A 144,179-nucleotide genomic window follows, 5' to 3' on the forward strand; every position below is an offset into this window, starting at 1 on the left:
AGACATTGTTTTTTGAAATAAATAAATAAATTGAATTTGTTATGCATATATTTTATGGACTATATTATTCTATGATAATATTATGTAAATATCAGGAAAATTCCTAAGTTCATGTATGTAATCTCAAACACGTATTAGTACGAGAGGATTGTGTTTGAGATAAATGAACTTGAATAGTTCGCAGTAAAATAAAGTTGTGGAATCTTTAGATTAATTACTGCAAGTACGGTCCACTAGTATTATGAATACATGTGATCTAGATCCGGATCACTAGTGTGGTAGGACACTTTAGTGGAGGTGCTTTATATATTGAGAATATATAGAACTGGACCAAATATTTTTATTAATACTTAGTTAAATACCGTTTCGAAGTATTAATTAAATGTATCAACTGATGATCATATACAAATTGATCTTAATCCTGAAGTTACTATGAACTCCTGTTTATATTATATGAGTTCTTTGATTCACTTGTTAGGGTCTGTCAGAATGATCAGGCTAAAAACTTTTGTTTTGGGAACTCATTAATATAGATGGCTGGGGACATAGTATATAGATATGGAATCTATACCTTCTCGCAAGAGATTGAATGATGGTTCTCTTAAGGGTTGACTTTTGGGACTGAAAGGTTATTGAGCTCAAATTCATAATTTATTATGAATTAACCTTCACTAGTAGAGTCAATGGTACTTAAGGAAACAAGAGATAATTAAAAGGGTAAAACGGTAATTTTATTCCCGATTAATTATGAACCATTATTAGAGGGTCAAGTTGTATGCAATGATTAAATCAATGGACGCTTTATGATTATAAAGTACTCAGTAAATGAAATGTCTATAATTACAAGAGTGAATAATCATGAGATTAATAAATTAAGATTATTTAATTAAAGAGTTTAATTAATAATCTCAAATTTATTGGAGCTTGGAATTATAGGTCCATAGGTCCCCATAGCGGCTCTATCAACACTGTTCAAGGTAAGAGTTGATATGAAGGGAAAATAGTTTAAAGACATATTTAAGAAGAAACTTGTTCTTCAGGCCAAATATGCAATTATATGATAATAGCGATTAATTAATTAATTACAAATTAGTTGTAGTTAACAAAATTAATTAATATTTAATTATTATATAATTTTCGAAATTATACTAAATAATTAAATTAAATTTTGAAATTTAATTAAATAATTAATTAATTGTAATTTTCGAAATTATGATTATTTAAATATTTATTTTCGAAAATTTTGGATTTAATTAATTGGTAGAATTAATTAAATATCTTTATTTGAGTGGGAGAAAATAATCTGATAAGTTCAAATTGGATTTGAATTTAAAAGATTAATATTTATTCAAATAATTAATTAAATAGATAATTAATTTGAATTCAAATTTGAATTAGTTATCAAGTTGTTGGAACTTATCTGACAAAGTAATTTGAATAAATAATTAAATCAAATATGAAAAACCAATATCCCTAGAAATTAGGAAGCTACACGTTCACACACAGTCCAGGACTGTGTGTGGCGTGTAGGACAGTATTTTTCAGGGATGGGGTTTTCAATTTTATTTAATTAATTAATTAATTAATGGATAATTCAAAAAATTAGTTTTTGGATTTTTTCATTAATGGAATAATTAATTAATTAAAAAGTAAATTGTAAAATGGTTACAGATTTATTTTTAAATTTTGAATATTTTCTGTTAAGTAAGACTGATCAGATTATTATTCAAAATAAGAGAAGTGAGTGTGAGACTACTCTGAACATTCGCTCTGTGAAAAATAGAACGATAGTTTTCTCTCTCCCTGAAAATAAAGAACTAATTCTCAGGCCTATTCTCTTGATCTCATGAGTTGAGTACATCAAGAAGAATCACAAATAAACTATCCTTCATTCTCTAAGTGCCCACACATTTCTTGAGGTGTAGAGAACGCTTTGGAAGATCTTGGTGTGAGTACGTGGGAGCGGCTTGGATAGGAAGATCGTTCTAAATACGAGAAGATAGCAAGGACACTTGATAGGCTTCAAGAGGTATGATTTCTATCACTATCTTGCTTATGATTAATGTATGTATATTAATGGATCTGCATATTTAAAGGTAGTTTGAATATGTTACAAAATTTTTGTTGTACACTGGGCCAACCACACCACCTTTCCGCTGCGTATTAGGAAACTCGTTCCTAACAGAGGTACCCTTTGTGTTTGTGGGGTCAGTTAGTGGACCGCGTGTACCAATGATTTCAACATTGAGGGCTAGAGACCTGATGCAGGAGGGTTGCATAGGATTCCTAGCGAGCGTTGTGGATACCTCTAGGGTGGTGTCGGTTAGACCAGGTGAGACTAAATTGGTGTGTGAGTTTCTGGATTTGTTTCCAGCGGATCTGCCAGGGTTGCCGCCGCAGCGGGAGATTGACTTTGTTATAGAATTGGTACCCGGAGCGGAGCCAGTATCTAGGACACCTTATAGAATGGCTCCAGCGGAGTTAAAGGAGTTGAAGATTCAGTTGCAGGAGTTACTTGATTTGGGATTCATCAGACCGAGTTTCTCACCATGGGGTGCTCCGGTGTTGTTCGTTAAGAAGAAGGATGGATCCCTTAGGATGTGTATTAATTATAGGGATCTAAACAAGTTAACGATTAAGAACAAGTATCCACTGCCTAGGATCAATGATTTATTTGATCAGCTACAGGGAAGAACAGTGTTTTCCAAGATAAATTTCCGATCAAGTTACCACCAGTTGAGGATTAAAGAGCAGGACATACCAAAGACCGCTTTCCGAATGAGGTATGGACACTATGAATTCCTGGTTATGTCCTTTGGATTAACCAATACCCCAGCAGCTTTTATGGACATGATGAATAGGGTTTTCAAGGATTATCTGGACAAGTTTGTGATTGTATTTAGCGACGACATCCTAGTGTACTCTCAGTCAGAGGTAGAGCATGAGCAGCATCTGCGGTTGGTGTTACAACGGTTGAGGGAGCATAAGTTATATGCTAAGTTCAGTAAGTGTGAGTTCTGGTTGCCACAAGTTACATTTCTGGGCCATATTGTCAGTAAGGAGGGGATTCTAGTTAACCCAAGTAAGATTAAGGCGGCCAGAGATTGACCTAGACCGAGCAGTGTTCCTGAAGTGAGGAGCTTTTTGGGTTGAGTAGGGTATTACTGGCGGTTTGTTGAGGGGTTCTCCAGAATAGCTACGCCATTGACAGAACTGACAAAGAAGAAGACAAGGTATGTCTGGACGGACAGATGTGAGAACAGTTTCAAGGAGTTGAAGCGGCGACTAATCACTGCGCCAGTGTTAAGTTTGCCGACAGAGAATGAAAAGTTTGTGGTCTACTGTGATGTATCCAGGCAGGGTTTGGGGTGCGTGTTGATGCAAGCTGGTAAGGTGATAGCCTATGCATTGAGACAGTTAAAGGAGTATGAGCAGAGATATCCTACGCATGATCTGGAGTTAGCAGCGGTGGTGTTTGCACTTAAGATTTGGAGGCATTATCTTTATGGTGAGAAGTGCGAGATATACACCGACCATAAGAGCCTAAAGTATTTCTTTACTCAGAAGGATCTGAGTATGCGCCAGAGGCGGTGGCTGGAGTTGGTTAAGGATTATGATTGTGATATCCTATACCATCCTGGGAAGGCTAATGTAGTGGCTGATGCATTGAGTCGGAAAGGCCCAGGACAGTTGTTTAATTCGAGGCAGATATCTGACAAGTTAGCTGAGGAGATGACCAAAGCAGGTATAGAGTTGGTGGTTGGTCAGATGGCCAGCATCACTCTTAAGTCCACACTCCTTGAGAGGATCAAGGAAGTGTAGGGGAAAGATTCCCAGTTAAGAGGTCATAGGGAGAGTGTCTTGGTCGGAGCGACTAAGGACTTTTCCCTTTCAGAGATGGGGTTACTGAAGTACAAGGGTCGGATTTGCGTTTCGATGGATTCTGATATCCGGCAAGAGATCTTAGATGAATCGCATACCACTCCCTATTCTTTGCACCCGGGTACGACTAAGATGTACCAGGACTTGAGAGCTCTGTATTGGTGGTCGAGCATGAACAGGGATGTGGTGGATTATGTGGCTAAGTGCTTAACTTGCCAGCAGGTTAAGGCTGAGCACCAGAGGCCAGCAGGGTTGCTGCAGCCTCTGGGGATCCCAGAATGGAAGTGGGAAGATATTACTATGGACTTTGTGGTTGGTTTACCGAGAACTGTGGGACAGCATGACTCGGTGTGGGTGATTGTGGATAGGTATACCAAGTCCGCCCACTTTTTGCCTGTTAGGACAACTTATATTGTGGAGCAGTATGTTGAGTTGTATGTGAAGGAGATTGTTCGACTTCATGGGGCTCCGAGGTCGATAGTATCCGACAGAGACCCCACCTTCACCTCCAAGTTTTGGGAGAGTCTGCAGAAGGCTATAGGCACGCAGTTACGGTTTAGTGCCGCTTATCATCCTCAGACGGATGGGCAATCTGAGAGGACGATTCAGATATTGGAGGATATGCTACGAGCCTGTGTGCTTGATTTTGGGGGATCGTGGAGTAAGTATCTCCCTTTGATCGAGTTCTCGTACAACAACAGTTATCAGGCGACTATCGGAGTGGCTCCGTACGAGATGCTTTATGGAAGAAAGTGTAGATCACCTATTCATTGGGATGAGATAGGTGAGAGGAGATATCTGGGTCCAGAGATGGTTCAGAGGACCAATGAGGCGATTGAGAAGATTAGAGCGCGTATTCTCGCCTCCCAGAGTCGACAGAAAAGTTATTCAGACCTGAAACGCAGGAGCGTGGAATTTCAGGTTGGTGATCATGTGTTCCTTAGGGTTTCACCCATGAAGGGTGTGAAACGGTTTGGTGTTCGGGGCAAGTTGAGCCCTAGGTTTGTTGGCCCCTTCGAGATTCTGGAACGGGTTGGAGAGGTAGCTTACAGACTAGCGATGCCTCCAGCTTTATCAGAGGTTCGTGATGTTTTCCATGTATCCATGCTCCGGAAGTAAATGTCAGATTCAACGCATGTTCTAAGTTTTGAGAATCTGGAGCTTGATCAGGATTTGTCCTATGAGGAGAAGCCGGTTCAGATTCTTGACCGAAAAGATAAAGTCTTGCGGAGCAAGACCATCGCCTTGGTGAAAGTGCTGTGGAGAAACAGCAAAGTTGAGGAGGCGACATGGGAACTTGAGTCAGAGATGAGGGAGCGGTATCCCGAGTTGTTCAGGTAATTTCGAGGATGAAATTTCTGTAAGGAGGGGATAGTTGTAACGACCTGAATTTGCTAATAGGGCTTAGGGCCTTGATTAGTGTGCCTGGAGGGCAATAAATGGATTATTATGCTAATATATGAATTAATGTGAATATATGATAATGATACATGTTTAGTTGAGTTAAATGTGCATGTGGGCCCCGTCTGGATATTAGGGGCATAAATGTGATAGATGTGATAAATGTTATATATGTGTGATATGTCTATGCAGCATGATCCGAGACAGTCCTTGGGAGCGGTTAGCCAGGAAGTCACAACGGGGTCGAGAATCCGACTCGGGGCGAGTCGAGGGGTAATTTGGGTATTATATATATTATGGGGTTATCGGGTTATGAAAATAAATATTTGGAGATATATTTTAGGATAGAATGTCTAGGAGGGAATATTGGGGAAATTTACCATTTTTCCCTCGGGGACGTTTTGGTACCCCGAGCCTTGAGGTAACCCTATAGACTTAAGTTAAGTAAAACAAAAAGGAAGAATTATTTAGGAACTTGGGGAAACCGACATATACCTTTCTTCTCAGTTAAGGATAGCTTCTCATCACTCTCTCTCTCACCTTCTCTTCTCTAAGGCATATCAAAGGAGAACTTTGGTGGAACTAGTCAAGAATTGAGGACTTTGGGCTGTTAGAGTTAAGGAGCTAAGGGCTGGGCATTTGAGGAACCAGTTCAGATGCATAGCACAGCAAAGGTAAGCTTTAATTATGGGGATTATGCTTGGATTTCAGTTGTGTTTTTGGGTTATGCATGTGGGTAGAATTTGATCTGTTTTTGGGTATTTTAGTTGAGTTTTGGAGCAGGTTTTAATGGGTTTTTGATGTTGTTATTGAGCTGGAATGATTGTGTTGACTATCTAGGATTGTTAGCTAAGTTTTGGGTGAATTGGCTTGGGGAAAATGTTGAAGGATGATGAAGAATTATGGGTTGGAGGTGAGGATCGCGGCCCTAGGATGGGCACGCCGCGACCCGTGTGCGCGCGCGACCATGGGAGGGCAAGAAGTTCATGCGCACCGCGGCGCTTAGTGTGCCCGCCGCGGCTCGTGTGGGTGTCAGTGAGGTGCTAGCCTCTGTTTCGAGGCTAGCCGCGGTGCTTGAGGGTGGGGACGCAACTCTTAGAGCTAGTTTGTGTTTTTAAGGGTGTTTAGGTTTGGGAACTCAATGGTTAAGGCTCAGGATGGATTTGATCACCTGGTTTGATAGAATTCAAGGTCCCGGAGGTTAGAGTTTTGGCTCAAAGTTATTTAATGGATTAGAACTTGACGGATGGATATGGTTATTGTGTTGTGACTAGGAATTCGGCGAGGCTCAAGTTAGAGGATTGTGCTCGGGACATCGGTGCTCGGAGAGCTCGGGACTCAGGTAAGAAAACCCTTGTTCCCATAGAGCTTGTATGCAGGGCTGAGCCCAATGTGTTTGAATAGAACTGGTATGCAGGGCTGAGCCCAATGTGTTTGAACTGCAGGGCATAGCCCTTTGACTGAATTTGCTAGAATTTTGTACTTGCTTATTATGCTATGAATGCTATTATGTGAATGATCGGCAAGAGCCGGGAACGGTGTAGGCCGAGGTCGGCAGGGGGATGGGAATGACAAAGGGCCGGGAACGGCGATAAGCATGTTGAGTGCAAGGCCGAGTACGGCAAGGGGCCGGGAGCAGCGTTGAGCACGTGGAGTGCGATTTGCCAGGGTGGGTCCCTAAAAGGATACCTGGGATATCCTCACGGTGTGGACCGCAAACCCAGGGCTTGGTAAACGCCTGGGACGGCTAGGCCGTATGTGTTTAGCCCATTGGTGGCCTGTTTATACGCTTGATATATGTGTTGCATATGTTATCTGTTTGTGGGTTTTCTTGCTGGGTTTTGGCTCACAGATGCTCTGTGGTGCAGGTAAGGGTAAGGAGAAAGCCAACCGACCATGAGTGTAGCAGGCGTGAGGCGGCGTGTACATGTTGGGCCAGCCTGGCTGCCACAGCCAGAGGATTTTGGGAGATGGTTGTAAATAAACTTAGATTTTGTCGTTTAGTCGACTTGGTTCGATTTATATGATGTAAATGTTTCTAAACTGTATTTTGGGATCCCAGGTGTCAAACTTTTATGATTTTCAATGAAATAGAATTATCTCTAAAGTTTTTCCTCTGTTTATGGCTTAATTACACTATTTATTCTAAAACCTTGATTAGCGAGTTGAATGCACATTTTTAAACTCACTTAGCAACGACTCTAAGGAAGTAGGGCGTTACAAAATATTTCTTAGATACCGGAGAAAAGGTCTCTGTGTAGTCAATTCCTTCTTTTTAAGTGAATCCCTTAATAACGAGTCTCGCTTTGTGTCTCTCAATATTTCCTAATGAGTCTTTATTTGTTTTGAAGACCCATTAACACCAAATAGCCCTCATCCCATTAGGCAACTCAATAAGATCCCAGACTCTGTTGCTCTTCATAGAATTCATTTCTTCATTCATGGCATTGTACCATAGTTCTGATTCTTTGCTATTCATTTCTTGTGAAAACGTTTATGGATTATTTTTTGCGTCAATATTGTAGTCAGATTCTTGCAAATACACAACGTAGTCACTAGGTATCGCCGATTTTGCTGTCCTAGTGGATCTTCTTAAGGCTACACCAACATGCTCTTAGGGAGCGGGTGGTTCAGCTTGTTGTTCAACAATTATAGGCAATTGCTGAACAACTTGATCCATTTGAACTTCATCATTGACTTGTGGATCTTCAACAGTCGGTTGTGGTGGCTTAACATCCATTTGTACTTCAAGGGTGTTATGAACCACAATCAATCTTGCTCTTGAGATGGAGGGTCTGAAGGATCTATCTCAGAACCTAAGTCCTTTGATTGATCACTCCCACTAATCAAGGCATTTTCAAGAAATTTTGCATTCCTTGATTCCACAATCCTAGTGCTATGAGATGGACAATAAAACTTGTAACCTTTATACCTTTCAACATATCCAACAAAGTGTCCACTTATGGTCCTTGGGTCCAATTTCTTCTCTTGTGGATTGTATACCCTAACTTCAGATGGGCATCCCCAAATGCGTACATGTTGCAAACTCGGTTTCCAACATTTCCATTATTCAAAAGGAGTTTTTGAGACTGCCATTGTTGGAACTCGGTTTAATGTGTACACGGATGTCTTTAGAGCTTCACTCCACAAGGATTTAGGAAGATTAGGGTTGTTGCTAAGCATACTCCGTACCATGTCCATCAATGTTCAATTTCTCCTTTCTGTAACGCCATTTTGCTTGGGTGTACCGGGCATGGTATATTGGGCAACAATCTCATTTTCTTGAAGAAACTTTGCAAAAGGGTTAGTTGCTTGTCCATCTTCAGTGTATCTACCATAATATTCTTCACCTTTATCTGATCTCACTATCTTAATTTGCTTGTTGCATTGTTTCTCTACTTCTGTTTTAAATATCTTAAAGACATCTAACACTTCACTTTTGTTATGAAGTATATATAAGTAGATATACATGTAGCGTGAGTAATCATCTATGAAGGAGATGAAGTATTTCTGACCTTATGAGTCCATGTCTAGACTACATATAACAACATGTATGATTTCTAATAGTTCAGAACGCCTATGAAAACCGTTTTCCTTAGACTTGGAGGTATGCTTTCCTTTAATGTAATCCACACAAGTATCAAAATCATTAAAATCTAAGGTATTGAGTTCCCCATCTTTCACTAATCTTTTAATTCTATCAATGGAGATATGTCCCAATCTCCGGTGCCATAATGTAGAGGAATTCTCATTCATAACACATCTTTTATTGCCAACGTGAACATGCAAAACAAGCGGTATTGTTTTGTAAATTAAGGCAGTAAAGACCACCAGACAAAATACCATTTCCAACACATTCAGATTTATTATATAAATTAAAATATTTGTCTGAAAATGTAAAGGAAAATCCAAAAGGAACAAGTCTTGAAACTGAAATCAAGTTTCTAGAGAAACTTGATACATAAAAAGTCTTTTCTAACTTTAAAATAAAACCACTATGTAAAACTAAATGACACGTTCCAATAGCTTCCACCTGTGATCCCATCTTGTTTCCAGATAAGATGTTTTGCTCACTTCCCATCGGCTTCCTTAGGTTTTGTAAACCATGCAAGGAATTTGAAATGTGAATTGTTGATCCAGAATCAATCCACCATGTGTTAATATTAATATTATTCATATCAGATTCATAACATACTAAGGAAATTTGAATACCTTTGTCGTGCATCCATTTCTTGAACTTGGCACATTCCTTTTTCGCATGTCCTTTCTTTTTGCAAAAAAAAAAAAAAAAAAAAAAACTTGATGAAATTCTTCTTTATTTCGCCTTGGGGAGGCACTTTATTTTTACCCTTGTCCTTCTTGGATGGTTTGCATTTCTTTCCTTGGGTGGCCATGTGAGTACTTTCACCTTGCTCCTGTAGGAGCCTTGCTTCTTCTTGAGCACACATGGTTATCAATTCATTGATACTCCATTTGTCCTTATGTGTGTTGTAGGAAATTTTGAAAGGCCCATATTGATGTGGAAGATTGTTAAGGATGTAGTGTACCATGAAAGTTTCAGGAATGACAACATCGAGCTTCTTCAGTTGAGTAGAAATGTCCCTCATCTTTGAGATATGTTCTTTAACTCCTTTGATACCAGTGAGCTTTGTTGATGAGAACTGGTGGATGAGGTTGTTGTAAAGTGGTTTGTCCGAAGTGTCGAACTGCTCATCAATCAGTTTGATCAACTATTTGACTTTCTTAAGTTGCTCCATCGTTCCACGCATTCCCATAGGGATCTTGGACATAATGAACATGATGTTGAGGCGATTGGATTGCTCCCATTTTTCATATAGTGCGATCTCAGCAGCAGTGCTAGTCGTAACGATTGTAGCATGTTCATCCTTCCTTATTGTGTAGTCCATGTCGGCGCAGCCCAAATGAAGAAGAACTCGTTCCTTCCAGATTTTGAAATTATCACCCCTAAGCTTAGGAATTTCGGTAAGGATTTCAGCGAAACTAAAGGAGGATGAAGAAGCTACATGAATAGGATTACAATCTTATATTTCTAAAGATTGAGGCTTAATGAAGTCATGTTTTAGCAATGTATAACATGCTGAAAGATGAAATTTTATTAAAAAAAAAATTGCATGTGGGATAAATTTTTAATTTAATAAAATTGGATGTACATTGTGATAGATTATTCAAACAAATTATTTGGGATAAATTAAGGTTTGATATTTTTATCTAAATTAAACTTTATGATAAAGTTATCAAATTAATTATCATAACTTTTGTGGGTAAATTAAGAAAATTAATTTAATATATTATCCTAATTAATTATATAAATATAATAAAATCTCTATGGGGTAAAATTATTATATCTATATAATCAATCACAATTCATGTCCATTATGTGATCCTTTCAGATTATTATATAATTTTATATAATTAAAGATGATGTGGCTACTCCCTAATTATTTAAAATTACATGGTTCACTAGACATTATGTTTTAGGCTCTATGAAGACCTAAGAACAATTTCGTTATAACATAATAGGCAATCACAGAGAGTAGTGCTCCTAGTGTGGTCATCTGAAGATCATTAAAAACTGTTCTACATTGAACATTTGTCTCAGTTTTATGCGTTCTTATGTCAACCACAAAATTATTTATGTATTATTCATAATTTTATTCACCCTAAATATTTTATGAATATTAATGTGAAAATTTTATGAATATCAATGTGCTAAATATTATTCAACTTATCTTAATGTTTTAATATAATCTAAATATATCTAGCACAATTATCGAAAATAAAATGTATTTAAAATCATAAAGTCATACATATAACATCAAATATAATTATACTAAAAATAAATTTTGCATGAATAATAACAAAATGATCATACAAATTAGCATAATTATTTATATGTAGGAAAATAAATATAATAATTCCATATATATACTTAATGACATAAAAAACCCATGCTAAATAAGACAATAAAATCATTTATTGATTTGGTGGATTAATAAAATAAGTGCACAAACTTAATTGTAAAATAAAATGCAATTACATTCTTAAAATAACACAATTGTTTAATATTGCATGAATAAAGGAAATATATCATAAAATAAATACACCAAAATCAAATATTTGCACGTTTTAATTAATTTCCAAATACTATACAAATTACCAAAATTATATGTTTGAATTAAATTGGCAAAAAATTAAAAAATGACATTTATTGTCTAAATAAGCATTAAAATAAAAAAAATAAAAAAATTCCAGAAATAAATTAAAAATGTAATTTTTCGAATTTTTTTATGAATTTTTCTTCATTTCCCCCTATATTGTGTCGTATGACCCGTCAAACAATGGGTCATTTTTCTTTAGCAATAACTGAAAATGACATGTCGTTTTGGTCATCTCCTTCAGCCAACCGGGTCATTTTGACCCGCTTTTCTGCAAGCGGGTCACGCGACCCTGTTTCAAAACCCGGTCAGAAAAATGCACTCCGACGACCAAAAAACTCGCTTCAAAGCCCAGATTACATGGAAATGAATAGATAAAGAGATCCATGGCATTTTATTTATTAAAAAACAACTAAAAATCTAGTATTAATTCTTAGAAAAACTTTCAGCCATCAACGTGGTTAAGAGGATTTTGAATGCTTCCATGGGTTTTAAAAACTTGATTTTTATGCATATAGCATTTAGGAAACATAAGATAAAGGATTTCTAATAGCATTAAAAATGAAAAAAAACAAATTTGAATTTAATAACCAAATTTTGAAGCATGTATAGGCCAAACTCAAAACTTTTGTCACATATTTATGCTATAGTTTTAATGCACAAAAATATGTTAGAAATTGATAAACTTGAACAATCCTAACAAAAATATGCAATAAAACAATCCAAACAAAAAATTTCAATCATCCGGCAATATAAAACATACACGAATACATATATGTGTATATATGAATACATAGGCACATATAATTCATAAAAATATATATATTTATATATATGTACATGCAGACAAAAATACCAAGGCAGAGATAAGTCTGACTCTTGATACCAAATGTTATATTAGAAATTAATCTAGATGCATAATAATCCTAATGCGGAATAAACAAAGTGTTACATAAAATAAGGAGCGAATATATATACATCTAGTCATTGCTATTGATAATCTCGATCTATAAGCTTTAGATCTACAAAAAAAAAAACAAGATAAATTAGAATGACTACATGGGCTTCCAAGCTCTCACTAACTCTTTTAGATGGAGTTACTGAAAGATAAAATATGAGCCACGAGCTTGGGGATTGGTATTCTATATTTATAGAGTGAGACATTCCATCATAGTCTCTGCCACAAATTGAGAAATTCTCTCAATCAGTTGGGATATTCAAAATTAGATAACAAATAAAATTGGGTAACAAATAATGTTGACTATTAATTATAATATTTTTCAATAAATAAAATATTGACTTTTGTATATTAAATCAATTAGCTGTAACAAATTAATTTTATATACCATATAAATAAATATTCTAACATTTTCTCCACATTTTTTTTTTCAAACTTAAATAAAAAAAAACGTAGAGAAAATGTCTCAAATATCATAATACCATATTTCTCTGCGGTTATTTTTTACGCTGAGAATATGTGAAAAAAAGCTGAGAAAATGTCCATATAACCCTTCCCCTTCGTCCCCGACCCACCCAGACCCCTCATTTCCCATTTTCGCTCCTACGTGAAGCCTTCTTCTCCGGCGATGGTAAGTGTCATTTCCACCATGTTTGTGTCTTTTTTTATTTTATTCTACTATGATTGCTTCAAATCATGTATATGTTCATAAAATTAATTCATTTTAAAGTTTTAGAGAAAAAATGAAGAGATTGTTAATGTGGTTTAATAAGTTTTAATATATGTTTTATAGATTGATTTTTTGCATTTTTTGAACGATTTTGAAAGTTGTAGAGGATAAGAAGACATTTTCAAGGTTCAAAATAGGCACTAAAAGAAAAACTTCATTTACCAGCGACCAAAAGTCGCCGCTAATAATGCCAATATTAGCGGCGACAAAGCATGTTCGCTGCTAATATCAAAATATAATTTTTTAAATTTACAAAATTATTAGCGGCAACTTTTTTTATATTAGTGGTGACACTGTCACCGCTAATAAATTCAAAAAACAAAAAAAAGGGGAATTTCCTCACCAGATTTTTTCAGATGATTATGAGTGGCGCCACATGTTTAAAAAAAAATCAGCAGCGACTATTAGGGGTGACACGTGTCGCCGCTAATAGTCACCACGATAACTCCCCTTAGAACCCTACTTCTTCATTTCACATAACTCCTCTCTCATCAGCAGCCACCCGTAGCGCCTCCCCAACCCCGACCCACCCGCAGCGCCTCCCCAGCCTCCCACCTGACGCCCCGTTCTCCTCCCCTCTCCCGCAGCCCCTCCCAACCTCCCACCCACCCGCCACCCCGTCACCCTGTTGTGCGCCACCCCGGAGGCACCTCGTAGCCACCACGCGCCACCCTACAGTATATATAAACATATATATGTTTGTTTGCTTTTTTTTTTTCAGTTTATATATATACGTATATGTTTTTATAAATTTATATATGTTTATATGTGTATATAAATAAATATATCTGTGTGGTCGTGCGTTTATATGTGTGTGAATAAATGTACATTTGTTTATATTTAAATGTTTATGTACATATATATATTTATATATTTGTGTATGTTTATATATATTTTTGTTTATGTTTATATATATGTGTGTATATATATATGTGTGTTTATATGTATGTGTATATGATAAGTATATAAATATATGTGTGTGTGCTTGTTTATATAAGTATATAAATATATATATATATATGTGTATTATAATTTATTTTTTTTACTTACTTTGTTTCCTTTTTTTGGAGAAAATAAATAGGAGTAAATTTTGGAGCATTTTCATTTGGAATGTTTTCTTTTGGATCTTTTTATTAATTTGTATGTGTCTCTTATTTATTGTTTTATTATTATTATTGTTATTATTATTATTATTTATTGTTAGAGGAATTTGAATATCCTAAATATTCATTTATAGTGAAGTAGATTCTGAGATACATATTATGTCACTATAAGAAATCTGACATTTACCTACATATTTCTTACCTACATATATTTATTGGTAGGGAAAAATACATTTTATCTATGCTTATTTTTTGCAACAGATTATTGGTAGGTGATTCTTATAGAAATAGTGCACGGGTATTAAAAAAATCATTAACTGCTATTAGTATTGGTAGGTAATTCTTTTACCTACGAATAAGTTTGGAGGGAATTTTTTTGACCACTCCCGCTTAATTTTCCCTCCAATTTTAACATAATATATATATATATTTTAACTGGTGATGTGTCTGCTGAGGTGTAGTGAATAGGCTAACATGTCAAATGAGAAGTACGCGTGGCAACACATGGCATACACATGGCACTAATAATAATATTTAATTATTTTAAAAGAAAAAAATTAATATTTAATTTTAAATATAATTAATATTAATTTTATATTAATTTGAGTTTTATACCTAATATAAACCTAATATATATACTAAATATCTCTAACCTAAATTCACTAACCCTAACTCTCTCTTCTCCTCTCCTCAGTCGCACGAGAACTCCCTCCCTCAGCCGCACGAGTACTCCCCCCTCTCCTCAGCCACACCATTCTCTTCAACCGCACCTGCCACACCACTCTATGTTTCTTCAATCTCTCTGAAGCTAATTAATTCCTTGAAATGAATACCCATGTCGATGATTGCCCAGTCGCCGCCATTGCCTCCAAATCTGAATAGTTTCCTAGGTTGCTAAGTTGTCTCAGCCCCTGTAGTCTTCTCCATCTTTGAACCGTTGCCTCCATGTTTGAATCTTTGAATCTTCGTCTCAACCCTGAATCAGCTACCCGATTTCACTTATTTTCTGTAGGTATGAATAATCTCTATTTAATCCCTAATTTCTATATTTTCTATGTTGTTTAATTGATTGAAAACTAATGGGTTTGAACACTTTGGCAAGGGAACATATTGTGATTGTGATTCTGTTTTGACAGAGGTACCATATTGTGATTGTTGTTCTGTCTTCTTGCTCGGTGGTATGAAATTTTTGATACACTTGGCTCTGGCTTTGTGAGTTTCAGATTGTTGGCTTGGTGGTTTGGTGGCTTTGAGTTTCATTGTTGGATGGTTGGCTTTGAGGTATACGGTTATGATTCGTTCTGATTAAATCCCCATTGTTCTGAAGGATTAATGATGATGCATTGTTTTGAGGCCTTTTCAAGGATTAATTTGTATTTACTTGACTTAGATTTATGGTTTCGGGAATTTGTCTTTTGACTGCTTTGAGTTTCATTGTTTTTTAGTTGTGTTTTTGTTTAGTCTTTAAGGGTGTTTCACTATCTTAATATGCTTTATTAGTTTCATAGTTCTTAGGCTTTGAGTTGTGGTTCATTATTTTGAAGTTTTGTTTTTTGTTTAATGATGATGCATAGTTCTGTAGCCTTTTTATTGTTATTTGCAGTGTGTATTTAGTATATGACTTAGATTTATGGTTTTGGGAATTTTTGTTTTGACTATTTATGCTAAGTCTTTGAATTTCATTGTTTTAATACAGTATATGTGTTTCATTGTCTTAATGTGCTTTATTTTGTTTCATAGTTCTTAGGCTTTGAGTTTCATTGTTCTAATACAATTTTTTTTTTTGAGTTATGTTTTTGTTTAAAGACTTTGGCATTGTTTTACTGCATTATTTTGTACTATACAATGTCTGTTGAATACATCATTATCTCATATTCTATCTTTTTTTTTTTTTTTTATGTTCAAGAATGAGTAATTTTTGGCTGTCATGATTTATGTTCCAAGGAAATGTCATTTGGTTTTAAGTTTTGTTTTTTGGTTTCATGTTTTAATTATTTTGTAAACTTTACCATTGTGATTATTACTGCCTTTCTAGAATTTTTAAATGCTGAAGTTAAAAATTAGATTTTGGTCATTGGTGTTCAATAACTGAGTATTTTTTGCCTTTTTCGTGTTTTGTATTCCAAAGAAATGAAGCTTTCCTTGGTTTTATGCTTGTCTTTTTTCTTTTTTGGCCTATGATGTTAGAAAATAGTGATTATTATGTTGGTGATTATGTGACTTCTTGTGCTCATATTTATATATATATATAAATGCTGGTATATCAAGTCATATAAATGCCCTTAATAATCGGTCTATTATAAAAATTCTGAAATCCTTGTGATGAATAAAGTGGGGATATTTTATTTGTAATAATTAAAATTATGATGTAATAATGTAATAATTGACATTATGATGTAACATTGTATTAATTTTGAAGAACAATAAAGTACAAATAATCAAAATATATATATTTTAAGTTTATCATTAGTTGTACAAGGTTGTATGTTTCAAAAGCATAAATGAAGTATTTTGTTCCTATTAAAAAGTGGTGTTAGTGTTAAACTTTAAGTAACGTTCTCTTATAATTTTTAAGTCTATTCTCATGACTCAACTCCAAATTTATTTTAAATTTCTACTTTACATGAAAAAAAAATTATGAAAAAGACTAGGAAAATATGCTTATATAAATGACTTTTATGAGAAATTTCAAATAAAGTAAACTTAGAAAATGGGCTTTGATGATTAATTTAGAATTCAAAATCATAAAATTATGTTAGAAAATTGGCTTTAATTCATAAAATGTAATAATAGAATTGAGAAAATGAGTCTTAATTGATAAAATTGTGGTAACTTTAGAATTCAAATTATAAAATTGTGTTAACTTAGATATTGACGATTCAATGCACTATATATATGAATCTGTTTTTCTTTTTAAAAAGGGGAAAGAGACATCTAATTTTTATTTTGAGTTTAACTTTGATGTTAAACTTTGAATCTAATTTTTATTTTGAGTTTTTGAGTTTAAAATATGCTTGTTAGTTACTGATAATTTTTATAGATTTTATGGTTGCTATAATGTTTAATTTTAAGTTGAGATTAGTGACATTACAACTTTTTCTCTTCACTTGCAATTTGATTTTTTTTAGCATGCTCTGCTTTCTGGTTTCCATTATCTTCATCATTGTTTACATTTTGGCTTTGGATATTTCTTGTATTTCTGGTTTGGATTTTATTTTTGAATTTGTATCGATTTGAAATATAGAGGTCACTAAATCAATTTGAAACTGAGATTTTTGAGTCTTGCTTGTTTATCTGCAAAAATGTTCAAAGTGGTTGTCACACTCATTTAGTCTATCATTGTTTCTGAATACTTGATTTATAGGTGTGGATTTTTAAGCATGATTTCTAATTTTGGATGCTTGTAAATAGTTCATATATACTGCATATGAACTCCTTTGTTTTATCACATGAATTCTAGTTTTCAATGCCTATTGCCTAATAAATGTAGTTTTGAATGTTGACTTATATATTTTTTTTTTTCTGATTTGGATCATTATGTTACTTTGATTTTTTTTTTTGCCTGTGATGTTGAAGAATGATTATACTTATTTTTTGTTGGTGATTATGGGACTTGATGTGCTCATATATTTTATTTTTTTAATATATGTTGGTATATCAAGTGTCATAAATGCCCATAATAATAAGTCATGTTTTTTGAAATCCTTGTGATGATTAAATTGGGGATAATTATTGTGTTGAAATTAATTATATAATCTTCCCATTGTCGCCAACTTGAACCCCACCTCCAGCCATCGTCGTGTCCACCTCCCAAAGCCATCATCGACATTCACAAGTTCAGTTAGAGAAAAAGGAGTCTCTCGTGCAATAATCCCAAAGTGAAGAATAAGAAGAATATCAATAAAATGACATTATTGAGTTTGTAATGACTTGTAATAGACTTGTTGATATTTTTTATGAAATGTTATTAGTTTAACACTCATCGTTAAGCAATGAATATTTTATAATATATGTTTGTTTATTTTATTATTAATATTAAATAATTTATTTGAGAAACAATATTAAATATTTTTAAAATTAATTACTTTCATTTATTATTTATATTAATTTAATTTAAATATATAATTAAAACTACCTATCTAAAAATATGTACTTACCAATAAATAAGTGTAGGTAAAAATAGGTATACCACAACATGCCACGTGGACCAATCATTTAGTGCCACATAACCGATAAAAAAGGGATAAGTAACACAATCATCCAAATTTCTTGTAGTACATGGACAAATTATTGTTTGACACGTGGAGCAACCACAAGATGCCAAGTGGTGGTATTGACGTATGCCACGTGTATGCTACTATGGAAACCATGTCAGCAGACACGTAGGATGACACGTCATCAAACACGTCATATGATGACTCATCAATTGATTTATAACTTAGTGGGGCCCACTAATTCTTTTACCTACCGGTATTAATAAGTGTAGGTAAAGACTCTTTCCCCACTAACCTTTACCTACCAGTCTCTACCAATTCAATATTGGTAGGTAAACCATATTACCCACCATTAGGCTAGTTTTACCTACACTTACAATTGGTAGGTAAGGACCCCATTTTCTTGTAGTGTGTGTGGCGGTGATATCGGAAGGTTATGAACTTGTATGTACTAGTGAAGTAGGTTTTGTGAAATTTTTGTGTGTTGTGGAGATATAAGGAAGAAAATTATTGTGTGTTGTTTGAATTGTGTTTTTTTAACTGTTTACAGATGGCTAGGTCATTAGTATAAGGGAGATGCTGCCCAATTTTTTTGTAGATTTATAGGGTCAGGATAGGGTTGGGGTCGGGATAAGGTCTTTCATAGGGTTGGGGGTCAGGATAGAGTCTTTATAGGGTCAAGGGTCGAGATAGAGTCTTTATAGGGTCGGGTCGGGATAGGGTCTTTATAGGGTCAGGGGTCAGGATGAGGTCTTTATAGGGCCAGGGGTCGGGATAGGGTGATAGGGTCTTTATAGGGTCAGGGTTCGGGATATGGTCTTTATAAGGTCGGGGGTCGGGATAAGGTCTTTATAGGGTCGGGGGTTGGGATAGGGTCTTTATAGGGTCGGGGGTGGAGATAGTGTCTTTATAGGGTCTTTATAGGGTCAGAGGTCGGGATAGGGTCGAGATAGGGTTGAGATCGGGATAGCGTCTTTATAGGGCCGAGATAGGGTTGGAGGTCGGGATAGAGTCTTTATAGGGTCGGGGGTCGGGAAAGAGGCTTTATAGGGTCGGGGGTCGGGATAGGGTCTAGGGTCGATGTAATGCCCCAAATTTCCTAATAAGGTATATGACCTTGATTAGGAGGCTGGGGAAGGCCATAATTGATTTATTATGCAATTAAATGAGTATATGCATGTTTAGGTGTTAAATATGCATGTGAACCCATTTATGATTAATTGGGTGATTTTCATATTTTGGCCATTTTGGGCATATTTGGCATATATGCGGCATGTGTGTGGTGCTTCATTATTATTTGGTTATGCTAGGGTTAATCAGCGCGAGACGATCCTAGGAGGTAAGCTAGTGGAAAAGTCACAACGAGATTTATACTTGACTCGGAGTGAGTTAGGGGATATTTAGCACATTACCGGGTTATTGGGTAGTGGGAATAAATTTTTGATGATAACTTAGAAGATAATAAGATCAGGAGAAATTCTAGAAGTTTTGACTATTTTACTGTAACGCCCTGGATAGCCAGGACCGCTACACTGTGTACTTATAAATGGCAGGACTTGCTAATCAAGTCATTTAGTCAAAACGTGTCACTAAACCATAAATGTGCTAGGGTTAAAATGGCTTTGGTCTGAAAAGATACATTTCATATATTTAAACAAATTTACATATCAGATCCCAAAAAAGAACAGTGTTTAAAGGCTAGTTTACAAAATTTCCAAAATACAGACTACCATCAGCCACTCTAAGGAAAAACATACATTTATAGCTTTTCTGTTCCTGTTATCCTCACAACCGTGGCGGCTGAGCAGCTGGTCATGTACATTCTGCTCACAGAGCTCTCCAAGTCAGGGCTGATCAAGTTTTCCATTGCCTTTACCTGCACCACGTAGCACCCGTGAGCCAAGGCCCAGCAAGAAAACATATTACACATCTCAACAATCATATCAAGAGAATAATTCATAAAGCATGATCAAACACTTAACATTCCACATTAATCACATAGCATGTAATCAGAATCAAAGATGCAACTAATCATTAATAACAGTCAAATCACACAATAACTAGGGCCGACAACTTAGGCCGCACCCTTTGTTTACCCCACTAACTCCGGCCCGCTTAAACCGAGCTCAGTGCATAATAAGTTGTCCTCGACTACCAGTGGCCGAGCCGCGCCCTGTACGCAAGTGTAGCCTTTGGCACTCTTAGGCCGTTGGTTTACTGTTTACATGGCATAATACCATCATTTCAAAGCATACATATTAGGGAACCCTTAGTCCCATTAAAAATACACAACCGGGTGCAGTTTTCTTACCTTTGGCTTCCAAGTGAACTAGTTACGAGCGATGCTCCTTGAGCGCGATCCGATCCCCGAGCCCTAGCTTAGCACTTAGTCACAACCAAGATAAAGGATACCATCAACAATCTTAAATGATCCTCTAGACAAAGTTCTAGTCTTCGAAACATTGAACTTCACCAAACATGGTAAAAGATTCAATCCCGAGCACCCTAGGTTAAATTCCCAAGCCTAGAATCTCAAAATCCCAAAATCCCTTAAGGGCCGCGGCATTAGCCACCCATGTCATGGCATGGCCCCAACCAGAGGCCTCCCAATGCCCAAAAACAGGTAAGGACCGCGGCCCTACTCAGACCATGCCGCGGCCCGCACTCCTTCCTCAGCACCCATCAACTTCGAAGGGTCGCGGCTCACCAAGAACTATGCCGCGGCCCGAACCCTTCGAACCCAGAAAAACCTCCATTTTTTACTCTCAAACCTCATGAAAACTCACTCAAAACTACCCCAATTCCACAACTCAATTATCCAAAAACTTCCCACAAGATTCCAACAACACAACCCAGCTGAAACCTAGACTAGAAACCCATAAAAAACCCACTTCAATCACTGAAACTTTCTAACTCAAGAACTCAAAACCCAGCCATGGAAACACTATAACTCAACCTTTAAACCTTAAATTAGAGCTTACCTTAGCTGCAGAACCAATCCTCCAAGAGTTTTCTGGCCTAACTTCCAAGGTTCCAGCTTCAATTTAATCTTCAAATCAAAAAACCCAAAACCTCTTAGAACACACTCAAAAACATAGAATTTCAACCACAGGAAATGGAATTCAATGCTTACCTCAACCTTGATTAAGTTCCTTTGATAATCCTTGAGCTAATCCTCTAAACTCCAGCTTTAATTCTTAGAATTCCAGCCAAGACCTCAAAGTTTCTGTGTTTTTCTTTGGGAGAGAAAGAGAGAAAGAAGGAGAGGGTCGGTTTACTATATTCTACTGTTTTCTAAAATCTTCTTAAGTCTATCCTAAAGCAATTAAATTAATCCCAAGGCTCGGGGTACCGGAAACGTCCCCGAGGGCAAAATGGTAAAATTCCCCAATATTCCTACCTAGACTTCCTAACCTCAAATATATCTCCAATTATTTATTTTCATAACCCGATAATCTAAATAATCACCTGATACTTGAAATACCCCTTGACTTATCCAAAGTCAAACATTAGGCCCCGTTGTGACTTTCCCGCTATTTGTGCTCCCTAGGATCGCCTTAAGTCGCCCGCTGCAGATTTACCCACATAATAATGTGGTTCTCACAAGTATAACATTTAACCACATTTATATACATATAATCATACAAGCATGCTTATCATGTAATCATGCATTAAATCAATAAATTCACACATAAACCAGCTATGCCCTCTCGGCTTACTAATCAAGGCCCTTAAGCCATATTAGTGATTTTGGGTCGTTACAACTATCTCCTCCTACTGAGAATTTCGTCCTCGAAATTTACCTGATTAGCTCGGGATACTGATCCCGCATCGCTGTCTCTAACTCCCAGGCCGCTTCCTCGACCTTGCTATTTCTCCACAACACTTTCACTAACGGAATTGTCTTATTCCGTAAGATTTTGTCTTTCCGATCCAAAATCTGAACTGGTTGCTCTTCTCAGGACAAGTCTGTCTGCAACTCTAAGTCCTCATACTTCAGCACATGTGTCGTATCTGAAACATACTTCCGCAACATGGAGACATGGAACACATCATGAACTCTTGATAGCAAAGGTGGCAAGGCCAACCTATAAGCCACATGTCCAATCCTTTCTAAAATCTCGAAAGGTCCAACAAACCGAGGGCTCAGCTTACCCTTTACCCCAAATCTCCTCACCCCTCTCAGTGGTGAAACTCGTAGAAACACGTGGTCCCCAACCTGGAACTCCACGTCCCTACGCTTAGGATCAGCGTAGCTTTTCTGTTTACTCTGCGAAGTAAGCATTCTGCCTCGAACAACAGAAGATACTTAACTTTAAGGGCCTGGGATCGATCCTACTATCCTGTTGAGTAGGATTTGACTTCCCGAAGGCTAGGTTTGGGTTTGGAAGTATTTATTTACTCAATTTGATAAGGTTTTATATTATGGTTGTGACTAGGTTTTCCCTAGCAGCTTGGAATCAGGATCGTGCTTGTGGCTCATTTATTGGTAACCTGTGCTTGGACCAAAGGTAAGAAAATGACACCCAGTATGTGAAGCATGTAATGCATAAGATACATGAGATTAGAGCAGGGCATTAATGTTGAAATTGAGATTAATCAGAGCTTGAGTCTCTGTATTTGTGCATGATTATAATTATGCTTCTAATTATTGATTAAGTATTCTAAATGCCTTATATCTGAATATTTGACATATGGTATATGTCTATTTGCATTACCTCACTGAGGAAGCATTGACTTATTAGTCAGGGATCGGCATTGGTGTCAGTATTGACTGTGAAGCTGTGACTTACTAGTCAAGTTCGACAGTAGTACCGAGCACTGGTCGTATGGCATTAACTTATGAGTCAAAGATGGTTGTAGCGTGTTTAACGCAAGCCGATAAAGATTAGATCTAATCAGCATCTGCATTGAATGACTCATCATGAGCATTAATACCAGACCGACCTCAAGTTCGATGAAAACTAAAAGTGCTTGTCTAGTCTAAAGGCTAGTTACTTAGAGCCAAAGACGGAAAGGACGAGGTGACCTACATGTCACATGGCTAGGAGGGTATGGGACCTCCGAGATGGACTTATCAGTCATCTAACCGAGTGTAGAGTCTAAGAACTTTACTTAGCTAAGATAGATAATAGTATGATAGTATTTATAACATTATCTTTGTTACTGTGGATTTTTGGTTCAGACCGAGAATTATTTGGACACTCATAGTAGTACTTATAGATTTTCTAAGTTTAATCTATAGTTTAAGAATATTAAGTATAACCTAAGGTTAGATTAATGTGATTGATATTAAGGATTATATTTATTATATTATAAGGTTTAGACATCAACCAATAGGATTTTAAGCACATGTTATGAATGGTGATTAAGGATTAAGTATTTTTGAGGATTAAATTTAATAAGGAGTAAAGTTTGAATGTTATAGGGTCAGTCAGCAGCTTTGAATACGTTGAGGGCTTAGTCAAGGCTGTTTACTCCATTCAAACTTAGCTAAAAATGTGTAATTTCGTGTTTAATTATTCAGCGAGTGCCGATATATCGCAGCTTTAAGGGGCGATATGTCGCAGCACGTAGATACGGAAAACACGAAACGATGCACGGTCGCCTCGGGCATACTGGCCCAGGCGATATATCGCCTACAGGGGGCGATATATCGCCTCCTTCAGCATATGTTCAATTTTTTTTGAATTCTTTTCCTTTCAGCCATTCAAACTCCTCCATAAGTCCAGCATCTTTTGAACGAGTCTTCAGCCTCTGCTGAACGATTATTCAAATGATTTTCACTTAAAAAGCCATTATTTTTATTCAAGTAAAATCAAGATACTTTCATTCCAAAACTCTATAAATAGGACCTAGTACCCAGCCATTATTCACCTTTTACTCTAAGTTCAGAAGCTGCAAGTGCTAGGAGAGTGTGAGAGTTAAACACCTGGGTTTGGGAAATCATAAGCTTAAACATCATAAGCTTATCAAACACTTTGGGAAGTGAGGTTCTATAGTATTTCGTTGAGGTGTAGATTGGTCTTTCAAGTCTTTGAGGTAACCAAAACTCTAGTTCCTTTCTGTATTATGTTATTTTCTTCCTCATAGTCTTCTACTCAATCTCTAACCTTAATCTTTATTTTGGTTAGGGAATCCAAGTTCTTAAGCACATAAGTTGTGGTAAGCATGTTTCTCAAATGGTTTAGTCTTCCCATTTCCTTTTCATCTCTTTCCTTCTTTCAACTCACTCATGTTCACTATGGTTTTAGGAGTGTTCCAAAAAGTCCCAACTCAGTCCATTATATCCCGGTAACTTTGGTAAGGAAAATAGGCTAGAATCTATATGTTTATGTTTATGTTATCTTATGTGTTATGTTATGATATGTTATGAATATGTTATGAATATGTATGCATGTATGTTTGTAGGCTTGGGCATATGACCCATATGACTAACAAGACCCCAAATGGGTTATGGGCATATGACCTACTTAGCTAGTAGGACCCCACTAATCCCATGGGAATATGCTTGTTTAGTCTATGGGACCCCAAGTAATAATGGCCATTATAATAAGTGTATTATGTGTTATGATATGTCGTTATGTTTCTTATGAAATTATGTTTATGACTATGTGTTAGATTTTTCCTTGCTGTGCATTAGGCTCATTCATTTCTGTTTTATGTGCAGGAAAATAAGCTTTAGAGGCGGTAAGATTCGTGACGCTTAGAGGATGTGTATCGATGGTGAATGGAGTCAAGGGGCCGAGCGTTATTTGATTCGAGGATGTAGTCTCATTTTATGTTTTTATGGTTTTATGTGTATTTTCCGCACCAATTATGTAATGTCTTTTATTTTAAATCATCTTTTGTTTTTAAAGACAATGGGATCCCATAATCCTTCTTAGTATTCTGTTTATTTGTAAATAACTCTTATTTTGCAAGTTACTCAATAAAATTGTGGTATTTTCGTAAAAATGTAAGTTTTATGTATAGTTTCGTTAATGGTCCAAATAGTCTAGATTAGTGGGTCATTACATCGAGATAGACTTATTAGTCATCTAATCAAGATATACTTATTAGTCATCTGACCGAGATAGACTTGTCAGTCATCTGATCGAGATAGACTCATGAGTCATCTAATCGAGACAAACTTATTAGTCATCTAATCGAGATAGACTTATTAGTTATCTAGCCGAGATAGACTTATCAGTCATCTGACCGATATAGACTTATTATTCATCTAATCGAGATAGACTTATTGGTCATCTGACTGAGATAGACTTATTAGTCATCCTACCGAGATGGACTTATCAGTCATCTGACCGGGATAGACTTATCAGGCATCTGACTGAGATGGACTTATCAGTCATCTATTTAGAGAGTGACTTATTATTCAACTAATTTAGGAATGACTTATTAGTCATCTACCTTAGATTGAGAGACTTATTAGTCATCTACTCAAAGCGCATGACTTCACAAACATGTATTTTTACCTGCTTGCATGCATGAGTAGGGTTATTACTGCTAGGCATGCCTATTATGACTTAGCAACATGTTATTACTTGTTCATGAGCATATTGAGTTTTCTTGCTGGGCTTCGGCTCACGGGTGCTATATGGTGCAGGTAAAGGCAAAATAATGCTGGACCATCCTTGAGTTAGAGAACTTAGGTGACGATGTGTACATATGCGGCTGCTCGACCACCACAAGCGAGGGTTGAAAGAGGAACTAGGGTTAAACCCTATTTTTCTGCTTAGGTCGGCTGGTTGTAAATCTTTTGTTGTAATTAACCTTTAAATTATATTTTTGAGATTCCAATGTATATGGTAAACGTTTTAGTGAAATATTACATCTTAACCAAAAAATTTAACCCTAAACTCTAATCATACTTAGTTACACGATTATGGCCAAATGACTCGATTAGCGAGTTTAGCACCGTAACGGTCCCTGGAGTTTAGGGCGTTACAGTCGGGATAGGGTCTTTATAGGGTCAGGGGTCGGGATAGTGTCTTTATAGGGTCGGGATAGAGTCTTTATAGGGTCGGGGGTCTGGATAGTGTCTTTATAGGGTCGGGGGTCTGGATAGTCTATTTATAACGAAAAAATTGTTATTATTTCTTATAACAAAAAATTGTTATTATTTCTAATAACAAAAACATTGTTATTATTTCTTATAACAAAACATTGTTATTATTTACCGTAGATGGCGATTGATAAGAGTTGCACGAAATTGAGAAATCGTGCATGTGATGCTTATTGGATTGGTCTCCAAAATTTCATGAATATGGCGTCACAACACAAAGATTGTGACGAGAGAATAAGATGTCCATGCGTCAGATGCATGAATCGTCGACTGCATACTTTGGATGTCGTTCAGGTACATATATTTGATCGGGGTTTCCAACAGAGTTATGAACTGTGGATTTACCATGGGGAAGTAGAAGAAGATGTTGATGATGAAGGGGTGGATGAGAATGAGCCCGTAGATGAGATGCAAGACTTCGTTGATGATTTCCTTTTATTGAACAATGCTGAAGAAGCTAACAGTGGAATGAGTCAGTACTATGACGAGTTATTCGACGAGATTGAAGCTGAGTTGTATCCGGGTTATGATTGGATATCATCACCAAAATTTTTAGCTAAGTTGATGCACTTGAAAATGAGGTAGAAGATATCGAACAACACATTTTATGAATTGTTGAAGTTATTAAAGTTTGCATTTCCAGAGGAAAACAAAATTCTAGCATCCCACTACGAGGCAAAAAAAAGAAGAGTAAATTAGGGTTAGGATACCAATCAATACATGTGTGTAGATACGATTACTGCTTATTTTATAATGAGCATACATATAAAGATTCATGTCTGGTGTGCGGGAGTAGCAGGTTGATAAATGAGAAGAATAAAGGGAAAAAGGTTCTGCATAAGGTGATGCATTTGTTTGGATGGAGTGGTCAGGGTTATAAGGCTTGTCCTACATGTAACAAAGACACATCTTCTATCCGAGTGATTTCTAAGACATCTTATGTTGGTTATAGACGATTCTTGGCCTATAATCATCGGTGGAGAAAGGATACTTTCGACGGAAAAGTTGAGAGAAGACGTCCTCCAAGAAAGTTTACTTGTCAGGATATCTTAGATCAAGGTAATGCCCTGCCACCTCAAGTTCCGGGGAAACATGAGAAGTTTGGAGGTTTGAAATAAAAAAGAGGTGTGAAGGATAGTAACTGGAGGAAAAAAAAACATCTTTTATGAACTTGACCACTGGAGTACGAACGAGTTAAAACACAACATAGATGTTATGCATGTTGATAAGAATGTTTGTGAAAGTGTCCTTGGTACAATCTTGGATAACAATAAGTCCAAAGACACTACTAATGCAAGACATGATCTGGAGAATATGGGAGTTAGGGACGCATTGTGGATATATGAAAATCAGAATTTCTAAAAGGTGTTAAACTGCCAGATGATTTTTGTTCGAACTTGAAGAAGAAAGTGACTGATAATGACTCAAATATCATTGGGTTGAAGTCACATGACTGTCATGTGATAATGAAACGATTACTTCCAGTGGGTATCCGCAAGTTTCTACCAGAATCTATATCAGGCAACATAATGGAACTACGCAATTTCTTCAGACAATTATGTTTATGGACCTTGAATGTAAATGATATGGAGAAAGCTCAAAGGGAGGTCATTCACATCTTATGCAAAATGGAGTTGATTTTTCCTCCATATTTTTTTGATATAATGATACATTTGGTCTTGCATTTACCAGAAGAGGCTTTATTGGGTGGGCCGATATTTATGAGATGGATGTATCCTTTAAAAAAAACATGGAAACAATTAAAAAACTACGTCAGGAATAAAACTCGTTCTGAAGGGTCCATAGCTGAAGGATATGTGGCAGATGGGATTTAACATTTTCTTCCATGTATTTCAAAGGTGTGGAAACAAAATTTAATCGCCCCGATCTAAATGTGGATATAGTTTATGTTCCATGCCACCTTTTAGTGTTTCAATCTCAACGTCGTCCATTGAGTAAGGGATTTGAAGTGCCTCTCGACGAAAAGACTCGAAATATAGCTGAGTGGTTCATACTGGAGAATTCTTCTGAAATTGAAGTCTATGGAGTAGGTTAATTTATTTATCTTTTTTTAATGTAACATCTTTGAAATGTAACATTATGTTAATCAACAGCGAACACCTTCTTGAGATCAAACAGAGGGATCTATTGGGTGATCATAACCATTTGCACAAAAAAGAGTTTCGTTCCTGGTTTCACGAGAAGGTAATTTATACCTACAACATTCTTTGTTGTTAGATTGAAATATAAGTTTATTATTATAATATGTTTTGATATATGACTTGCACCAGCTCAGGTCATTAGAGAATTGGGATGAGTTGCTAGCATTAGCATCTGGGTATGATCTTTTGGCGTACTCCTATCAAGCATGTATAGTGAATGGCGTTCGATATGTTATACACAATCGAGATCAAATCGTATTACACAAAATAGTGGAGTGTGTGTTGCTGGGATAGAAGGTTTTAACTAAAATGGAAAACTTGAAGATATATTGGAGGTATCTTATACTGATGTATATTTAGTGGTATTGTTTCGATGTAAATGGTTCAAAACGGACCCAAAAAAAACAATTACTGAAAATAATGTCACTAGTATAAATGTGAGTGGTGAATGGTATAAAGATGAACCATACATACTTGCGAGCCAAGCTAAACAAGTTTTCTATCTCGATGATCTACTTACAGGCCGAGCTTGGAAAGTTTGGGATATTCCGAATAGTTCTGATCATATTGTTGATATTGATGTTGTACATGGCACAAACTCATCCAATTTTGTATTGACTGTTGAGCTCGGGGAGTTGGTTGTTCAACAATCTAATCAACCAACAACATTCATAGGCACCATCCCTCGACCTTAGTCGACTGCTCAAGATATCGATGATTTTATTGATGATGATATTGAAGAAGAAGTCGAAGACGTAGAAGAAGTCAATGACAAGGATGATTTACTTGTTCACCTTAGTGATGATGATAACACCAATCATGTTTCACCAATAGATATTAATTTGATAAGTGATGACAGTTACTATTGTATTTAGTTCTTGTATCTGTGTAAGAAAAACTTTATATTTGAATAATTATATATCATAAATGTTGAACAATTTATGGATTTGTTATGTTGTGGATTTGTAATCAGAAATGTTAAATAATAATTATGTGATCATTACAACTATATATTCTTAAATAATATATATCTGATATTCATACTAACAAACAAATTTGGTCATATTTAGTTTAAAGATGTCAGCAGATGTAACTTCATACCATGGCGGAGATGGTGGTGGTCAAGATCCACCGGATCCTACTACGATCCCATCCAGTTGCGAGTCAGGTATTTTAAAATTTATTATTTATTTATTTCTAATTAGACCTTATTATACAACATACTAAATTATATGATGCACTTATTTAAAACAATATAGTAGCTCCACCAAAGAGAAAAGGTCGCGGGCCTGCCGCTGGGAAAAATTTAGACGACAGAAGGCGAGAAGCTGGACATCCACTCCCCATAGTGGTTGACCCTATCACATGCAAGGTAGTCGGAACAGAACATGCTGCTATTGTCCATCTTTTGGGCACCTAAGTCACATCAGCGGTTCTAAGATATTACAAGGATTGGACTAGTGTCCCAAAACGGTATAAGGACAATGTCATTAGTAAAGTGAAGGTAAAATTTTTAGAATTTACTTTAATAATAATTGTATTATAATTCCAGCACGATTAACATGTTTTCTCCTGATTGTAGCACATCTATCAAATAGATGGGCTGCCAAATTATATCACCCTCATTGACAGTATCGATGCTAAGATGACTGCGAGATAAAAAGATAGGAAAACTAAGTGCCACGCCCACTTAAAAAATTTCTACAAAGGACCAGATGATTGGGACAAGGTCTTAAAGAATCCTCCCAAATATGTCAATGCTAATGAGTGGAAACAAATTTGTGAGTTTTTCAGGAGTCTAGAGGAAGTTAACTGAAGCTCCAGTATCGACCAGTACTCTTTTCACCATCATGTTGGCAATCTGAACATCCACGACCAGCGGATCGTTATGTGGGAATCGGACATGCTGGGCATTGCAATCAGAGAAGGTTATTTCACCGTCCTCTGTCCGAGCCTTCTTTGATGCCTGATCCTCCATAGTCATCATCTCGATGTCCTGGTCGTAGCATAGGGTCCGAGCATATCGTTCCCTTGCCTTTCTACTGTTTCCCGCAAGATGTGGGCCTCCGCAGATGATGAGTAAGGTGCCAGCCATGGGGTCAGGCTGTAAAGGTGGCGAGCATTGGCGTGTAGGCGCTTGCTCGTTTCCACCTGGAGCCTCTCGTTGGGAAGCTCCCGAGGCACGTACGTATCTCCTCAAGTGTCCTTCTCTAATAAGGAACTCGATTTCATCCTTCAACTGGTTGCACTCGTTCATATCGTGTCTGTAGTCGTTGTGAAAACGACAGAACTTGGTGGTATCCCTTTTTGAAATATCCTTTCGAATGGCAGCGGGTCTTTTGTAAGGCACACTGGAACTTGTGGCCTGATACACCTCTGCTCGAGACTCGACAAGGGCAGTGTAGTTGGTGAACCTTGGCTCATAACGATTGCCCTTAGCGCGCTTATTCTCGGAGGTAGAAGGTTCGTTATGGGGCCTCTTCCCCCCATTCTTGCCATTGCCATTCCCATTGCCTTTGCCGTTGGGTTTTGACCCATTGGCGGCTTTGGCGAGGTCTTCAATCCCCTTATCTTTATTTGGGGTCTTTCCCTCGTTGGCAATGGCATCCTCGAGCTTGATGTATCGATCAGCTCGATCCAAAAATTCTTGGGTAGTTTTAACCCCATGCTTCCTGAGGCTACTCCAAAGGGGCGTACGACGCCTAACCCCTGCAGTTAGGGCCATCATTTTGCCTTCGTCTCCCACTGTTTTGGCTCCAGCCGCAGCTCGCATAAAACGCTGGACGTAGTCTTTCAGTGGTTCTCCTTCTTGTTGGCGTATCTCGACCAGCTGTTTTGCCTCAGTTGGGTGCACACGACCCGCATAGAATTGTCCGTAAAACTCCTTTACGAACATCTCCCAAGATACTATACTTACAAGAGGGAATTTAAAGAACCACTCCTGTGCAGCATCAGAAAGTGTTGCAGGAAAGATCCTGCACCGAGGTTCTTCGGACACCTTTTGAATGTCCATTTGTATCTCAAACTTGTTGACATGAGATACCAGGTCACCATACCCATCAAATTTTGGCAGTGTGGACATTTTAAACTTACTGGGAGTATCTGCCATAGTGATCCTCTGAACGAAAGGAGTGCCCCTTCTCCTGTCGTACTCGATGTGTGACGTTCTTCCCCCGACCAGCTTTTGTACTGCTTGGTTTAGGGCATCTATCTGGGCCTGAACGGATTCAGGAATTGCCGAGGCCTCTGGTGCCGAGGGAATGTACTTGTCGTGCCGTTCCTGGAAATCGTTGAGTACATCCCTTAAGTTATCATCTCTTTGCCGTTTCTCGCTGGCTCCGAGCCGGCTAAAGACATTGTTTTGTTTGGGCTGCCCCCCAGCATTACGTCTCGCTTGTTGGTCTTCTCTAGGTGGTGGGCTTTTGCCTCCACGTCTCTCCTCGTTCCTCCGACCAGCATTCCCTTTGCCTGAGTCGGCCTCATTGTAGCCATGGCCATCTCTGAACCTTGATTGGCTATGGTGGGACCGACTATCTCCTCGGTTGCCACCTCGGACTGGAACTTCCCGAGCGTTAGGGGGAGGCCTGCGCTGGTCAGTAGGTCCCCATGCATTACTATGCCGTGGGGGGCCCTTGACCGCAGAGCCTATCTCTGAGTTCCTTCTGTTGCCAGAAGGACGCTGTCCCCTGCTCGGTGGGTGCAACTCTTCACCCCCCTGGCGTCTAAGGCTGCGGGGCTGCTGCCCAGCCCTTTTCTGCCTTGGATGTGGAGGATTGCCTCGACCAGCCTAGGATGGAGGTTGTCTCTCAGGGTCCCTAGGTGGGACATCATCTTGAGGCATTGGCGGGTGCTCCGGCCTTTGGGGGCTTGTTGGCTGTATTGGAGGGATAGGATTGGGACCTCTTTGAGGTGGCCCATTTGAGGGTTGATCAGGCTGTGAGGCAGGTGCAGCCTGATTCCTAGCCAATTACAGGGCTACTTCGGGGCTGCCATGGCCTCCCTCTGACGATGGTCCATCTCCGCCTGTCTTTCAATCAGCGCTTGGTGCTGACACTCTATTTCTTGTTGCTGTCATGCCATGGTCTCCGCAGCACTTTCTTGACTAGCTCTCAGATTGGCCAATTCATCTTGCCATACTCCCAGAGTATTTCTCAGCATTTCGGAGTCCAGTTCCTCCTCATCAAACTCCAAGTGTGGCTCATTCTTAGCCATATTCGGAGGAGGAGGTTGAGATGGTGCAGCGCCAGCCGCCTGCCCAGCCTTCCTTGTTGTTTTTGCCATTAGTGCTTCATCAACCTCGTCTCAAGCTCTCAATGAAAGCACCAGAATGTTGACCCTCGTTTTGGTTAACTGACACGGAGTCAAATGCTTGATGTGATAGAAGGTATTGAAATAGATCTAATGGAAAGAACAGTAAATGACTCAACAAATTATAGTGGTTCGGCCCCATAAATTGGTAATGACCTACGTCCACTTAAGCTATTATTGATATTAATTCTCAAAGGAGTGATCAAAGAACTAGGGTTCTCCGAGTTTCACAAGCCTTAGAAGGATGAATAATACAACCGAAAGATAATAGCTATAATTCTCTGGTAAAGCATAAACTCAAATCAGCCCCAAAAAAAAAGTCAAAGTCCCTTCCTTGAGCTATTTCTCTCTATTTATATGCTCAAGGAGGATTACATGAATTAGTTACAGATATTTTTTCCTAAATAATCGGATCATCAGGAATCATGGGAGATAATCTCGGATATGATTACAATTGCACAAGATCATCTCAAAATATACAGAGTATACGATCAAGCTGGTCGTATATAAAATCCAAATGTTATGTCAGGGGAATCTCCCTGGTCGATGGTCGAACAGAATCTCTGCCAAGTGTCAGCCATGTGTTAAAAATGTCTTCCACGTCATCCACGCGTGCCTTTTGGATAACATTTGCCCCCCAAGTTTATTTATTATGACCCGCAATAAATAAACTTTCAACAAAACGACCCTTCGATTACCCCACCAAATCTATCAGAGTAGTTCGTGTCTCCTTGGAAAAAGTGACCTACTTACGTCTAATCATGCCTTTTCGGTTCCCAAGCAATCCTATGACGGATATCACTCTTCCCCACGCCTTGAAAAAAGGGAACTTATGATTACCTCTTTTTCCATATCTCAGGCGATATATATAACTTCCAGAACTTCCTTTTCCCTTTTTACAAGCTATTTTTCTATCAAGAACTCTTCCAAGAACCCCCAAGTCAGAACTCAGAACCTCTTTGAAGATCATCCTTCGCCGTTCCAGGAATCGGATGTTTGCACACCTACACTCGGAATTTCTCTAGAACTTCACAATCTTTGTATAGGTAAGCTTCAGAGCTTTTGCATCCTTTACTTTGCTATGCATGCCGATTTAAGCTAGTTTTTTAGGTTCTGATATTGCACTATGTTCTTGGGTAGAGATGCATGAAAATAGGGTGTTTGTCGAGTGATGCTAGATATGGTGGCATATATTTTCCATTTAGGAGTTATGAATCAGTTTGATAGTCGAGATCATAAATTTAGGATGTAAAATCGAAGTAAAAATTCGATTTTTATGCTAGTTGAAAAAATGGGGTTTTTCACGCCCTTACTAAAGCTGAAAAAGCTTTTTTAGAAAAAACTTTTTGCTTTCACTTTTTGATATGTTTTTCAAACTGTTCGTATAAAAAATTTAGTTTTTGTTAGAATGCTGTTGTATAAAAGCTAGACTTTTATACATGAACAGTGTTATTCTAACGAACTTTTTAGGCTCTTCATCCTCACCTCCCCATTTTTCTGTCCGCAGATTTTAATGCCAGATTTGTGGGGAGGTGAGAGGCCGATCGACGACGATCTACTTGTGCAGCTACTCGAGGGCGAAGAACAACCAGCTCAGTGTGTCCACGAGATTCCTTTCTCTAGAATCTCTCCTTCCAGACCTCAACCAACTCCAGTTAGAATGGGTCGGGTCAAGTCTACTGCCCAAAAGAAGAAAAAACCTGAAAACCCCTCAAATCCTCCAGCCCAGCCTGACTCGCAGGCTGGGGTTCCCTCGACAAGTGGTCAAGAAAATATTGTTCCAGACCCTCACATCTAAGTTAGGGCCCACCCCTGGCATTCAGTTCTTCCCGATGTCGAGTGGTATCTTTCCCCACTCAGCCAAGTAACCCCCAGGATGCTAGCCAACTACTTCAAAAAGTATGGCCTTACTGGGGTAACCCTCAAAATCCCTACTGCGGATCAGAGGGCAAATTTGCCTGGAGGCATTTACAGTGCCTGGCTGAGGTATCACATAGAGGCTGGGGCTACCCTTCCTCTCCATCCATTCTTCCAGGGGGTGGCGAACTACTTTGGTGTCGCCCCTTTCCAAATTACACCCTACGGATATAGAATGCTTGCTGCACTCTATATCCTTTATAACCATAAACAATGGCCAGAGCCTACCCCCCACGAGGTCAATTACCTTTTTGACCTTAAGTCCAACCCCCAACAATCTGGTACGGGGTTCTTTCATTTTTGTGACTAGGAGACCAACCGAACTTTCCTGAGTGACACCACCCACATTTCCAACGTGGGGAAATACAGTCAGGAATATTTCCTCACGCCTGACATGGTCGCAAATAACTTGGCCTTCGCTCGAGGAGGTAAATGTCTTTTTCCACTGGTCGATGTTTTTACTTAGCAAATTTCCTTGCATTTTTTCTGAAACATCTTGTGTTTTTCAGGCTCATGGTTGCGACCAGACCCAAAACCAGACATGGTGTTGAGGTCTGCCATGTTGGCCAGCATGACGGACATTGAGAAGAGTGTCAAGTCCCTGGTCGCCGAGGCCAACTTGAGGCTAGCTGGCCTCATGGCCCCTCACCAGGATGTGAGGGAACCCACGGCAAGAAGTGCCGCTGCCGAGGAAAATCCTGAGCAGCAACCACCAGCGTCTCCTCCTCGACGGAGACCGACTGGGGTTACAATCAAGGAACCCGTTGGCACTCCCCCAGCAGAAAGGTCTTCTGCCCTCCAAGGAAAGGGAAAACAAAAGGCAGCTGAGCCTGTCATAGACTTAGACGAGTCCTCTGACGAAAACGGTATTGTTATTTCACTCTTAGATAACTTGCCAATTCCTTGTCATTTATTCGACGGGGACGGCAATTTTACATATGCTCCAAACCTAGGGCCAGACTTCTTCATACCAGAGAGTGAGTGTATGACTAGTAGAGTCAATAGTATAGCGACCAGTAGTAATAGCTCGGGTATTTGACTCTGTAATTTTCTTTATTTCTTTTCTGATGCAACATAACTTGTCATCTATTTTTGGCTTACTGTCTACATGTTTACCTCTTTTGCAGAAATGGCTTCTGCAAACGTTTTCGATCTATACAACACTCAGGAGGAGGAAGAGGTTCCCTTGGTCCGAAAGAGGAAATCGACCAGGAAACATGACAGTGAATCCAGTCAGGTGCCTTCTGCCAAGAAGAACCGAGCCACCGATCCTTCGAAGGATGGGCCCTCTGGCCAAACATCTGCCCAGCCTCGTGCTCCTGTCGAGAAGGAAATTCTGCCTCCACCTGCTTCTGCTGCCACGACTCCTTCACCTCCGGCCCCTACCGAACAGGCCCAACAAGCTGAGGGTGTTCCCCCTGGGGCAAAACTATCGGGTCGCTCCCTAAGGTCAGCCAAGGATCGCCTTACTCACATCCTTAAGCATGACCGCTGCAAAGAGGCCATGGCTGACCCAGAAACAATGGGGGTCGACCAGATCCTCAATAGAGCCCTCAATGAAGTGGCCAATGTAAGTAATCTTCCTTATCTTTCGTGATCATGGTCTTGGTTTTCCTTTTTGAAGTCAGTCTAATTCTTATTCTTTGATTTCAGGAAATGCTGACCATGAAGGCTGCTCACGCCTGCGCGGGTGCAAGTGTCGAGCAGTCCCGTGCTAGGGAGGCGAAGCTAATGGAGGAGCTTCAAGCCGCGGAGGCTAGGCATGCGGGAGAGCTGGAGGTGGTGACCCAGTAGAAGGATTCTTTGACAGCAGACCTGGTGGAGAAATAAGTCTCTTTGGAAAATGCCAGAAAATAGAGGGATGAGTACCAGGAGGCCAGCCGAATCCACTGGCGCGAAGTCAAGAAGCTCCAGGAGGAAAATCTTGTGAAGGATAGGAGCATCGCCGTCCTCAAGAGCCAAGTGGTGCAACTCAGGCTCACAAATGCAAAGGACTTGGAGAGGTACAAGAACGCGACACTTCGATGTTTCTATGACTTCTGGAAACACAATCAAAGTGCCAACTTTGGCTACCTTCCAGAGGATGCCAGGACAGCTGAGTTGGCTCGCTGTGCTGCTCGACTGGCTGCCGAAGAAAGGGCCAGAGTTCCTGCCTCCCCAGAGATTTCGCTGGCCACGGGGATGGATGGAGGGGAAGCTGCAGAAGACGCAGTTAACCAAAATGCTCCCCAGGATCCTCCTGCTACTCCTTAGCCTGTTTTTAAGTTATTTTCTTTTCCCTGCATGACCCACAGGTCATGATGTTAAGACAATGTTTACTTTTTTATTGCTGCATGGGCAGCTTTACCTTTTAATTTAACATTTACATTCGAGCAATACTGCTCGCGGTATAAAAGGATTCCTTTGACATTATAATAGTTATGTTTTATTATAATATCTATTCGCATGACCGAACCTAGCATAGTACTTTGGCTTGATTTAACAAAATATAAAATTTGAAAAATACTCTAAGTACTGTAGCATGCTTTCACTTATTTTGTTCATGTGTTTACATACCTCTTTGTATGCTTTGCTTTCTATGTGCCTTATATGCCCCCAAGTGATTGAGGAGCTTTAGGTCCTTGGTCACTTGCCTTGACCACAACCTGTACGAACATTACTGCTCGGTATAAAATGCAAAACTTATAATACAGCAAAACAACACACGTAATGAACAAATACTTATAAAAAATTACAAAGTTTGGCAAGAATGACTGGCTGCGCACAGTCCCTTATAATTCTTGTATTTAAATGGACTAAACATGTCTTTACGAGTGATCTTTGAAAGATCTTATACTTATAAGCAATTAGCCATATAACATGACTAACCCTTTTTCAAAACTTGTAAAAAGTAAAAATTAATGCAAGCCAGTCCTTTAAGAATGATTGTTTACTGATAATACTTGCGCAAGTGTTCTCCATTCCAATAACGCGGAACGAGATCTCCATTTAAGCGTGCAAGTCTGTATGTGCCTGGATGAAGGACTTCTTCAATCTGGTAAGGTCCTTCCCAGTTTGGTCCGAGTACTCCAGCAGCTTGGTCGCGGGTGTTTAAGAAAACTCTTCGAAGTACTAAGTCTTCGACGTTGAACTTTCTCTCTTTTACTTTGGAGTTAAAATATCGAGCGACTTTTTGCTGGTACGCAGCTACTCGAAGTTGGGCTTTCTCTCGTTTCTCCTCAATCAAGTCTAAGGACTCCATCAACAGTTGGCTATTTTGGTCTTGGTCGTATGTGATTCTTCGATGTGAGGGCGGATCTAACTCGACTGACAACATAGCTTCATACCCGTATGCTAAGGAAAACGGGGTATGACCTGTTGCTGTTCGGTGAGAAGTTCTATACGACTAGAGTACTTCAGGCAGCTGTTCTGGCCATGCTCCTTTAGCTTCCTCGAGCCTTTTCTTCAGGATATCCTTCAATGTCTTATTTACTGCTTCTACTTGCCCATTTTCTTGCGGATGAGCAACTGAAGAAAAGCTCTTGATGATGCCATGCCTTTTGCAGAAGTCTGTGAACATGTCACTATCAAACTGGGTGCCATTGTCCGAGACAATCTTTCTTGGCAATCCATATCGAAAAACAATGTTCTTGATGACAAAATTAAGTACTTTCTTTGTCGTTATGGTTGCGAGTGGTTCAACCTCGATCCATTTGGTGAAGTAATCGACCGCCACAACTGCGTATTTCACCCCACCTTTTCCTGTCGACAAGGACCCGATTAAATCTATACCCCATACTGCAAAGGGCCATGGACTTTGCATCTGATTTAACTCATTAGGGGCTGCCCGTGGGATCTTGGAAAACCTCTGACACTTATCACATTTGCGTACAAACTCCATTGAGTCTTCATTCATGGTCGGCCAGAAATAACCCTGCCTTAGAATCTTCTTTGATAAGCTTTGCCCCCCGGCATGATCTTCACAGAAGCCTTCATTTACCTCCTTCATCATCTCTTTAGCCTTTTCTGGTGTAACACACCTGAGCAGTGGCATTGAGTATCCTCTTTGGTATAGAACACCATCGACTAGGATATACCTAACAACTTGTCTCTGAAGGGTCCTGGCTTTGTTTCTCTCTTCTGGTAGTATACCGCTCATGAGATACTCCAAGTATGGTGCCATCCAGGTATCTGCTAACCAGACCTCCATATTGGTTTCGTCCGCTCGTATGCTTGGCGCGTGTAGCCGCTCATCTGGCACTATATTTAAAGTGTCAGCATCCTTTGCACTCGTGAGTTTGGCTAAGGCATCTGCATTTGAATTCTGATCTCGAGGTATTTGCTGAAGGGTGTATATCTCAAATTGTGCCAACAGATCTTTTGTTTTGTTCATATAGGCCACCATTTTCAGACCTCGTGCTTGATACTCCCCTAAGACCTGATTCACTACCAACTGTGAATCACTGTAAATATCCAACACTTTTATGCTCATGTCTTTGGCCAACCTTAACCCAGCGAGTAGGGCTTCATACTCAGCTTCGTTGTTCGAAGCGGTGAAATCAAACCTAATTGCGCAGTGAAATCGACGCCCTTCCGGCGTTATCAATATCACTCCTGCTTCTGCGTGAGATTCGTTGGATGATCCGTCTGTGAATAGCTTCCACGAAGGAGCTTCAACTTGAGGCTCAAGCGCACTAGAATTTTCACCTTGCTCGCTGTCTGGGAGTTCAGTAAATTCGGCAATGAAATCAGCCAAGACTTGTCCTTTTATTGTTGCTCGTGGTGAGTATGTTATATCGAACTGCCCGAGTTCGACTGCCCATTTCAACAAATGACCAGCAGCCTTTGGCTTTTGCAAAACTTGCCGAAGGGACTGATCAGTCAAGACTGTGATTGGATGGGCTTGGAAGTAAGGACGTAAATTTCGTGAATCCAAAATTAGGCAATAGGCAAATCTTTCAATGGGAGGATATCTCAATTCGGCTCTGATTAACCTCTTGCTCACATAATACACTGCCTTTTGTACGCCTTCTTCTTCTCTTACTAACACTGCATTAGCGGCATATTCGGTGATCGCCAGGTATATGAACAAAGTTTCCCCATCTACAGGCTTTGATAAGACGGGAAATTGCGCCATGTGGGCTTTTAAGGCTTGGAAAGCCTGTTCGCAGTCTTCAGTCCACTCGAACTTCTTGTTGCCCCTAAGTAGATTAAAGAAAGGGACACACTTATCTGTTGATTTTGAAATAAATCTACTGAGCGCGGCAATTCTTCCAGTCAAACTTTGCACTTCTTTGATCTTTATTGGCGATTTCATATCGATCAGGGCCTTGATATTTTCGGGATTAGCCTCGATTCCTCTCAAATTTATGATGAACCCCAAGAACTTCCCTGAACCTACTCTGAAGGAACACTTGAGAGGATTTAGCTTCATTTGATATTTGTTCAGAACATTGAAACACTCTTGTAAATCCTTCACATGTCCTTTTGCCTTTATAGACTTTACCAGCATGTCATCAACGTAAACCTCCATGTTTACCTCGATAAACTCCTTAAACATGTGGTTAACTAGTCGCTGGTAAGTTGCACCAGCGTTTTTCAATCCGAAGGGCATTACTTTGTAATAGTATAGCTCTGTATCGGTCCGAAAGCTAGTATGATCCTCACCAGGGGGATGCATACTAATCTGATTGTACCCTGAGTATGCATCCATGAAGGAGAGGATCTCATGGCCTGCAGTTGCATCGACCAGCTAGTCGATCCTTGGGAGTGGGAAGCAATCTTTAGGGCATGCTTTATTAAGGTCTGTGAAATCCACACAGGTCTGCCATTTTCCATTCAGCTTGGGAACCAATATTGGATTAGAGACCCATGATGGATAAAACGCCACCCTGATGAACCCATTCTCCTTTAGTTTTTCAACTTCCTCCTTCAAGGCTTTTGATCTGTCTTTATCGAGCAGCCTTATTTTCTGTTGCATGGGTGGAAAGCTTTTGTCGACGTTCAGGACATGGCTGATGACTGCAGGATCTATCCCAGCCATGTCTTTATGTGACCAGGCGAAAACTTCCTGGTTCTTCTTCAAAAATTCCACCAATGCGTATTTTGTTGTTGCTTCTAAATTTTTGCCGACCTTTACAGATCTGGTCGGAAACTCTTCATCAAGCTGGACCTCCTCAAGGTCCTCGACAGGTCCTACATCTTCTTCAAAATCCCTAAAGCGAGGATCTAAGTCTCTATCCTCACTTTGCGCAACACCCTATTTGGTGACTTCATCACCTGATTGGGCTTGTACATCAATGGCCATATGCAACTTTTCTGGGGGTGCGCTCCTTGACATACCCTTCTTGGCCTTAGTGATTGAGGCATTGTAGCACTCCCTTGCTTCCCTCTGGTTTCCCAATACGCGTCCTACTCCTGCGTCTGTTGGGAATTTCATGGCTAAGTACCATATAGAGGTGACAGCCCGAAGGTCGACCAGTGTTGGCCTTCCAATTACAGCATTGTAGGCCAAAGGACAATCAACTACTATGAAAGTAGTGAGTAATGTCCTAGTGGCGGGCGCAGTACCTGCTGTTACTGGAAGCCTGATTGGCCCTATTGGAGCGAGTCCCTCACCAGAGAAACCGTAAATTGTTTGGTTGCAGGGCTCCATGTCCTTGACGGACAACTTCATTCGTTCCAGCGAATATTTATACAGGAAGTTAACTGAACTTCCTGTATCGACCAGTACTCTTTTCACCATCATGTTGGCAATCTGAACATCCACGAACAGCGGATCGTTATGTGGGAATCGGACATGCTGGGCATTGCAATCAGAGAAGGTTATTTCATCGTCCTCTGTCCGAGCCTTCTTTGATACCCAATCCTCCACAGTCATCATCTCGATGTCCTGGTCGTGGCGTAGGGTCTGAGCATATCGTTCCCTTGCCTTTCTGCTGTTTCCCGCAAGATGTGGACCTCCGCAGATGGTGAGTAAGGTGCCAGCCACAAGGTCAGGCTGTAAAGGTGGCGAGCATTGCCGTGTAGGCGCTTGCTCGTTGCCACCTGGAGCCTCTCGTTGGGAAGCTCCTGAGGCACGTACGTATCTCCTCAAGTGTCCTTCTCTAATAAGGAACTCGATTTCATCCTTCAGCTGGTTGCACTCGTTCATATCGTGTCCGTAGTCGTTGTGAAAACGACAGAACTTGGTGGTATCCCTTTTCAAAATATCCTTTCGAATGGCAGCGGGTCTTTTGTAAGGCACACTGGAACTTGTGGCCTGATACACCTTTTCTGGAGACTCAACAAGGGCAGTGTAGTTGGTGAACCTTGGTTCATAACGATTGCTCTTAGCGCGCTTATTCTCGGAGGTAGAAGGTTCGTTATGGGGCCTCTTCCCCCCATTATTGTTGTTTCCATTCCCATTGCCTTTGCCATTGTCGTTGGATTTTGACCCATTGGCGGCTTTGGCAGGGTCTTCAATCCCCTTATCTTTATTTGGGGTCTTTCCCTCGGTGGCAATGGCATCCTCGAGTTTGATGTATCGATCAGCTCGATCCAAAAATTCTTGGGTAGTTTTAACCCCATGCTTCCTGAGGCTACTCCAAAGGGGCGTACGACGCCTAACCCCTGCAGTTAGGGCCATCATTTTGCCTTCGTCTCCCACTGTTTTGGCTCCTGCCGCAGCTCGCATAAAATGCTGGACGTAGTCTTTCAGTGGTTCTCCTTCTTGTTGGCGTATCTCGACCAGCTGTTTTGCCTCAGTTGGGTGCACACGACCCGCATAGAATTGTCCGTAAAACTCCTTTACGAACATCTCCCAAGATACAATACTTGCATGAGGGAATTTAAAGAACCACTCCTGTGCAGCATCAGAAAGTGTTGCAGGAAAGATCCTGCACCAAGGTTCTTCAGACACCTTCTGAATGTCCATTTGTATCTCAAACTTGTTGACATGAGATACCGGGTCACCATACCCGTCAAAGTTTGGCAGTGTGGGCATTTTAAACTTACTGGGAGTCTCTACCATAGCGATCCTCTGAACGAAAGGAGTTCCCCTTCTCCTGTCGTACTCAATGTGTGACGTTCTTCCTCCGACCAGCTTTTGTACTGCTTGGTTCAGGGCATCTATCTGGGCCTGAACGGCTTCAAGAATTGCCGGGGCCTCTGGTGCCAGGGGAATGTACTCGTCGTGTCGTTCCCGGTGTTCGTTGAGTACATCCCTTAAGTCATCATATCTTCGTCGTTGCTCGCTGGCTCCGAGCCGGCTAAAGACATTGTTTTGTCTGGGCTGCCTCCTAGCATTACGTCTCGCTTGTTGGTCTTCTCTAGGTGGTGGGCTTCTGCCTCCACCTCTCTCCTCGTTCCTCCGACCAGCATTCCCTCTGCCTGAGTCGGCCTCATTGTAGCCATGGACATCTCTGAGCCTCGATTAGCTATGGTGGGACCAACTGTCTCCTCGGTTGCCACCTCGGGCTGGAACTTCCCGAGCGTTAGCGGGAGGCCTGCGCTGGTCGGTAGGTCCCCGTGCATTAGCATGCCGTGGGGGGCCCCTGACCGCTGAGCCTGTCTCTGAGTTCCTTCTGTTGCCAGATGGACGCTGTCCCCTGCTCGGTGGGTGCGGCTCTTCACCCCCCTAGCGTCTAAGGCTGCAGGGCTGTTGCCCAGCCCTATTCTACCTTGGATGCGAAGGATTGCCTCGACCAACCTAGGATGGAGGTTGTGTCTCAGGGTCCCTAGGTGGGACATCATCCTGAGGCATTGGCGGGTGCTCCGGCCTTTGGGGGCTTGTTGGCTGTATTGGAGGGCTAGGATTGGGACCTCTTTGAGGTGGCCCATTTGAGGGTTGATCAGGCTGTGAGGTAGGTGCAGCCTGATTCCTAGCCAATTGCAGGGCTGCTTCGAGGGCTGCCATGGCCTCCCTCTGACGACGGTTCATCTCCGTCTGTCTTTCACTCAGCTCTTGGCACTGACACTCTATTTCTTGTTGCTGTCGTGCCATGGTCTCCGCAGCACTTTCTTGACTAGCTCTCAGATTGGCCAATTCATCTTCCAATACTCCCAGAGTATTTCACAGCATTTCGGAGTCCAGTTCCTCCTCATCAAACTCTAAGTGTGGCTCATTCTCAGCCATATTCGGAGGAGGAGGTTGAGATGGTGCAGCGCCAGCCGCCTGCCCAGTCTTCCTTATTGTTTTTGCCATTAGTGCTTCAACAACCTCATCTCAAGCTCTCAATGAAAGCACCAGAATGTTGACCCTCATTTTGGTTAACTGACACGGAGTCAAATGCTTGATGTGATATAAGGTATTGAAATAGATCTAATGGAAAGAACAATAAACGACTCAACAAATTATAGTGGTTCGGCCCCACAAATTGGTAATGACCTACGTTCACTTAAGCTATTATTGATATTAATTCTCAAAGGAGTGATCAAAGAACTAGGGTTCTCCGAGTTTCACAAGCCTTAGAGGGATGAATAATACAACCGAAAGATAATATCTATAATTCTCTGGTAAAGCATAAACTCAAATCAGCCACAAAAAAAAGTCAAAGTCTCTTCCTTGAGCTATTTCTCTCTATTTATAAGCTCAAGGAGGATTACATGAATTAGTTACAGATATTCTTTCCTAAATAATCGGATCATCAGGAATCATGGGAGATAATCTCGGATATGATTACAATTGCACAAGATCATCTCAAAATATACAGAGTATACGATCAAGCTGGTCATATATAAAATCCAAATGTTATGTCAGGGGAATCTCCCTGGTCGGTGGTCGAACAGAACCTCTGCCAGGTGTCAGCCATGTGTTAAAAATGTCTGCCACGTCATCCACGCCTACTTTTTGGATAACAGTATCAATGGTTGATGCCTCTGTACCCTCATATTTATTATCCTCATATGAGCGGACCTTTGTCCCAACCCCTGCCTTCTCATATGAGTGGATCGTTGTCTCAACCTCCACCCTATCCGTATCCATACATGTATGAACCTGGAGGATCCTTGTTACCTCTACAGTATCCATGGGCGATGTTTTCGCACACACCATACGCACCGCAACCACCAGAAGAAGGGGACAATACGTAGGACGCCGATGGTTGAGATGTTTTATATATTATTGTATTAAACAATAACTTTTAATTAATATATTATTGTATGGATATTTAATTTGGATAATATTGTATTAGTTGTGTAATTTGAATAAATTATTAATTTTTTGCATATTTAATTTTACTATTATTATTTTTATGCATATTTATTTTTTATATTCTAGATTAAAAAATATTATTTTAATAATTTTTTATTATTTTTTAACTATATAAAAGTATTAGGGGCAACTTTTGTCGCCCCTAATAATATCAAACTCGCCGCTAATATTATATTATTAGGGGAAAATTTTCATTATAAGGAGCGAAATATGACTTGGAAATCACGATTATTAGGGGCGACATTAAATTTATTAGGGGCGAAATTTTCACTGCTAATACTAATTATTAGGGACGAATGTTTTGTTGCCGCTAATAATCAATATTAGCGTTGAACTATGTCGGCGCTAATGACTATCAACGGCGACTTCGGGTATTATTAGGGGCGACATCAGTTGCCCTTAAGAACATTTTTGTTGTAGTGGGGTATAGATCACTTAAACTTGACTTTGTTTTTTTTTAATATTTCAAAATTTTGGAATTTTTTTATATTATTTACATAATGTATATGTTTTTAATATTGTTAATATTGATTATGAGTGTTTTTATCATTATTGAAACATATATTAATTTTTAAAAGATATTTTAAGTTAATTTTCATTAATTATTTTAGGAATCCGAATTTATTATTAATTTATCACAAATTTTGTAATCATAGTTTAGTAAATGAAATTTTAGTAGTTAACTAATTGATTAGAAAATTACTAGTTAAAATTTGAGTTTACTTGTTTTAATTTAATAAGAAACTTTGAATAGTCTAAATCATACCAATTACCATATTGTGAAATCATACATATGGTTTACCATATTTACTGATTATTGTTTAAACTTTGATTGTAGGAAATATATTAACTTGCTTGAATTTGTCGTGTTGTACTTTTGTTGAAGATTAATTTTGAAGTTGAGTAATAATTACTACTTAATGTTTTATTTCTCCTTTTGATATTATACAAATTATAGAGTAGTTTGAATATATTAGATATTCATTCGTAGTGAAGTAGGTTCTGATATGAAATTGTATGTTATGGAGATAACACAGAAGGCTGAGACCATGTGTGTTAGTAAAGTAGGTTCTGCGAATTATGTATGTTGCGATGATTTATGGACGAAATTATGCATGTTGATTGTTGTGTTTGTGTAAATGAACTTATATGTACTTGTATTTTGGGAAATGCTAGAAACAGAGGAAATTCTGCTCAATTTTTTTTTAAAGATTAATATATTGATTGAACATGTTTTATAGGTTATGGAAAGGTAATAAAGGAGGTTATTATATGGAAAAGTAATTTTTTTTCTTTCAATTTTAATGTATTCGATGTTAATGTTTTAGAGTTGAGATTATAAAATATAGATAAATAATTTTAATTTTTGTAGAGCATACGCATAATGTTTGGGAAATAAATACATTAGATAGTTTACAAATCTGATGAAAGGTTCTGTCCAAGACAACCCGAAAGTCATGAATGTGGTTTTTATGTATTAAGATACATTTGTGATCTTGCAAATGCACCAAATTCGGTGGAAGTTCTCTCAAGAAGAAAGTATGTTATTTTTTATAGTTTTTTTTAAGAAATACTATATAAGTACTTAATCATCTAATCTATATTTACTTGTCAATTTTGTAGTGGTTTGACAAAAACATATTTAGTGTCAATGATGACATACTTCCACTACAAAGCGCCTGGTTAGCAAGATTGATGTCATTTATTTATAAGTCTAATTTTTCTTATGTGTAACTTGATTCGCATGTTCTTAATTTTTGTTATATTTATACATCAAATTATTTATGTATATATAAATGACATTTTTTAATTAGTAATGATATATGAATATATTTTTTTAATTTTAATTTATGCATTATTTTTATTTAGATAATAGTTTATAAAATTTAGTTATATAATAATTACATAAAATGTGGTATTGTATATTAAATTATTTTAAATATATTTGGTTTTGAATATAGTATTATTAATATAACTCTATTGATATTAAAAAAAAGTATTTAATCCGAAATAAAAAATAATAAATATATATGAAAAGAAATAAAAAAATAATTATACAAAAAAAGTTTCATTGCAGTTTTTTTAAACCATAGTGAAAAGTCTAATTTTTCTCAGTAGTTTTTTCGTGAATTTTTTTCTACAGTCGATTACACTGCGGTTTTTATTACTCCTAAAAATCGCAATACATTAAGAAAAAAAATTGTGAAGAAAGCTCAATTTTATAGTAGTGGATCGAATGTTTAATTTATATAACTAATCTCATTTGCTGATTCAATAGCCATTCGATCCTGTATATAGAACACTGAATTTGTTAAGTGTCATACATACATCGGTTATCTTTGAGAGAATTTATACTTTCTACTCAAAAGTTGTCCCAACATGTTTATATGGCGCTGTAATAGGTTGTGGTCCTGTTCAATCAAGCTAAATCATTCAAATCTTTGTTTTATTTTTTTTAAATATATATTATTTTTTGAAGTGATATTTTTAATTAATATCATTTGATTGTCACTTAAATGCAAGATTTTTCCATATAAAATAATTTATATTAAAGGATTATTTATCCTTTTTATATAGTTTTTTTTTCATAAATATACAATTTCATATTTTCATAAAATATTGTGATATTTACTGGATTTGAGAAAAGATCTACAACTGCTAATGAATCTAGATGGCCGTATTGGCGCTTTAGTGCTAAGTTAAGTTGTCTTAACAACTAGTTTATTAGTTGTTCACATAACTTGTACAGTAAAAATTCTACAGGTATATTTTATATAAGAATAACTCTTATTTTATTATAAAATATATTAATCATAACTGTGGCTAATAATAAATGAGAATAATCTTTAAATTGCAATAAATTATAAAGTTTTTAAGTCTCATATTAAGAAAATATACTTCTATGCAAGTGTCTTTTCTAACTCTTACTTATCGTGTATGAAATTAATTGTACATAAATATATGGTAACAACTCTAAAAAGTAAATCAATACTTTACATAAATATATTTCGAATGATAATTATTAAAGAGTTCTTAATGTTATTTTAGTTATAATAGATATTTTTGGGTATTAGGAAAAATTGTTGTGCCAATACTTTTGTTGAGTTATAACCTATCAATTAGAATACAATTAATTTGATCCCAAAACTATTTTTATATAAATGTTTTCTTGTATATGTGAATTAATTGATCATTTCTTTTAAAGAAAATTTATTTAATATTGTTATTAATCTTTAAATGCATAATATAAATTGATTTGGATCCTTATTGAAAAAGAATTTGTATCCCAATAAATCTAGTCTTGCATATTACCTTTATTCACTATCATCTGTTTGAACAACATGTGTATCTGTCTTGACAAGTTGAATATCTAATTGACCAAATTTTATATTTAATTAAGGAATGTTGCAAGTCTTTCAATAATTGCTTACAAATTTCAATGATTAGCTTTAGACGTACTTTCAGCTTAATATAGCATTCCAAGCACCCAAAAATCTTCACTTTTTCCATTCCTTATTTTTTGTGTCTCATGGTAATTCTTGAGAAGTGTTTTCTTGTGTGCGATTAAGAGTGGTGCCTTAGTCTAGTATTTGTGTGGTTGTACTTATTTATATGTAAATATGTTAACTACCTACTTTAAGATAAAGAAGGCATAACCCTCCACACCAACTGTCATCATTGTTTTTGGGAGAAGACACTCATAAGCTTCTTCGGGAAGAAAAAGGCTTTAATTTTCAGGAGAAGAGATCTGTCATCAATATGTTGAAGGGAGTTCAAGCATGAAGGTGAAGAAACTGGATTGGATGATTTGTACTGAAGCTTGCAGCACAAGAGTAGAGGGAGTAATCTTTACATAAGACAACTGTATTTTGTATTATTAATCTCTTAGTTATCAATTTCATCTCTAGGCGTCACCCTTGATATATCCAATTGTATTTTTGGTCATTTACTTCTTTTGTTTTAGTTCTACTTTAATAAAAAAATTGACATCATAAGCACTTGATAAAACCTCTAAAAACGGAACTTTCAGAATTGTTCATTCATCTCATTAGTACATTATATACACGAGTTGGTATAATACTTTATTTTCTTCAACTCAACCTTTTCATTGGATTTTGAGTCTTTTGTTGCATTTTATAATATAATTTAATCTTGCGAGCATAGCTGGTCTAATTCTAGAATATTATTCAAGACTAATAAGGCAGTTGCTTAAATATTGTATGGTGAAGGTAATAGAGTCAGTCATCCATCACCATCACGATTAATCAGGTTCTTGTAGTCCTAATAAGTGTAGTATTGATCTTTAAAATCTAGCTTATCCTCAACAAAATTAATAATATAGTTTTTTTTTACATGAACAAAATTAATAATATATAGTATCATATGTGTAGAGTAGAAAATTACAACACTATTATTATTGAAGAGCAATACAAGCTTTGAGCAATTCTTGGAGAAAGGACTCTCTTTCTCACTTGCACTAAGGCACACACCATACTTCTATTTAGAATAAATAAAAAAATTTCTTTCTGAACTATGGTCCTTGTAGAATTTCGCCACCCAAATTCTTTTTCATGGCAAAAATCCCCCAAAATTATAAAAATCATTGAAAATGTGACTCTTCTTTGCATTTAGATAATTTTTTTAAACAGTTTGTTGATGTAGCATTGATGTGATACTAGTGACACAATTTGAGAGTTCAGACACAAAATACATGCATAAATAGTAGTCTAATAATAAATTTTGAGAATATGCTTATGCATTCTTACAGATAATATTTTTATGTTTGTCATCAATAACTCAATTTTGGCTAGCTTCAGTTAGTTAAATATGGCTAGCTTCAATTAGTTAAATAGACTCTCATACTGTAACTATGCATGTGACATGTGATCACATCAGCAAAATAAACAAAATGCAACAGATCACGTTTTCAATGGTATCTATAATTCGGGAGAAATTTTTTCTACGAGCAAAACTCTACAATGGCCACAGTATATGGGAAAAAAAATATTATTTGTCATGTTTTCTCACTTGCACTTTAGGCACACACCATATTTCTATTTATAGGCAACGAATGAGATATCTAATGCTTTCTAGAATTTTCTAATTTTTTAAGTAATTAAGTATTTTATACTATTCTCTAAATAGTTCTAGAACTATATACATTATCTAGAACATTGTAGAATTTTCTAGAGCATTCTAAAATAGGTAATGATTTTTAACATCATAATCTCATTATTATAGGAAGTCATTTAACTGAATACTTAAAAGACAAAACCATATTAATTGTTGAGTTTAATAATTTTTTTAATGATATACTTGATCATAGATTTCATATTTTTAATATTAAATTATTTTTTATTAGGAGTCTTATGCATGTGTCCATTTGTTAGAGTTTCCACATAAAAATATTGAGAAATTATAGGAAATGGCCCAAAATAAAATCATCAAGAAACTAATGTTCTCATTTTTAAAATTGTAGATAAATGACCATTTTACATTGTTGATTACTTAAATTGCCCTTTTTTTTATAATTTATTTATTTATTTAGGACTGTATGACTTTAATATAGTGGTATATGTATATTAGTTTTGTTTAATTAGTTTTTATTTTAAAGTTATATTGATTTTTTAAGTTTTTTATAGGTTGTTGGTATATTATTTTCCAATTAGTGTATATGTTTTTTATTGTATGGTATAATTTTTTTTTGTGATATTTAATTTCTATTTTATTATACATAGTGGTAGTATATAATTTTGTATCATGGTATATAGATTTTAATAGTAGTATATAATTTTGTTAGCATAGTATATATATTTTTGAGTAATAATTTTGTAAGTTTTGATGGTATATTATTTTTCAACTCAGTATATATATTTTATGGTATGATATATCATTCAACAACCTATAAAAAACGAAAAAAATCAAAATAACTTTAAAATAAAAACTAATTAAAAAAAACTAATATATATACCATAATATTAAAATATTTAAAATAAAATAGTAATTTGTTAAACGGTATATTTGGTAATATGTGATATTAAATATATGATTAGGCTATTTTACTACAAAATTAAAAATATGGACATTTATTTACTTTCACACAATATTAAGGATATTTTTGCACCATGCCCCAAAAATATTTAAGAATATTAAACCATTTATAAAAAAAAAATATGGGTCACTCTTTTGAGATGAATTTCTATAATTCTTAATGCGGTATCTTGAGATATATCATATTCATAACACCATTATATATTTCATTAATTAATTGATTTTTTTTAGCAAATTAATTAATTAAATTTTAAAACTGCTAACTCATATATAACATATTAACTTAAAATCAATTTTTTTAACTTTATATTTGACCCTTTTAATTTCATAAAATTTATATTTTTAGAAAAAAGTGCCATCATTTCTTCCTCCAATCTCTCTCCTCAACTTACTCTCTATAACATAATCTCTAATCTCTCTTTATAACACAAGAACGTACTATTGTCATGTTATATTAAAATTGTAGAAGTGGTCGTCCCGCTCTCTCATTAACTATTCTTTCATCTTTTATTAAACTTTCATTTTAAAAAAGTATTTGTTTTATCAATTCATTAAGTGAATACAATTTCCACTATAATGAAAACTAAATCCTTTTTTTTTTCTTCTAAGAACTCGATCCGGAAAAAAAATTGGTCTTGTATATGGCGATTGAACTTGGGCAAGGTTTCTGTTTCTGCAAAAAGCAATTGAACTGTAAATTAAAGAAAAACAAATAATTTTATGTATATGGATGGATTAGTAACATGTATAACACCACTGATATCAAGATTTCATTTTGTGTTAATTATTTTGGAATATCTACATTACATTGCTAATTTGTTATGTGCAATATATGCGCAAGCTAGAATTATTTTCTTATCTTTTTTTTGCAACTTGTAATGAAAAATTATCACATATTTTCATTAATTACTTTTCTCAGTTTCTCTATCATCAATTCGTATCAACTAACCAAACTACACCTGCATCAAAAAGTGATCAATAATTGTTTGGCCCAAAATATTCGGCCCAAAGGGCTTCCCCATTTTAGGTAAGTTGAAGTGAAGCGTTTTGGCCCCTGCAGAAGCTCCAGAGTTAGAAGCCGTGGGTCAAAGGCGGTCTACGCCTCTGTCATCTGCATACTTAATGGATCCGAAAGAATTTTGGAGGGAAATTTAGTTATTCCTCCGAAAAATCAGGGAGCAAACTTAATAGAATAACCACCTAATATTTTTCATTATAAATACATTGTTCTCATTTAGATGGGGGGATCGAGATCTGACTTAAGCATCAGAGTGTCTTTCTTGTAGGTACTCCCCGACGGTTCGAGGATCAGCAGAGTCATCTTCATTGACGGAGAAGCATCGGAGAACCGGAGTTCGTTGACAAGTACCTCCAGATTTAGAAAGACAAAATTGTTGCATCAACAAATTGGTGTCGTCTGTGGGAAACCTTTCCCTCTCTAACGACATCGTTAAGTCAAGAAACTTCCCAAACGGTCAAGACTCACTCGAACACGAAAGCCATGCCACCAAAGAACAACGGAGCCCCAGGTCCAGTCGCCTAGATCGCCCCCGCAACGGATGTCGGCGATCAAATTGACAGGATGTGTCGACTGCTGGAAGCCAGTCAGCAAAGATCTGATGAAGCTATCAAGACATTGACCGAAGCTCAGGCCAGGCTAAAAGCTGAGATCGGTGAATTGCGAAAAACAAACGAAGCCACACGAAGGACCCAAGATAAAGGAAGTCCCGACCTTGATGGGACGGGAACTCAGGTCGTCCAGATCGACTCCCTCGAAAGAGATGCTCACCACATCAGGGAAGGGACCCAGGGTCCTGTACTGTCATCTCCAACTCATCACCACCAAAGGGCTGGTGAGCAGCGGATAGATCAGCGCGAAACACATACGTGGACCGATGCAGAGCCCGTGAAAACAGCCCAACTGGTCGCTAAGAAGGGGCCCCAACAGATCCAGGCACAGGCCCCACAAGACGCGCCAACCGAGGAGCATACTCCCTCTGTCAGGTTCTTGGAAAGCTGGAAGAAAGAGATCCTGCGAGAGGTGAAGCAGAAGTTCTCAGACGGGAGATATGCGTACACTTCTGACTACGTGGATTTAGTCTCAAGAACCGCCGAGAAATCACCTTTCGCAGATTGGATATAGAACGAACCCAAGCCAAGGGATTTTGTGATTCCTCCCCTACCAGCATTCATTGGAAAAGGAGACCCGCTCAATCGCCTATTCCAATTCCAGCAGAAGATGGCCTTGGAAGTCAAAAATGAAGCCATACAATGCAAAGTCTTCTCCACAACCTTTTCCGGACCAACCTTGTTGTGGTTCAGACAACTAAAACCTGACTCTATCAGCAACTTCGGTGATCTTCGTAGAGCCTTTCTCCAGCAGTATAATGCCAACCGTTAAGCACCAAGAACAATGGCAGATCTTTACCGAATTGAGCAAGGCGAAAATGAATACCCAAAGTCATACCTGCAATGTTTCATCAACCTCGTACATCAAATCCATGACGTAGAGCCTGCAACCGCAGCTAACCTCTTCGTCAAAAGTCTGCAAGTGGGGTCCCTCTTGCACGAGAACCTCACTATGACGCCACCGTATGACATGGCTAAAATCCAGATCTGTGCCTAGGGCATCTTTAGGGTCCTGGAATTTCAAGAGTGTGCGCAGAAGAAGTCTGCCCTTATTTCAACACCACCAACAAATAACCCTCTCCCTCCAGGGGACGACAAAAGAAAAAGGCAAGACTCAGACCACATGAAAGGGGGAAAGAAGCCAAGAGCAAATCGAGATCCACCTCGATACACCTCTTTCGAGCACACCGTCCCTCAAGAGATCATCTATGAAGAAAACAAAGACAGACCCATCTGGCAGGAACCATACAAGATCATCACTCCCCCAGAAAGAAGAGACAAAAACAGGTTATGCATCTTCCATAAGGACCATGGCCACACAATCTTTGAATGCCACAACCTCCACAATCAGATCCAGGCCCTCATGAGAAACAGGCGATTGACCCAGTACATTAAAGGATCAAACAAGATCAGCGTTCCACAGCACGACACCACTTCTGCCCTGACACCACCTACGGACAAGCCCTCCCCAAATGTGGCTTCCACGAGCTCGTAAGAGCCTCTCAAACAAATCCCCATGATACACGGGACCGTGGAGCTAACCACGAAACAAGAGCAGACAACCAAAAAACACAAAAGAATGGAGGAGATGGTAAAGCGGTACAGATCGTTAGGTCACACCGTCAATTTTGTCACCTCAGAAAATAGATGCTATCCAGCCTCTGCAATAACCTTCACAGAAGAAGATCTACGGGCAGTACACCTACCCCATGACGACCCTTTAGTCATCTCGTTGCAGGTCAACCATTGCCAATTGGGAAGAGTCTTAGTCGATGGGGGCAGCAACGTTGATGTCCTCTTCTGGGAAGCCATTCAAAAGATGGGTCTCAATGAAAGTCAGAACAGACCCTCTGTTGTACCAATCCTGGGATTCAACAGCCAAAGAGTATACCCAAAAGGCGCCATCGGGTTAAATGTAGTCGCTGCAGAACGCACTTTTCCAGTAGATTTCCTCATAGTGGACTCCATCACCAGCTACAACGCCATCATGAGGAGGAACTAGATCCATAGGATGCAAGGAGTAGTCTCCACCTTGCATTAAGTTATGCGATGCCAATCACCTGACGGGTGCTACACAATCGACATAAAAGGGTGGCAGAAGCAAGCAAAGAGATGCTACCTGACCCTGAAAGAGATAAATGAAATCGGCAACTCCTCCCCTGGCAACAACCCCGCCAAATAGCAATCAGCAGACAGCTTACCAGCATATCTCAAAGGCTTAGATGCAGTAGCAGATCACAGTAAGCCCCAAACTACTCTCGACGACCTAGAAGAAATCTGCATAGATGATAATGATCCATACAAAACATTGATAGTAAGTGCCTGGCTGCTCGAAATAGAAAAGCAGACCATAATCCAATTCCTGAAAACCAGAGTCGGGACTTTCACCTAGTCCCCGCATGATATACCGGGAATAGATCCTGCTGTCATGAGTCACAGCGTCAACATATCAAACAGCTTCCCGCCCGTCAAGCAGAGGTAGAGGAGGTTTTCTCCCGAAGTCAACCAGGCCATACAAGAAGAGGTACAACGACTGCTGAGCATAGGAGCAATCGAAGAATGCATATACCCCAGTTGGCTAGCCAACCCAGTAGTTGTCCCAAAGAAAAACGGGAAAAAACGAGTGTGCATAGACTACACCAACTTGAACAAAGCATATCCTAAAGATAGCTACCCTCTTCCAAAAATTGATCAGATGATAGATTCCATAGCGGGGTACGAAAGAATGAGCTTCCTGGATGCCTACTCAGGAGACAATCAGATCCCGATGAAAGCAGAAGACCGAATCCACACGACTTTCACAACAGAATGTGGCCTATACTGTTACAAAGTCATGCCCTTTGGCCTGAAAAATGTAGGAGCAACATATCAGAGGCTGATGCACAAGCTTTTTTCCTCATTGATCGGCAGGAACATGGAAGTATATATTGATGACATGGTGATCAAATCTCAGTGGGGTATCACGCATGTGGAAGACCTAACAGAATGCTTCAACATACTCGATGCCTATCAAATGAAGTTGAACCCAGCCAAATGTGTTTTTGGGGTATCCTCCGACCAGTTCTTAGGGTATGTGGTCATCCAAAGGGGCATCGAGGCCAATCCAATCCAGATTGCCTCACTATCAGAAGTCAAGGAGCCTAGAACCATCTGGGATATCCAAGCTCTGACAGGCAAAGTCGTCGCCTGAGCAGATTCATATCACGCATGTCCGATTGTTGCCAATATTTCTTCCAATGCATCAAGAAGTCTGCCAACACCACTTGGGGGGTAGTGCAAAATAAAGCTTTCGAGGAATTAAAAGCCCATCTAAGCACTCCCCCCATATTAAGCTCACCCATCCCCAACGCAGATCTCTTCTTGTACTTGTCTGTTTCCCACTTTGCCGTGAGTTATGTACTCTTTCGAGAAGACGAAGGCCAGCAAAAGCCAGTGTTCTATTGCAGTAAGATGCTGCTAGATGCCGAAACACGCTACAACATAATGGAAAAATTGGTCCTCGCGTTAATCACATCAAAGAAGAAACTTCGACAGTATTTTGAAGGCCACACCATTATCTTATACACGGACCACCCGCTAAAGCATATCCTGAACAAGCCTGACCTCTCAGGCAGAATGTCCAAATGGGTAATTGACCTCGGGACATATGATGTACGGTTCTCACCACGAAAAGCAAAGAAAGGCCAAGTACAAGCTAATTTTCTGGTCGAGATACAATCTTTCACACCCAAGACCACACCTGAACTGCTGAACTCCGAAGAAGAATGGATGTGGACAATGCACACAGATGGAGCCTCCAATTCCCAAGGAGCTAGGATCGGCGCCGTATTTGAGGCACCCTATGGATTACAAGTTGAGGAGGCCATACGGTTGGAGAAACACGCCACAAATAATGAAGCCGAATACGAAGCTCTGATCTATGGTCTAGAATTAGCACGAAGCATGGGCATCAGACGACTGAGAGTCAGAAGGGATTCAAAGCTAATGATATAGCAGGTGGCCGGCAACTTCAACACCAAGGCACCCCATCTGACAAACCTGTTGGAAAAAGTATATGCATTAAAGTCACAATTCCAGCAATTTGAGCTCGTACAAATACCGAGGGAACTGAATTAGAGGGTCGATGCCCTCTCAAAGCAAGCCGTTGTGGGAGAATGTTCTCGACACTTCGCGATTTCTACAAGTCGTACACCAGAAGCTGTGACAATTTTTTCCATCTCGCCAGAACCAAAATGTTGGATGGATCCAATTATCCGCTACCTGACCAAGTCTGAACTACCACCCAATGCGAAAGATGCAAAACTTATGCGCCTTAAAGCCCAACGTTACCCCATTATCTAGGGAACGTTGTACCGCAGATCCTTTAACGACCATCTATCTTCAATGCTTACGTCCCTCAGAAGCTAAAAAGTTATTAGAGGAGATCCACGAAGGAGCATGTGGGAACCACACATGGGGACGGAGCTTGGCACAGAAAGCACTCACAGCAGGATATTACAGGCCATACATGATGACAGAAGCACGCGACTATGCGAAGAAATGTGATAGATGCCAGCGATTTTCACCTACCATCCATTAACCCGCACAAATCCTACATTCCACTATCGCCCCTTGGCCCTTTGCAAAGTGGGGGATGGACGTTGTTGGAGAATTGCCCAGAGCCGTTGGAGGAAAACAGTACGCCTTGTTAGCTAACCTAAACACATTATAATCTGACTTGACTAAACTAATGAGGAACTAAGGCCAGCCATTTCACAGTCTAATCTGGCCTGACTACGCGATTTTGGCTGACCGACCAGGATAATTTTCACCACCTACCCTATCCTCTTACTTTGTTGTGGCCACAGAGGAGCCCCGTCGGGTCCAGCAAATAAAGGAACCCCATCATGCAGTCTAATCTTCCTTGACTACTACCGCAGAACCATCGGGCACCCCACTTCGGTTCTGCCTCAATTACGAAGTAACTGGTTTAGCAATCCAAGGCTGGGAGGAACTTTTCCAGCACTCGCGCCCACATCCTACACGTCGGTTGCCTCTGTTGGGTTTGATAGCCTACCCCAGCAAAAGGTACCAAATAAACCACGGTATGGGTGCAATGGAAAAATGCCTAATCCCAAGCTCTACCACTCTCAGCCCTGCCTTGACACCCAGCCCCGCATGCTGTATTTTGCATCCGAGCTCTGCCACGTCGCCCCCTCTTGCAAATGGTAAAGCATCTAACTTGCTCTTTTACACACCCAAGGGGATGGCTTAGTTGTAATAAGAGAGCAACATACTTGATTCTCTCAAAACATACAGGGGCAACGCACCCGACTCTGTCAGCGGTCACAAGAATAATGAACATAAATTTTGTAATGCAACAACTTATCGAAAGATCAGCTTTATTGATAAAGTATGTTCTGTTACATATCACTTTACAGTTATTTACATCATTAGCCAATATTTTTGTTTGAGACACAAATAACATTACTCATTGCACACATCTCCTGTGAATATCTAATCCCATTCGATACGACGCGTATACTCTGCCATCGCACTCTCTAGCTTCGGATGACCTAACCCATATCGCTCATGCACTATGTAATGTGGGATTCCACTTCTCACTAATTCATTCAATGCCCACGTTGAGTACAGAAACTGCGGCTTATCAAAGATTCGCCTCAGAAATGGCACATTTACCCAATCACGATGTTCACCTGCAACAGAAATGTCATCAGAACCATCCAATCACCCCTAAATTATGCCGTGTAACTAACTCAACACTTAACTGGACATTCTCTCCCACCATATATACAGGTTCTTATTATATCTCACACGCAGAGGCCTAAAGGGTCTATTGTAATGCCCCGAATTCTCCATTATGGTTTTATGACGGGAATAGTAGGCCGGGAGGGCCATACTTGTTTAATTATGCCATTAAATGATAAAATGCATGTATATGTGGATTATATTATAATATGATGTTAAATGCATGCATGCGTGTCCATATTTTTAATTACAGGGGTGTGATGGTAATTTGGCCCATTGAGGGTAAATTGTTTATTTGTATGCATGTTGGTGATATATCTTGAGACCACATTATAATGTGGGTTTGTTCGAGCCATTCGGCATGAGACGATCATGGTATGTTAATTATCGGTTTGGTCATAACAGGCTTAAGCTCGGGGCTCGGGGTGAGTCTCGGGGTGTTTTAATGATTAGAGCGTTACCGGGAGTTATAGGGTAACAGGATATGAATTATTGGTGTTTAAGATTATTGAGATTAGCGGGAATTGGAGAGCGTTAATTATGATTAACAAGATAGGTGGAAAATACCGATTTTACCCTTGGAATGACTTTAGAAGCCTTAAATGACCTAGGGGCATTTAGGTCATTTGGTTTGGATGTATGTGAGACTTTAGATGGCTGTAGGAAACAGAAAAAAAAAAAAAACAGAGCAAGAATTTCCCTTCCCGTACATCATTTTCCCTCATTTCTTCTTTGGAGTTTTTGAGCTCAAAGTGTGGAATCAAGCTAGGAAATCAAGGGGTTGAGTTCTTAGAGTTGGTTCAGCCATTGAAGGGGGTTTAATTTCAAGTTTGAGGTGAGTTTCAGCCATTAACTTTCTGGTTTACTCTGTTTTCTTTTGGTTTTTCAGTCTATGGTTTTGTTGAGGATAGTTTGGATTTATGGAGGTTTTGATTGATGTTTAACTTGGGTTTTGATGAGGGTTTGATATAGATGATGTTTAGGGGTTGGATTGAGTGTTTGGAGGAGGTTTGGAACTGGTTTGAAGCTTTGGTTCCGAGGGAAAACGCAGGGGAAGCAAGCTGGTGCTTGCTGGTTTTGGTAAAGGGTCGCGGCATGGCTATGGTGAGCCGCGGCCTACGTGCGTTTTTGTAAGGGAAATGGTTCTGTCAGAAGGGTGAGCCGCGGCCCATAAGGGCATTTTTGGCCAGAAATGTGTTTTTAGCTTGGGGATTCAAGCCTTAGGCCCGGGGTCGATCCTACTACCCGGTTTAGTAGTGTTTGATGTCTCGGAGGCTAGGTTTTGGATTGGGAACCTTTTATTATTTTTTTTATTGATGGAATCCCATAATTGGTTATGACAAGGTAACCGCTAAAGGACCAAAAGGTTGATCGTTCTCAAGGGTCGTTCTTATATTAATTTTCATTCTAGCTCGGACCAGAGGTAAGAAAACTGCACCCCAAATGTGACATGCATGGTTATTCATGAGGCATGTTGGTTGTATAAATGTGGACATGAATGGAAATGTTGCTCACTTGTGCATGGTACTTACTCATTAGTCAGATTTGGCAAAGGTGCTGGTATCAACTGTGAAGCTGTGACTTATTAGTCAGGTTCGACAGTGGTACTGGGCACTGGTCACATTGCGCTGACTCATTAGTCAGGACGGGCTTAGCGTGTTCAACGCAAGCCAATAAAGATTAGATCTAATCGACTTTCTGCATAGAATGACTCAAAGAGCATTAATGCTGGACCGACCTCAAGGTCGATGAATGATATAAGCGCTTGAAGGCTAGGGGCTTACACAGCAGCCACTCTTCCATTTGAATTAGTGACTTGCTTGTCAGTCACTCAGTATGGTTTACCAGAACCTGTTGAAGGCTAGTGGCTTACCTAGCAGCCACTCTTCCATTTGAATTAGTGACCTGTTTGTCAGTCACTCAGTATGGTTTACTAGAACCTCAAGTGATATTCACTCATTTGTTTGAAAGCTTTGTGCTCAGTGTGATTATAATGATAATCATCTGATGATGTTTACATATAATGCTATGTTTTCTTGCTGGGCTTTGGCTCATGGGTGCTATGTGGTGCAGGTAAAGGAAAAGAAAAGCTCACCTAACCTTGAGTGGAGAGCTTAGGTGGTGATGTGTACATATGCGGCTGCTTGACCACCACGGCCAAGGAATTCTCAGAGGAACTAGGGGGTTTACCCTATTTTTGCCGCTTAGGTCGGCGAGTTTATAATTTTGGAACAGTAGTGACCTTTTTGAGTTGTAAATAACTTGTAAATGTTCTTGTGGGCCCATGAACATTTTTATGTATCAATAAAATATATCCTTTCCTTTTTATTGGTTTTCACCTTAACCTGTTAATAACACTTAGAACACGTTTTTAACCAAAGGACTTAGGCAATGAGTCAAATTTCTGGTTCACCGTTCACCGTAACTGTTCTGGGGTAACCAGTGCATTACATCTATGAAGCCTCTTATCAACACACGTCAACTGAACCTCATCAGCTGCAATATTTTAATTATCATAATATCAAAACAACACACACCAACAATCAAGCACAGAACACGGATGAATTTTTATACATTGTATTTCGTATCATTACATCCACAATTGACCAAACAGTCACAAACAAAAAACATTAAAAACATATGTACAAGTATGGCAAAAGCTACGATGATCATTCTACGGCACCTCTTTCACCAGTAGTCCTTGCTTCTGTCGCTGACGTAGGCTCCACCATCTTCTGTCCAGAAGCCTCTGCCACACAACAGTGCTTGCAATAGAAGACACCTGCCCTGCAATATCACCTTCTTCGGCAGGCTCCCCATTTGCAGTATAAATTGAGCCTAAGGCATCACCCCCCTGCCTCAATTTTTCCAGATGTTGCGCTGGGTAATTGATCTATAGATCCCCGAGTTCGCTGAGATACTGATCGACGTCATATTCTCCAACATTCACATCAATACTTTTATAATACATATCCAGCTTAGTCCATTTCTCCTCTAGGGTCTACTTCTTATTACGCATCGCAAGATCTAGATACTTCACAGTATCCACTTCGGCAATCCGCATGAACTTACGTTCGGTAATCTCGCGATCTCTGATGTGCTGCCTTGTGGCTTCTACTGCTGCCTCTTCTGCCTTCTGCAATACAAACCAGTCAACTATTCAACACATGAAACACAAAATTCAACCATAATGTCATCATATTAATTTATACAACACATACCCCGGCCATTTCTTTCAACTGTCCCTCGATTTGACTATGGCCTCCTCTTTCTCTTTCAACTTACTGTTTAACTGGAGCTCTACCTCTAGCTTCTGTTTGTGTGCACTTGCAACATTCATCTCCAACTCCCCCCCACCTTCTGCTGCAATTCCTTCTTCTCCTTCTCCAATATCTCCTTATCAATTTGCAAAGATACTACATCTTCCTACAAATCACTAATTATGTTATCTAAGGTTTCCATCCGCGATTCATGTTGCACACAGAACTAGCTCTTTTCCAACCATTTATTAGTCATCGCCACTAGGTCTGCCTTTAGCTTGTCCTGTTCCATCTCTAGCCCGACAGACCCTACTAACTTGGCCTCCGTGGCCACCACTTTCTTATTCGCCTCTGCTAGCTCCGCCTCTAACTTTTTTATCGCCTCTACAAGCACATCACGGTTAGCTTCGACCATCCTTCTCCCTCACGCTCCTCCTCAAGCATTGCCACCTGTTCAACCATTTTAGAGTTGTTCTGCATAGTCGTCGCATATTCCCTTCTAGCAGTAGATGCGCATACATAGATCTGCCAAATAATCACTAAACTTGTCAAACATCAAAAGCGATAGGCACTACTTGATACTGACCCTAAATACATACAGGGTATTCATATACATATTCTATCAACAAAAGCTCACCATCCATATGTGGTCAGATACTTGTTGAAGCAAATCACCCTGACCGCTTAGCGACCCAACCGCTTCAGCAAGGAGGTGTGGCCTACTGATGCGCAACATGTCCTCTATCACCTCCATTGATGCGGACGGCACATCCTCTGGCAAACCCTCTGCTTTATCAATTGCTTCTCTCCCTGCTGACGCAGCAACAAAAGCAACGAGGGCAACCAGTTCCCTGCCTCTTGCTAATGATGACTCCACAAGGGTATTAGATTTCAAAGCAGTCAATACCATCTCAGGAAGTTGTGGCATGGAGGGACAAATAAACGGCCCTTCACCAACATCCTCACCTAGGTCACTCGATAAAAACACTGGCATCTGCACCGCAGAGGATGTCAATTGCTCTAGAAATGTGTTGGGTGACTCAAAATTACTTGTCCCCTCCGGGGATACAATGATGGCCTCCCTCAAAGGTCTCCTAGACACTGCAGAGGATGTTGTGCGAGCATCGGCACCCAAGTTCTGACTATCTACGGCCTTGACAGCTTCTGATTTCTGACAAACAGGAGCAATCTCCAAAATGGTGGCTTGGCCCACATCAACTGGCCATGAAGGACTGCTCGTGGTCCCTGAACCACCCCCGAAAGCATCTTCTAAAAAAAGATTCTTGTGGGAGGCAGAAGTGGGGCGCTTCCCTTCTGATCCATGCCTAAGGCCGATGTCAGACCCTCCATTCAAGGCAGGGGCAGAAGGCATCACCTCTGGCGATCTTGTGCAGGTATTGGGAGATCTCACCTCCACTAGCAAGTCATCATGCATCCGGGTAGCAGTTGTCACTTCCGATTGTTGTAGCAGGTTGAGTCGTAGGGGCCACGACACAATCCGGGCCCTCTCCCAGGGAGGACCCTGGTGCAGAAGAGGAAGAAGGCGGCAAAGGTAGAGGATCAACTGGGGCAGACCCTAGAGGCATCTTGGGTAATGTCAGAACTTGCCCGAGTGGTAATTTCCCAAGCGTAAGCTTAGGGATTGACAAAGAAGAGCCTCCAGTGGCAGAAGCAAACCCCCTTGAAATACGAAGCTTGGACGAAATACATTTCCCATCGTCTAAGTCTTCGTCAAAAGATACTTCTCGAGACTTCCTCTTTCCCAAGGCATCCTTTGGCAAAGGCACCTGTTGGAGAGGTTGGACTTGCAGAGCAGCAGAAGGTGTGGAAGATTGCTCGTGTAAGCGAGAAGACCTGTGAGCCAAAGCAGATTTGTCAGGGGACGATTCTGCGGCGGAGGAAGGGTCAGAACCATCCCTCTTTTTATTCTCAGGGACTCCTTGACGCTTGGCACATGCTGCGAAGGTCTCAGAGCACGCCCTTTCATACTCAGTCTTTGATAATGACAGAGTCGAAGAAGCAGGCAGAGACCTTTTTAAGAACACTCCCAACTGCTTCACACACGTAGCTGTGAATCTTGGCAAGGGTCATGTCACCCTTCAGTGTTCTGACTTGCATATCCCTGAGATCGGTTCGATCCATAAAATAGAGTCGAGTCATAATTTTCATGCAGTAGGGATTCATTACCCCTCTGATACTAATGGAATTTTCCTTGGACTCATGAAGGAGCCATTTCTCTATCAGCAGGCTTTGTCTCTCAGGGCTCATGCTGACTTGAGGCCACGAGAAATCTGGAACATAAAATAAAATGACAACGCAGAGGAGCAGATTAATGGACAATCATTTAAACGCAATATACTTACACGAAAGAAGGGAAAGAACAAAGTAAAGACGAAACTCACCTACTATGAAAACCATGGCTAGAGGGAAGATCTCTTGGGGCAAGAATTTGGGTTACCACGCACCTCCGACTGCAAAGAAATACTTGTCCCAATTCCTATGGGAGCTGTCGAAATCAGTGAAAATCGTTTGGTCTTTTTTGGGAGAAAGGTAGAAGGGCTTCCAGGGCTTGCCTTCTATTGCTTTGTTCGTCGATTTGGTAAAGCATGCATAGATATCATCCGATTGGATGTCGACATTCCCGAGAGCTCCAATCATTTGAGCCCCAACTATGGACTGAACGACGTTTGGGAGAAACTGAGAAATGTGAGCCCCAGAGTTTGAAATTATCTGGACCAGCAAAGCAGGAAGAGGAAACTGGAGCCACTCAATGTGCCTCAGGCTCATGATGATCTCACTGGGTTTGACCACATCTTTAAATTGCCATTATCTTAGCTCAGAATCCGTGAGCATTCGGATCGTATCATTTTTTGGGACGTCGAACGATTTGCGTATACGGTCGAGTGCAGCTTTGTACCCCTCGTGGTCCACTAGTTCGGGAGACGAACGTGAAGATATGGTTAGGAAAATTGGGAAGATTGACTGCCTACGAGAGTGAATGGGCAAATGATCTTAGGGCTTTTTCCTATGTTCCTCTCTGAAAAAGTCAAAATAAGTGGAAGAGTTGAAAATGAAGTAATTTGAATTGGAACAGCAAAGTGGGAGGGGAAATACCATAATCAAGTGCAATACTCGGTAATTGTGTTCACATTTAATTTGAAATGAAATTTGTCAGGGAACAATGTGACCATGCGTGTGCAGCACACCTCGATTAATGGGAAGCGACAGCGTTGGGCAAAAAATTTGGGGATGAAGAGTCGGCCCAAGGTTCGAACGGTTTGGTGTGCGTACCACATTCGAAACTCGGGCCGAGGGGCATCTGTTGGGCCCAAAATATTCGGCCCAAAGGGCTTCCCCATTTTAGGTAAGTTGAAGCGAAGCGTTTTGGCCCCTACAGAAGCTCCAAAGTCAGAAGTCGTGGGTCAAAGGCGGTCTACGCCTCTGTCCTCTGCATACTTAATTGATCCAAAAGCATTTTGGAGGGAAATTCAGTTATTCCTCCGACAAATTAGGGAGCAAACTTAACCGACTAACCACCTAATATTTTTCATTATAAATACTTTGTTCTCATTCAAATGGGGGATCGAGATCTGACTTAAGCATCGGAGTGTCTTTCTTGTAGGTACTCCCCGACGGTTCGAGGATCAACAGAGTCATCTTCATTGACGGAGAAGCACCGGAGAACCAGAGTTCGTTGACAAGTATCTCCAGATTTAGAAAAACAAAATTGTTGCATCAACAATAATATTAAGTCCCACTAGCCACTACGAATCAATTTTTTTTCTTCTTTTCTCAAACGTGATATTACTGCTTGTAAGAAAGGCATACATATCTATACAAGTGAGAATGTCTTCGACAGAGCTGAAAAACTTTTCATTAATTCTCTTTCAATTATTATTCCCACCGGTCACCAATTAAATACATGCCTGTTATTTTTGTTTCTGTTTGTTTTTATTAATTATTTTCTCTAGCTTCTTCCAATCAACTAAGGCACGTGCCCCGGACGATAACACCTACTATATCTATTATTCAGTGCAAAAATTATAAACACAAGGCAACAAAACAAATCAAAAGTAGTGAGGCAAATATCAGTGTAAGTTGGCAGAAGGAGAGTAGGAGTAGTAAATATAAACACGCGTCAACTTCATGAAGCTGGTTTGAGCCGGACCCTAGCCTGACATTACTGTCTCCAAACCTAACCTAGCTACTTTCTTCACTCACAGCATGATAGCGATGAAATATTAAAGGGAAAAAAATAATAATATGCCATTCATATCAGCAATCAATTTTACAAGACAGCCTTTCATATATAATATAATCTTACGTGTGTATATATATAAGATAAAATATCGATAGATTTTTTCATGAGTTTAGAGTAAAAATAAATATCGTCGTAGCAGCTAGTATATGGTGGGAATTGTATTGCGTATGATCGATAGCCGGCCGGTCAGATTGGGAAGCATGTGCTATTGCTTACTTCATGCATATATGTTTGATTTGAAAACTCTAAATGGATACAATACATTGACAAGTTGTGTTATGGTAGGCCCCTCCTCATTCCAAGACTACTTATTTGGCACCAGCGTTTGGAGGTTTTATAAAATTATATATATTCCCACTTTTTTCTACGTAGATATATATAGTATCTCTATCCCAGCTTTTTCTGATGATATATATATATATATAATAAGTGTAAACTTTTCAATTCAAAATAATTAAGGTTGTGATCCATCATCATGATGATAAACTTTGACATCTATATATATGGTGCCAAAACTAAATTATTAACTTTTTCACTAGGCTATTATATAAATTTTTATTATTAATTGAAAAGGTATATGCATCTAAATTTAAATGGCTTAATTACTTGATTTTTGATACGTACATAGTTTATTGGTAAAATTTTATGTATATATATTTGGATTAGTTCTAAAGTACGTAATTAATAACCCATAATTACAAAGAATGGGCTATGAGACATGATAATAGACAGTTTTAGATAATAAAAAAGAATTGAGTGTTGTGTACTGAGTTAGTGATCATATGTTTTGATGGAGATCGAGGTAATCTTTTATTTTCTGCCCTTTCGTGCTGTTTTGTCTACTTATTTGTTCTCTTCTGTTTGCTTCGTGTTGGTCTAGTTGCTCTTGTGCTGGAATTGGAGGCTACCTACAGTACAAAAACTAATATATTAGTTAAATATATATGTTAACATGATGTTCTTAATATGTTCGGTATTAATTCATACTCAAAATTTATACACTACAAGAAAAAGACTCTACAGCGACAATGTCTATTGCGATATATAGTCGAAATCCATGAAAAATTCATTTTTTTTAATTTATTAAAATACATACGCTATAGCGACGACATGTCGTCGCTGTAGGGTTGTCAACAACACACGACCAGGCTCTCCAAATTCTTGGTACCCTACAGCGACGACATGTCGTCGCTGTAGGGTACCAGAAATTCGGAGGGAGCAAGAGGCGGGAACTAACTCTAAGGCAACGACACATCGTCGCCATAGAGTTCTCGTCGAAAAAATAGAGGGAAATATCTCTGTCTATAGCGACGACATGGTACGGAGGGAACTTGACCGCCAAAAGTTGGTTGTCAAATTTCACTCCCTATAGCGACGACATGTCGTCACTATAGAGACTTATTTAATCCAGTGGGCAGTTAAAAATTTTTCCTAGTCATCGCTATAGGCTAGACGCGTAGTAAACGAAACAATTCGTGTACTATTCATTTATCCATAGCAACGACATGTCGTCGCTGTAGGGTCTCACCGTTTGAGTGAAACAATGTGTTCAACCATGGCGACGACTGTTTATTACCTATAGCGACGACATGTCGTCGCTATAGGTCACAGCGATATAACCCCCCAGACAGAGTTTTTCTTCCTCATTTCTATTCAATTTTTCTTCAAACACAGAGAGGTTTCTCTGTTTCTCTCTGCCGCCCAACATTATTTTTGGTCAATTTCTCTCAAGTTTCGGTGGTCTAAACCCACTATCTTGCTATTATAGCATTTAATATGTATTTTTTTCTTAATATATGTGTATTTTGTATTTGGTGGAAATGAGTTTTGACATTTTTTTTTGTTTTCTTTTTCAGATTTGGGTATTGGATCATCATCCCGAGCCTTTGCCTTTTGATAATCCCCCAGTCCGAGCCTTGAGTAATTTTTTTGAAAAAATATTTTGTGATTGATTAATGGTTAAATTATATTTTTAATTGTGTAATTGTTATTTTAGATAGTGTTGAATTTTGTGTTTCATTTTAGAGATTTGTATTGTTAATTTAATTATATTTGGGATTTTCAATTTTATTAATTTTGTTTTATGTTAATTTAATTTAATTAAAAGTTATGTTATAAAAAATATATGATTGGTTAGATATATGTATATGTATATAAATGTGAATATGTGAATATGTTTATATGTATATAAGTGTTAATGTGAATTATATTTTTAAATTGTGTGGTAGGTTATATTAATATGATTAGATGTTTATAATATATGTATGCTATAGGACTGGTTTTTTAGTTTTTATGCAGATTTTTAATTTTGGGATAAAATATATTACAGTCGTTATGTTGCAATTTTTTTTGTAGATTTAGAAAAACTAAACATTAGAAAATAGTTTTAAATTTAGTGTGATTAATTTTTTTAATTAATAAATTTTAAAGCGTTTAATAAAAATTATAAAGTGTAAATTAAAATAATAATTTTACAAGTATAAAACTTTATTAATATTTTTTTATAAAATAAGTAGAAATTAAAATAATAATCTTTATGGTAAATTAATAAATTTATAATTAAAATGTAGTAGAAGAAGTCAATCATCGAAAGATCTGGGATCATCCATGTATCGATGATGATAACGAGGTTGATGTCGTACATGATAGTACTTCATCAAATTTCGTACTCACTGTGGAATTAGGAGAGTTGGAGGTTATGCATTTGGATCGACCTAGTCACACCAGCATAATTGGGGAAACATTTCGATCTGTTCCGGATGTGGATGATGATTTCATCAATGACAATGATGATGACGAAATTAGTGAAGATGATTTAGAAAGTACATATGATGATGTAGGAATCGACATTGATGAGGAATAATATTTTCTTATGCATATTCTTATTGTATGTTTATTGTGTATGTTTTAATTTCAAGACTTTTCAATCAATATATGACTTTTCTCGACAATATTTGTTTTTCAATAGTTCAAATGCAGTACTGAAATTTTAATGAAAAATGCTCTACATTTTAAGTTACGTAATTAACCTCCAACTATAACTGATTTTAAGTTAATAATTTTATAAACTATAAAGATATGTCTACTGTTGTTGCTCGATCTCATGGCAGTGATGGAGCTGGTGATCCTCCTCCATATCCTACGTGAGTGCCTACTTCATGTGAGACATATAATTAATCTATGTTTTATCAATAAATGACAAATTGTTATTATTTTATTCAATTTAATTTAATTGTTTAATTAAAATATGCAACGGCTGCTGCAAAAAGAAGAGGTTGATCTCGATCCAAAAATTTGCAGCAGCTCGTCAATGACAATAAAGGTCTGTTGCTCTACAATTTGATCTGAAGGAGGGAACCTACAAAGCAGTTGGTGATTTTGGGACATTGTTCACGAGATTTATTGGTAACTTTATTGGTCACCATGTCCCATTATATTATTATTCGTGGAAAAGTGTTCTGGATGAGCACAAGATAGGATTGATGCAAAAGATTGAGGTAAATTTATCAACTTATTCACATATAATTTTTTTTATAATTTCAAAATTCTAACCAGTTTAAACTTTTTTTTTGAAGGAATTTTTCATTCTTCCCCGAGCTCTCCCTGAGTGGTGACTGATGGAGACTAGAATTGAGCGAGAGTTTCAGGATCGCTACAAGGATAGAAAAGGTCGTAAGAAAAAACAATTCGATGAACATGGAGGGTATGATGATATCAAGACAGCCAAAAAGAATCCATCGGAGGACATGGACAACAAGAGTTGGCAAAAGTTGGTTGACCTTTTCACCACTCCACAGTTCATGGCATGCTCAAAGGAAAATGCTACCAACAGAGCAAAACAGAAGTATTAAAGTCTCCATGGATCGACATCTTATGCTTTTGCTCGATTTAAGAAGATAAATAAAAAATATAGACAATTTGAAATACTTTCAGCTATCTTAATAATAATTTCAATATTTAACTGATATTTTGTTTTCTAAAGATGAATCTTCAGACTACGGAACTGCCCAGCATTATTGATATGTTCCATGACATGCACAATCATCCGACACATGGATGGGTGAACGCGAATGCTAAGGATGCATATGTAAGTAATTTTCTAAGTTTTGTATATATGTTTATTATTTAATTATATTATGTATTAATTGTCTTGTTTCTAAACTGCAGGATGCCTTGCAGCAAGAAAATCCAGACACAATCTCAATCCTAATCCCAATCTGAATCTTCAGTAGGAAGTGCCTCTGTCGATGAGACACAAGTCGTCTCAAAAGTACTTGGTCAACTTCATGGCCACAACCGAGGTATTGGGCGCAAGTTGAAGGGCACTAGTACATTTGCCTCAGGCGCCACCAGATCATCTTCACAATCAGAGGCATCACCATTTTCGTCCACCATAATTAGCCCTCTAATGGTACCATCTGAGATTTTCTAGTCCATGGCTCAGCACTTCAGTTAAGCCATTATGACACAGAACAACAACTTCCAGCGAATGCAACAATTTATGTGTAACGTCCCAAATTACCTGTTATATTATTTTATAATATAATGTAATATTATATCATGTTATAATATAATGTTTTAGATTAAATAAATGTGACAAAGAGTGTCACATATTGTAACATATAAAAGAGAGTTACAACATTTAGATATATGAGATATATTCAAATAATGTAACATATTTGGTGTTACAAATTTGTAACTTCCAAATATTACCCTTTATTGTGTAAATTTGTTGTTACACAATATTGAGATGAATTTCATAAAGCCATATGTGAAATGGCTGTTAGAGATATGATTTTAACCCCAATAATGTGTTTTGGGAGTTACAAAATCATTTGGGAGGGTTTGGAACCGTTTGGAAAAACATCACATTTTTAAGTGCTGAAATTGGTCGGTGGCCGTGGCCACTGAATGTTGGTGGCCACGACCTGTGGGACAGAGACTGGTGGTCGCAGCCACTAATGTCTCTGGCCGCGGCCACAGGCCAAAAACTGACCAATTTTTCAGTTTTTTCAATCTTTGTTGAACGGCTCAAAAAACCCAAATAACTCTCAAATCTCATTTTTAATTCCATATTAATCCAATTAAACATTGGTAACAGCCATGGGGGTTGGTTGAATTTGAAATTCAAAGGGTGTTTCTAAACTCTATAAATAGGAGCCTATAGTTCACTTGTAAGACACAACATTTTTTATCCATTAGAGCACTTGGATAGAAACACCTTGAGGCTTGATTATTCCAGAAAGCATTTCCAATATCTGTGAGAGATCCCTTAGTGCTTGAGTTAGGGGGAAATAAGATTTTTGACAAAGGCTTCAAACTTTGTTCAAGTTGGTGATCCCCAACACTCTTCACTTTGGTTGTGTGAGTGAGAGTTCTTAGTTCATTGTTCTTATTCTTCTTCTTTTATTCTATTGCTTTTCATTTCTTCTATTATTCTATATTTACTCTTTTATATGTATCTTTTGTTTTAGAGTTGTAATCTCATCTATATCTTTCATTCCACTACTTCTAGTTTATTTGTATCTTTTTGTCTTAGAGTTGTATCTTCTATTTCTATCATCTTTTACCTCTTTCTCTATATTTACATGTAATTTTTGTCATAGAGTTGTAACACTTTTTAATCAATAATATTTATTTGTAATATTTAGTTTAGAGTTGTAATTATCTTACCTATTTCCATTGAGGCAAATACATATTTTCCTAACATTTCCTAATAAGGCTTAGGGCCTTGATTAGGGGGCTAGGATGACAAATTATGAAAAATTATGTGTTTATGTGATATATATATGTATCATTATATGATTATTTGAGTTATATTATAATATAACTAGATATGCATGTATAGGTGTATTAAAATGCATGTGGGCTCATTTCTTATTAAAAGGGAAATTTTTGTAATTTGGCCCGTTATGGGTATATTTGGAGTATATGTGCATATATGTGATATATGTGTGAGACTACGTTATTATGTGGATATATTTGGGTTACTCGGCACGAGGCGATCCTAGGGAGCAAGCTATCGAGAAATCACAACGGGACCAATACTCGACTCGGGGTGAGTCAAGTGGGGTGTTTTGGGTATTTAGTACATTACTGGAATATTGGGTAATGGGAATAAATATTCGATGATATATTTGGAGTTAGCGAGATTATGAGGGAATTCTGGGGATTTTGACCATTTTTCCCTCAGGGATGTTTTTGGGTACCCTGAGCCTTGGGATTTACTAAGTTTACTTGAACTCAAAGTGACCTCTCATAACAGTATAACTAAAAAAAACTCTCTCGTTCTCTCTCCCGTTCTCTCATTTTAGCTTGTTAGCGTTTTCGAAGGAAACTCTAGTTTTAGAGCTCGGATTCAAGTAAGGTTAGATTCATAACGATTCTTGGGAAGATTAGAAGCTTGATAGCCTGGGGATTTAGCTGGAAAACAACATTATCAGAGATAATTTAAGCTTAAGTTTCTGAGTTTTTGAGTTCTTAAGCTTTGATTGGATTTTATGGTTTTTATGTGTTTTTGATTTGTTTGTAACTTGGGTATTGATGGTTTTGAGCTGCTGAGTTGATTGGTGTAGACGTCGTTTTTCATCAACTTAGAAAAGGAGAGCACTAAACACAAAATAATAAAAATCAACAATAAACACACGATATTTTACGTGGTTGAGTAGTTAAAATCTGCATAATCCACGAGTCAATATTATTTAATGGTGGAATTCTCCTAAAGCTCTTAGAAAAAAAATTTGCAGAGTATTCCCAGTACCAAATTTAGCGTCGTTACAAATGAATTTCTCCAGTCTATTTATAGACAAGTTTACAGAATATCTTCCCTCTTATTTCATTCAAATTTCAAACAAATACAAATAAATGCTTTTAATTACATAATATCCCATGACAATCGGGATTTACTAACAGATTACAACAAATCCCCTAGATATAGGGATTTTCAAACAGTAACCGTATTCACGCTAGCTTATTGACCTCAAACATATAACTTACATACTTTCGAGATCGATCAATCATCACAAGATCACTACATTGGTTTTCCTCGGCCTTAGCAAGTAACTTTATAGAGATCATCCTCTCCGAGCTCGCAATGCCCAAGCTCGAACCTTCTTGACTAATACTAGATCGCCAACAAGAATAAACCAGGAAATTTATACAAGTGTTGAATGCTTATAATTGTAGCTTCGAGCTTGACTTGTAACCTCGGAACACCTTCAAGACCATGCGTAGTTCTGAGCTCACCGATTCTAACATCGTCGTTTTAATACTTGAGCGAGACTGTCAAACCTAATTCACATAAATTCTAATGACATGGCACACTTGCTTATTTCAAGCTTACACTTTACGAGCCTGTATTTCGAGATCATAATTTCTATTCTCAAAATTTGGGTGTAACATTTTTCCCCCTCAAAAGTATTGGTTCGAATCCTATGAGAAGGAAAATTTTGAACTTCTACTTTCGAAAATTGTGCCATCCACTGTACTCGAGTATAGACAAGCGTCAACCAAGGGTTTCACACTCAAAGTACTTGAGTATCCTTTATATCTGCCCACGTCTTTTCGTATATCCTTTTTGCCGCCATTGTCATATTTACACCCTATCCATCGGATCAAACTCTAAATCAAACCAACGGCCCAGATTTTTCTGACCCTTGGTATCCCCACAGGGGTATATATATTCACACTCTCCTTCATCTTCATCTTTTTTACCTCTCAGAAAACTCGAAACAGAGGAAGAAAAAAGAAAAACTAGAGTTTAATTTGCATGTTCTCTAAACCAAAGAAGCAAAGCCATTCCAGTACGTTCAGCTTCGTGAAATCATTCTTGCTTCTGCTACTTCAGTCGATGATCTCATCATATCCACGAATAGCTTTGTGTAAGTTTCTGATCCTTATTCTCCTATTTTTCTTTTTTACGTGTATCCTCTATATTATGAACATATTTAGTATTTTTTTTATTTTTATAAAGTTGTTTACTTGATACTAAGCAAACTTGTGATCGGAGGTATCATAATATAATAAGAATCGCGGTTTTAAACCCAAATTCTTTTGTGCAAAAATAAAAAAAATGGGGTTTTCTGGTTATAGATAGAGTTTCATGTAATCCAAGAAATAGGGGTTTTTGATTTAGGGTTTTTATTGCACAAATCCCAAAAAATTCACCTTTTTGGGTAACCGTCAGCTTTATTCCTGAAAATATGGGATTCCTTGAAACTGGTATCCACCTCCCCACTCTCTCATGTGGGTACACGCTCAAAGCCCAAACTTTACAATAGTTCGGGGATAACCTTTGAGTTAACCTCGCCCTTTCGAGACTTCAATGTTGATTGATGCAATCTCGTTATCTCGAGCTGTCAAGCTCGAGTTATCGATATCATGCTTACCTTATTATTTCTAATCTATTGGGCCCTCACCATTTTCTTTCTTGTTAGATGTCGCAGTACTGATACACGAGCACAGAGAAAGTTATGAGCAAGAAGATATTTGAGATCGCTTTCGACGCCAAATAGACGAGGTCAAGGAGAAAAAGATAAGGATACTCCGAGTGGCGGTTTATCCCGATCCAGATCCCGAGATCAGGCCTATTCCGTTGGGCCCTAAACTCAAAGTCACTGTCGCCTTCGAGCCTGGTGCACTCTCATTCTCTCTGATGGAAGACCCTTCAACGTGTCCTTCCACCTCCCAAGCCGTTTCAATTCCCACCTCGAAAGAGGAATTTTTCGAGGCTGAGCACTATTGGAGCTCAGTCACATCTACCAGTCAAATATTTGAGCTGCTGGCGTACCATGGCCTTAGGCTCTCTGGCTCCCTAATGTGCAAGCCTGCAACTTTGAACGAATGGAGCTGCTTCACCCCGGGAGATGGCAATCCCAATTGTAAAATCAAGCTCGTCGCATAGAGTCGCGAGCACATGAGGGCAGGGGTTCTACTACCCCTGAAATCATACTTCAAGAATTTTCTGGACTTCGTTCGCCCCATTCCAGCTCCAAACCAACTCCTTCAGAGTTTTATCAACCCTCAAGTCTCTATACCACAAGCTGAAGTGGGAAGGGCCTTCGCCTCAAGAGATACTATATCTCTTTTGTCTCAAAAGTAACCCCTCTCGTGCTCGTGGGGGAGACGACTTTTACTACCTATCGAGCTACCCAAAGGAGAAATCGCTCTTCGAGGACATTCCAAATCACCCTCCAAATTTAAAGCTCGCATTTTTCTGGACAGACGACCTTGCTCCTTCCAACGCATCCGTAAGTATTTCAACATACTTGTCCCTTTTTCCAACAAGTAGTTAGGCTCGAAATATTCACACTTGTTTGTTCCTGCAGCCAATTACCACCGCCCCACCCCATCAGAAACGATAGTGGAGCATAGAGTAGCCTTCCTCTGTAACGACCCAAAATCACTAATATGGCTTAAGGGCCTTGATTAGTGTGCCGGGAGGGCATAATTGGTTTATGTGTGACTTTATTGATTTAATGCATGATTACATGATAAGCATGCTTGTATGATTATATGATTATAGATGTGGTTAAATGTTATGTTTGTGAGAACCACATTATTATGTGGGTAAATCTGCAGCGGGCGACTCAAGGCGTTCCTAGGGAGCTAGATAGAGGGAAAGTCACAACGGGGCCTAATGTTTGACTTTGGAAAAGTCAACGGGTATTTCAGGTATCGGGTGGTTATTTAGATTATTGGGTTATGAAAATAAATAATTGGAGATATATTTGAGGTTAGGAAGTCTAGGTGGGAATATTGGGGAATTTTACCGTTTTGTCCTCGGGGACATTTCTGGCACCCCGAGCCTCGGGATTGACTTAGCAGGATAAGGGTAGACTAAAAAATAGAAAACAGTCTTAAGAAATAAACTGACCCTTTTTCCTTCTGAGCTCTTTTCTTTCTCTCAAGGAAACTAAGAAGAAAACACAAGGAACACTGAGAATTTTGGAGAAATTGCTGGAATTTGAGCTGGGATTTCAGAAGAATTCAGAGGGGAAATTAGAGGCTAGCTCAAGGATTATCCAGGGAACATTTAATCAAGGCTAATGTAAGAATTAAACTGTGTTTTGAAGTTAGAAACTTTGAGCTTTTGGCTGAGTAATGAGATGATTGTGATATTGATGTTTAAGGTTGAATTGGAGCTGGAAAACTTGGGAATTAACAGGGATTCTTCTTAGAAAAGGAGTTCAACTGAAGAGGTAAGTTATAATTCATGATTTAGAGGCTTAAATTTGAATTTTTCATGGCTGGGTTTTGAATTCTTGAGTTAGAAAGTTTCAGTGATTGAAGTAGGTTTTTGATGGGTTACTAGTCTAGTTTTAAGCTGGGTTGTGTTGCTGGAATCTTGTGGGAAGTTTTTGGATAATTGAGTTGGGGAATTAGGGTTGTTTTGGGAGATTTTGTATGAGGTTTGAGAGTCAAAAATGGAGGTTTTTCTGGGTTCAAAGGGGTCGGGCCGCGGCATAGTTCTTGGTGAGTCGCGGCCCTTCGAAGCTGATGGGTGCTGAGGAAGGAGGGCAAGCCGCGGCATGTTCTGAGTAGGGCCGCGGCCCTTACCTATTTTTGTGCATTGGGAGGCCTCTGGTTGGGGCCATGTCGTGGCATGGGTGGCTAATGCCGCGACCCTTAAGGGATTTTGGGATTTTGAGATTCTAGGCTTGGGAATTTAACCTAGGGTGTTCGGGATTGAATCTTTTACCATGTTTGATGAAGTTCAATGTTCCGAAGACTAGAACTTTTTCTAGAAGCTCATTTAAGATTGTTGATGGTATCCTTTATCTTGGTTGTGACTGTGTAATGCCCTACTTCCTTAGAGCCGTTACTAAGTGAGTTTAAAAAACGTGCTTTCAACTCACTAATCGAGGTTTTAAATCAAACAATGTAATTAAGCCATAAACAGAGGAAAAATATAGAATTAACTCCATATCATTGAAGATCGTAAAAGTTTGACACCTGGGATCCCAAAATTACAGTTTAGAAATATTTACAACATAAAAACTGTACTAAGTCGGCTAAACGACAAAATCTAAGTTCATTTACAAGCATCTCCCAAAATCCTCTGGCTGTGGCAGCCAGGCTGGCCAAACATGTACACGCCGCCTCACGCCTGCTGTACTCATGGTTGGTTGATCTTCTCTTTACCCTTACCTGCATCACAGAGCATCTGTGAGCCGAAGCCCAGCAAGAAAACCCACAAACAGATAACATATGCAACACATATATCAAGCATATAAACAGGCCACCAATGGCTAAACACATACGGCCTAGCCGTCCCAGGCGTTTACCAAGCCCTGGGTTCACGGACCACGCTGTGAGGATATCCCAGGTATCCTTCTAGGGACTCGCCCTGGCAACCCGCACTCCACGTGCTCAATGCTGCTCCCAGCCCCTTGCCGTTCCCGGCCCTTCACCGTTCTCGGTCTACACCGTTCCCGGCTCAAGCCGACCATTCACATCACAATATACATAGCATAACAAGCAAGTATAGAATTCTAGCATATTCAGTTAAAGGGCTACGCCTCGCAGTTCTAACATATTGGGCTCGACCTTGCATTTCAATTCTATTCAAATACATTGGGCTCAGCCCTGCACACAAGCTCTATGGGAACAAAGGTTTTCTTACCTGATTTCCAAGCTTTCTGAGCATCGATGCCCCGAGCACAGTCCTCTAACGTGAGCCTCGCCAAAACCCTAGTCACAACACATTAACAATGTCCATCCATCAAATTCTAATCCAATAAATAACTTTGAGCCATAACCCTAACCTCCGGGACCTTGAATTCTATCAATCCGGGTGATAAAATCCATCCCGAGCCTTACCCATTGAGTTCCCAAGCCTAAATACCCTTAAAAACTCAGATTGGCACTAAGGGTCGCGGCCCCACCCGCAAGAGCCACGGCTAGCCTCGAAACAGAGGCTAGCACCACACTGACCCCCACACGGGCCGCGGCGCGCCCACCAAGCGCCGCGGCGCGCATGAGCTTCTCGGCCTTCCATGGCCGCGCGTGCACACGGGCCGCGGCGCACCCCTCCTAGGGCCGCGGCTCTCACCTCCAAAACCAGAATTTTTCCACCATTCTCCACACCTTTCCTCAAGCCAATTCACCCAAAACTCAGCTATTAAACCCAGATAACTAACACAATTATTTCAGCTTAGGAACAGCACCGAAACCCCATTGAATCCTACTTCAAAACTCAGCCAAAATTCTCAATAAGTAAACCAATCTTGACTAACATGCAATCTACAAAACCAGCAGAAATTCAAGACCAAACCTTAATAGCTAGAACTTACCTCTTGCTGAATTAAGCTTCTGAACCAGTCCCCGCTAAGCTTCAATCTTCAAGCTTTAAGTTCCCTTAGATTTCCCCAGCTGAAGTCCCTTAGCTTTAAGTTAATTTCCCTTAAGTTTCCCTTGTGTTTATCTTAGAGAGTGAATGAGAAAGGAAGAGATAAAACTATCCTCAGCTGAAAGAAAAGAGAGTAAGTCGGTTTCCCTAGAGTTTCTAAGTAATTCCCCTTTTTGTTTTATTTGACTTAAATCTATGTGGTTACCTCAAGGCTCGGGGTACCAAAACATCCCCGAGGGCAAAATGGTAAATTTCCCAAATATTCCCGCCTAGACATTCTATCCTCAAATATATCTCCAAATATTTATTTTCATGTCCCGATAATCCCACAACACACCTAGTACCCAAATTACCCCTCGACTCACCCCGAGTTCGAATCTCAACCCCGTTGTGACTCTCTGGCTAAGCGCTCCCCAGGACTGTCTCGGATCGTGCTGCGCAGACATATCACATATATATAACATTTATCACATTTATACCCCTAATATCCAGATGGGGTCCACATGCTTATCTAACTTAGCTAAACATGCATCATAATCATATATACACATAATTCCACATATTAGCATATTAAATCATTTATTGCCCTCCAGGCACACTAATCAAGGCCCTAAGCCCGATTAGCAAATTCGGGTCGTTACAGACTAGGTGCTAAGCTAGGGCTCGGGGATCGAATCGCGCTCAAGGAGCATCGCTCGTAACTAGTTCACTTGGAAGCCAAAGGTAAGAAAACTGCACCTGGTTGTGTATTTGTAATGGGAGTAAGGGTTCCCTAATATGTATGCATTGAAAAGGATGGTATTATGCCATGTAAATAGTAAACCAACGGTCTAAGAATGCCAAAGGTTACACTTGCGCACAGGACGCGGCTCGGCCACTAGTAGCCGAGGACAGCTTATTATGCACTGAGCTCGATTTAATCAGGCCGAAGTCAGTGGGGTAAACAGAGGGTGCGGCCTAAGTTGTCGGCCCTAGTTATTATGTGATTTGACTATTATTAATGATTGGTTGCATCTTTGATTCTGATTACATGCTATGTGATTAATCTGGAATGTTAAGTGGTTGGTCATGCTTGATGAATTATTCTCTTGATATGATTGTTGAGATGTGTATTATATTTTCTTGCTGGGCCTTGGCTTACGGTTGCTACGTGGTGCAGGTAAAGGCAAGGGTAAACTTGATCAACCCTGACTTGGAGAGCTCTGCGAGCAGAATGTACATGACCAGCTGCTCAGCTGCCACGGTTGAGAGGATAACAAGAACAGAAAAGCTATAAATATCTGTTTTTCCTTAGAGTGGTTGACGGTAGTCTGTATCTTGGAAATTTTGTAAACTAACCTTTAAACATTGTTCCTTTTTGGGATCCCATATGTAAATTTGTTTAAGTATATGAAATGTATCTTTTGAGACCAAAACCATTTTATCCTTAGCACATTTATGGTTTAGTGACATGTTTTGACTAAATGATTTGATTAGCAAGTCCTGCACCTTTATAAGCACACAGTGTAGCGGTCCTGGCTATCCAGGGAATTACAACTTGGCTTGGGAATTTAACCTAGGGTGCTCCGGATTGAATCTTTTACCATGTTTGGTGAAGTTCAATGTTCCGGAGACTAGAACTTTGTCTAGAAGCTTATTTAAGATTGTTGATGGTATCCTTTATCTTGGTTGTGACTAGGTGCTAAGCTAGGGCTCAGGGATCGGATTGCGCTCAAGGAGCATCGCTCGTAACTAGTTCACTTGGAAGCCAAAGGTAAGAAAACTGCACCTGGTTGTGTATTTGCAATGGGACTAAGGGTTTCCTAATATGTATGCATTGAAAAGGATGGTATTATGCCATGTAAATAGTAAACCAATGGCCTAAGAGTGCCAAAGGTTACACTTGCGCACAGGGCGCAGCTCGGCCACTGGTAGCCGAGGACAGCTTATTATGTACTGAGCTCGGTTTAAGCGGGCCGGAGTCAGTGGGGTAAACAGAGGGTGCGGCCTAAGTTGTCGGCCCTAGTTATTATGTGATTTGACTGTTATTAATGATTGGTTGCATCTTTGATTCTGGTTACATGCTATGTGATTAATGTGGAATGTTAAATGGTTGATCATGCTTGATGAATTAGTCTCATGATATGATTGTTGAGATGTGTTTTATGTTTTCTTGTTGGGCCTTGGCTCACGGGTGCTACGTGGTGCAGGTAAAGGCAAGGGCAAACTTGAGCATCCCTGACTTGGAGAGCTCTGTGAGCGGAATGTACATGACCAGCTGCTCAGCCGCCACGGTTGAGAGGATAACAGGAACAGAAAAGCTATAAATGTCTGTTTTGCCTTAGAGTGGCTGATGGTAGTGTGTATTTTGGAAATTTTGTAAACTAACCTTTAAACACTGTTCCTTTTTGGGATCCTATATGTAAATTTGTTTAAGTATATGAAATGTATCTTTTGAGACCAAGACCATTTTATCCTTAGCACATTTGTGGTTTAGTGACATGTTTTGACTAAATGACTTGATTAGCAAATCCTGCACCTTTATAAGTACATAGTGTAGCGGTCTTGGCTATCCAGGGCGTTACATCCTCCAACTACCCTATGGTCGAAGATCCTTGTCCTACTGTAATTCCCTGAAATCCCTAATGCGGTTTAATAGCTGGATTAGTAGGTCGGGAGGGCCATAACTATTTAATTATGCCATTAAATGATAATATGCATGTTTATGTGAATTATATTATAATATGATGTTATATGCATGCATGTGGGTCCACATTTGATTATTAGGGTGTTTTGGTAATTTGGCCCGTTAAGGGCATATTTGTGTATTTTGGTGCATATTGTGAGTTATGGATGAGATCCCATTGCTATAGAGATATATTCGAGCTATTCAGCATGAGACGATCTTATATTGTGAATTAGCGGTTTTGTCATAACGGGGTCTTTTATTGGGATATTGAGTAATGAGAATGTTATTTGATGATAAATTGGGAGTTATTGAGATCAGGAGGAAATTTTGGAAGTTTTGACTATAATATCCCCGGGGGTGTTTTTGGGACCCCGAGCACTAGGTTTTATTTGAGGTTACTTAAGCTTGAAGTAGCTTGTCAGTTAGAACCGTACGTTAGAAAACCATTTCTCTCTTCCCGTTAGTTCATTTTACCGTTCGAGGCATTTTCGAAGAAATCTCGAGTTCTAGGAGTTGGAATCAAGCGAGGATCGAGGCATAGCGATCCTAGGAAAAATTAGAAGCTTCTTGACCAAAGGATTTGACGAGAAACAACCTAATCAAAGGTAATCTAAGTTTTAAGTTTTGAGTTTTTAGAGTTTCTAAGCTTCGAATTGGATTTTGTGAATCATTGAGTTTTTGGTTCGTTTGAGCCTCGGGATTTGATGGTTTTGGATCATTGGGAGATTTGGGAACTTTTATTTTTTGATTTGGAAGTGTTTAGGTATGTTTTTGGAGGGTTTGGGATGAAGGAGTTCGAGTTTGTGGTTGGTTTTGGGTTGGGGGCCGCGGCCCAAGCTCGATGAAGCTGCTGGAGGCTTTTGACCTTGCTGGGCGCCGCGGCCCTGGGTATGGGGCGTCGCGGCCCTTGCTCCTGGTGTGGCTAGGGCCGCGGCTCAAGGTGCTAGGGTCGCAGCTCTTGAGTGGTTTTGAGCCTGTTTGACTGTTTTGACCTCAGGAACTTGGTTTTAGGCCTCGGGATTGTTCCTACTACCCGGATTAGTGGGGATTGATGTCCCGGAGGCTAGATCTTGGTTTGGGAACCCTTGTTGTTCATTTTATTGATCGTGTCCCATATTTGGTTATGACTAGGTGACCGCTAAAGGACTAAAAGTCAGATCGTTCTCAAGGGTCGTTCTTTTATTCATTCTCGCTCGAATCAGAGGTAAGAAAATTACACCCCATAGTTGACATGCATGGTTATTCATGAGGCATGTTGAATGTGTAAATGTGGACATGGATTGATTATTGAATTCTTAGCAAATCTTGCTCACTTGTGCATGGTACTGACTAATTAGTCAAAATTGGCAAAGGTGTCAGTATCAACTGTGAAGCTGTGACTTATTAGTCAAGTTCGGCAGTGGTACTGGGCACTGGTCACACAGTGCTGACTTATAAGTCAAGAACGGCCTTAGCATATTCAACGCAAGCCAACAAAGATTAGATCTAATCGACATCTGCATTAAATGACTCAGAAGAGCATTAATGTCGGACCGACCTCAAGTTCGATGAAAACTAAAAGCACTTGTGTGACTTACCCATCAGTCACTCATCTGTTTTAGCTAGTGACTTACCCAGCAGTCACTCATCTTTTTAAGCTAGTGAATTGCCCAGCAGTCACTCATCTGTTTAAGCTAGTGACTTACCCAGCAGTCACTCATCTGTTTAAGTTAGTGACTTGCTTGTCAGTCACTCAGTATGGTTTACCAAAACCTCAAGTGTTGAATCACTCATTTGATTAAGAGCTATAAGCTCCTTCATGGTTATTGTAACCTCAAGTGATATGCACTCATCTATTCAAAGCTATAAGCTCTGTGTGATTATAATAATAATTATTTGTTAATATATATATGCATTACTGTGTTTTCTTGCTGGGCTTTGGCTCATTGGTGCTATGTGGTGCAGGTAAAGGGAAAGAAAAGCTCACCCAGCCTTGAGTGGAGAGCTTAGGTGGTGATGTGTACATATGCGGCCGCTTGACCACCACGGCCAAGGAGTTCTCAGAGGAACTAGGGGGTTTACCCTATTTTTGCCGCTTAGGTCGGCGGGTTTGTAAATTTAAATAGTAATGACCATTTTGAGTTGTAAATAACTTATAAACATTTTTTATGGGCCCATGAACAGTTTTCTATTCTAAATAAAATATATCCTTTCCTTTTGATTGGTTTTTCACCTTAGCCTGTTAATAACACTTAGAAGCATGTTTTTAACCAAATGACTCGGGTAGCGAGTTAAATTTCTAGTTCACCGTAACTGTTCTGGGGTAACCAGGGTGTTACCACTTGGTATCAGAGCGTGCCAAGGTTAGGGTTCCTGTAGACTGGCTGGGCATGTACACACGTCAATGAAGTCAAGCTCAACTCATGGTTTGGTAACTATTTATGTAGTTATATGTATAACTGCTTAAATATAGTATATATGCTTTACCTGTATGCATGAGACACCATGTTAAACGTGTGCCCTAAATAATACATTCTCATTAATAGTGTGTTAATTAGTACTGAAATTGGTGGAACATACTTATCAGTATTGTTGATTGTGAATTATTATGTGATACATGCTAAGTGCTAAATGTTATAAACATGTATCTACTTGTATAATTGTATGACTATGGAATATGATAATTGTCTGCTTGTTCTTGGACCGTAAGGCGGCAAGAGGTTTAGTTATTACTACCTGACTGGCTGTATTGATCATTGTTTCAGCAAGGTATAAGAGATAAGAATGAATCCAGGGCAGACAGATATGTCAGCTGCCCAGAGTGATCAAGGCCAGAATAATAACAATCAGGGTCAAGGAAATGACCAAGGACAGATTCCACAGCCAGCTCCTGTAAAATGGCAGCAAATAATTAGTGATCTGCAGGCTACAGTGTTGAGACAGGGGGAAGAAATTCGTCTCCTGAGACAACAGCAAGCACCTGCAGTGGTCAGTGTATCAGAGGCACCTCCTGTGTCGGTGCCAGCAACTGGGCAGCTGCCTGAGGTTGGAAACAAATGGGAACCTCTCTACGAAAGGTTCAGGAAGCAACAACCTCCAGTATTTGAGGGCAGTGCAGATCCTGCCAAGGCAGAGCAGTGGATGAGTATGATTACCACCATCCTAGATTTCATGAGGGTGACTGGTAATGAGAGGGTGGCATGTGCCACTTATATGTTTTGGGAGGATGCCCGAATTTGGTGGGAGGTTATTACCCAGACCAGAAATGTTAATGCCTTGAGTTGGGAAGAGTTTCAGACTCTATTTAACGAGAAATACTACAACGGTGCCATCAGGGCGGAAAAAGCTGAGGAATTCATGAGGCTACTTCAGGGAAGTTTGTCAGTCACTGAGTATGCCTTGAAATTTGATCGTTTGGCGAAATTTTCCATGGAGATAGTGCCCACTGATGGGACCAGAAGAGAGAGATTTCTTCAGGGGCTACAGCCCAAATTAGCCCGTGATGTACGTATTACCACTGTGGCTGGGGTTACTACCTATGCACAGGTGGTTAAGAAGGCACTCACGGTTGAGAGTGCAGAGAACAAGATCTGGCGAGACAATGCAGCCAGAAAGGAATTTAGGAGAACAGCTTCTCCTTTTGTGGGTTCAAGTAGGGGTGGAGGCCCTAGTGATCAGAAGAGGAAGGTTCCTGACACCTTCCCAGTTTCAGGTCCTGACAGGCGACCCCGTGGTGTATCAATGGATCGTCCAGGTGGTAGTGAAGCCTGGAAGACTCGTCCTGAATGCCCTAGATGCAAGAGGCGTCATTTGGGAGAGTGTAGGGAAAATGCCTGCTACTTGTGTGGAGTTGTAGGTCATTTTAAGAAGGATTTCCCTAAGGCAAGAAAAGAAGAACCCAGAAAAGCGGACAACTCGGCCCCAGCTCTAGTGTTCGCATTGACACAAGCAGAAGCTGAGGCTTCTCCCTCAATTGTTACAGGTCATCTTCTTAGTGCTGGAACCCCTTATAATGTATTGATTGATTCTGGTGCTACACATTCTTTTATTGCTAGTAGTATTATTGATAGACTATGTAGATCCTGTGATTTTTATGCTGTGGGATTTGGAACTTTGTTACCCACTGGGGAGTTAGTGGTTCCAGGAGATAGGTCAGATCTTTGCCAGTGACAGTGGAGGGCAGAGAGTTATCAGTGGATTTGATAGAGTTGGTTATGACTGACTTCGATATGTTATTGGGTATGGATTGGTTGGCAAAGTATGGGGCAACCATTGATTGTAGAAGGAAGATGGTCACCTTTGAGCCTGAAGGTGAGGATCCTTTTGTGTTTGTTAGTACTGTGCATGGACCTCGTATACCTATGATTTTTGTTTTGAGGGCTAGGGATCTATTGCAAGGAGGTTGCATTGGATTCTTGGCCAGTGTGACCAGAAGATACCAGGTTAGTTTTTGAATTCCTGGATGTGTTTCCAGAGGATTTTCCAGGGTTGCCACCACACAGAGAAATTGAGTTTGTCATAGAACTGGCACCAGGGACGGAGCCAGTGTCTAGAGCACCTTGCAGAATGGCCCCAACTGAGTTGAAAGAATTGAAGGTACAGTTGCAAGAACTGGTTAATTTGGGTTTTATCAGACCTAATTTCTCACCTTGGGGTGCACTAGTTCTATTTGTGAAAAAGAAGGACGGTTCTCTGAGAATGTGTATTGATTACAGAGAACTGAATAAGCTGACAATTAAGAACAAGTATCCTTTGCCAAGGATAAATGATCTGTTTGATCAGTTGCAAGGTAAGAATGTATTCTCAAAGATTGACCTTCGTTCTGGTTATCATCAGTTGAGGGTCAATGAGGGAGACATACCGAAGACTGCTTTTCGTACCAGGTATGGGCATTATGAGTTCTTAGTTATGTCATTTGGATTGACTAATGCCCCTGCTACTTTTATGGATCTGATGAACAGAGTGTTCAAGGATTATCTGGACCAGCTTGTGATCGTCTTCATCGATGATATTCTGGTATATTCTCAGCCTGAGTCAGAGTACGAGCAGCATCTGAGGTTGGTTCTACAGAGACCGAGGGAACACAGATTGTTTGCAAAGTTTAAGAAATGTGAGTTCTGGTTATCTCAGGTATCCTTTCTTGGGCACATTGTCATTAAGGAGGGGATTAAGGTCGATCCAGCAAAGATTGAAGCGGTCAGAGATTGGCAAGAGCCAAAGAATGCTTCTGAAGTTAGAAGTTTCCTTGGATTTGCAGGTTATTATAGGTGTTTCGTGGAAGGGTTCTCAAAGATTGCTACTTCGTTGACTGAGCTGACACGCAAGAGTCAGAAATTTGTGTGGTCAAATAAATGTGAGAACAGCTTCCAGGAACTGAAGCAGAGGTTGATTACAGCTCTGATTCTAAGTCTTCCGATAGATCAGGAGAAGTTTGTGATTTATTGTGATGCTTCTCATCAGGGTTTGGGCTGTGTTCTGATGCAGTCAGAGAAGGTAATTGCTTATGCCTCTTGTCAGTTGAAGGAGTATGAAAAGAGATATCCCACTCATGATTTAGAGTTGGCGGTTGTGGTCTTTGCTTTAAAGATATGGAGGCATTATCTTTATGGAGAGAAGTGTGAGATCTATACAGACCACAAGAGCCTGAAATACTTCTTCACCCAGAAAGATTTGAATATGAGACAAAGGTGTTGGCTGGAGTTAGTAAAAGATTATAATTGTGAGATTTTGTATCATCCAGGAAAGGCCAACGTGGTAGCTGATGCTTTAAGCCAGAAGGGTCCGGGACAGATTTATGGTGCGAGGCTGATAGCCAGAGAGTTAGCAGATGATATGACCAGAGCTTGTATAGAGTTGCTAGTGGGCCAGTTGGCTAATATTACGCTACAGTCTACACTGTTGGAGAGAATCAAGGAGGGTAAGTTGAGTGATCCACAACTGATCAAGATCGGAGAGGATGTTTTGGCTAGAGCATCCAGAGATTATACAGTGTCTAAGTTAGGCTTGTTGAAATAAAATGGGCGGATTTGTGTTCTGTTAGACACTGCTTTGAGGTGAGAGATTCTGGATGAATCTCATACTACTCCTTATTCTTTGCATCCAGGCACCACGAAGATGTATCAGGATGTGAGATCGTTGTATTGTTGGCCGGGGATGAAGAGAGATGTAGTAGAGTATGTGGGTAAGTGCTTGACATGTCAGCAAGTCAAGGCTAAGCATCAGAGGCCGGCAGGGTTACAACAGCCTTTGGATATCCCAGAGTGGAAGTGGGAAGACATCATGATGGATTTCGTGGTGGGCTTACCTAGGACTGTTGGTTAGCATGATTCTATTTGGGTGATAGTGGATCGCTACACCAAGTCAGCTCACTTCTTGCCAGTGAGGACTACTTATACAGTTGATCAGTATGCAGATCTCTATGTGAGAGAGATCATGCGCCTCCATGGAGCGCCTAGGTCGATCGTGTCAGATCGGGACCCCACTTTTACTTCCAAGTTTTGGGGGAGTTACAGAAATCCATGGGAACACAGTTGAAGTTCAGTACTGCTTATCATCCTCAGACAGATGGGCAATCTGAGAGGATGATCCAGATATTGGAAGACATGCTGCGGGCATGTGTGCTGGACTTTGGTGGATCTTGGAGTAAGTATCTACCTTTGATAGAGTTTTCCTACAACAACAGTTATCAATCTACCATTGGAGTTGCACCTTAGGAGATGCTGTATGGTAGGAAGTGCAGATCTCCCATTCATTGGGATGAGACAGGTGAGAGGAGATACTTAGGTCCTGAGGCAGTTCAGAGGACCAGTGAGGCCATTGAAAAGATTTGAGCTCGGATGCTCGCTTCTCAAAGTAGGCAGAAGAGCTATGCAAATCCCAAGTGCAAGAACGTGGAGTTCCAAGTGGGAGACTATGTCTTCCTTAGAGTCTCGCCATGGAAAGGGGTGAGAAGGTTTGGGAAGAAGGGCAAGCTGAACCCCAAGTTTGTAGGTCCATTTGAGATCCTGGAGAGGATTGGTCAGGTGGCTTACATGTTGGCCTTGCCACCGGCGTTTTCGGCCGTGCATAATGTGTTTCATGTTTCAGCTCTTCAGAGGTGTGTATCAAATGTGAATGATATTTTGAGCTATGAAGATTTGGAGCTTGAGCCAGATCTCTCCTTTGAGGAGTAGCCAGTTCAGATACTTGACAAAAAGGATAAGGTCCTCAGGAATAAGACGATACCTTTGGTTAAGGTATTGTGGAGGAACAGCAAGGTCGAGGAATTTACCTGGGAGCTGGAGTTAGATATGCAGAGTCAGTATCCCGAGTTTTTCAGGTAAATTTCGAGGACGAAATTTCTGTAAGGAGGGGATAGTTGTAATGCCCAGAAATCCCTAATGTGGTTTAATGGCTGGATTAGTAGGCCGAGAGGGCCATAACTATTTAATTATGTCATTAAATGATAATATGCATGTTTATGTGAATTATATTATAATATGATGTTATATGCATGCATGTGGGTCCACATTTGATTATTAGGGTGTTTTGGTAATTTGGCCCGTTGAGGGCATATTTGTGTATTTTGGTGCATATTGTGAGTTATGGATGAGATCCCATTGTTATGGAGATATATTCGAGCTATTCGGCATAAGACGGTCTTATATTGTGAATTAGCGGTTTTGTCATAATGGGGTCTTTTATTGGGATATTGAGTAATGAGAATGTTATTTGATGATAAATTGGGCGTTATTGAGATCAGGAGGAAATTCTGGAAGTTTTGACTATAATGTCCTCGGGGTTATTTTTCGGACCCCGAGCACTAGGTTTTATTTGAGGTTACTTAAGCTTGAAGTAGCTTGTCAGATAGAACCGTACGTTAGAAAACCCTTTCTCTCTTCCCGTTAGTTCATTTTACTGTTCGAGGCATTTATGAAGAAATCTCGAGTTCTAGGAGTTGGAATCAAGCGAGGATCGAGGCATAGCGATCCTAGGAAAGATTAGAAGCTTCTTGACCGAAGGATTTGACGAGAAATAACCTAATCAAAGGTAATCTAAGTTTTGAGTTTTTAGAGTTTCTAAGCTTCGGATTGGATTTTGTGAATCGTTGAGTTTTTGGTTCGTTTGAGCCTCGGGATTTGATGGTTTTGGATCATTGGGAAGTTTAGGAACTTTGATTTTTGGATTTGGAAGTGTTTAGGTATGTTTTTGGAGGGTTTGGGATGAAGGAGTTTGAGTTTGTGGCTGGTTCTAGGTTGGGGGCCGCAACCCTGTTCTTTGGCGCCACGGCCCAAGCTCGATGAAGCTGCTGGAGGCTTTTGGCCTTGCTGGACACCGCAGTCCTGGGTATGGGGTGTCGCGGCCCTTTCTCCTGGTGTGGCTGGGGGCCGCAGCTCAAGGTGCTAGGGCCGCAGCTCTTGAGTGGTTTTGAGCCCATTTGAGTGTTTTGACCTCGGGAATTTGGTTTTAGGCCTCGGGATTGTTCCTACTACCCGGATTAGTGGGGATTGATGTCCCAGAGGCTAGATCTTGGTTTGGGAACCCTTGTTGTTCATTTTATTGATGGTGTCCCATATTTGGTTATGACTAGGTGACCGCTAAAGGACTAAAAGTCAGATCGTTCTCAAGGGTCGTTCTTTTATTCATTCTCGCTCGAATCAGAGGTAAGAAAATTGCACCCCATATGTGACATGCATGGTTATTCATGAAGCATGTTGAATGTGTAAATGTGGACATGGATTGATTATTGAATTATTAGCAAATCTTGCTCACTTGTGCATGGTATTGACTAATTAGTCAAAATTGGCAAAGGTGTCAGTATCAATTGGTAAAGTTGTGCTCGACTCCTCCATGTGATCTCCTTCTTTGCTTAACTACAAACCTGGCGTATCGATCCTCTCTAAGGATCCTAGGGATAATTTCTTTGTATGGTCATGGGTAGGTCATAGAGTTCGTAGGTTCGATAGCTGGTTAGGGTAGTATCAAACCATGTATAGTCTAAACGAAGTCTGGGATGGGGTTGTCGTTCAATATGGAACTAACGTATATAGGGACCTTTCAAGGTTATCTCTCACCTATAGAGATGGGACTCCCCCAGCGTCTTCAGAAGATAGGGGAATTTCCTGGTCCCCGAGCTCAAGCTCTGTCGAGAGTACCAGTTAGGCTTCTATTATCCTTTCTGTTTATTTAGTAACCTATGCTCGATCACTAAAGTGTGACCTTTGTGTTTGTCAGGTGAAATGAAGTCAGATCTCGACAACGTGCTCAACCGACCTCTGGCAGCGAAGGCAAGCAAACGTCAGCGAGCGTCCCAACGGGGAGGTCGCCCCTCGAAGATGCCCAAAAGGCCCAAGGTGGCCCCTCCAGCCTCAGTACCTCAGAACCCAGATCAAGCTGCCGACCCTACCTCCGTGTTCGAAGTGAATAACGAGATCGAGCCAGTGGCACCTTCCATCACCCTGCCTCCTCCTGTCGCCCAACCGACCTAGCCAGCCCTGCAACCCAGAAAAAACAATCCCCCACATAGGATCGTTTATGGACGATCTCAAATCACGTCCCAAAATATGTGCTCGACAATGTAGCTGGGTCACACGAAGTCAATCTGGGCTCGGACGTCTTGTCCCGCATGGGCCAAAGTCTTAACAGCCTTGACGTCCCTCAGTGGGAGTTCCTTACCTCCTGACGCGATGCCAACACCATCTTCGACAAGGGCGACGTGCTTCTATCCTCGGTAAGTCATATTTATTGTAACCTTCTTGCGCTTTACTGACTTATATTGTACTTTTAATAACTCGTATTTATTTTTGTGTACAGGCATTTGCTTCATTTGTTCAACACAACTTCAAGTTGAACAATGAGGTGGCCACATGCTCAAGAGGCTAAAAATGCCCAGCTGATGCTCGCGGACGAGCTCAAAGCAGTGAAGTTAGAGGTGGCGGCGAGGCATGCAGCCATTCAGAAGGTGTCTGAACTTGAGCTGAAGCTAGAGGCTGCCCTGGAGACTGCCCAGAAGATGTCTAACCTCGAATCAACAATGGCGGTGACCTTGAAAGAGGTCGAGGCTAAGAATTCTGAGATCAAGGAGAAAGACTCCGAGATTAAGGAACTTCGAGAGCTGAATGCCAAGTTGGAGGAGGAAAAGAAGGCGACCTTCGAGATAATCGAAGGTGAGAAAACTCGCCTCCTAGAGGAGTTCAAATCCAAGAAGAACCGCGCTGTCATCATGGCGATGTACCGGATTTGGGTGAACAATCCCGACCTCGACACCAGCTTCTTAGCCAACCTTGAGGACAAATTTGTTGCCAAATGGAAAGCTCAACTTGAGGAAGAGGAGGCCAAACTCAAAGCTAAGGAGGCAGCAAAGGAATCTAACACTAGGGTCGAGGATGCATCTAACCCATGAGGGTGAGACCATGGGCTGCGTCCCATTATGACTTTTGTAACTATCTCTTTATATTTTTTTTTTATATATACATGCCCTTGGGGCGAAGACAATTTATAGCTCAATTCAGAGCTATTTTTATTATCATTAAATAGTAATTTTAATCTTTATGCACACAATTCTTTGGCTCGAAAATATTCATGCATTTGATTTTACTTTCAGCTTTTTGCCTTAATATTTTGCTTTTACATTTCAAGGTCGAAATATTTCGAGCACGTTAATATTAAAGACTTGCTTTTATATTTGTTTATTTGCACAAATACATCTATTGGATTTAAGCTCGAATTTCATTCATGCACAGTTTATTCAAAGTATCCATGTTCGACTTCGTTATTGTCAAGGTCGAACCTTACTTTCACCATGTACTCGAAAGTACTTAATTGGCATGTAATTTTAGTAGTTTGGTTATATTTTCTTTTCTAGTCACTTTTTCTCATCCTCGAGTATGTCCTTGGGGTTACGAGGTCGAGACTTATTTGCAAAACTTTCTAGCCTTGGAGTCGACTTAGTTTGCAGCTGGTTTATCTAAAATCCCAACTATTTTACTATCGATTAGGTTTTACTGGTTTGTTCCAAACTAACTTAGCTTGTGTGTTTGGTTCCTAACCCATACACTTATAGTTTTTCAAGTCGGGTTAATAATCCAGACATTTTTAGCTTGCCTGTACACTTATTTATTTTCATGCTGGGTTAACAATCTAGACATTTTTAGCTCACGTGTACACTTATTTATTTTCATGTCGGGTTAACAATCCAGACATTTTTTCTTTATGTCATATATTTTTTCAAACCAATGGTTTGATCGTATACCATTTATGCCCCCTTAATATCCTATGAGTGTGCTCGTCGGTTATTGAATTGTGAGGGTTTACAAAAAAGTACAACATTAAAAAGAAAATACAACTTTTGATTAAAATTTAGAACTTTATTGATAAAAAGTTAAAAAAAAAAATCAAGCACTTGCTTGGTGATAATGGAAACATCATTCCTACACTACTGATAATAAGGTCATAGTTGTTCACCATTCCAAGCCCGCGGAACCAACCCTCCGTTTAACCTCGCCAGTTTATACACTCTAGGTTGAATGATAGACTCGATCTGGTAAGGCCCTTCCCAATCAGGCCCAAGTACCCCAGCAGACGAGTCTCGTGTACCTAAAAATACGCGCCTTAGCACCAGGTCTCTCAATCCGAGTTTTTTTATCTCGAACCCTCTTGTTAAAATATCTAGTAGCTCGTTGTTGGTATGCAACATTTTTCAAATGGGCTTCATCTCGTCTTTCTTCAATGAGGTCTAGACTTTCTTCGAGCTGAGATTGGTTTGAGGCCTGATTGTACACATGGCACCGTATTGTAAAGATTTCGACCCCAATAGGCAACATGGCCTCGCGTCCATAAGCTAGGGAGAAAGGAGTATGTACCGTTGAAGTCTGTGATATGGTTTTATAAGCCCACAAGACTTGAGGCAACTCCTCGAACCATTTCCCTGTTGCCTCTTCTAACCTTTTCTTCATGGAGCTTTTCAAGGTTTTATTGACTGCTTCGACCTGGCCGTTTGACTAGGGATGGGCCACAGAGGAGAAACTTTTTATTATCCCATTTTTTTCGCAAAAATGGGTAAAAAGATCACTGTCGAACTGGGTTCCATTGTCTAATCATATTTTCCTGGGCATCCCATATCTGCAGATGATATTTTTTACAACGAAGTCTAAGACTTTTTTCGAGGTAATAGTAGCCAAGGGCTCAGCTTTGGTCCATGTTGTAAAATAATCAACTGCGGCCACAGCGTACCTTACATCACATTTTCCAGTTGGCAATGAGCCTATGAGGTCAATCCCCCATACTGCGAATGGCCATGGTGAGCTCATCACGGTAAGCTCGGTGGGTGGAGCTCACAGAATTGAGGCAAATCGTTGACATTTATCACATCATTTGACATATTCGAACGAGTTTGTCTTGATAGTGGGCCATAAATACCCCTGCCTTATCACCTTTTTGGATAGACTATGCCCCCCAGTGTGATCTCCACAAAACCCTTCATGGATTTTGTAACGCCCTACTTCCTTAGAGTTGTTACTAAGTGAGTTTAAAACGTGCTAATCACTTGCTAATCAAGGTTTTAGGTTAACAGTGTAGCTAAACTATGTTGAAGGTCGTTTAAAGGCATTAAATATAAAAATGTGGTCATTCATTGAAAATACTAAAAATTAAACATTTGGGATCCCAAAATATTGTTTAGAAAATATTTACAACTCAAAATACATTTAGGGTCAACTAGGCAAAAAATTCATAACATTTCCCAAAAATACCCTTGGTCGTGGCAGCCAGGTAGGCTGAACATGTACCCATCGCTCCACGCTCTTCGTACTCATGGTTGGTCGACCTTTCATTTGCCCTTACCTGCACCATAGAGCACCCGTGAGTCGAAGCCCAGCAAGAAAACTCAACACAAAACAATTAACATATGCATATCTATCAGCAGCATATAACAAAATAGCCAACAGGCTAAACACATAGCGGCCATGCCGTCCTAGGTGCTTTACCAAGCCCTGGGTTCGCGGTCTTCACCGTGAGGATGACTCCAACATCCTAGGAGGGTCTCACCCTAATGACTCGCACTTTGCATGCTCAACGTCATTCCTGGCCCCTTGCCATTCTCGGCTTTGCACTCTGCGTGCTAGCGTCGCTCCCGGCCCTTGCCGTACTCGGCTTTGCACTCCACGTGCTTAACACCATTCCTGGCCCCTTGCCTTACTCGATTTCCTGCCGTTCTCGGCCTTCATCGTTCATTCACATGCAATACATAGCATAATATCAACAAATATATAAACATATACTAAACACAAACAATAGGGCTACACCCTGCAATTCAATCATAAAGGGCCATGCCCTGCAATACAAACAATAGGGCCACGCCCTGCTATACTGGTACAACTGTTTTCTTAAATGTGCCCCAAGCTTCTTGAGCACCACAATCTTGAGCACAGTCCTCAAACCCGAGCCTTGTTGAAAACCTAGTCACAACGCATTCACAATAGCCATCCATCAAGTTCTAATCCAATAAATAACTTCGGGATATAATTCCAGTCTTCGAGACCTTGGATTCTACCAATCCGAGTGGTAAAATCCTTCCTGAGCCTTAACTTTTGGGTTCCTGAGCCAAAAACCTTCAACATCCAATATTTCAAACTTGAGCCGCGGCCCAGCCCCATAAGGGTCGTGGCGCGCCAAAGTCAGAGCCAAAATGCCTCACAGTTGAGGGACACGGGCTGCGGCGCTCCAATCCTTGGGTCGCGGCGCCCCTGGGCAGACAGAGGCTTCCAACCTCTTCAACACACACGGGTTGCGGCGCCTAAAGAATAGGGGCACAGCTCGAGCCTCCAAACCCAGAAAACCACCATTTTTCCTGCGTTTTCTTCAAGCCTAAACCCCAATTCTCATAATTCAAACATCAATTATACTCATAATTGAACTTGAATTCCTTATTCACATACCCTAACCAACACAACAAGCCCATAAACAACCTCATATACCCTGAAAACAACCATGATCATCCTTTAAGACCCATCCTCATGCAAACTTAAGATTCTAACATAATCAAGGAAATTCAAAAGCAAGATTCAATTAAGGAACTTACCTCTACACTTAAATCAGTTCCTGAACTGATTCCCTGAGTTTTAAGCTTCCCAATCCTCCAATTCACCAGCCCAATTCTTAAAGGTTTCATTAAAAACTCACAACACCATGAGAGGGAGAGAGAGTTGTGAGATAGAGAGAGAGAGAGAGAGTCTTCTTCTGTTTTGTTCCAGTGACTTCCCAAGACTATTCTGAGCTATGTAATACCCCTGTCAAAAGACCGAACTGCCCCTTAAATTTAACTTAAATCCTTGAGTGCCACCAAGGGCAATTCAGTCATTTGCCAAATCACGTTAAGTCCCCGAGTATTCCTATAAATCCCCGTTTAATCCCAACATAACCAAATAATTACCAAACTACTACCCGTTACTCGATAACTTCCGAACACATATTATATACCCAAAATATTCCTAGGCTCCTCCCGAGCTGGGTATTTGACCCCATTGTGACTTTATAGCTAAACTGCTCCCTAGGACTGTCTCGGATCGTGCATCACAAATATATCACCACTCACATGTGGTATCAATCACAATATACACAAATATTACATTTATGCTCTCAACGGGCTAAAATTACAAACATGCCCCTAATAGCCAATTTAATTCACCTAAACATGCATTTCTAATCACATAATCATCAAATTCATTTATTAACATAATTAAATCAATTATTTCCCTCCAGGCACGATAATCAAGGCCCTAAGCCTTATTAGCAAATTTGGGATGCTACAGATTTCTTCCAAAATCTTCCTTGCCTCGAGTGGAGTTACACATCGAAGTGATGGCATAGAGTACCCCCTTCTATACAACTTCCCCTCCATAGTAGTGTACCTTGGGATTTCATACATCAACTTTCTAGCCTCGTTCTAGTCTGCTGGGACACTTCCGGTTTCGAGGTAGTCAACTATTGGGGTCATCCAGGTTGGTTGCAAGTCAATAATGCATACTTCTTCTTCGTCAGGCTCGTTAATACTCAGGGTCGGTAGAAACTCTACTAGGACCATGTTCAGTGTATCAACCTCGTTAGTTGTCGTGAGCCTGGCCATGCGTCTACATTTAAATTTTCTTCTCGGGGGACTTCCTCTATAGCGTAGAACACAAACTGTGCGAGTGCAGTTTTTGCTCTCTCTAGGTACGCGGCCATTTTTATGCCACGAGCCTAATATTCCCCCAATTGGTTAACCACTTGCTATGAGTCTCTATAGCAATGTACAACCCTTGCTTTGAGCTCTCTAGCTATTCGAAGTCCTGCTAGTAACGCCTCGTATTCAACCTCGTTGTTTGATGCTTCGAAGCCGAACCTTAAAGCCGAGTGGAAACGATTTCCTGTTGGGGTAATTAATATGATACCTGACCCCGATCTATTTTCGTTAGAGGATCCATCGACATAAAGTTTCCACAGCTCGCGGGCTGGGGTTACAACTTCGTCGTTGGAGATCCCGGTACATTCGACAATAAAATATGTCAGTGCATGTCCCTTGATTGTGGTTCTAGGGTGATATGTGATCTCGAATTTCTAGAGTTTGACAACCCACTTTAACAATCTTCTAGATGCTTCTGGCTTGGACAAAACTTGTCGTAGTGGCTGGTCATTATACACATGAATAGGATGTGCTTGGAAGTAGGGTCGGAGCTTTCGAGATGCGTGAATCAGGCTCAAAGCCAGTTTTTCCATTAATGGGTATCTCGATTCTGCCTCCAATAATCTTTTGCTGACGTAGTATACAGGTTTTTGTATTTTCTTATCCTCTCGTACTAGTACTGCACTAATGGCGTGCTCGGTTGTTGCGAGGTATAGATACAAAATCTCTCCTGTAATCGGTTTGGACAAGATTAGTGGTTTGGCGAGGTGTTTCCTAAGGTTTTGAAATGTGAGCTCGAACTCTTCCAACCACTCAAATTTTTTGCCCCCTTTTAAAATATTAAAGAATGGAAGGCATCAGTCTGTAGATTTCGAGATAAACCTACTTAAGGTCGCCATTCATCCAATTAAGCTCTGGACATCCTTACGTTTTCGAGGTGAGGGCATATCTATTAACGCCTTAATCTTGTATGGGTGAACCTCTATTCCCCGTGCATTTACTATAAATCCAAGGAACTTACATGAAGATACTCCGAATGAGCATTTTTGTGGGTTAAGCTTCATGTTGTATTTCTGAAGTACAGTAAAACACTCAGCGAGATCATCCACATGGTTATTGTTATGTTTAGACTTGACCAACATATCATCCACATAAACTTCCATGTTATTTCCTATTTGTTCAGCAAACATCCTTTTTTCTGTCATCGTCCAGGAGCCTTCGTTTTTGCTGCTTCGGAGGGAAGCCCTTGTCAATATTTAGTGCATGGCTTATGACATTCGTACTAATTCCTACCATATCCGAGTTCGACCATGCGAACACATCCTGCTTGTAACACCCCAATTTGCTAATAAGGTTTAGGACCTTGATTAGCGTGCCTGGAGGGCAATAAGTGAATTAACATGCTAATATATGAATTTAAATGAGTATCTGATTAGAATGCATGTTTAGGTGGAATAAATATGCATGTGGGCCCCGTTTGTTTGTTAGGGGTAAATTGGTAATCTTAGCCCGCTGAGGGCATAAATGTAATAATTATGTTATATGATTGATACCACATGTGAGTGGTGACATTATTGTGATGCACGTGCCAAGACGGTCCTAGGGAGCTAATTAGTTTAAAAGTCACAACGGGATTAAATACCCGACTCGGGAGGAGCTAGGGGTATTTTAGGAATTTTATAATTTGAGTTTGTGAGTTAATGGTTAATGGTAATTGAGTAACTTGAGTGACCATTGGTAACTATTGAGAGTAACAATTTTAGATGAGAAAATGGTAGATTTGTAAGAAAGGTGAAATGGAAAAAATACCCTTGAGGTTTAGTTAGGAAAGGAATTACATGGAGGGGTAAAATGGTCTTTTGGCAGGATATAGAAACCTTCAGCTGAGGGAAAAGATGATTTACGTGGTAACACTTAGTCATATCTTGTTTATACTGAAAATTGGAGGAAAAACTAGAAGGAAAGGAAAAGGAGAAGAGGGCTGGAATTGGGAGACCTAGGAGGAGAATCAAGTGGTTTGAGGCAATAAAAGTTGATCATAACCAAGATTGTTCAGAGGTAAGAGTTTATCCCCTGTTTTGCTTAAGTTTTAAGCTTGATTTCTAGAAAGTAAGTATGGAAATTTAAAGATAGTTATGGCTGGCTTTGTATGGAATTCAGCTTGGTAATCAAGAGGAATTGGTTTAAAGCTGGGATTGGAGGGAGTTCAAGTTGAATTATTGATTGAGGTAAGGGTTCTAAGCATCTTTGAATTTTCGTTTCTGTTGTGGTTTAAGAATTTGGAAGCATGGTTTACATTTTTCAAGCCTTGGTTTAAGTTTTAAAAGCTATGGTTTAAGTTTCTAAAATCTGAAACCAAAGTGTGGATTATGGGTGTGATTGTGTGTTTGACCTTGTTGTTAGTGTTTATAGGTTGTTTAATGGTTCATTTGGGGTTTAGGTTTGTGTTTGGGTAGGATTGGAGGTGTTTTGGCTCAGGGAAAATGCAGGGGAAAACTCAAAATTCTGGGTTCGCGAAGGGGCGCCGCGACCCTGTTCTTTGGCACCGCGGTGCAAGGCTACATCAGGAGCTGGGGGAACTTTCTGGGTGTCGCGGCCCTTAAAGGGTAGTGTCGCGGTGCTAGGCTATTTTCTGGGAAGGGAATTTTGCAATTTTGGGCATTTGCCCCGGGGTCTCGGGGGATGTTTCCGTTGCATTGTTTTGGGAAATTGGAGGTCCCGAGAGTATGGGATTGATCTCGAGAAGTGGTTTTGGATTGATTAGTATTAAAGGGTGTTTTATATGTGTTGTAACTAGGTTATCGGAGAGGCTCGAGTTAGAGGACCGTGCTCATGACTTTGGTGCATTGTGAAGCTCGAGATACAGGTAAGAAAACTGTAGCACCCGTAGAGCAGGGCATGGGCCCATAGAGTTGTTGCAGGGCACGGCCCTAGATTGAATTACATGTTAGGGTGTAGCCCTTGATTGAATTACTATATGCTTGTATGTTGTTTGAGTTATGGTATATGTGATTATAGTAGAATGAACGGCAAAGGAGCCGGGAACGGCAAGGAGCCGAGAACGGCAGTGGGGCCGGGAATAACACTTAGCACACGGAGTGCTTATTGTTAGGGTGAGACCCCAATGGATACATGGGATATCCTTATGGTGAGAACCGAGATCCCAGGCTTTGGTAACGCTTCTGGGACGGCATGGCCGTATTTGTTTAATCTGATGGACTATCTGTTTATCTGAGGAATTATCTGATATGCTTATGTTATGTGCTGTGTGAGTTTTCTTGCTGGGCTTCGGCTCACGGGTGCTCTGTGTTGCAGGTAAGGGCAAAGAAAAAGTCAACCAGCCATGAGTACGGAGAGCTTGAAGCGGCGCGTACATGTTTGGCCTGCCCGACTACTTTGGTTGGGGGCATTTTGAAAAATGGCTGTATTAAACTATAATTTTGTTGGTTAATTATCTGTAAACCCTTTTTGAGTTGTAAATATTTTACAAACCTTATTTTGGGATCCCAAATGTTAGACACTTTGAATTTTCAATGAAATAGGGTACTTTCAAAGATTACAGCCTTGACTTTTTGTTTAATCACACTTCTGTTCTAAAAACCTCGTTTAGCGAGTTAATTGCACATCTTAAACTCACTTAGTAATGGCTCTAAGGTAGTAGGGTGTTACACTGGTTTTCTTTCAAGAAGAAAATTAATTGCTATCTTGATTTTTCAGAAAGGTTCTTGCCCATTTTTACCACCTTCGTGGTTTCCTTTTCATCGAGCTCCACTTCCTTGAGCTCTTACAGTGGTTCGAGATCGGCCCTTTCTTCTACTCTAGGGTCGATCTCCTCTTCTATCTCAAAGACAGATCCGTCCATCTCCTGAATAACTAAAAGTGTCTAGGCACTTGTTTGATTTTTTCCTCTCATGGAAATGTTGTAGCATTCCCTTCCTGTGAGCTGGTCTCCCTTCAATGTCTTGATGCCACTAGAAGTCGAGAACTTGATGGCCAGATGCTTGACAGACGATACTGCCCCCAGCCCAATCAAGGTGGGTCTCCCGAGCAGTATGTTGTAGGCCGACGGGGTATCCACCACCACGAACTCCATCATCTTAGTTACCGAGACCGGATAGTCTCCCAAAGTCACGGGGAGTTTCATGGATCCCGTACAGGCAACCCCTTCTCCTGAAAATCCATATAGTGTTGTTGCATATGCTTTCAAATCGCGAAGCGTGAGTCCCATATTTTCTAGAGTTACCTTGTAAAGGATATTCACCGAACTCCCGTTATCAACCAGGACCTAGCGTGCCCTCTTGTTCGTGAGCTGAAGAGTAATGACCAAGGAGTCATTGTGAGGAAACTGGACGTGTGACGCGTCCTCTTTAGTAAACGTGATGGGTTGAGTTTCAACCCTTTTGGTTCTTTGGAGCTCATGGTTCGGGTTCGTAGGGAGAACCGTCTCAAGTCTTGAGCTCGTTGATGTATCTCTTTTGGGCGTTCCTGCCCGAACCTGCAATATGAGGTCCCCCTGAGATGGTTACTATCTTCTCCATCAATTGGAGGAGGTCGCTCACCCTCCCGCACTTGGGAGTTATTCTGTTGGGCAGGTTGTGCAGCTGCTTCACTTTGACTTGTTGAGGCTTGGTTGGAATTTTGGTTTCTTACATATTGTCAGAAATATCCCCTCGAGATCAAGCCCTCAATCTCGTCCTTCAATTTTCAGAACTCATCAGTTGTGTGTCCAATGTCTATGTGGAATCTACAGTATTTATTGGAGTCCATTTTTGCCTTCTGATTCAGCATTGGGTCAGGTCTCCTGAACGGGACCTGATTTTCATTGGCTAGGAATATTTTTTCCCGAGTCTCATTGAGCTCGGTATACACTGTGTAGACAGAGAAATATTTATCTCCTTTCTTCTTTTTTTTCCTCCATCAACCTCGTGGTTATCCTCTTCGTTTTTCTTCCTTTTAGAAGGGTTATCACCGGAGGGTTTTGACGTTGATGGGGCCGCCGAGGCGAGGCTGAGTTAACATTTGTCGTTGTAGTCATGGGCTGGGAGGTCAGGTTTAACGCTAACCTTTCTTCTTTTACATTGACAAACCTCTAGGCCCTCTGGTTGAACTCAGTTAATGACCTAATGGGTTTCCTTTGTAAATCTTCCCAAAGGGGACTCCCTGATATTATACCAGCTCTAACAGCCATCAAGTGGCCACTATCATTGACATTTAGAGCTCGAGCCATTTCTATATTAAACCTCGTAAGGTAACTTTTCAGTGATTCCCCTTGCTGTTGTCAGAAATTGGTCAAGGTCGAGGCCTCAGGCCTGATGCCAACCATAGCCTTGAATTGTTTTTTTAAACTCTCTTACTAATTGATTCCAGGATGAGATCGAATGTCTTCAAAACTTCTCAAACCAATTTTTTGCTGGTCCCGTGAGAGTAGCTAGAAACAACATGCATTGCTGGCTCGAATGATGGTATTAAAGGTTCTCAGATGACTGTATGGGTCTGAGTTTCCATCAAATGGTGCTACATGGGGTATCCTAAACCCTTGCAGAAATGGAGTATTAGAAATATGCGGGGCAAAAGGCTCAAGCTCCTCATCGTACTCTTCTGCCTTATCTCTACTCCACTCATTTTGCAGGAGCCTGAATACCCTTTCCAACTGATAAATCCTCTCCTGGACCAGATCCACTGGGGGTCGAGCTTGAACTTAAGGGAACTGGTTCTTGTCTCGGCATAGGGTTATACGCATATTGATTACGATTGTTCAAATGATCTCGCAGATCAGGGTTTAGGGGATTATCTTGCCCCCGATTATGGTTCAGGTGATCCCGCAGGTCAGGATGATTTCCCTGATTCCAAGTATATCTAGGTTCAGTATTATACATGCTTACATACCGAGTGTAATCTAAGCTCCTACTTGCAAAGCATACAACTCTTTCCGGCTTCGAGGCTCGGTGATTACGAGGTGGGTCCCCTGCCGGCCTCCTCACCCCAGCGGTTTGTGATCTTGAAACCTGGCTTCCCGAAGGTTGAGGAGCTCTATGCACCCAGGTAGCCTCCCTTTCATTCTCCTATCTAGGTCTGGCCTGTCGGTTTCCATCCCGACTGCCACTGCGAGATGGCCTTCATGTTGCAAGTTGTGGGAGCTCTCTAACTGGTGAGGGGTGCCTTATTGGAGATGATGGATGTCTTATGGGTGATGGCGGTTGCCTCCCATTGTTGGGCCTAGATGGCCCAGAGCTGGCCCAAACAGGTTCCGGGTTGTTTCTTGCAGCTTCGGGATTCAGGTTCTGAGCTACTGGAGGAGCTTGGTTATTCCCTGTCCCTGTCAACAGCTCCGTAGTCGGGTTGTCAGTGGCCTCAGCCCGGGTGTTTCTTCGGGGCCTAGGCAGCCTGTCTGGTTAATTCCTTGTTGCGCTTTGTCGCCTCTGCCAATTGTATGTGCAGCTTGCAATTCTCTAGTTCCCCAATAGAAACATATCTTTTCGGATTATAGTAAAGATCCCCATCTGGCCTGGGAGCAGGTGGCCCCCAGGAATCAGATGAATCTCTTCTTTCTTCAGGGCCTGGGTCAGCCATGGGCTGCTTTCTAGGTCATCGTGGATAGTCTTCGGTGCGAGGAGTTTGCTCCTCTGGTATTTGAGGTAATGGTCGCCCACCAGTGTTGTGGTTGTTTGCGGCGGCCATTGATAGTTCCGGAGGTTTTTTGATTAAACAGGCTAATCATCTTGTTTAATGTCTCTCAATGAAAGCACCAAACTGTTGACGCCATTTTTTGTCAACTTAGAAAAGGAGAGCACTAAACACAAAATAATAAAAATCAACAATAAACACACGATATTTTACATGGTTCAGAAGTTAAAATCTGCCTAGTCCATGAGTCGTTATTATTTAATTGTGGAATTCTCCTAAAGCTCTTAGAAAGTAATTTAGCAGAGTATTCCCAGTATCAAATTCAGCGCTGTTACAAATGAATTTCTCCAATCTATTTATAGACTGGTTTACAGAATATCTTCCCTCTTATTTCGGGAAGTTATCATTCAAATTTTTAAAAAAATACAAATAAATGCTTTTAATTACATAAGATCCCATGACAATTGGGATTTATTAACAGATTACAACAAATCCCCTAGATATAGGGATTTTCATACGGTAACCGTATTCACACTAGATTATCAACCTCAAACATATAACTTACATACTTTCGAGATTGATCAATCATCACAAGCTCACTACATTGGTTTGCCTCGGCCTTAGCAAGTAACTTTATAGAGATCATCCTCTCCGAGCTCGCAATGCCCAAGCTTGAACCTTCTTGACTGATACTAAATAGCCAACAAGAATAAACTAGGAAATTTATACAAGTGTTGAACGGTTGTAATTGTAGCTTTGAGCTTGACTTGTAACCTCGGAACACCTTTGAGACCACGCATAGTTCCAGGCTCACCGATTCTAACATGATCGTTTTAATACTTGAGCGAGACTGTCAAACCTAATTCACATAAATGCTGATGACATGGCACATGTGCTTATTTTGAGCTTACACTTTACGAGCTTGTCTTTAGAGATCATAATTTCTATTCTCGAAATTTGGGTGTAACAATTGGGAACGTTACTTTTAAGATTTGGCTACGTTTGGAAAGGTTTTTGGTGGGTTTTAGCTTGAAGAAAATGGAGAAAAATAGAGTTTTCATGTCGAGTCGCGGCCCTGTTCTTAGGGCACCACGGCTCTCTTGGACGCAAGAAGAAGCAGGTGCCTTCGGGCCATTTGAGTAGCGGCGCCTTTTGTGGCACACCACGCCGCGTGTGGAACAGGGGAGAGCCTTGTGCTCTCTAACTTGGGATGGGCCACGGCTCAAATGTTTGGGCCACGATGCTTGAATGGTTTTTGAGCCCCGAAAGCCTTTATTTGCTCATTATTGATGGGATTCTATATTTGGTTGTGACTAGGCTATCTCTAAGGGCTCAAAACCAAGATCATGCTCGAGGATCGTTCATTCTTAACCTGTGCTTGGACCAAAGGTAAGAAAACTACACCCAATACGTGATGTACATGATTAGGACTTGGCCCGATTGTTAAACGGGGATATGAATGGGGCATGGGCCCCTGTAAATGTGCATGCTTATGATTGTGCATGTGATTGTTGATTAAGCATGTTGAATGCTTTGTATTTGGATATATGCTATATGATATATGTTTGCCTACATTATCTGATTGAAAAACATTGACTTATAAGTCAAGGGCGGCAATAGTGCGCTGAGCGCTGGTCAATATGGTTAGGCTAATCAGGAGCGCAACATACGCTTGTCCGACCCAATGGTCGTGGAAAATTCAGCGCCACGTACGCTGGGCCAGCTCCAAGGCTGGTTATATAGAGGATAGGGCAATGGGCCCTGTTATATTATTTTATAATATAATGTTTTAGATTAAATAAATGTGACAAAGAGTGTCACGTATTGTAACATATAATAGAGAGTTACAATATTTAGATATGTGTGAATATCCAAATATGTAACATATTTGATGTTACAAATTCAGTCACAAATTTGTAACTTCCAAATATTGCTCATTATTGTGTAGATTTGATGTTACACAATATTGAGATGAATTTCTTAAATCCATATGTGAAATGATTGTTAGAGATATGATTTTAACTCCAATAATGTGTTTTAGGAGTTACAAAATCATTTGGGAGTGGATTGAAATCGTTTGGAAAAACAGCACATTTTCATGTGCTTAAACACAAATAACTGGCAAACTGGCCAATTTTTTTAGTTTTGTCAATCTTTTTTTAACGGCTCCAAAAACACAAATAACTCCCAAATCTCATTTTTAATTGCATAAACATCCAATTAATCATTGGTAACAGCCATGGGGTTGGTGGAATTTGAAAATTCAAAGGGTGTCTCTAAACTCTATAAATAGGAGTCTATTGCTCACTTGTAAGACATAACTTTTCTATCAATTAGAGAACTTGGCTAGAAAACACCTAGAGGCTTGATTATTCCAGAAAGCAATTTCCAAAATCTATGAGAGATCCCTTAGTGCTTGAGTTAGGGGGAAATAAGCTTTTGGACAAAGGTTTCAAACATTGTTCAAGTTGGTGATCCCCAACACTCTTCACTTTGGTAGTGTGAGTGAGAGTTGTTTGTCATTTGATTCTTGTTCTTCTCTTTTATTCTATTGTTTTTCATCTTCATATTCTTCTTCTCTATTTACTTGTATTTCTTGTTTAGAGTTGTAATCTTTCTCATTTCTTTTGTTACAAACATTTTACTTTATTTGTATCTTTTGCTTAGAGTTGTATATCACCATTCTCTTCTTCTAATTCTTTTCTTATTTATTTGTATTTTCAGTCATAGAGTTATAACATTATTTAATCAATATTGTTTATTTGTAATATTTTTTCTAGAGTTGTAATATTTCTTTCCATTTCCATTGAAATAACATATATTTTCCTAACATTCAAAAGCTTAACCCTTTGTTTGTTTCAATGGAAAGTGAGACTATCAAGATCATGAATCAAGACCTAGTGAGGTTGGATAGGTTTGATGGGTCCAATTTCACTAGATGGCAAGACAATGTGAGATTTCTCTTAACCACTCTCAAGATCGCCTACATTCTAGAGTCCACTCTAGAACCTCTCCCAACGACATCCGACAAGGACACTCCTGAGGAGGTGGAGAAAAGAAGGAAGAGGGAGGAGGACAATCTCCTTTGTAGCAAAAACTTGTTGTGAAAATTCTAATGATTAAAATATGCGCAAGTATACACAGTCACAAACAAGTAATACAGTGATAAAGTATCAAAGTTCGTCTCCACAGGGACTTTTCAACTAAAATAAAGTAAAATCAACCAAAAACAGTTTATAATACAGTAACCAAATCAAGAGAAAGGTTGTGTAATTAATTATGGAATTAATTATAAACAAGCAAATTTAATTAAGCTAAAAATCAGAGACCAAATGAAGTAATTATGTGCAAATTTCAAATATGAGAAAATAGATCTGGGTGGTTAATTCCCCTCTGTTCGTTCCAGTTGCTACAGCAATGCCTCAGCAACGGGTCAGCAATTTATGTCACAGTTAACAGAATTCGTAAAACCCAGTGAGTTTTTCCCAAAACTTACTATCTATTGTTTATAACCTCCCTCAATACATTCCTGTATTAAAAACAGACAATAAACAATCCATCAAGCACCAAATCTTTAGGTTATGCAAGGCAGCAAAATAGTCCTATTCCACTACTAAAAATCACCTAAAACTAGGCAAGTTTCTTGCATCAATTGAATGGGTTCAGCTAGACTTCCCTTTTCCAAGTTAGATCTAACTTAATAAATGCTAAATATGACCAGTAATTAACATTCAATTAACATTACAGCACATTCAATTGAACTATGACATAAACAACTTCACCATGCATTCAAAATATTGATCCATACAAAGGGTTCATAACCACCCAAATCCTCAAAAGCTTAGTTCATGTTTAATAATAGAAATACAAAACCAGTAGCCTTTAGCAAATCCATGGAGTTTGTTCACAAATTAGATAGAGAGAAAATACAATACAAAATGAAGAAGGGAGAAGAAGAAATTAGAAGGAATTGTTGTGCTCAATCCCCCTAGTTGTCAGCTCGTGGTCCTCTTCCTCCTCTGTACTCTCTCTGTTTTCTTTTCTTCTGTTTTCTTTCCAAAATGGTCTCAGGAAATCAGCTATCTCTCAGAATGGGGGGCTGCTTCTTTTTCGGCTCGTACCCTCCTTTTTAGGGTACTTGGTTTTACCCTAATTAGCAAGTCAATTCCCACCTTGTCCTCCACGTGCCACATCACCTAGCTGACTTAATTGTACAATACTCTCGCCACCTCAGTGCCACTTATGCCTCATTAAGTCCAGCTCGCAGTTGTCACGTTTCCTTCCTGGCTCTGCCCGATGCTACGGTGATGCTACAGCATTGAAGCAGCATCAAGCCCCTTTCAGAATTCGTTGTTCCCTTTCACAAATTTTGCAAGTTTCCTTTCCTGATTAATACAACACAGAAATTTACATAAAAAACACTGAAAAATATTACAATACAAAACTTAACTCTACCCAGACTCACTACCTAGAATAACACACTAACACTGACAAAATTACATGAAAACAAGACTCATTACTCTTTTTAATTTTGAAAAGCAAGTTCAAAGATTATAAAAATAACTCTAAATTCTAGAGTTATCAGGGTCATATCATCAACGCCCTTTCCGATAGGCTCTATGACCTCTACACCGAGACCAAATCGGCAAAGGAAATATGGGAAGCACTTGAGACAAGATTCAAGGCGGAAGAGGAAGGTACCAAAATTTTTTTGATATCTCAATATATTGATTTCAAGTTTTTTGGTGATAAGTTATTCTTCCTCAAATACATGAATATCAAATAATTGTTAACAAATTGAAAGTTATGAAGATTGAGCTTCCCGAGGCCTTTCAAGTTGGTGATATAGTGGCTAAATTACCACCAACTTGGAGGAGCTATAGGAAAAGAATCCTTCATAAAAATGAGTATTATTCTTTGGAGGAAATCCAAAAGCATATTCGAATCGAGGAGGACTCGATATGTAGAGATAACCTTGTGGAGGGGTCTAATGGAGAGACTTCCAAAGCAAATGCAGTGTCACAACAAAAACATCCCAAAAACAAAGGGAAAGACAATAAGGGTAATGAGACATCCTTGGGTCCAAGAACCAACCCAAACAAGTTTAAGGGCGAGAAAGGTCCTTTCTTTGTGTATGGGAAAAAGGGTCACTATGCTAGAGAGTGTAGTTGTAATGCCCCAAATTTCCTAATAAGGTTTAGGACCTTAATTAGGAGGCCGAGAGGGCCATAATTGATTTATTATAGTATTTAATGATTATATGCACATTTATGTGAAATATATTATTATATGATGGTGAATGCATGCATATGGGAGTATTTATTATTATAAGGGTATTTTGGTAATTTGGCCACTGTGGGCATAATTGTATATTTTGGGTGCATGATTGTGATTAATTAATATAGCCACATTATAAGGTGGATTGGTTCGAGCTTTTCGACATGAGACGATCATGAGATGTAAGTGTTCGGTCTAGTCATAACGGGTTTAAGTCTGGGGCTCGGGGAGAGTCTCGGGGTGAATATAATGATTAGAGCATTACCGGGAATTAAAGGGTAATGGGATATGATTTATTGGTATTTGGGAATATTGAGAATAGCGGGAATTGGAGAGCGTTAATTATAATTAACGAGATAGGCGGGAAAGGACGGTTTTACCCTCGGAAGCTTTTAGAGGGGTTTATTTGGCTTAAGGGCATTATGGTCTTTTGACCTTAAGGATTTATATCAGCCTTGGGAATTTTAGAAGGCTGTGGAATGATAATAAAACAGAGCCTATCCTCATCTCTCCCTTTCTCTTCCCGTACAAGCTTCTTCCTTCACTTCTCTTTGAATTTTAAGAGCCATTTTGAGGAGTTGAGCTAGGAGATCAAAGGTGGGAGTTAGGGAACTTGATTCAGACACTTAAGGGGACTCAAAATCTTTTTTAAGGTGAGTTCTATCCATTGAATTCAGGTTATGCTCTATTTTCCTTTTGGTTTTCAGCTTAAGGTTTTTGATGTAGAAAATGGGAATCAAGGGAAGTTTTTGTGTATGTTTGGTTGGGTTTTGATGAGGGGGAGTTATGGGTGATGTTTAGAGGTTTAATTGAGTGTTTGGAGAAGGTTTGGAACTAGTTTGAAGGCTTGGTTCTAAGGGAATATGCAGGGGAGGTCGAGCTGGTGCGTTGCTGATTTTTGGCTGATCTGGGTAATAAGCCGCGGCCTGGCTTTTGTGTGCCGCGGCCTAAGGTGACTTCTGAGGCAATTATGCCTCTGTCAGGGAGATGAGCCGCGGCATGGCTTTGGTGAGCCGCGGCCCATCAGGGCAGATTTGACCAAAATTGTGTTTTTAGCTTAAGGATGCTTACCATAGGCCTCGGGGTTGATCCTACTACTTGGTTAAGTGGGGATTGATGTCCCGGAGGCTAGATATTGGTTTGGGAACTTGTGTTGATCATTTTTATTGATGATATCCTATATTTGGTTATGACTAGGTGGCCGCTAAAGGACTAAAAGTTGATCGTTCTCAAGGGTCGTTCTTTAAATCATTCTAGCTCGACTTTGAGGTAAGAAAACTGCACCCTATGTACATGTGACATGTGTAGCTATTCTTGATGCATGTTGGTTGACTGTTGAACGTGACATGCATGGCTATTATTGGTGCATGTTGGATTGTGGAATATTATGCATATGATGCATGAGAAGCATGTGATTAGGACATGCTTGTATACTGTGTATGATATCGTTCAGAGCTTGAGCCTCTGTGTTTATGCATAGAACTAATTGTTCTAATACCTGTTAAGTAAGCATGTTGAATACCTTGGTTATGGATGTTGGACATGTGATATATGTTTGGTGGCATGGCTTACCTGTGTATGGCGCTGGCTTATTAGTCAGAATCGACAATGGTGTCAGATCTGTCTGTGAAGTTGTGACTTATTAGTTAAGTTCACAACGGGTTGGGCACTGGTCATGTTTCACTGACCCAAGGGTTAGAAGTGGCAGTGCATTGTGAACGTCGGGCCAAATAAATATTAGATCTAATCGAGGTTGGCATTGAATGACTCATATGGGGTATTAATGCTGGACCGACCGGAAGGTCAATGAGAACTATAAGCGCTTGCCTAGTCTAAGACCAGATGATCATCAGCCAAGGTATATGACCCCGGTGACTGTTTGTCACATGGCTGGGGGACGCTGTCCTTAGTTACGACTCTAGAGTCGAGAGGATGGTTATGTTGGTGACTAATCACCATGAACCTATCCTAACCAAGCTTATGAAGGAACCACGTATCAAATAAGCCCTGGTGACCCTATCGTCACATGGCTAGAGGAAGCTGTACCCATTTCTGTGACTTTTGGCTATTGTCACCTACTGGTTTTGGACTGTTGGTCCTGAATGGCTGTTACAATTACTGTTGATATTATATCATGTTATATTGTGTTTTCTTGCTGGGATTCGGCTCACGGGTGCTACGTGGTGCAGGTAAAGGCAAGAGAAAGCTGGACCATCCTTGAGTTGGAGAACTTAGGTGATGACGTGTACATATGCAGCTGCTCATCCGCCACGGCCGAGGTTTAAAGTGGAACTAGGGTTGAACCATGTTTTGCCGCTTAGAACGGCCCGTTGTAAATATTTTCTGTAATAAACTCTGAAATTATATTTTCGGGATCCCAGTGTATATATTAAACGTTCTAGTGAAACGTTACATCTTAACCAAAGTTTTTAATCCTTAAACCGCTAATCATACTTAGTTCACGATTTTGGCCAAATGACTCGATTAGCGAGTTTAGCACTGTTTACAAGGCACACCGTAACGGTCCCTGAAGTTTGGGTCGTTACAGTAGGCATAGAACAGACCAACAAGGACCTAAGGTAAATGCAACTCAAGAGGAGAATATAGTTGCTACCCTTAGTGAGGTGAATGTGGTCCAAGGCAAGGTGAAGGGATGGTGGTATGATACATGTGCCACCGTCCATGTCACCTATGACAAATCATTGTTCAAGACATTTGAAGAGTCAAAGGGCAACCATGAGATTCAAATGGGCAATGAGGGCAAATCCAAGGTACTTGGCAAAGGTATCATTGAAGTCTTTTTCACCTCTGGCAAGAAAGTAACATTAGTAAATGTACTTTATGTTCCTGAAATGAGTAGAAACTTGGTAAGTGGTGATTTTCTTGGCAAGCCCGGCATTAAAGCCATTTTTGAGTCCGGTAAACTTATTCTTACCAAATCCGATGTATTTTTTGGAAAGGGGTACTCTTGTGAGGGTATGGTTAAGTTGTGACCAATGATGTAACTTTCAATGTTATCAATAAAAATGTTAATTTTGCCTATATAGTTTAGTATGATTCTTTATTTTTGTGGCATCTTAGACTATCTCATATAGGTTTTTCAACCATGAAACGAGTAGTAAAATGTGGTATGATTGCATGCTATATTAAAAACTATGGTAAATGTGAAACATGTGTTAAGGCAAAACTGATTAAGAAATCATTTCCTAGTGTAGAAAGATCATCTAATTTACTAGATTTAATCCATAGTGATCTTTGTGAATTAAATGGTGTTTTAACTAGAGATGGTAAAATTTATTTTCTTAATTTATAGATGATTTTAGTAGATATACCTATGTGTTTCTTTTAAAGCATAAAGATGAAACTTTTGATTCTTTTAAAGTATATAAATTAGAAGTTGAAAATCAACTTAATAAAAAGATTAAGGTGCTAAGAAGTGATAGAGGAGGAGATTACTTCTCTAATGATTCAATACATTTTGTGAAGAAAATGGTATAATTCATGAGTGCACCGCACCTTATACACCACAACACAATGGTGTTGTCGAAAGGAAAAATAGGACTTATATAGAGATGATAAATTCTATGTTGGTGTTTTCTAAGTTGAACTTCAACTTATGGGGTGAAGCGTTATTAACTACTTGTCACATTCTTAATTGAATACCGATGAAGAAAAATGAGATATCTCCATATGAGTTATAGAAAGGAAGAAAACCCAACATAGGATACTTCAAAGTGTGGGGGTGTCTTGCATATTGGAAGAAAAATGAACCTAATAGAACAAAGTTAGGTTCAAGAGCCACGAAGTGTGCTTTTTTTTATTATGCCAACAATAGTAAAGCTTATATGCTATTAGACTTAGAGTCTAATGTTGTGATTGAATCTAGAGAAGTTGAATTCTTTGAGAATATGTTATGTGACATCAATTCTCAAGCTTCAACATCTCTAAAGGATAATTTGTTATATGAGAACAATTCTCAAGCTTCTACATCCAAAAATGATTCTCAAGAGGAGAATTCTCAAAGGAATGTAAAGCAACTCATTGAACTTAGAAGAAGTCAAAGGCTTAGAAAGGAGAAAAGTCTAGTATTGGATGAGGTAGATTCTCAACAAATTTCTATCTACATGGTAGAAGGAAATAGAGAGGAAGTCATTAGGAAAATTCTTATTGTACTTCTTCTTGAGGATGATCCTAAGACTTATAGAGAAGTCATGCAATCAAGAGATAGTGCATTTTTGAAAGAATTCATCAATGATGAGATGGATTCCATTCTTTCCAACAACACTTGGAAATTGGTAGACCTCCCACCAGGGTCTAAGTCAATTGGGTGTAAATGGGTATTTAGGAGAAAATATCACACTAACGGCACTATCCAAACCTTTAAAGCTAGATTAGTAGCTAAAGGGTTTAGGCAAAAAGAGGGTATTGATTATTTCGATACCTATGCACATGTTGCAAGAACAACTTCTATAATAATTTTGTTCGCTTTGGCTTCTATACACAATTTGTATGTTCATCAAATGGATGTCAAAATGGCATTCCTTAATGGTGACCTCAATGAGGAGGTCTATATGGAACAACCCGAAGGGTTTGTCCTACCAAGATATGAACATAAAGTATGTAGACTTGTAAAATTGAAACAAGCTCCTAAGAAATGGCATGAGAAATTCGATCAAGCCATCATGTCTAATGGGTTTAGGCATAACAATGGAGACAAGTGTTTGTATTCCAAAACTTGTAAGGGATATATGATCATTGTTTGATTATATGTGAATGATATGCTTATTCTAAGTGATAGCATGAAAGGGATAGAAGAAACGAAGAGGTTTATATCATCAACCTTCAAGATGAAAGATCTTGGAGAAGTTGACACCATACTTTTTATCAAAGTGAAGAAACATAGTGGGGGTTTTGCGTTAGGGCAAGCCCACTATGTTGAGAAAGTATTGAACAAATTTATCCATCTCAAGGTTAAAGATGCAAATAGTCCATTCAATCATAGTGTAAAACTAGAGAAGAATGAAGGAAGAACGGTGGCTCAATTGGAGTACGCTAGTGCTATAGGGAGTCTTATGTACACTGCCCAATGTACTAGACCTAATATAGCATTTGCGGTAAGTAAACTTAGTAGGTTTACAAGTAATCCAAGTGTGGATCACTGGAAGGCTATTGGAAGAGTCCTAGGTTATCTTAAGAAAACCAAAGGACTAAGCCTTCACTACTCCAAATTTCCTTCAATCTTAAAAGGATATACGGATGCAAGCTGGATATCCAATCTTGGGGACAACTTGTCCACAAGTGGTTGGGTACTTACACTTGGTGGGGGTGCAATTTCTTGGGGTTCCAAGAAACAAACCTGTATATATCATTCCACTATGGATGTAGAGTTTATAGCTCTAGCTGCTACCGGCAAAGATGTCGAATGGTTAAGGGATCTATTGATAGAGATACCCCTAATCAAAGAGAATGTATCCACTATATCGATACATTGTGATAGCCAAGTGTTGACTGCGTTTTTAGCCAACGACGTGAGAACGTCAAATACGACGAACCTTCAAGAGAATGTAAACGACAACAGACGGTATAAACAAGAAAAGTAAATAACACAGAATTTTTATAGTGGTTCAGCCCCGATTGTCGGTAATAGCCTAATCCACTTAGAGTTGTGATTTATAAATCTATACTCAAGATCAGATGGACTATGCCAACTGAGTTTCTTCAGTATAAATTGTGAAAATACAAGAATTCTCTCTAATTTCAGCACTTTCTCTCTCTAGAATAGACAGACCCAATTTTATCTCTCTAGAAAGAATAAGCAGAAGGGGCCCTCTTCTCATCCCATCAGCTCTCTATTTATAGAGATGGGATCCTCAACTGATATCCCCTTATAATAGGGATATTTTACTATATTTATTATATTTATATTACAAATAAACATTCAACATTCAAAATGTAACAAACTCCCTATTTGTGGGAAGAATGAGAGATTCCCGCGCATGTTGTTGAAGTTGTATCTGACTTAGTCTCCTCTAGCTAGTTGGTCCACCTCCTACTCACTACCCATGCAAGTGCTGGTTAAACATGCATGGTGGTAGGATATGCATGGTGGTAGGACATGCTTTGGGTGGGCTGAACGTGCATGGTTCTCCTCGAACATGTACTCTCCTCCAGCATGCCATGTCCCTCCTTGAACCAATCTCCTTAGCTTCTCCTCGGACCAAGGTGGTCCGAGGCAACTTCCTTGGCACCTCACCTTGAACAACATTGAGGGAACCTCACCTTGGACAATATTGAGGGAACCTCACCTTGGACAACATTGAGGCAACCTTCTTTAGCATCTCCCAAACATGTCCGATCGAACATTGTATAGACTTTCCTTATGAAAGTCTAAGTCTCCATTCTCTTGCATGAGACTCCTCCTCCTTAGCTATTTACCTTGGACACGTTCGAGCCAACACTTAGAAAACCTTGGGAGGCTTGCCTCCTACACACCCTTGGGGTCTCCTAGGACCACACCCTCCTTGGGGTCTCCTAGGACCACATCCTCCTTGGAGTCTCCTAGGACCACTCCCCTTAGCTCTCCTAGGAGGCACTCTCCTAGATGCATTCTCCTTAGCCTCCTAGGATGCATTCTCCAATTTTTGGGTATAACACCAAGCAACATTGGCTAGAGCATGCAAAGGAGTGTATAATGGGAAAGTCTAGACATATTAGTCTAAGACATGGATATGTAAGAGAATTGATTCAAAGTGGAGTCATCTCAATATCCTATGTGTGAACAAGTGAAAACATGGCGGATCCTTTCACTAAGCCACCAACGAGAGATTTAGTGGCTACATTATCTCGAGGGACGGGACCTAAACCCCCTACAGAGATTCACGATTGATGGTAACCTATCTTAACACTACTTATTTAACTAGTGTTAGGTTCAATAGGTAATGACAAGTCAATCAAGTGAATATTAGTTGTACTCAAAATAAGTCCCATCTGAGATGTTGAGAACTTGTGAGTTACCAAATTGAGGGTTAAAATCGAGAGGTTTTTTAATAGAATTCAGTCTTGTGAACACAAGTATTTTTGGTAACAAAATACTGTAAGAGTTCTACCTATATGGACCTAGGGGTGGTGCCGCCTCTCATGAGAATTGGGAGTATTCTCAAGAACGTCCATGAATGGAATGTGCACATGGCCATTAACGGTGCAAAGCGAGACACAGAGGTCTCAAGTGAACATGGCAAAGGTGTGTGTGTTATCACCGATTTGTTATCATGGAAAGATGGTTCAATGCCTAGTGCAACCAAATTTTCAACAAATTTTGTGATAATTACACTATAGTAAAGTTCAAGTTGAAAAACACTTTACTTTATGCACAAATGCAATGACTCCTATAAGAGAGAGTTATTATTTAATCAAGTGGGGGATATGTTATATTTTAAAATATAATGTTGATTGATTAAATAAGTGTTACAATAGATAACTATTTAATCTAATCGGGGGATGTTATATTATTTTATAATATAATGTAATATTATATTATTTTATAATATAATGTTTTAGATTAAATAAATGTAAGAAAGAGTGTCACTTATTGTAACATATAATAGAGAGTTACAATATTTAGATATGTGTGAATATCCAAATATATATCATATTTAATATTACAAACTCAGTCACAAATTTGTAACTTCCAAATATTGCCCATTATTGTGTAGATTGATGTTACACAATATTGAGATGAATTTCTTAAAGCCATATGTGAAATGGATGTTAGAGATATGATTTTAACCCCAAAATGTATTTTGGAGGTTACAAAATCATTTGAGAGTGGATTGGAACCGTTTGGAAAAACAGCACATTTTCATGTGCTGAAATTGGCCAGTGGCCACAGCCAGGATTTTTGGTGGCCACGGCCTGAGGAACAGAGACCAGTGGTTGTGGCCACTGATACTCCTAGTCGTGGCCACAGAGGAAAACTGGCCAATTTTTTCAGTTTTGTCAATCTTTTTTTAACGGCTCCAAAAACACAAATAACTCCCAAATCTCATTTTTAATTCCATAAACATCCAATTAATCATTGGTAACAGCCATGGAGGTTGGTGGAATTTTAAATTCAAAGGGTGTCTCTAAACTCTATAAATAGGAGTCTATTGCTCACTTGTAAGACACAAGTTTCTATCCATTAGAGCACTTGGCTAGAAAACACCTAGAGGCTTGATTATTCCAGAAAACAATTTCCAAAATCTGTGAGAGATCCCTTAGTGTTTGAGTTAGGAGGAAATAATCTTTTCGACAAAGGTTTCAAACCTTGTTCAAATTGGTGATCCCTGACACTCTTCACTTTGGTAGTGCGAGTGAGAGATGTTTGTCATTTGACTCTTGTTCTTCTCTTTTATTTTATTGCTTTTCATCTTCATATTCTTCTTCTCTATTTACTCGTATTTCTTGTTTAGAGTTGTAATCTCCCTCATTTCTTTTGTTACAAACATTTTACTCTATTTGTATATTTCTTAACATTTCCATTTAAATAACATATATTTTCCTAACCGGCCCTGGGGTGACTTATTAGTCCCATATCCTAGGGCTGGGCCCCGAACTTGACTTATAAGTCAAGAACGGCAATAGTGAGCTGAGCGTTAGTCCAAAGCATTGACTTATAAGTCAAGTGCGACAACAGCGTGCTGAGCGCTAGTCGATATGGTTATGCTTAATCAGGAGTGTATCATACGCTTATCCGAGCCAATGGTCATGGAAAATTCACGCCAGGTACGCTGGGCCAGCTCCAAGGCTAGTTATACAAAGGATATGGCACTGGGCCCCGAGGTGACTTATTAGTCCCATATCCTAGGGCTGGGCCCCGGACTTGACTTTTAAGTTAAGAACAGCAATAGCGCGTTGAGCGTTGGTTGAAAGCATTTACTTATAGTCAAGGGCGGCAATAGCGCGCTGAGCGCTGGTCGATATGGTTATGCCTAATTCGGAGCGCATCATACGCTTGTCTGACCCAATGGTCATGGAAAATTCTGTGCCAGGTTCGTTGGGCCAGCTCCAAGGCTAGTTATATAGAGGCTAGAGCAAAGGACCCCGGGTTGACTCATTAGTCCGATATCCTAGGGCGCTGAGTCCCAGTATGATTCATTAATCATTTATCTAGGGCAACTGGCCCCATATGACGCAGTAGTCATTTATATGAATGGTAAGCATGCATGGGTAGGGTTATTACTGCTAGGCATGCTTATTATGATTTGGTAACGTGTTATTAACTGCTTATGAGCATGTTTTAAGTTTTCTTGCTGAGCAACGACATGTCATCACACTATCTCAGTTCAACCAAAAAAAGGGATTTCCTACTACGACCGATATGTCGTTGTTGTAGTAAAACCCTACTGAGACGACTGCGTTTTGTCATCAATGTAGGTCGCTACACATATGGACCTATAGCGACACCGTTTTGGCAATGACATGTCGTCGTAGTAGGCCTACAGCGACGACAAAAGTCGTCGCTGTAGAGTCTTTTTCTTGTAGTGATATCATATTTTATCCACTAAAATATGACAAAAAAACTTTGATTTAAACGTCTTTAATTACTATAATATACATACACTACAAAAGAAAAATAAGAAGCTTGCTATGCCGACAGCATTGAAAATTGTTGTCGGTAAAGGGTTTTTCATAAAAGCGCCAATAATTCGTGATTTTTTCGGGGCTTAAGTGATTCTTCTGACAACAAAAATTCTACCACTACAACAATTATTGATAATATCGGTGGTAGGCTCCGCCACTATTAAGCCTTATCTCTGCCTCTATTATTAAGTACCGGTGGGGATCCGCCTCTAATACCCCGCTGGTATTAATTTGACGCTAATAATATGTATTAGCGGTGAACTGATAGTCCGCCGCTACTTTATCTATCAGAATCGAACACTGACACAAAATAACATTTATTAGCGATGGGTATTAGCTGCAGGGTCTGGCGCTGATGATTTTAATTTTTTTATCAAACTTTTTAATATTTTTTTAAATAAATTAATATTCACTAAATTTAAATATTTTTAAAACTAATTCGTAATAAATTTTAATAAAATAACCAATTAATTAATTTAAACATAACTAACATTAAAATTAATATATCATTTTAATATTTATCAAACAAACTAACTAATACCGATATTGTCATAATAAATAATTACACTGTGTTAATTTAATCAAAATACATAAACTAATCACTAAATATAATCATTAAGGTAATTTGGCAATTCTCCTCATCTTCAACATTCTGTTGTAGTTGTGGCAGTGGTTGTGGCTGTGGCGGTGAAGGAATATAAGACTGCTAAGAAGATCGTCCAAGTGTGAGGTCCCCAAACTAATCCCGAGGCTGTGGGCGTATCGGGGTGGATAAAAACGGTTGCTCATGTTGCTGCGACACGCCCCCAAACTCACCATATCTAAAAAATGGTTGTCGCTGCAAGGAACCCCCAAGTTCACCATACCTAGAAAATGGTTGCTGCTACAACGAACCCCTAACCTCACCATACCTAAGATTACACTGCGGATGCTGCGTCGATCCTCCTGGAAAGTCGATAAAGTTAAAATAGAGTGGAGGAGACTGGGAAAAGCATCCAAACATGTACTGATTTTGATACTGTGGAGGTTGTTATGATGGCATATATGGCGGATACTGTGGAGGAGACTGGCATTGTTGCTGTGGCGGTGTATGAAGGCCAGGATAGGCAGTGTTACTCTGAGAAGACGTACCACCTTCAGATTTTGATGGGAAATACCTCTACAGAAAGTTGTCAAACTATGGGTCATACAGATTACTGGGTTGCAGAGGTGTCACCATTTGAATCGTCTCACGCATTGCCTTCATCATCAGAGTCATAGTAGTCATATCTTCATGGGGCGTATGAGCAATATGTGCTTGGGACTAACTTTGATTTGTAGAGTTGGAGGTTGACTTTCTCCCTTTCCATTTCACCCTATAACCCACTCCTCTTTGGTAGTCAGATCTCTCCCCGAGTACTTTACTTATTATCTCGTATTGATCGACCGCGGACAAATCAACTCCAGATTCAGTACCAGACCCCTCACTCTGATGTTGAGACTGCCTTTAAAGCTGTGACCTCTCAAGCTCCACCGCCATTTTTTCCTGTATAAATAATACATTAGAAACAAAAAACTAAGATAATTTTTCGAATATGAGAACACAATAATATTCACTTACATAATCTTGTCGGGCTGCCTCGTTGACAAAAAAAATTGTCAATTTTTTCATATGAACATCCTTCCAAGTATCAACAACATGCGCATCTAGGTGCTCCTATACAAATGTAAACAAAGTGTTTTAGAACGTGTTATTTTGTAAAATTAAATTAACATCTTCACTTTCATATTCGTGACGCTTAGCTGCCAACGATTTTGTGCCTTGCGTTGTTATATACTTCATTTGTATTTTGTATGCCTTGTTTTTGGTAGAGCGATCCAAAAATCTTTCACTAAAAAACAACTCACAAATATCCTTCCATCTCTCCTTATTGGAATGGTCAGAGGGCTTAGAGAGGACATTCTCCCAAACTTCTGGTCCCGCGTAATGATTTTTAAAATGTTTATGTCTAATGGTATTTCTCTCACAATATCTTTCGCTCATCTCCTTATATACGGTTGCCAGAACTGACTCAGGCTGTGGATGACCGTCTATATTATAATAATATTGCATTCAAAAAAAGAAAAAAAAATTGCTTTAGATGAATTTGTAAATTATGCCAATAAATAATTTAGAGCATAAGATTTGTAATTTTTTACAGTCATCTAATCAACTACTTGATCCCTACACTGTTGAGGTACATCAGTAAAATCCAAGTAATGTCTCGGACACAACATTGAGACTTGAGTGGCCAACATGCGAACAAAAGTTTGGTCCTCTTTTTCAACCACTTTGTTCGTCATTGGATCAAGCCCTAGATCCAATGGTTTACCAGCTTTCTTCCTTCGTTCTTCAAGAGAATTGTTACTAGCAAGGCCACGACCCTTTCTTCTCGTTGGAAGGGCTTTAAATTTTTTTAACAATGACCAATATTAGTATTGATGTTATATTTCTCTAACAATATATTTTCCAAAAATAATCTTGATATGAAAAATATTTAACCTGATTCTTAGAACGACAGTTCCTAAAAGGATCTGGCTGGTCTCGACCACCACCATCTCCACCAATGGTCTTAGAAATGCATCCATATCCTTACCCGGTGATTTTGGCCCGAGAATTAGGAGGGTCTACATGAAATAATTGTATTTCATACACAACCAAGGTGACAGATTATAGTTCGCTAACACCACAGTCCACATGCTATATGCGAGGTTCATGTTGCCAAATGGATTAAATCCATCGGCAGCTAAGCCCAAACGAATATTTCTGGGATCTCTAGCAAAATCAGGATACTTGACATCAAAGTCCTTCCACACGGAGCCATCCATCGAGTGTCGCATCACCCCATCATCTTTCGATTTCCCGGTGTGATGCCATATCATGTTCTTCGTTGTAATCCTTGAACTGTATAATCTTTTCAACTGAGATGTCAACGGAAAGTAACACATCACCTTGTGTGGAACTTTTTTTCCTTTTGTCATTTCGGAAGTAATCCATCTACTACTTCCATAGATCGGACATGTCTCTTTAGATGCATGCTCATTGTAAAATAAGCAGCAATCATACTGACTGTAATGCCCCAAAATCCCTAATAAGGTTTAGGACCTTGATTAGGAGGCTGAGAGGGCCATAATTGGTTTATTATGCTATTAAATGATTATATGCATGTTTATGTGAATTATATTATGATCTGATGATAAACGCATGCATATGGGTTCATATTTCATTAGAAGTGCATTTTGGTAATTTGGCCCGTTGAGGGCGTAATTGTGTGTTTTCGTGCATGTGGGTGAGTTATGAATGGTACCACATTATATGTGAATTTTTTCGAGCCTTTTGGCATGAGACGATCATGAAATGCAAATGTTCGGTCTGGTCATAATGGGATTAAGTTCGGGGCTCGGGGTGATTTTAATGATTAGAACATTACCAGGAATTAAAGGGTAATGGGATATGATTTATTGGTATTTGAGAATATTGAGAATAACGGGAATTGGAGGGTGTTAATTATGATTAACAAAATAGGTGCAAAAGGATGATTGTGCCCTTGGTGGCTGTTAAGGTTTATTTTAGACTTGAGGGCATTTAGGTCTTTTCACCATTAAGGATTTATATCAGCCATTTAAGGTTGTAGAAAGTTGTAGAAAACAGAGTCTCTTTCCCTTCTCTCTCAATGGTCATTTCTCCCCCATTTCTCTTTGGATTTTCAAGCTCTTTTTTAGGAACCAAGCCAGGGAACCAAGCTATGATAAGCTAGGGTTATGCTCTACCATTGAAGAGGGTGTGTTGCTGAGATTGAGGTGACTTTTTAGCCATTAGAACTCTTGTTTTTGCTCTGTTTTCCTAGTTGAGTTTCAGCTGGTTTTTGAGTTGGAAAGTTGGGAATTGATTGGATTTTTGGCAAGGGATGCTTGGGTTATGATACCTAGGTTGTATGTAGATGATATTAGGGTTCAATTGGGGGTTTAAATGATGTTGGGAAGCTTTTCGTTTGGGTTAGAAATGGTGGAGTCGAAGGGAGAAGTTTATGGGCAACTTCAGGTTGGAGGTAGCGCTACCCAGGGTTGGCTTTGGGCGGTTTTAGTTCTGTGAAGAGCGCTGGGGCGCTAGGGGGTAGCGCTATAGCACTACACTGTTTCACCAAAATCCTGTTTTGAGTGTTTTTAAGGGTTTTTGGCTCGGGGTTTCAATCCTTAAGGCCCGGGATCGAATCTACTCACCGTGTGGGTACATTTTGGGGTCTCGAGAGTGGGGTTTAGATCAAGACCCTAATATTGTTGATTTTCATTAATCGGAGATTGTATTTGGTTATGACTAGGTGGTTGCTAAGGGATTAAAGGGTCGATCATTCTCAAGGGTCGTTCAATTGTTCTAATTCTTGCTCGAACCAGAGGTAAGAAAACTGCACCCTGTGTATATGTGTCATGCATGGTTATTCTAGATGCATGTTGGATGTTTAAATGTGATGCACGAGAAACATGTGATTAGGGCATGCCGTGAATATTGAATATGAGATTGGTTAGAGCTTGAGCCTCTGTGTTTATGCATGATCCTAATTATGCTAGCAATTGTTAAGTAAGCATGTTGAATGCCCTATCTTCGAATATTTGACATATGATATATGTTTGGTAGCATTTCTTACTTGTGTATGGCACTGACTAGTCAGAGTCGGCACTGGTCGCGTATTACTGACCTGAGAGTCAGAAACGGCATAAGCGTCATGAACGCAGGGCCGATAATAGATTAGATATAATCGATATCAGTGTTGAATGACTCTATGAGCATTAATGTTGGACCGACCCGAAGGTCGATGAAAATTATAAGCGCTTGACTAGTCTAGGACTAGTTACTCAGAGCCAGGGCCAAAGGCCTAGGTGACTGTTTGTCACGTGGCTAGGGAGCGGAATCCCATGGTTGTGACTCTATGGTCATGCGATAGGTTATATTGGTGACTAGTTCATCGAACACCTATCTTGTTTAAGCTAGTGAAATGATCACTAATCTATAAAGCCCCAATGACCCTACCGTCACATGGCTAATGGGAACGGAACCTACCTTAGTGACTATTACAACTATCACTCTTATATTTGGGGCTAAAAGCCCTGGATGATTATTATGATCAACAGTTGATGTTGTATATTCATCATTACGTGAACTCATTTGCCTGCTTGAATAGGGCTATATTTGCTAGGCATGTGCCTTATGATTTGATGACATGTTATTACTGATCATGAGCATATTAAGTTTTCTTGCTGGGCTTCGGCTCACGGGTGCTATGTGGTGCAGGTAAAAGCAAAAGAAAGCAGGACCATCCTTGAGTTGGAGAGCTTAGGTGACGATGTGTACATATACGGCTGCTCGACCGCCACGGCCGAGGGTTGAAAGAGGAACTAGGGTTACACCCTGTTTTGCCGCTTAGATCGGCTGGTTGTAAATATATTCTTGTAATAGACCTTTAAATTATATTTTTGGGATCCTAATGTATACAGTAAATGTTCTAATGAAACATTATATCTTAACCGAAATTTTTAATCCCTAAACCGCTAATCATACTTAGTTACACGATTTTGGCCAAATGACTCGATTAGCGAGTTTAGCACTGTTTATAAGGCACACCGTAACGGTTCCTGGAGTTTAGGGCGTTACACTGACACACATGAATTGACTCGTATCCCAACCCTAATTTTTTCAGTCTCTTTTTCGCCTAGTAGTACGGTGATGGAATTTTGTTTTCCTTCGGGAAGGCAAGATTTAACAACTTCAGCAATTCATCAAATATGTTGTTACGTATATTCCTTATAACTTTTAGATGCAATAACTTTGCTAAAAAGTTGAGGGATGAAATCCAATCACAGCCAGGATACAACTCCGCTTTAATCTCCTCAAATAACTCGTCAAAATACTAACTCGCGCCAGGATCCGTTGCTACTTCCTCAGTTGTCGGGAAAAGGAAGTCTTCCACAACGTGAATCATCTCATCGTCTTCATTCTCCTTAAATAACTCGTCAAGTTATTAACGGCGAGGTCATCCGCTATTATTATGCTCCTGACTCTAATAATATTATTAGCAGCAGATAGTTTGTCTCTAATAATATTAATTATCTGCCACTAATAAGTCTAAATAATAAAGCCCAGAAATTTTTCCAGGCATTTACTCCTAAGTATTAGCAGCAGACAATCTGCCTCTAATAATTATAGGTCTGCCGCTAATAATACTTTATATATTTTTTATAAAAATTTAAACATTATTAGCGGCAGACCCCCTAGTCTGTCGCTAATAACCTTCACATTACAGGCGAATTCAGCCCGCCTCTAATATTAATTTTTCCTGTAGTGTACCGCCAACACAATATGTTGCCGGTAGAAGTCTGCGAGATAATTAAAATGCTAGAACCCTTTCTTCTTCATCCAGATTATGCGAGAAACTCCAATCTCACTCTAAAAAAAACCCCTATTTTTTCCTCTGCCATCTCTCTAAAAACCCTAATCTCTCAATAAAAACCCATTTTATTCCCCAAATATGCATCTCTCCTTCTCAGATTGGGGCTCTCCTCATATTTCAAGGTTTGTTTTTATTTTTTCTATGAAAATTTTTAATTTTTGTTTCAATTTGAATCTGCATTTGTAGTGATTTTGTTTGTTTGTAGGGATAACATTGCTCTCTTTGGTGTCTACAAAAGTAAAAGGAGGTGCACAACTCTCTTGGTAATAATTTTTGTTTTTTTTTGTTTTCTCCTTTTTTTTTTTTAATTTTTTTCCCTCATTTTAGTTGTAGCCACTGTACGTACGGCCCCGACATCGTCTCAAGCAGTGTCTCTGGCATTGTCTCCGTCCCTCCACAGCCGAAGTTCTGGCGGTTCCGTGGTACTTCCACAACTCCTATTATTATGTATATATATACATATATATTATTAGTTAAATAAAAATAATAAAAATCACATTTGAGTTTAGTCAATATGTATGAAAATGTGTTTAATAATTATATATAAATGGAAATATAATATTTGAGTGTTAATTTTTTTAGATTTTGTTATATAATGTGAGTGTTAATTATTGGGTAATAATGTTAGATTATTAAATTGAGTTTTGTTTGTTTAAATTGATTTATTTTGTAGTCGTTAATTTTTTTAACCATAGTAGTAAAAAATCAGATTTTATGAATATTGATATTTTGTTGTTGTTGTTGTTAATTTTTAGTAAAATTATGATATTTTGAATAAAAATTGAATAATTAATAAAATTAAGACTAATATTTATAAATTATATAGTCGTTTGCAATGTATTTGTATTGTTTTGTGTATGTTCTAGGTCTGTATATTTTTTTTATGTGTTATTTGCAGGTTTTAAAAATTTGGGATAGATGAAAATAAAGTTGTATGCTGCCGATTTTTTTATAGAATTAAAAAATTTAGAGATTTTGTGAAAATTAATAAAAGTGTTCAATAAAGCATAAGTAAAATTTGTAATTTAATAAATAGTAAAATAATATATTTGATAATTATGATTAAATAAAATTAACAATAATTAGAAAACTAATTTTTAATAAATAAACATTAATCGTGAACATTAATTAAATATTGTAAGTAATAAATCCTAAAGTAATAAAATAACTTTTAATCTATTCTTAGAAATTTTAAAACTATTCAATAAAGCATAAGTAAAATATGTAATTTAATAAATAGTGAATTAATATGTAAAAAAATAATATTTGATAGTTATGATTAAATAAAATTAACAATATATAATTAGAAAACCAAATTTAAACATAATCTTAATAATTATTAAAATTACATTAATTGTAAAGGTTTAACCTGTTATTGTAATTTATATTTAAATTAATATTTGAAATTAGAAAAAAAAAATGCAAATTTAAATAATTTTAATAATATTTACAATTACATATATTAGAGTTAGACATCATAAAACAATATAATTCGCTTCAAAGAGCACAAAAAATTATAAAAACAATGTTTCATTTTATTTGTTTTATTTGGCAATAAGAAATTATTACCAAAGATAGGATAGTGTTTTATTATCTCCTAGTGATAATTTTTTTTATCATTGTTTATCACAAGAAGCCTTAGACCCGTTCGGAGAGGGTGAGTCTTGAAGACTCCTAAATTTGCCTCTCTTTGAATTGTCCAATTCGAACAGTATGGGATTACTGTATACCTATAGTGTGGTCTGTTACCCATTTATTGTTTCATTTGTAGAGATTTCAGTATGCATATTCTCTGTTCTCGTAAGTGGGATTATTATATACCTATAGTGTGATTTGTTACCAGAAATTAGCTTCCAACCTACAGAGGCTCCATTAGAGTTTGTCAATTTAGATAATGTTGTAATTGGGGAGGAGGAGGAGGAGGAAGAGGACGAGGGAGAGGAAGAGTTTGAAGAGGAGGAGGAAGAGGAAGACATAGAAGAAGATGATGAAGAGGAAGATGGACACATAGAAGAAAATGATGACGTAGAACAAGCTGATATTGATGATGAAGATTATGGTAGTGATGAATGATTAATGGTAATTTTATATTAAGTGATTTCATAAAAGTAATAATTTTATTTTATATGATTTTGTAGATGGTATAATATTCTGCTGTAATAATGGATGTTAATTTTATTATAAGTGATTTTATGTAATCGTTAATTTATATGATTGATGTTGTTTGCATTTCTTAGATATGTTCACAATCATTGCTCAATCTCATGGGGGTGATGGAGGATCTGATCCACCCCTGGACCATTGCATATTCCTGCTAACTGTGAGCGAGGTAATTATAAATGACTTCATTTTATTTAATTTATGTAGGTTATTAATATTTATGTTTACATATTAAATTATAAATATTTAATTTATAAATAATAGCTGCTTCGAAAAAAACGTGGACGCCATAAAGGATTAACCACACGATAGGAGAGGGAAAAATTAAAGCGCCCTATACCTCTTGAGTGGGATGTGAGGGGAAAAACTTATAATGAGGTAGGAGATTACACAACTTGTTAATTTTTTTTACTTAGCCTTTTTAGTTTAACATACTGATAACAAGCGTCTTTTTTTGTAGAAATATTTTTTGATCAACTTGGCAAATAGGAAAAAATTTAAAGAATCAAGTCACGGGGGTTCTCAGTCCATACCAGATTTGCGATACAAAAAAGTATGTCAATTTAATTTTAATTTTTTTCTCTTATTTACTTTTTCTTTTATAAATTTTGACAAAATGTATTTATCTTTTGTTTATGTATGTGATAGCGCAATCTCAAGACTGGGCAACCTACACCAATCCCAGATGCTTGGATGAATACTCACCACAAACAAGGTAAAGGGTGGGTGATGAAAACAGTCGAACAAGCCTGGGTATATTAACTTTCTTTTTTTAACATATTTGAGTTTTGTTAATTCGTTAATTTGCAGTTCATAACTTTCTTATTGTGTATGGTAAGAAAAATTATGTGTTGTTCGTCAAACGCGACTATCACAGTCTACCACTGAGCATCTGTTAATCCAGTCGACTATACCGTCAAATGATGACTTGTCACTAGTGCAAATAGTCCTTAGAAAGCTTCGGGGACATCAAATGGATTACGGTTGTCTACTTACCACGAGGGACATTGCACATCCGCCGTCCTATACCAAGAACCCTCAACCTCAGCCACCACACCAGTCTAGAGATGACGAGATGGTTGAGATGGGAGAGCGCATTAGACAGTTGGAGGAACACATCCAGTCTCATTGCATTGGTCCAGGTTCTCAAAATTCGCCTCGATCACCTCATGATCCCGATGTCGGAGGGCCGAGCCAGTAGGTCGATATATCACTTATGTGTTTTGTATTCACAAACTTATCTATTTATAGTACAACTCATCTTGTTACTTTAATATTTTTAGTACAACTCATCAAGTTAACTTTGCCAAACCATATGTATATATTTAAGTGTTTAATGAAATTATTTTATTATAATTTAGTTATATTATTTCAATTATGTTATATACTAAGTTTTGTTATGTTTTTCTTTATACAAATAAAATTGAAAATAAAAAATTATAAATAAAAAAATTAATGGATTTGTTAAATTTTTTACTGTTGTCGGTAAAACCTATACCAACAACATGTGCTCAGTATAGACCGAGGCATAACCCAACTAGTGAGGATTTATGCCGAAGATTTTTTAGGGAATATACCGACCACTTGTTGTCGGTATAAGGTCCGCTGACAACACATAAAATGTCGTCGATAGAAACGGACTTCTACCGCCAAAGTTCTACCGACAACACGTTGTCGGTAGAACTTCTACCGATGACTTTCTAGGTTTGTTGTCGGTAGAAACCAACATCTTTGTAGTTATATGGTATTGGTGTAATTGGTTCCCAACTTCGTCATTAGTTGATTTTCTAGAACTTTCGGCTATTACAAATAATTTTTTCAATTTACTATAGTCTTTTATAAAAGGTTTTTCTTGCCCCAAAACATTAGAAAACTTAAACTTAATTATTTTCATTATAAAACAACTAGAATAATCTGAAAACAAAATTTTAAAATCTTCGGCCAATACTATATTTTTTCAGTTATGTTAATTTTTCATATGTATATATATACTAGGTGCAAATAACGTGCAGTGCACGTTTGCTTAATTTTATTTAAATAATATATTAATTAGTTTTATTAGGTTTTTATGATTGTCATATAAATTTTAAATAAATAAATACTATTATCTATAAAAGATTGACATAAACATTGATTTAAGAGAAATGTTATATTCTAATTTCTTATGTAGTTAAACAGTCATATTATTTATATACTCATGACCTATATATAATGTATTTATAATGTTTATTGTTATTTAATATGAATATGCAGTAAAACCTCTTTATAATAATATTGTTGGGACCAACATATTTTATTACTATAAGGAGATTATAACTTAATAGAATTATATCCATAAAATGTTAAAAATATACACATTTAAATCTAAATAAATAATAATTGATAAAACATGTCAAATTCGATGTAAAACATTGATAAAAGAAAAATGACATAATTAAATATATGGATATAATGTACATATTTATATAATATTATAAATATACAAAGTTATTTTACAAATCTAAATTGATAACTAATTTTATCATGAAATTTCAGTATGTAAAAGATAGCCTATATAGAGGTCATTTTCACTAATTACTCTATTTAATATTAAGTCAATTATTACTATGTCACTGCAAAAAATAGTGTTTGTACCGAGAACATGTTCTCGGTGTATGCATTTTCAAATACGTATGACCTTTTCGCGGGTTAGGAAAAGGATAAGTGGCTATACCGAGAATATGTGTTCTCAGTATAGGGTCAATAAATATCTCAGAAGCACGCGACCCCCCTTCTTCTTCCTCTTTCCCTCATTTTTTACAGACCTAATTCTCTCTCCTCTTCTCTGCCTCTCTCTACGGAAAAAGCTCCATTTCCATCTTAAAAATCTCATTTTTAGGTCCAAAAATCTCCCAAGATAAGGGGTTTCTCTCTATTTCTTAAGGTAAAATTAATTTCTTCATTTATATATATATATATATATATCTTTATAAAATGGTAATTTATTTTTGTATTTTGTGGATTTTTGTTTGAAGGTGTTGGTGCGATTTTTCTTGAGCTCCAGTGAAGAATTTGAAGTTGGCTTGCTCTTTCAAGATTCAAAGGTAATTTGTTTTTTATTTTTCTGTTTTGTTTGATTTTTTCAATTTTTGAATGATTTATGTATGTATATATATATACATTTGTGTAGATCTTAGGTTTTTTTAAAAAATATTTTTTCGTTTTTTATATAAATGAATTGATATTAGTTTTAATAAAAAAAATCTGTTATTATATTAGGGTGAATGTTTTTATTATTAGATTTTAAAAATATTTATTAGTAAAAATGAGATTAGGAATTAGAAAATTGTTAGATGGTTAATTAGTATTTTATTTTTGGTATTAAAATGGATTCTTTGTTGGTTTGGTAAATATTATGTACAAAATTAAATTTAGTAGATTATTGTTGACCCTTGATTTGGCCAACGACACGGAGTCAAACAAACGACAAAGAACAAAAGGAAATTAAGAAGAGAATCAAATGGAAAGAAAATGACACAAGAGATTTATAATGGTTCGGCCCCAACTGGATGGTAATGACATACGTCCACTTAGTATTCTTATTGATATTGAATCCCAATAATGTGGTCAAAGAACTAGGGTTCTTGAGTTTCACAAGCCTTGGGAGGATTACAATTCTGGTGGATAATCACACTATGCTTTTCTCTCTGAATACAAAGATCAAAAAATTCAACAGTCAAAAGTCCCTTCCTTGAGTCATCTTCTTCTTATTTATAGGCTCAAGAGGGTTACATGGGCCGATGGGCCCTAATTACACTTAAGATCAGCGTATCAAGGTAATAAAAAGAAACATAATAAATGTAATTATTACAAGATTGTGTATCTCAAAGGAAATAAACAAAAGTATGCAACCAGACTGGTCGCACCCACTTGCGAGACTTGACGAATCAATAATTATCTGGTCGATGATCGAACAAGATCCCTACACTTAAAACTGCCACGTGTAAGAAATCCTTGCCACATCATCAGGAGCCATTTTTGGGTAAACATTTGCTCCCCAAGTTTATTTTACTGTGACCAGCATAAAGTAAACTTAGGTGACTGACCTTTCGCATACCCCATCAAATCTGTCAAAGTTGTCCATGCCTTCTCGAAAATGGCAACTAATCATGTCTTTTCGATTTTCCAAAAGTGGTATGACAGCTATTGCACTTACCCATGCCTTGGAAAGTTACCCCTCATGATTACCTCAGTAACTGCTCCTCGACTAATATAAATAATCCCTCAGAATCATTTTTCACTTTTTATGTTTTACCTTTATCCTCAAGAACACTGAAGAACAAGGCGCAAAATCTTCAGGAGCTCAAATGGTCTTTGACGATCCACGAAGTTCCTGCCCAGCCAGATCGACTTAGCGTCACAGAACTCTACTCCAACTTCTATACAAGTAAGTTCCTCACACTTTTCAGTTGTTGAGATACCATGCAATATCTGTTTTATCTCCCTTTTAGATTCTGAGTTTCTGAGTTCTTGAATGTTTTTACTGTTCTTGAAAATTTTATTTCGGGGCAGAAGAGGCACGTATATTTGAGCTTGAAATAATACTTTGTAGGGGATAAGGATCAGTTTGGTAGTTAGGATTATGAATTTAGGGCGTAAAATCGAAGTAAAAATTAGATTTTTAAGCTTGTAGAAAAAATGGGTTTTTCCCGCCCCTTCAGAGTCGAAAAAAAATTTCCTAAAAAACTTTTCATTTCTGCTTTTTGATCCGTTTTCCAAACTGTTCGTATGTAAATTAGTGTTTTTGTTAGAATGATGTTGGTCGTATAAAATCTTAACTTTCATACACGACCAACGTTATTCCAACTCTTTCACCTCTTGGTCTTTTAGGCCGTAGATTCTCATCTCCCCTTCTGTGTTCGTAGATTTTCATGCACGATCCGTGGGGAGGTGAGAGGCCAATCGACGATGACCTACTCGCTCAGCTGCTCAAGGACGAAGAACAACCGTCGTTACTCATTCCAGAGATTCCTTTTTCCCATACTCCATCTAACAGACCTTTGACCAGTCCATCAAACATGGGTAGAGTAAAATCCACAGCCCAGAAAAAGAAACCAACCAACCCTCAAGCAAATCAGCTTGCTCCTCAGGCTGAAATTCCTTTGACCAGCGGTCAAGCTGAAAACATCCCTGAACCAGGAATCCAAACTCGAGCCCAACTCCGGGACATCCTTCGACCAGACGTCGAGTGGTACGTTGCACCCCCTAGCAACATTATTGCTAGGATGCGAACCAATTACCTCAGGAAGTACGGGCTTCCTGGGGTAACCTTATTCAAAACCACCATCGACCAGCGGGCAAACTTGTCTGGCAGCGCCTTCAGCGCCTGGTCGAGATACCACATTGAGGCAGGAGCAATCTTGCCTCTCCATCCTTTTTACCAGGGAGTGACCAATTATTTCGAGGTCTCTCCCTTTCAAATAACTCCAAATGGGTATAGAACACTTTCTGCCCTCTATATCCTCCATAGCCATAAAAAGTGGCATGTTCCCACGCCACATGAGATCAACTACTTGTTCGATCTCAAGTCCAACCCCAACCAAAACAACACGGGGTTTTTTCATTTCTGCCACCAGGAATCGACTCGCGCTTTCCTGGGTGAGACCACCTACAAATCCAATGTAGGAAAGTACTTCCAGGAGTACTTTTTAACCACAGACCTAGTCGCCAACAACTTGGCCTTCACTGAAGGAGGTAAAAGTTTTTGTTCACTGGTCGCTTAAATTCCTTTAGCTTTCCCATGCGTTTATTAGAATTTTTATACCGTTCAGGTCCATGGCTACGACCAGCTCCTACTCCAGAGATGGAGATACGAGCAACATCTTTGGCCAGCATGACCGACGTAGAAAAAAGCGTCAAAGAGCTGGTCACAAAGGCCAATCTGAGGCTGGTCGGCCTTCTGGCACCTCACCAGGATGTGAGGGAATCCACAGCGGGGAGTGCCACTGGTGGTCAAGTCCCCGAGCAACACCAAGATGTGTCACAACCCCCGACAAGGAGGGCAACGGGAGTGACCATCAACGAACCTACTAGCACCCCGTGAACTGCCACTGCTTTAGTCCCTATAGGGAAGGGCAAGAAGAAGGTTTCTGAACACCCCGAGCCTATTCTTGAATCATCCGAAGAGAAAGGTACTGATTTTTCGCTTTTAGATAGTCTGCCTATTCCCTGTCACTTATTCGACAGGGACGAAAACTTTAAATACACCCCTACTTTAAATTCAGACTTCTTCAGGCCAGAGAGTGAGTGTAGCAGTAGTAAAGTAAATAGTGTAGCGACCAGTAATTATAGCTCGGGTATTATACTTTTAATTTCCTTGCCCTTGTTTCCTTAACTTGGCAAGCTCGTTTTATTATATTGCCTGACTGTTTGTATGATTTCTCCTTGCAGACATGCCTGCTGACAGAACTTTTGACCTATACGCCAAGTCGACGAGCAAGAAAAAGTCCAGCAAGCACTAGCCTGGGGAGGGCTGCAAGAACCCCTCCGCAAAGAAGGCTCGAATAGAGGATCCTCCTGCGCCAACTCCCACCAAAGAGACAACTCCTCTACCAACTTCTGTGAATCAAAATCCCCCAGCTCCAGTCTAACAGACTCCTCCTACAGCACCTACTGACCTCACTCCTCCAGCTTCCACCGACCAGATGCATGTTGGTCACACAGAAGAAGCCTCAAGAGAAGATCTTACGAGCGTGGTGCTCAATTCAACCAAATATAGGCTAACCAAGATAACAAAGCACCACCGTAGCCAAGAGGCCATCCAAGAGACTGGCTCCATGGTGGTCGATCAGGTCTTCAGTCGTGCACTGAATGAAGTGCTTAGCGTAAGTCACCGTTTTTACCATACTTTATTAATTTTCCTCGTCCATTTATTCCTACTAACAGCTTTATCTATTTCTGATTGCAGGGAGTTCTCACCATGAGCTCCGGCGGGCGGAGTTTGAGGACACTGGTTTCTCAGTTTAAGAAAAGGCTTAGCGACCAGCTTAGCACAGCCGAGGCCTAACATGCTGAGCAGCTTAAGGCAATCGAATCTAAACACACCGAGCAGCTCAAGGAAGTTGAAGCAAAGCATTCCGAGGCACTCAAGGAGGACGAGGCAAAACATACTGAGGCATTGCAAATGGCTGAGGCCAAACTCGCCTCCCTCGGGGAGGAGTTGAAGAAGAAGGAAGCTTCAATTTCCAACATCTCTGCTTCCAAAGAGCAGTACAAAGAGGCTTCGCTAATGAACTATCAGGAAGCCCACAAGCTTCAAGCAGAGCTGGAGATAAGCCGCAAGGAGAATGCTGAACTAGAGGAGGCGAATGCCCGCAACCTTGAAAACTACGAGGGGGCGGCATTTGAGTGTTTCTATATGTTCTAGAAATGCAATCCCAACGCCAACTTTTCTTATCTACCAGATCATATAAGGGAGGCAGAGCTGGCGAGGTGTGCTGCTCTCTTGGAAGAAGAGAAGACTCAAGGGTCTCCCGAGATCTCTCTAGCAACAGGCATTGAGGGTGTCCAGGAAGACGCAGGAGTTGCCGTCAACCAGCAGCCACAAGAGCCTCAGCAGGATCCTCCGGCCACTTCGTAACTTTTATCTGTTTTTTCTTTAACTTTTATTTTGAGATACACGAACTATGTCTTGTGATGTAAAGACAATTTTTATTTTTATTGCTGCACGGGCAACTTTTTCCTTATAATAGACAATTACATCTGAGCAGTAACTGCTCGCGGTGTAAAGGATTTCATTTTTGATATTATAATATTTTCATTCTTATTATAACATATGTTTGAATGACCGAACTTAACATAGTACTTTGATTTGATTTAACAAAATAACAAAATTTTGAAAAATACTCTAAGTATCGTAGCATGCTTTCACTTATTTTGCTCGTGTGTTTAAATACCTGTCGATATGCTTTGCTTACTAGATACCTTATATGCCCCCCAAGTGATTGAGGAGCTTTAGGTCCTCGATCACTTGCCTTGACTAGGACCTGTTCGAACATTTCTGCTTGTAATAAAGACATGTATAAACAATGAAAATATAGCAAAACAACACACGTAATGAGCAAATACTTGTAATGAATACAATAGTTGGCAAGATTGACTGGCTACACGCAGTCCCTTTTATTTCTCATAATAAATGGACAAATCATGTCTGTACGAGTGATCACTAAAATGATCTTACACTTATAAGCGATCAATCACAAAAAATGACTAACCCTTGTTCATAAACTTGTAAAAAGTAAAGTTAATACAAGTCAATTCTTTAAGAAGAATTGTTTATTGATAGTACTTGCACAGGTGTTCTCCATTCCAATAACGAGGAACGAGATCTCCATTTAAGCGAGCAAGTTTGTAAGTGCCTGGATGGAGGACTTCTTCAATTTGGTAGGGTCATTCCCAGTTAGGTCAGAGTATTCCAGCAGCTTGGTCACGAGTGTTAAGGAAAACCCTTCTAAGCACTAGATCTCCCACATTGAATTTCCTTTCACGTACTTTAGAATTGAAATATTGGGTGACCTTTTGCTAGTAAGCTGCTACTCGGAGTTGGGCTTGCTCGTGCCTTTCCTCGACCAAATCCAAAGACTCCATCAATAACTGGTTGTTCGCATCTTGATCGTATGCTATCTGTCAATCTGATGGCATATCTAATTCAACAGGCAGCATAGCCTCATATCCATAAGCTAGGGAAAATGGAGTATGGTCGGTTTTTGTTCGATGGGATGTTCTGTATGACCAGAGGACTTCAGGCAACTGTTCTGGCCATGCCCTTTTGGCTTCCTCAAGCATTTTCTTCAGAGTATCCTTCAACGTTTTATTGACACCCTCAACTTGTCTGTTTGCATGAGGGTGAGCAACCGAAGAAAAGCTTTTGATAATTCCATGCCGCTCGCAAAAATCCATGAACATATCACTATCGAGCTGCGTGCCGTTGTCTGAGACAATTTTTCTTGGCAATCTATAGCGACACACAATGTTCTTGACCACGAAATCTAGCACTTTCTTGGTCGTTATGGTTGCAAGTGGCTCAGCTTCGGCCCACTTTGTGAAGTAATCGACAACCACTACGACGTACTTGACGCCGCTCTTCCCTGTGGGCAAAGATCCAATTAGGTCTATACCCCATACTGCGAATGTCCACAGACTTTGCATATATTTTAGCTCATTAGGGGCTGCTCGTGGAATCTTAGAGCATCTTTGGCACTTGTCGCACCTTCGAACAAATTCCATCAAATCTTCATTCATTGTTGGCCAGAAGTACCCGTGCCTTTGGATTTTCTTTGATAAACTCTGCCCCCCGGCGTGATCTCCGCAGAAACCTTCATGGACCTCTCTCATTAATTCTTTGGCCTTTTCTTTTGAAATACACCTGAGGAGTGGCACAGAGTATCCTCTTCGGTACAGAATTCCACCGACCAAGATGAACCTAGCAGCCTGTCACTAAAGAGTCCTAGATTTGTTTCTGTCCGTCGGCAACACACCATGTGCCAAGTACTCAATAAAAGGTGTCATCCATGTATACGCCGCCTGAATCACCAGAGAGGTTTCTTCTACTTGGATGCTTGGTGCGAATAGTCGTTCAACAGGTACTATGTTCAGGGTGTCAGCATCCTTGGTACTTGCTAACTTGGCCAAAGCATCAGCCTTCAAGTTTTGGTCGCGAGGTACTTGCTGAACAGTATACTTTTCAAATTGTGCCAACAAATCTTTTGTTTTATTCAAGTAGGCAACCATCTTTAGACCTCAAGCTTGATACTCCCCAGTAATTTGATTAACCACCAATTGGGAGTCACTGTAGATTTCGAGTGACTTTATGTTCATGTCCTTGGCTAACCGTAAACCTGCAAGCAGCGCTTCATACTCGGCTTCATTGTTAGATGCCGTGAATTCGAATCTAATCAAGCAGTGAAATCGATGCCCTTCAGGCATTATCAAAATCACTCTGGCTCCAACATGATGCTCATTAGAAGAACCGTCTGTGAACAACTTCCAAGAGGCAGTTTGGCTTTGAGGTTCAGGCTCTTTTGTCTGCTCGCTGTCTGGAAGCCCAGTGAGCTCTGCGATGAAGTCGGCCAGAGCTTGTCCTTTTACTGCTGCTCGTGGTAAGTAAGAGATTTCAAACTGCCCAAGTTCCACTGCCCATTTTAATAATCAGTCTGCGACTTCTGGCTTCTGCAGAACTTGCCGTAAAGGCTGGTTGGTCAAAATTGTGATTAGGTGAGCTTGGAAGTACGGCCGCAGTAGACTAATTTTTCAATAGGCAGATACCGCAGCTCTACTCCTATTAGCCTTTTGCTTACATAATATACAGCTTTTTGCACACTTTCCTCCTCTCTTACCAAGACAGCACTAGCAGCGTATTCGGTGACCGCCAAATATATGAACAAAGTTTCCTTTTCGATTGGTTTAGATAGGATCAGCGGCTGCGACATGTGCGTCTTTAAAGCTTGAAAAGCCTGTTTGCACTTCTCCATCCATTCAAATTTCTTGTTGCCTCTAAGTAGATTAAAAACTGGGATGCACTTGTCTATCGATTTGGAGATAAATCTACTTAGAGCAGCAATCCTTCCGGTTAAACTTTGAACATCTTTGATCTTTGTTGGTGACTTCATATCGACCAGGGCCTTGATCTTTTTCGGGATTAGCTTCAATTCCTCGTGAGTTAACTATAAATCCCAAAAATTTCCCTGATCAAACTCCGAAGGAACACTTAAGGGGATTTAGCTTCATCTGATATTTATTCAAGACATTGAAGCATTCTTACAATTCTCCTACGTGTCCTTCTGCCTTCTTTGAATTAACCAGCATGTCATCAACATATACTTCCATGTTTGTACTGATCAGCTCCTTGAACATGTGATTGACTAGTCGCTAGTAAGTCGCACCAACATTTTTCAAACCGAAGGGCATTACTTTGTAATAGTAAAGCCTTGTATCGGTCTGAAAGGTAGTGTGATCCTCATCAGGTGGGTGCATACTAATTTGATTATACCCAGAGTATGCATTCATAAATGATAGGATCTCGTGTCCTTAAGTGGCATCGACCAGCTGGTCGATTCTCGGGAGTGGGAAACAATCTTTCGGGCAGGCTTTATTAAAGTCTGTGAAATCCACGCATGTTCTCCATTTTCCATTCGGCTTGGTTACTAGTACGGGATTAGAGACCCACGATGGATAAAACGCTACCCTGATGAATCTGTTCTCCTTTAGCTTTTTGACTTCTTCCTTCAGAGCTTTTGATATGTCTTTGTCGAGCAGCCTTCTTTTTTGTTACACTGGTGGAAAGTTTTTATCAATATTTAGGACATGGCTAATAACTATAGGGCCTATTCTAACCATGTCTTTATGTGACCAGGGAAAGACTCCCTGGTTCTTCTTCAAAAATTCCACTAGTTTTTGTTTTGTTGTTGTCTATAAGTTTTTACCAACTTTCACAACCCTGGTCAGATCTGCTTCATCGAGTTGGACCTCTTCAAGGTCCTCGATGGGTCCTACTTCTTCATCAAAATCCCCAAAGTGAGGATCCAAGTCCCTATCCTCACTTTGGGCAACACCCTATTTGGTGACACAATCACCTGATTGGGCTTGTACTTCATTGGCCATATGCAACTCTTTTCCTGCGGTTTCCCTCGATCCACCTTTCCTTGCCTTAGATATCAAGAGTTGTAGCACTCCCTCGCTTCTCATTGGTTTCCCAAAATGCATCCTACCCCTGTATTAGTTGGGAATTTCATGGCAAGGTGCCAAACCGAGGTAACAGCTCGCAGGTCGACCAGAATAGGCCTCCCGATTACAGCATTGTACGCGGAAGGGCAATCAACTACTGTGAAAGTAGTGAGTAATGTCCTATTCGCTGGCGCAGTTCCTGCTATAACTGGGAGCCTAATCGACCCTGTTGGCACGAGTCATTCGCCAGAAAAACCATATATGGTTTGGTTGCACAGCTCCAGGTCCTTGACGGACAACTTCTTCCTCTCCAGTGAAGACTTATACAAGATGTTGACTGAGCTCCTTATGTCCACCAACACCCTCTTAACCATCATGTTGGCAATCTGGACGTCAACGACCAGGGAATCTGAATGTGGGAATTGTGCGTGCTGAGCATCGTCTTCGGAGAAGGTTATCAACTCCTCCTCTGTTCGAGCTTTTTTAGGTGCTCAATCCTCCACACTCATCATCTCGATGTCCTGGTCGTGGCGTAAGGTCCATCCATACCACTCCCTTGCCTTCCCACTATCTCCTACAAGGTGTGGGCCGCCACAGATGGTGAGTAACATACCCGCCACAGGAGCTTGCTGTAAAGGGTGCGTGCAGGCGCCTGCTCGTTTCCTCCTTGAGCCTCTCGCTGGGACCCTCCTGCAGCTCGTACGTACCTCCTTAGGTGTCCCTATCTAATAAGGAACTCAATCTCATCTTTCAACTAGTTACACTCATTAGTGTCGTGTCCGTATTCGTTGTGAAAATGACAAAATTTTGTTGTATCTCTCTTGGAGATATCCTTCCTTATAGGTGCTGGTCGCTTATAAGGGATGCTAGAGTTGGTCGCCTGGTAGACCTCTGCTCTACTCTCGACAAGAGCTGTATAGTTGGTGAATCTTGGCTCATACCTATTGCCTTTGGGGCGCTTGTTTTCAGACGTTGATGGCTCATTGTTCGCCCTTTTTCCACCATTTTTACCATTTCTGTTCTCGTTGCCTTTGCCATTGCCATTGGGTTTATCCGACCTGTTGGCGGCTTTGGCGGGATCTTCCTTTGATCCCTTTTCCTTCGCAGGCGACTTTCCCTCGTTGGCAATTGCGTCCTCAAGCTTGATGCACCAATCAGCTTGATCAAGAAACTCCTAGGTACTTTTTACCCCATTCTTCCTTAAGCTATTCCAGAGGGGAGAATGGCGCCTCACTCTAGCAGTTAGGGCCATCATTTTTCCCTCGTCTCCCACTATTTTAGCTCTAGCAGCTGCTCTCATGAAACGATGGACGTAGTCTTTTAAGGGCTCTCCCTCCTTCTGTCGTATCTCGACCAGCTGGTTGGCCTCAGTGGGGTGTATGCGACCAGCATAGAATTGTCCGTAAAATTCCTTCACGAACATTTCCCATGATACTATACTAGCAGAAGGGAACTTAAAGAACCATTCCTGCGCAGTGTCAGATAGGGTGGCGGGGAAGATCCTGTAGTGAGCATCGTCCGACGCCTTCTGGATATCCATCTCAGAAGTTTGGCAACACCGGCATCTTGAACTTGCTGGGGTTTCTGCAACAGCAATCCTCTGTACAAACAGAGTGCCTCTCCTCTAATCGTACTCAATGTGGGATGTCCAGCTCCCCACTAGTTGCTGGACAGCCTGATTCAGTGCATCAATTTGGGCTTGTACAGCGTCTGGGATCGCTAGGGAGACTGGTACCGGAGGAGCGTACTCATCGTGCCTCTCGCGCCTGTCATTGAGCATGTCCTTCAGATCATCATCTCTGCACCTCTGCTCACTAGTGTCCAGCCGATCAAAGACGTTATGTTGTCTAGGCTACCCCCAGCATTCTGGCTCATAGGCTTGTTTTCTCTTGGTGGGGGGTTCCTATCTCCACCTCTTCCTTAATGCCCCCGGCCAGAATTTCTCTTGCCAGAGTCGACCTCATTATAATCATGGTCGTCCCTAAACTATGACCGACTATAGCACGCCCGACTGGTCACACTGTTTCCTCCTCTAGCTGGCATCTCCCGAGCCTCAGGGGGAGGCTTGTGTTGGTCGGTGGGTCCCCGTGCATTATTATGCTGTGGGGGGGGGGGGGGGGGGCTGACCGCAGAGCCTGACTTGTTGTGCCCTATGTTAGCATAAGGATGTTGCCCCCTGCTCGGTGGATTTGGCTCATCGACCATTGGGTGTCTAGGGCTTCAGGCTGCCCGGCCCTATTTTGCCTCTAGCGCTGGGGATTGCCTCGACCAGCTTAAGAAGGTGGCTGCTGCTCAGGATCCTGAATTGGGATGTCCTGTTAAGCAGCAGGCGGTTGCTCTGGCCTTTGAGGGCTTGCTGGCTGAAGCGGAGGACTCGGATTTAGGGCCTGTTGCGGCAGTGCACCAAAATGTTGACCCTTCATTTGGCCAACGACACAGAGTCAAACAAACGACAAAGAACAAAAGGAAATTAAGAAGAGAATCAAATGGAAAGAAAATGACACAAGCGATTTATAGTGGTTCGGTCCCAACTGGATGGTAATGACTTACGTCCACTTAGTGTTCTTATTGATATTGAATCCCAATAATGTGATCAAAGAACTAGGGTTCTTGAGTTTCACAAGCCTTGGGAGGATTACAATTCCAGTGGATAATCACACTATGCTTTTCTCTCTGAATACAAAGATCAAAAAATTCAACAGACAAAAGTCCCTTTCTTGAGCCCTCTTCTTCTTATTTATAGGCTCAAAGAGGGTTACATGGGTCGATGGGCCTTAATTACACTTAAGATCAGTGTATCAAGGTAATAAAAAGAAACATAATAAATGTAATTATTACAAGATTGCGTATCTCAAAGGAAATAAACGAAAGTATGCGACAAGACTGGTCGCACCCAATCGCGAGACTTAACGATTCAATAATTATCTGGTCGATGATCGAACAGGATCCCTACACTTAAAGCTACCACGTGTAAGAAATCTTTGCCACGTCATCAGGAGCCATTTTTGGGTAAACAATTATAGAAGTTATAAATTGTATTTTAGATTAACATTAAGTGAATTACTATTAGTTAGTCTTATACTTTAATAGTGTATTTTTGCAATTAGATTTAATATACTTGAATAGTATATTTTTTCAATTATATTTAATATGCTTCAATAGTATATTTTTTGTATGTAATTTGACTTTTAGTTATAAAAATGTTTTTGCAATGTTTTGTTATTTTGTCTTGGTATTTTCTGTATGTTGTTTGGAGATTTTTTATTTTGGAATAGATGAAAATATAGTCGTTATGCTACCATTTTTTTTAATTTAGGATATCAACTCAAATGTTTAATAAAATATTTTTTTTCAATAAAGCAAACATTTAATTGATTTAATTAGTGAGTTAACAAGAAAATTTTATAATTTCTTAATTATGATGAAAATAAATTTTATAAATATTAGTGAACATTTTTATGTTAAATATTAAATATAAAAATAATTAAAATTTATTATATAATTAATTTAAAATAATAAAGTAGTTTAATTTAGAAGAAGAAAAAGTAAGCCTAATAATTTTTAAATAATTTTTATTCTAATCAAAATAATGTTAAAATTACTAAATTTAATATTTAACAAAAGATTAATTGTTAATAAATTTAAATAATTAAATATAAAAAAATAAAGATAATTATTAAAAATATTACAATTAGACATCATAAAACATTATAATTCATTTAAATAACAAAAGATATTATAAGACGAAAAATTTATCTATTTGTTTGTCTTTGGTAATAAGAAATTATTACCAAAGATAGGATAGTGTGTTATTATCTCATAGTGATAATTTTTTTAATTATTTCTATTTTCACTAAAAGTCTTAGACCCGTTCGGAGAGGGTGAGTCATTAATGACTCTTAAATTTGTCTCTCTCTGAATTGTCCAGTTCGGACAATTTGGGAGTACTATATACCTATAGTGTGATTTGTTACTTATTTATTGTTTCATTTGTAGAGATTTCGGTATGCATCTCTTTTGCTCTCGTAAGTGGGCATACTTAATTTTAGTTTGTGCACTTATGAGAACTATGGGGAGGTGCTGCCGAAATTTTTACAAATATGTAACAATATTACGAGTGTAAATCACATTATATGTATATTGTAAACCTGAATGGGATAGGTTATTTACCCTTATAGAAATGGAGTGAAAAGGTGGATTAGGACACACACACAAATTGATTGTAAGTTTGATGATAAGTGTTACGTGCAATGCTACACTCATACAATGTCGATCGACAAGAGCTGGATTAATTTGACAAATCGATTATCTGATGAGTATGAAGCTGGTGTGATGGATGTTCTTCAGAGAGCTAGGCAGTGCATTGACTCAAGGGGATTGGTGAAATATCCGTGTAGGAGGTGTGTCAACGTTGAATTTCAGACGATGTATGTATTAAAAAATATCTCTTTGTAAATGGTTTTCTACGGAAATATACCAATCGGCATTGGCATGGAGAGGATGAAATAATACCAATGAGGAAAGTGATAGATCAAAATGATAAAGATGAAATGATGGATATTCTCAATGATGTTATGCAAAATGACAATGATGAATATGAAGAGAATGAGCGCGATCAAGAGATACCTACAGCAGACTATAGGGGTGGGCAACATTATAACGATTTGTATGCTGGGATCGAGGCTCCATTATTCCCTGGGTGTCAAAATTACACATCATTTATTTTCCTAGTGAAGTTTATGCATTTCAAAGTGTTGGGCAAAATTCTCAACAAAATATTTGATGGAATGATAGAGTTGTTACTTGATGCATTTCCAGCCCCAAATAAGCTTCCAAAATCGCATTATGCAGCAAAAAGGTTGTTGCATAAACTTGGATTGGGCTATGAGTCAATTTATGTCTGGAAGCATGATTGTGCACTGTTTTGGAAAGAACATTCTGGAAAAAGCAAATGTCCTGTTTGTGGGTGGACAAGAACACCAAGGGCAAGAAAGTGCCTCATAAAGTGATGCGTTATTTTCCTTTAACCCCTAGGTTAATGCGAAAATATGCATCAAGGCACATTGCTCAACATATGAGATGGCATCACGAGCAACGTATAAAAGAAGATGGTGTATTGCGTTGTAATGCCCTGAAATCCCTAATGCGGTTTAATGGCTGGATTAGTAGGCCGGGAGGGCCATACTTGTTTAATTATGCCATTAAATGAATATATGTATGTTTATGTGAATTATAATATAATATGATGATATATACATGCATGTGGGTCCACATTTGTTTATTAAACTGTTTTGGCAATTTGGGCCGTTTAGAGCATAATTGTGTATTTGGGTGCATTTTGTGATTCATGAATGAGATCCCATCATTATGGAGATATATTCGAGCTATTTGGCATGAGATGGTCATATATAATGGATTAGCGGTTTTGTCATAACGGGGTCAATTATTGGGTAATAAGAATGTTTATTTGATGATAAATTAGGAGTATTTGAGATCAGGAGGAAATTCTGGAAGTTTTGACTATAATATCCTCGGGGGTGTTTTCGGGACCCCGAGCACTAGGTTTTATTTGAGGTTACTTAAGCTTGAAGTAGCTTGTCAGATAGAACTGTACGTTAGAAAATACTTTTTCTCTTTCCCGTTAGTTCATTTTACCGTTCGAAGCATTTTCGAAGAAATCTCGAGTTCTAGGAGTCGGAAACAAGCGAGGATCGAGGCATAGCGATCCTAGGAAAGATTAGAAGCTTCTTGACCGAAGGATTTGATGGAAAACAACCCAATCGAAGGTAATCTAAGTTTTAAGTTTTGAGCTTTTAGAGTTTCTAAGCTTTGAATTGGATTTTGTGAATCGTTAAGTTTTTAGTTCGTTTGAACCTTGGGTTTTGATGGTTTTGGACCATTGGGAAGCTTGGGAACTTTGATTTTTGGATTTGGAAATTTTTAGGCATGTTTTTGGAGGATTTGGGAGGTTGAAAATCGAGCTTGGGCGTGTTCTGGGTTGGGGGTCGCGGCCCTGTTCTTGGGGTGCCGCGGCCCTAGCTCGAAGAAGCAGGTGGGAGGATTTGTGCTTGCTGGGCACCGCAGCCCTTGATGTTGGGTGTCGTGGCCCTTGCTCCTGGAGTGGCTGGGGGCCGTGGCCCAAGGTGTTAGGGCCGTGGCCCAAGATGT

This window comes from Humulus lupulus, chromosome 7, assembly GCF_963169125.1.
Source record: "Humulus lupulus chromosome 7, drHumLupu1.1, whole genome shotgun sequence".
Taxonomy (NCBI): Eukaryota; Viridiplantae; Streptophyta; class Magnoliopsida; order Rosales; family Cannabaceae; genus Humulus; species Humulus lupulus.